Source organism: Ornithodoros turicata, chromosome 1, assembly GCF_037126465.1.
Source record: "Ornithodoros turicata isolate Travis chromosome 1, ASM3712646v1, whole genome shotgun sequence".
NCBI classification, from domain to species: Eukaryota; Metazoa; Arthropoda; class Arachnida; order Ixodida; family Argasidae; genus Ornithodoros; species Ornithodoros turicata.
The window spans coordinates 200,204,066-200,325,961 of NC_088201.1; the positions used below are offsets into that span (position 1 = coordinate 200,204,066).

At 45.6% G+C, this 121,896-nt stretch overlaps 5 protein-coding genes across 7 annotated transcripts in view; 3 read left to right on the plus strand and 2 right to left on the minus strand.

Moving 5' to 3' along the window:
• Positions 1-706, plus strand: part of LOC135378944 (caspase-7-like) — a 290,182-nt gene extending 289,476 nt beyond the window's left edge. For all 3 annotated transcript variants that reach the window (XM_064612127.1, XM_064612128.1, XM_064612129.1), the window contains one exon: positions 1-706. This exon is cut by the window's left edge and continues 2,271 nt beyond it. The gene's annotated coding sequence lies outside the window, so the exon portion shown is untranslated.
• A 109-nt stretch (positions 707-815) lies between these two features.
• On the plus strand, positions 816-10,533 carry LOC135378943 (uncharacterized). The gene is made up of 15 exons (XM_064612126.1): positions 816-1,208; positions 1,600-1,674; positions 1,751-1,819; positions 1,901-1,975; positions 2,291-2,350; positions 2,414-2,479; positions 2,702-2,813; positions 2,899-3,148; positions 3,289-3,652; positions 4,313-4,486; positions 4,809-4,995; positions 6,916-7,158; positions 7,485-7,656; positions 8,837-8,985; positions 9,083-10,533. The coding sequence occupies exons 1-15, from the start codon at positions 915-917 to the stop codon at positions 9,265-9,267; spliced, it is 2,475 nt and encodes an 824-aa protein (XP_064468196.1). The 5' UTR covers positions 816-914; the 3' UTR covers positions 9,268-10,533.
• A 2,097-nt stretch (positions 10,534-12,630) lies between these two features.
• On the minus strand, positions 12,631-13,369 carry LOC135393415 (uncharacterized). The gene is made up of 3 exons (XM_064623859.1): positions 13,188-13,369; positions 12,891-13,097; positions 12,631-12,787 (listed from the first exon to the last, which is right to left on the minus strand). Exons 1-3 carry the CDS (start codon positions 13,367-13,369, stop codon positions 12,631-12,633), a joined length of 546 nt encoding a protein of 181 aa, XP_064479929.1.
• Positions 13,370-18,451: 5,082 nt separating this feature from the next.
• LOC135375274 (uncharacterized) lies at positions 18,452-24,294 on the minus strand. Its single transcript, XM_064608020.1, has 4 exons — positions 24,179-24,294; positions 21,998-22,052; positions 19,750-19,888; positions 18,452-18,688 (listed from the first exon to the last, which is right to left on the minus strand). The coding sequence occupies exons 2-4, from the start codon at positions 22,038-22,040 to the stop codon at positions 18,508-18,510; spliced, it is 363 nt and encodes a 120-aa protein (XP_064464090.1). The 5' UTR covers positions 22,041-22,052; positions 24,179-24,294; the 3' UTR covers positions 18,452-18,507.
• Positions 24,295-67,287: 42,993 nt separating this feature from the next.
• LOC135375285 (uncharacterized) lies at positions 67,288-102,678 on the plus strand. Its single transcript, XM_064608030.1, has 5 exons — positions 67,288-67,467; positions 92,334-92,479; positions 92,548-92,630; positions 99,132-99,212; positions 102,436-102,678. The coding sequence occupies exons 1-5, from the start codon at positions 67,372-67,374 to the stop codon at positions 102,636-102,638; spliced, it is 609 nt and encodes a 202-aa protein (XP_064464100.1). The 5' UTR covers positions 67,288-67,371; the 3' UTR covers positions 102,639-102,678.
• The last annotated feature ends 19,218 nt before the right edge of the window (positions 102,679-121,896 follow it).

Here is a 121,896-nt window from a genome sequence, read left to right on the forward strand (position 1 = left end):
AGGGCGTGGCAATTTGGATATATGAAAATTGCCACAAATAGGCATACGCATCCATCTCTCTTCGGATCACAAGCGATAATCCAATAATTCGTGGCCATGGTTGGCGCACAGCGTGCTATGCGGTGAAGTTCTGTTTTTAGAGTGCATAGACTGCACAGAAGTCGCTTATGTAGTTGACGCAGAGCAGTAGAGATGGAAAGAGACACGCTTAGAGTTCCACAGCGAATATCAGTCACCGTTGCTAAGCCGGAACAAATGCCTTCTTGTTGCAATTTGGATGTATGATAATTGCTTTTATCACCGTTTTAGACCCTTATGAGACACTATGTTAAAGGGTCCCTGACCAGTGGTTTTGGAGCCGTTTTCGCAATTGAGATCGATGGAAGGCATCAAGAGGAGCTTCCCCACCAATTTGCGTGCTTTCAAGCAGAGTAGTTTTTCTAAAATCGAATTTCCAAAATCCTGCGTCAATCCCGTTCAGCACGCCAAGCGTCAAACCGAGGAAGCGCCCGCGCATAAATTAAAACATATGCAAGTGACGTGTGCCGTGACGTCGAGCCGTACCCAACCACAGTCTGGAATTACGTAGGTGTGGTTGTGACATCAGCATGAACTTGTAACCCATTATTTGTACAAAATGATCCTTGTACGTGCATTTCTAAATGTTAAAATGTGCAGGAATAAAAAGTATACCCAGTATCTCACATCTTTGTCGTGCGTTGTAATTACTTCGACCCGCGCTAATCCGATTAGCGCGCGACGGAGAAGATTATTGCAGACGCTACTTTCGGAAACCGCGGTGCTTTGTTTTGGAGTTTGTGTCTGCAGTTTCTTGCGTTTCTCACAGTTGATCGTTACTGATCATACGTGATACGATAAGTGATCGTGCTGTGAACGCTCACTGTTCGCCGAATATGCCTGGTTACGGATGTCTGGTTGAAGGGTGTCCGAATGCGGCGTACTCATCGGATATTCGGTTTCATGGTTTACCGAGTGACGACCAGCGGCGGCAGCAATGGCTTGCGACAGTCCCGTCACGACTCTGGCAAGGTAGAAAGCTGGAGAACATTCGGTTCTGTGAACGGCATTTTACACCTTCCGACTACGTGATGCACCCCTCTGTGTCACGACGACTCGGACTGCAGCGACAGATGTACCGCCTGGAGAAGACGGCAGTTCCTTCTTTGAATCTAGCTGCAGTTGCAGAGGTTAGTGTTTCGCCTGATGCTGTTGTGTCTCATCAGCACAGTATGGACATTTCGCGAACTATTATTAGTCAGTCTCGTTCACTTCAAACAGCTAATCATCGGACGTAGAGCAGATCATATGAAAGTAATCATAAAGTATAGTTCTCCGTGTTATAAACACGCAATTTATAGACGACGGAGGTTTCGGTTTTTAGGCTAATACAAATGAACACTTCCAAGGAGGTCATGCTGTTCTTCTAACTGTACTTTAGGTGAAACATCAAACTTGTTATGTTTTCCCTAGGGTGAACAATGAACAACATGGAAAATGTAGCACATAAGCTCTTATTTGTCAGATGAAGAATAGGTAAAGACCCTTGTCGTCTTTTTGTTCATGGTTCTCAATACTCAGGCTGATCGTCACATGGAAGTCGAAGACTCTCAAGCTGACTGGCTGGAAGTGGTCACATCTCGTGAGTCTCATCAGGTACGCATGAAATGCACTGAATGGATGTGACAAAACAAGCAATGCTTGTAATAAAGTGTGTTCTCTGTATGTCTAGACTACTACCACTAGCCAAGCTGCCTCATTAGTGGAACTTTCCCACCTGGACCTTCCTGTTCGACATGAGGTATGCAGCACATATCCTTTCACATTGTGCACTTGAATACGTAACATTTGTGATGATGGAGCGTTTGCCTTCTGCCCACAGGAAACTGCAGGCGATGCAAGTCCTTCTGACCTCGAGATGGACTACTACGATCTGGCAATCCCACTTGAGCATGAGGTCTGTGACAATTTGTGAAACTTTGTGTTTCTGATACATGTGGCTGGCATATGTCTGCACATGGCCCAATATTGCTGGAGTATCTCCCCCTCTCGAGGGAGAAAATAAACTATGGAAGGATAAGTGCATGACAGTAAGCAAGAGGGTGGGAGCTGAAGTCGAGGGGAAGATGACAGGCAGAGCAAGGAAGATGGCTGAAACAAGGACAGGGGTACTCCGCACATAAAAAAAATTCTTCCATTTGAGAGTCAGACCAGTTTCACGTGGGTACCCCTTTGGTTATTATATCATGTGTTCTTGTTCATTCCATTACAGGAAGTGGTATCTGCCAGCCATGACCTCCCATGCTACTCAGGAGCTGCATCTCCAACTAAGGTAAACGAGCTACAGCAACAAACTCTTTTTCTTCATTGAGCACTAATTTCAACCTCCAAACAGCACTGGGCAACGGCAGCACTAGAGGTCCCGGCTGATCCCTCTGCACGTATACTTGAGGGAACTGAGGTAATAATACTGAGAGTGACCACAGGCAAAATATGTGACAAACAATTTCAATCACAGCTGACATAAATGGAATAAGCATAAGTATACCACAACTTTATTGTCGTTTCATTTTTACTTCACTGTGTTGACCGCAATTGTAGCAGTCGTTTATCACATGCACAGGTAGTCTGGAGTGCTTTTCAATGTATACACACTAGACACAAAATTCTGCAACATTTCTAGTACCAAAAGTGCCTCGGATCATGTGGTGCTTGTTGTACAAGACGGAAGGGAACAACAGTAGCTACACAGACAACAGCATCGGACTTCAGATCTGCTGGCTTGGTCAGCACCTGTGAGTGTAAACATATTTTCTATTTCACCAACAAATAACAATGACAATCACCACTGTAAGCTTCACTGTACGATCTTTTGTGCAGCCACCCAATGCAACATGGAGCTGGAGCGGTTGGTAGCTCTAAGGTCGACCGCTGTGCAAACGGATGACGCCACTCCTGCCATGGCAGCCCCTCTGACATCATCACCAGTGCGTCCCCGTTCACAAGAGCTTCCACCATGCCCAGAGTCTCCGATCCTGCATTCTTCACCAGCTGAGGCAGGTGGCAGTGAAGATGAGGTCGATGAAGGAGACCGGACATATTACCCTTCAATGGATGGGAGCACCTTAGAGTACGTTGTGAGCAGCAGATTATGCTGTCCCTCTCTGACGTTTAATTTTTGCATAACAGTGAATGTCACTATCCATTTCCTGCAATGTTATGACCATGCTATTTCCTGTGTGACGGATGTGCAATGTTACCTCATTCCAGGGAGACACAAAGCGAGACAAAGCTCTACGAGGAGCCAAAATACATTGTTTTTGAGAGCTGCCTCACCGAGCTGTTCAAGACATGCCGGGAGTGCTTCCAGCCCTGCAGATGCTCCTTTACGACCAGTGGAACACTGGTGACAGTGCTGGCGGAGTGTCACCAGGGTCACACCTTTCAGTGGACGAGCCAGCCACACATAGGCAAAAAGGCAGCAGGGAATGCCTTGCTTTCTGCTGCACTTCTGTATAGCGGCTCGAGCCCCACCTGCACTTTACGCATGCTGAGGCAAATGCGTGTCCAGGTGCTCACAGACCGCCAGTATTACCGGTATCAGGGTGCATACCTATTCCCTACGGTCAATAAGGTATGAATAGTTGGCATAAAAAGCATGCAAGCATTTTTGTTGTTCATCATACGAGGGTGACACAGATGAAAATGATGAAAGTGAACTTCCAAAAATGACAGTCGTCACGAGTCTTGGTAACGATGTAGCCTTATCTTCAAAAAGCGATCACTATATAGGTGGTTGGAACACTATGCCACGGATCTGCAATCATTTCGAGATGGCTTTTTCTTTTGACTCACCCTCAAAGAAACCAAACATCCAACGCAAATACACGTCACTAAATAACACAGAAGTAAAAACTAATTTTGGTGGAAATAGGACTTTGCGGCTCCCACAATAAGCCACCACAGCCGACCATGCTCAAGGTGATGGGAGAAAAAGCTTAGGCACCTGTCACCTGAGTATGTCTAATTTATATACTCCCATATATTTTCACCAGTTATCTTAGGTGTAAGCTGCAGGAGTGGCATTTCTAGTACACGGAGTGCAAAGCGCTGTTAATCCTATTTTGCAGTGACAGTAGTGCATACATTTCTTGTCTTCCAGGAGTGTTTTCAAATTTTAGTTGCCCTGAAATCTGCAGCTGTAATTGAACTAAAATTTTTCCAAAGTAGGGTGTTGCGTGTGGTGGTGCAGGACAGTACCCATTAACGAAAGTGCAATGCATTTCTGCCGCAGGTGTACAAACAACAACAGGAGGGGCTCCTCGAGGACCTGGGCACCGACCCCACTTCTCTTGCCTCAGATGGCAGGTGTGACTCGCCTGGCCACAGCGCAAAGTTCCTGACTTACAGCTTCTACTCTGATAGGCTAAACAAAATTATACACTTTGAGCAAGTTCAGGTGAAGGAGGTATGTGCCGTATCATCTTTTCGACAAAGCACATTGCTTGAATTTTCGAGATAGCATAGCTTTTGAAGATTGAAAGGGCAAGCAGGCTTCATAACACATTATTCATTCTCCAGAAGTATAAAGCCACCAACATATTACCAAGTGACTGGTCAGGATATTTACTGTGCCAAAGTACAATTCAATGCAATGAATTTGATGCCTTCACTAAGTTCCCACGATTATTGTTGGTGTTGGACCCGCACTATTGCTAACAGTTAGAGTAAAAAATTATGGTAGGAATAGACTACTTCTTGTGAAAAGCTGCTGATATCCTTGATTGCAGTCCACGGAAGTGCAGGCTAGCAGCCATATGGAGAAGGAGGGTCTTGTGCGAGGACTGAAGTTTATGGAGGACAACCATGTCCATGTGGCCTCTCTCACGACTGACCGGCACCCGGCCACAAAAAAGTACATGCGCACCGCCAAGCCAGGCATCAAACACTATTTCGACGTGTGGCATGTGTCGAAAGGTGGGGACAATATGAAGAACTCTGTATTACTTGGTCATTATGGTCATATTATTACTTGGTGTTTATGAATGGGCAAGGCCCTTCTTTTTCTGCTGCGACAAACCTTGACCTTGAGTTCCTTAGCAGGACTCCATAAATACTGCAATTTTCTGCGGCAAAAGCAGAAATAAGTGCTTATCCAAAATGCCTTATGGTTTTGCAATAATAGCACTGTGCTTGCAAATATCGGTTCATCTGGACAGAGGAAACATACAGCTGGTTCCGTTCCCCTCCTAATACCCAGATGGTGCTCCTGCTGTTTCGGTTGTATGAGCAGGATGAGCACTGGTACACGTCACGCACAGACCCAGCAGTTTAAATTCATGCTTCATGACTCCTAAACAAGTATAAATTACCAAAATTATTTTAAAAAATGAATCCATTGGATGCAAAGGTATGACTAGAACAGCTGGAAACTATTCCATAAAGATTACTTCCTACAGTGCCTATGTGCACGAGGTGAAGCATGCTTTAGCAAATACTATCGGGAACGGATTCCAGTAATGTTCAAGAAAACCCAATCAATTCAGGAAGACCGCATCCAGTTCTCTGCTGTGTGAACTAAAATATAAATTTATAATGACTAGAAATGTCATAATGTGCTAAAATTTGGCTCATTTCTCATTACCATACCAAGAATTGTGCAATCACAAAAAATTCCACCACGCTGTACCTCACATTCTGTGGCAGACCCACAATTCCACAACTTTTTATGAAAAAATAAGGCCTTATAATGGGTAAGGCCCAAAGTTTACTGCTGTTCCGAATTGCTGAGTGCGACTTGCCTCTGCCCCCCCCCACACACACACAGACAGAAAAAAATCACGGTGGCGCCCCTGTGTAATAGCAAACATTATTTAACTGCCTGCATCAGACCCATTTTCACCGCCTTAGTCATTTACAGCCATGCATGAACATTAAAATTTTCCTTGTTTGTTGGAAGAAGGAGAGACTGTATGCAATCTCTCCAACCCTACTACATTTTTTACCATCATTTTAAACATCTTTCAATGTTTTTTTTTTTTTTTAGTTTAACTAAACATATTTGTAACGTCTGTAAAGTGGGCTTCGACCCCTGCACACAAGCGTTGGGGGAAGCCCACTTTACGAAGCTGCTTGGAGCTCATCAGGTCATTATACTTTGTGTGCAACAGCCAAGCTGTAATCGTTTTGCCTTTTCCTTTTCATTTTTCTTTTTTCTCTGAATTTTAGTGCATGGTGCTTGGTAGACAGTCATGATGCACAAATTGAAACTGCTCAGTCCTCATGAAATGCATAACCAGTTCCTTAATAAGAACTGGTCCTCTCTCATCCTGCCCTATCAGAAGTAGCACAATCTAGGCAACAGCTGTAAGTTTTCTCTGTACATGGGTACCAAACCATAAGAAATGCCTGAGCAGGCACACATTCTTGCTGTTGCTACCGAAAACGGCACAATTTGCGAACCCGTGCCGCACAATGTAAGACTAGCTGCAGCAGAAAACCACGAGCCTCATTAACGGGTCATGTCTGGCCACTGCTGAATTGCTTGCTAAGCTCAAGATGACAAGCACTTGCTATCATACTAATTGTGACATGGTGGTATGAAATGGTCTTAAGCAGACCTTTGTGTGTCCCCCTTCACAAATGCAGCATCAAATGCAGGTCCCTTCTTTATGGGGGATTGCATATTCACATTTCAGTACTTGAGCTACACCAGTGGCTCCTAAACAGGGCAGGTGTCCCACACATATTACGCCCAATCCAAACTGAAAAGCAATTAATCCGCAAGCCTGACCTGAGCATTTCAATGAGACACCCTTTCTCAGTGAGGTGCTGTCTTTGCTGGTGCAGTTTAAATTTCTAGATATTTCTGCATTTTGCACCCATGTCTGACTACAGGCATAAAGAAGAAGCTCTCAGCCTCCAGCAACACTGTAGCCACAAGGGACCTCAAACAGTGGATACCAGCCACCGTCAACCATATATATTGGTGCGCTGCTGTGAGTGGTGGTGACGGTGACTTGCTGGCTGCCATGTGGAAGAGCTCCGTAAATCACGTGGCTAACATCCATGAGGGTCATGACCCCAGCTACCCACGTTGTCTGCACAAGCCCAACCAGGAGTCAGCCTGGCTTCAGCCTGGTACTGTACACATTATAAGACTTGTCATTCGTGGTTCCCTGTCAATAGAATTATTTCCATTCTTTTTTTTTTTTCTCGGAGGGGGAGGAATTGGCATATGACACAAGCTGCTACAATAAAGGATGAAACTTACACCCTCATTAACTCAAACCTCCCCAGTATCCACTGTTTGCTTGGGTACAGCTGTAATTTGAGTTATTGAATGAATTTTACAACAGAGTAAATATACACCATGAAAATCATGGAGTATACAGAAAAGGAGTGAAACATTGAGTCCAAGTAGTAAATTTGTGTCTCTAACCCTCGTGGACATGTGCTTCTTGCAGGATCTGTAGCACATGCAAAGTTCAAGGCCATTGTTACTGCTCCCCTCCTGCTGAAAGATATACCCCAACTGTCCCCTGCCACGCAGACATATGGCCTAGAAAGTTTCCATAGCGTGCTCAACAACTTCGCACCAAAGTCAACGGCATTTTCCCCTGAAGGAATGTTGGAGCGGTACGTATTAACGCATTATTTGTTCACTGGGTCTTAAATAGGCAATGCTCATTGCAAAAACAAGCTTATGACTACCAACATAGATGTAATTTTTCCCTGCTGCCATAGTGGCTGCAGGGAAAAATTACATCTTATGTTGCTAGTCATTTTGGGGATACACAAAAGTTTCTCAGTGTTAATCAAAGTACAGTAGACTTGAGTTAATTCAAACAAAATCCAAATTCTTGTTTGGCCTAGTATGTCTTTAATACATTTCGTATCCGCTTCATTCGAACCGTGCCTTCGGTTAATTTGCAGTTTGTGGCCTCTAAGGCAGGTGACACCGAAGACCACTGCTCTGCCGAATCGAAGTCGAATAGCGATATTCGGAAATTCGAATAATTTTCGAATATTTCTGCAGTTGTTCTGCCTGTAAAGTAGGCTTCACGCAATGCAAGTGACTTGCGGGAAGCCAACCTTACAGGCACACTTTTGATGCATTGATTAAGCAAAAGTGGTGATAATTTTACGCTTGCATAATTGTTTTGTTCAGCAACAACAACAACAAAAAAAAATCTGTTTACCAGTGCAAAAGTCAAATATAAAAAAGTGTCAAGAGATGCAGTAAATTCATAAACAGAGGCCACTGTTCACAATTACATGCAAAGTTGCTACGGCGGACAGAGGCTTCACGATACGCAAAACAAATGAGAGAAGCAGGGAAGCAGTTCATTGGTTATTATCATATTTTGCACCTAAGTGCTTATAGATGCACTTTGTGTGATTTGTATCAGTGACTGGCAGCACAAAGGATGGTACGAATATACCGCGTGACCGACGAAAATCTCTGCAGCCCATTGTACAGATAAATCGATAAACGGAAAACTGAGGTGCTGTTAGTTGTACTTGACTCAGAAACAGGTTCTACACCACGAGTAGAACCGGTTTCTAACTCAAGTACCACAGTGGTCGCCTCTGTTTTTCGTTTATCAATCTATGCGTACAATGAGCTGCAGAGATTTTCGTCGGACATGCGGTATATATCTTGGTGGATTTCTGATAATTCAAACTTCTGATAATTCAGGCTAAAAAGTGCTGGTCCCCTCAAGTTTGAATTAACGACAGTCTACTGTAGTTCTCTTCATGTGCCTATCCAATATAAAAATATATTGTTAACTGTGAATAACACTTTTTGCGTCAGAACATCCCTCGCCATTCTCCACTTCAATGAAAATTCCTGCCGCAAACAAGCACAGACTTTGACTGCTGAAGAGCGTTGGAAACTGAAGGTGCCAAAAGGCAGGGGAGGGCACATCATTGCATGCCCAGTGAAGGAGGATGCAACATTCAGTGAGTATGACTTGCCCAAGGCACTAGCACCTCGCTGGTGTGTTCTGTATAACAGCAACTCACTTGTGAACATGTGGAATTTTGTGCTTATTCACAGGTTATGTTGACATCCTCCTCGACGAGACACTTCTAAGATGCTCCTCCCTACCTTCATTTAAAGCAGCACTTGAGGAAGCAACCCCACTTGCCACCCCACCAATGACCTCTGACACCTACCCACGACAACGCCGGGAGGACATCATTGAGGCCCGCAAGAGCAGATTCGTGCAGCATCCCCAGTGATGGCTTGGCCAACAGATATGAGCTGGCACTGGCAGCACCTCATGACATGACTACGTCTGTTTTTTGTTTTTTTCTTTACTTCACTGTAAGATGCTGCGAAGCAACTATGGTCATTAGCGGCAGATAGATGGGGACAGGTGGACAGCCAGCAGCAGAAGGGAAGGGAGTAGGGAAATAGAGGGAAGGATAAAATGTATCATAATTTGATGAAGTTATTGCTAGATGCCGGGTTCATCAGCATTACAGGAGTACAGAGGGCCATCAAAAAAAATTTCAGATTAAGACATCTGATAAATGTGTGTGTGCCACTATACCGAAAAGTGCAAAAGGTTTTGATGTATGCCATTTGTTTCCCAGAAAAAAAACTCACATAAACATAGCTCCGCGCGTTCATCCTTAACTCGCCACTCCAGCTATAACGAGGATGAGGAGGTAATGATGAGTAAACCTGTTTTGCCAATTCTCCCGGAGAATTGGGGATAGAAGGAGCGGCCGAAGCATTACAGAGCAAGGAGAAAGGCTTTATCAGAACCCCGAACAGCCGAGTAGCAGACAACATTTCTCTAGGCCAATCAGCAAGCCTTCTCCTTATAGCGTCAGTGCGAGTTTCCAGGCAGATCACAGGCTGGTACTGCTCTTCACCACCGTTGCGCATGGTCGCTTTTTGCGGCGTATTTTAAATTCAGTTTCTGCGATAATTATGAATCTGTGGTGGAAATTACTTCGCATGGTGCATCTTACTGGCCTACTTAACAGTTTTATAGGAAGAAAACTGGGTGTAAAAATGACTTCTGTGCTACTTTAATGGATGGTTCAATAGGCATGCAAACATACATAGGAATTCCTCAATATATGTGCTCAAAATGCACTTTAGAATCACAAGTGACTGTGCTGAGTCTGCGGAAAATGCTTTCTGCAGACTCAATCCTTTATCAAAGTTTAATCGTTCACTCAAAATTTTACCAAGGTCTCTTAGGAGCACAAAAACTGGAAAAACTAATCTCCTGAAGCTCTAATAACATACTGATCAAAGTAATTGGTGAAAAGTAATGTAGTTACTCAGTATGTACAAGCCTGGCACGTAATAATTTTGCACACTCATTACGTTTCATTGTAGCATTTTTGTGAAATCTGCCACATATGATGTCGCAGTAGTGGTGACAAAGATGATGGGCTTCACTTTTGTTGTTACATGCGAGAAGGCAGCTGTACTTTGTAATCACTAATACTTTGTCATTTTGTATAAAATTCTTGTGGATATTTGGACATGGTCTGATGCACCTGTGTTCATTTTGTGCATTTCCTGTAATGTGCTATTACAATACACCATGGCCATGGAGTTAGGTGTTATGTGACACGAAGTTTGTGGCACAAACCATACCTGGCCCTTTTCTTCTCACCATCATAAAATGAAAAATTACGTTTGCCTTGCTTTGTTGTACTTGTTACCTGCCTGAACAAATAGGTGATAAGCCAGTTGAGAGGTTTTGCATGTTTGAATGTATGAAGTCTGCTTTATGTATCATTTTCATATTAGTCGGGCATACACGTGGGCAAAGGTAGATAATGAAGAAACAAGCTGGCGTAATAGGCAAGCACGTAATAGGCGTAAAAGGCACAATTTACCTTGTATGTCAATCCACATCTTGCGTGAATGAGCATGACATGGAGCTGTGGGCATAGAAGTGCTTCTTCAGGCTGGAGAAGGCCTACTTATTAACGAGCAAGTCCTTGATGGTCTGCATAAGCGTTCTAACGTGAAATAGTACTGTATCACTGCACCCAGTCACACCTACACACAGTTGCACTCTGCATTTCATTCAAAGGAACCTTTTATTTTTGTCACTGTTGTCCCATAACTGCAGTCTGGCAAAGCACTGCAATCAGCCACATCTGTAATCAGTTGCGTGCCCATGGAAGATGCACCAACAACGTGGATTGAAGCATCTGGTTGTTGTAGAGTCTTCATGTTGTACTTTTATGATGCTCACTGCCTCGCCAGAGATTGAGTAGATTGGGGACACATGCTTTGGCCACACATCCAAGAGCAGTGTTGAGGATATGAATCTGCACATATGACTGAAGTCCTAATTTTAAAATTGCGGCTTCAGAGTTCATTTAGCAAATGAAAGCTCTCAACGTGGTCTCGCTGACTACTGCTTTCCTGCTATTGGGTTCCATCAATTTTTAACTATTTTGTGGCTTTGCATCGCATGACAACCATGATCATGAGCTTCACGACAGTGGTCAACCAGTGGATAATTTCGCCCTCGTGCCAGTTTTTAACATGCGAACAGACCTTCGCAGACTGCGTTCTGTAAAATTATAATAATTTGGGTTTCACACCACGGGACAACTATGACTATCAGCGACGCCATAGCACATCTGTGAATTAATTTTGCCCACCTGAGGTTTCCTTTATTACAGCGTGTGTGTGTATGCACACTGGAAACAGCATTTAGCATACCTCCTGGACACGTCATGTGTAAAGTACCAGCCACCAAATTGCTAGCCTGCTCGACAAGGTTCAAACCTCGGGCGAGATGGCATTCTGTTATCAACATTCCGCGCCTAAGCCATCCGTACCCTCCTGGTAGCTAAAATAATAATAATTCGGGGTTTACACCGCGAGACAACTATGATCATGAGCGACACCACAGTGGTCAGTCTGTGGATTAATTTTGCCCACCTCAGGGTTCTTTAACGCACGTGAAATCTCACACACGGCTTAATGTCCCTTCCAGCGTAAGCAATCCGTACTCTCCACCGAATCGCTAGTACCTAAAATAATTGTCATTGCAATTTTAAATCCAGCTCCAATTTCATTTTGCTCTACCATCATTCCTGTTCAGGTTTGAGTCCAATTTGTAACAGTCCAATCCCCAACACTGCTTTACGAGCACACTGCAAACAGTTCTTGCCATGACTGCAGCACACTTGTAGCAGTCCATCATCTAGTGTCATCACGTGGTGGTCTTGTTCCAGTTTTAGTGCCTGGTTGGGAGCATACTGTCAGGAATTAGTAGCTTGACACCGGCTAATCTTTTGTGCAATGTAGCACTTCCTGTAAAACCCTTTTTTTCCGCGCGCCATTAATTTTTGCTAATTTCGCAAATTGAAGAACTTCGCGAAAATTTTAATGTACACAGGATACACAGTGAAAAATACGAAATTCGCGAAATTCAGCGGTCGTGAAACTACCCCAATGGCCCATTCGCGAAAAATAAGGAGCGCGAAATTTAAGGGTTTTACAGTACGACACGTTACAAACATCAACAATGCCTTTGATAGCTGCTATTACTGCCCTGTACCCAGCAGGGTACACTGGCTAGACAAGAAACTGTACCGACATACACACCTTGCTTAGTACCTTGCATATCTGAAGCCTGTCCTTGACTCTGATGGAAAGGCTTCGCGAATGGTGTTCACAGCACAAGCTGGAATCACCATGCGCTTGTTTTTTCCAAGCTTGTGCCACACCCACCTCGCGAACTGGCGGTATGCTGTGTATCGGTATCTCCTGCAATAATACACAGAATGAAAAAAGAAATGTAATGCCACTTTGGTATTGGACACATCATAACCAGAAACAAACGTAGTCGTAAAGTTGGAATCATGCTTACTTGTGAATATGTGCGCTCATCGGTTCCCGCTGGCCCCGAAGTTCAAAGTACGCCACCTTAAGGACGGTTTGGTTGAGGCATAACAATTTCAAATCTTCGTGCTCCGTGATACGCGAGAAGCTCAGTGGTTCAGCGGTGCCCTGGAGCTCCTTACAGCAGAGGCACTCTTCTTCAGTGGGCATGGCGACGCATGACCCACAACGGCACCTGTAATCGAGAGGTGCTTAGAGAATCCGTCGCGGTACGAACCATCCGTTTCTTGCGCTATATGATAATGAATTGCCAGCCATTATTTACCAATCTGTGGAATTCAGGCGGCTGCTGCTCCCGCACGCTGCCGCGTCAACATGTTCGTCCCGTTGAGCTCGCGGAGCCGGCGACGTTTCGAAGGCGAGGCTTCCAAATTCCGCCGCCCGTAACAAAATTTGCCTTTCCTTCGAAGATAGGTTGTCGAGAAGATCGCTCCCTTCGGCAGCCATTTCGTCAGAGTAACAAACACAACAAACACGAATGGGTGCGAGAGTAATTTTCCCTGCGCTGGGTTCGCTGTGACGAGAGTGCAGTCAAGTACGTCTCGACGTCACACCATGGAAGCCTGCATCGAAGAACACTTGCAGCAGGCTAGAGATCTGCCGAGTTGAGGGGGAAAACCGGAACCAATTTTCATGGCCATGGTTTTAATTGCTTTCTTCACCGTTGACTCGTGACACCTCGCGTGGTTCATGGGGACTGTATGTACTTCAATAATAACAAAAGACCCAAGGTAAGGCGTGGTGACTGGTCAGGGACCCTTTAAGACAGTCACCAGTGCACACCTCTCCTGGGGCAGACCTAGTGACATACAAGACCCTTCGCAACCTACCCCTCCGCGGACGCCAGCTGCTCTTGCGGCTCATTAATGAGTCGTGGCACGCCGGTGTTGTTCCCGCAGAATGGAAGTCGGCAATGGTGGTCCCCATTTTAAAACCTGGAAAATCGCCCCATGACACCGATTCCTTTCGGCCGATTGCACTCACCAGCTGCGTGGCGAAGACAATGGAGCGCATGGTACACTCGCGGCTAACCTGGTACTTTGAAACTGTGAGGTACTTCCCCGAGGCCATGGCAGGGTTCAGACAAGGGAGGTCGTCCATCGACAACGTGATCGACCTGGTATCCAGTGTCCAAGAAGAGCAGTCGGAAGCACGTTTTACTGTTGCCGTCTTTTTGGATGTCATGAAGGCGTATGATAGCGTTCTCCACAGTGCCGTTGTTGCTACCCTGCAAGAGTCGGGAGTGGGAGCTCGAATGGTTTCTTGGGTCTGTGACTTTCTGTCCGGCCGGACGCTGTTCGTCCGTACTGCATCAGGAGATACGCCAGCTTTTCCCGTCTCCCGTGGAGTGCCACAAGGTAGTGTACTGAGTCCGCTGCTGTTCAATCTGATTATGGCATCACTCCCGGCGTGCCTCTCTGAGCATATCCGCATCAAAATCTATGCCGACGACATCTGCATATGGACATCCGGAGTCCGACGGGACGCCATTCAACAACGCTTACAAGGCGCTCTCAACACCACCGCGTCTTACCTTGCCGACCGAGGACTCCGTGTATCCCCTAGCAAGACAGCCGCCATGGCGTTTACTCGGCGGCCCTTCACCAGCTACCCTCTCCATGTTGCCGGAACCCCGCTTCAATTTGTGACGCACTGCAAGTACCTTGGCGTGATTATTGACAGACAGCTCTCGTGGTCTAAGCACATAAAGAACCTCTCCGTCAAGACGAGCAGATCAGTGAACGTCCTACGCCGCATCTCCGGAGCGTCTTGGGGCCCCACCTGTCGCGATCTTCGCCAAATTCACAGCTCCCTCGTGCTCGGCTTCCTGCGGTACAGCATCCCAGTGCTGCACGGCCTGCGGACGACTCACGAGCGGGAACTCCTGAACATTCAGTCTCGCAGCCTTCGCGCATGCCTGGGCTTACCCAAGACAACGGAAACTTATTCGGTACTTGCAGAGGCCAGGGAACCACTTGTTACCACCCTGCGAGATAGAGAGACCCTCCGCATTTACACGCGGCTAATGACTCGGCACCCTTTCCACTACCTCAGGACCATTGACCACGACAGCCCCGCGTCTGCCTTTGGTAGCGCAGTGCGCCGTCTGAAGGGTGTTGTCCCACCTCCCACATCTCACGTATCGTATGCTACCCCAACATGGGCTCTCGACCAACCTCCCATATGCACATTTATCCATGGCCTCGGGAAAAAAAGCGACACGCCAGCGCCTGTAGCACATCAACTTGCCCTGGAACACCTAGCCTCGCTGCACCACGGAAGGCAGACCGTCTATACTGATGGGTCTGTGATACCTGGTGGAGCAGCTGCAGCCTTTTATGTGCCCCACGAAGATTTTGAGAACGCGTCCAAGCTCCCCAACGAGACGTCCTCCACGGAAGCAGAGCTATTCGCAATCAATATGGCCCTTCAGCACATCTCGTCCTCCCCACCTGCAGAGTGGATGATCCTCACCGACAGCAAGCCAGCCCTGGAGATCCTGAGTTCTCACGCCACCAAAATCATCAGCGACCTCCAAACGGCTATCATCGCCGCATGCGACTCCCTTTGCGCCTCTGGCCACGGTGTGCGGCTACAGTGGGTTCCCAGCCACATAGGCCTCAGTGGGAACTCCCGAGCGGACGCCGCCGCGAGGTGTGCCCACCAAGACGTCGGCCCGCCAGCTAGTATGCCGCTCACATCGTCCGCCTGTCTTATAAAGATCCGCGAGTGGTGTGCCTCCGAAATGCGTCGCTCTGTCGAAGACGCTGTACGCTCCAATGCGTATATCCAGTCCATTGACCCGACAATGCAATTCGCTCCATACCAGCAGCTCGTCCGCGCAGAAGAAACGCTGCTGCATCGGCTCCGACTCAACGTCGCATATACACCGCAATACCTGTGCAGGGTCGGAAAGCGTCGCTCAGCTAGCTGCGCTACCTGTGGCGCAGTAGCAGACGTTGAGCACCTCCTACTAACCTGCTCGGAGTACTCTGCAGCCCGCGCTGTCCTCGCCAATCGCCTCCAACGCCTGGGACACGGCTCGCTCTCACTGGCCGTGCTTCTCGGCCCCGTCGCACGCCAACAGCAGGGAGCCGTTACAAGGGCTCTCCTGCAATACCTACAGGACACCCAACTGAGTGTTACGTTGTGAACTGAGAACCGCGGCCCTGGGCACTCGCCCCCACTGCAAAGAAACCGGCCGGGTTTTTTTTTTTTTTTTGCTCCACCAGGGCGTAGCAAGCCGACATAGGTCTGGCTGACCTCTCCTTGCGTGGACGCCACCTCCTGTTTATTAAACTTATATATACCCCCCCCCCCCCACACACACACACTCCAACGTTCGGACTCCAACGTTGCACAAAAACACGGGTTCGCTTTGCCATTCAATATTAGGTAAATTAAAATCTCCCGTAAGTTCCATATGGCTCGTTCATACCAACAACAGTTGATTGAATAATTAGGTTAATGAAGAGCAGTCGGAATTAGGAGGTCGGTAGTATGCACATACAGCAACTTGTGAAGCATTGATACCTTCCACTACACACCAAGCTGATTCACAACCAGCAGAATCTATATCAAGGCGGAAGCTTTCAACTCAACTTCTAACCAAAATAAAGACTCCTCCATCATGAGCATAATGATCCTTTCGATACACCGTAAAACCATCTGGAAACACCTCCTCATCATCAATACTATATCAATCAACCAACATAGCAAATTCATCAACTCTGGCGGTTTACTGTTAGCATCTGCATGTGCCTTTTAACTGAATCGCGAACAATATCGCTCCCTGAACACAAATCCTACACTGAACTATCTTGTGTCATGGACAACATTGTATTAGCCCTTGTGGCTGACCTCGTTACAGCGCAGTATGCAGACTGACTAACTAGAGGTTCCAGTTCCTGTCTAGATACTGTGTCAAAGTTCCAAAAGTAATGCTTGCCCTTAATTTCCAGTTTATCATAAAACAAGCGAGCTTTATCCCGTCTCTGTCGCTCTCCGAGGCAAGACGCCCACAACTTTTTCCGAACAGAGCGTACATGCTGAGAGAAGTCTTCCAAATTGTTTATGTTGTGTTGTTGTGCAAATTGTTATGTCTTGTGTTGTTTATCTCAGGCTTGTCTACACAGTAAATCATTTCACATCTTTATTCGCTCAACAGAGATGTATTCTTATAAAAACACCCCTTTCTATCCCGCATACTGAAGCAAAGGGTGCAAGAAGTGCGTTACCAAGAGCAAGAAGAGCAAGAAGAGCATAAGGTGCAATATCGACATGCTGCTGGCCGGCATCAGCCCCATCTCATCATGTGTGTGCGTATGTGTGTGTGTGTCGACATTCACCACATGTTATTCAATGTCTATCATTAACGGTGTAAAGTGAGCTGTCGAAAGAGTTGTTTACGTCCAATACACGCTTTTTAACACCCCACTTGAACTCGGATTATGGTTTTAAAAATGTTTTGATTCGTGAAAGAAAAATTATGCTGGTTTCACAGCTCCGCTCAGCAAGTAATCACATTACAGACGATAACCTGAGTTAAAGCAATGGTATTTGACAAGGAACGATGTTACGAATTCAGCTGCCATCTCTGACTCATTACAGCTGCACGCGTTAAATGCAAAACTTCGGCACTCACGCTATCACGGAGCTAATGAGATGTGCCTGTGACGCATTATGCTCCGGTTTAGATTGCTCGATTGGACCACGACAGGAAGGCTGCCGTGTTCAGGGTGGTGCTTGCCATAGAAGCAAGAACGTCGAACTGTGTGTCTCGGTATGGTGCTGTAGGAGCATCTATTACACTACCTATTTGAGAGGGTGTATTTGCCAGAAAACAACTCCATCCTAAAAGGTGTTTTCAATAGAATCTTCCACTTTTAAGGGTGTTTTTGTTTTTAGTTATAAACATTAATTAATTATTAACATTATTAATCAATAATTAATTATTAGCATTATTAAGCGCCCATTATAACAGTGTTTTATGAGGAATACACGTAATTATAGGGTGTTTTAGAAAGCGCTCTTCATTCGGGTGTAACGGCAACACCAAAAAGGTGGGTGCCATGAGATAAGTCATTTACACCAAGAAAATGTAAAAAGTTTACTGTGTATCATGGAGTTACTGTTTCGCCTATTGTGATAACCTTAGTATATACACTTACATTGCCAAAGATGAATCTTTCGCAATATGAATGCTTATTTTGAATAGCAATCAGTGTTATGCTTATACTGTCTCCCGGTCTAAGCCAACTAGCCTTCAGGCTTCGGTTAGACACTTTCGTTCTCTTTGGTTGGTTATCAATAAAACTGAACTGAACTGATTAAAATGCGGCGAGCATAGGTTTTTTTTGTTTTGTTGTTGTTGTTATTGTTGTGTGAAGGCAACGGAAAGAATTCGGGTAAACTGGAAGGCGGTGTTAAGGAAACACCCAAAAGCAGCACAAGTCTTGTTACATGCATGATTCGTGGCAACAGCTTCCAATACTTCAGATACTGAATGAACGAAACAACAAAGGATAATGCAGGTAAGTCCACTTTATGCGTATACTGTAACCATACACATCGAGCCCAATTGCTTAGAAGCTGAAGAGGGACGGCAACTGTTCGCAGTTTGCAGCCGAAGTAGCTGTGCATGTGACGTCAGAGCCCAAACTCTTCCTGAAAATGTTCAGAGTAGTCGCCTTTGCTCTTGCAAGATACTGAGGGCATTCTGTGCCAAGGTGGACGTCGACGCAGTTGTCCATATATTTCAGAGCACTAAACGAGAGCCAAGGACATATAAGTTTATCACAGGCACGAGTAACATTTATGACTAGTGCCCGGAAAGTAAAAACGGTGGAACTAGGCAAACATCGAGGCCCTCGAGAACAGCAAAATAGGGAATGAAATACAAAATTATGCACGTTAATCTGGTGCTGCTTGGGACAAAAGTTTACGGAACACCAGGTCGTCGGATTTCTCCATTGGAGCAACACCCGAGCAGCAAACAGGATCGGACACATATAGCACAGCCGGTCAGCCGTTTGTTATTCGACCTTTTCCCGATATCTAGCTGGTGACAGCTCCGATGTCGAAATATGCCAGAGCACTGATCCGTAAACTTTAGTTCCAACCTGTACACTTTTTTTTCTCTCTTCCTGTTCAGAGTACTCCGTATAAGGGAAAAGGATACCGTACCGTGCAAGCTTTCACTTATTGTACACGGTTGCCGAAGCTGGCCTAGAAACACGCGATAGCGAATACTACGTACTTTTAATTCTCTGCCTTCGAAGACCTCGAAAGGCAAAGAATTAAAAGTACGTAGTATTCGCTATCGCGTGTTTCTAGGCCAGCAAAGAAAGGCCAAATCTTTTGATCAAATTTACACGAACCATTCCTTGCAAGCCAAGGTACTGAAGAAGAACCAAAAAAAAAAAAACAGAAGAAAATAAGCAAGAAAGAAAGAGAGAAACCCACAGGACGCTCAAACACGCAGAAACGAATTAAAATGCCGCGCTCACTGTGAGACTGAAAGGCGCATTTGCACTTGCACCCCTAAAAAGGCTGTTATGGCATCTACAAATTGTGGAATTAGACATAGTCGATGAAAAGGCAGGCAACCTCCAAAATGTCGCATTCAGCCCCCCCCCCCCCCCCTCGGTTTTAGAAGTATTTATAGCAAAATGCCTAAAATTTACTGCCGTAATTAATACATTTCGTCCACTCTTATTCACATCCTTGCGCGTGTTCCCTATTGAGCAGCGTCTGAGCTGCGTCCATACAGGGTCCACAAGGCGAGTTCCCCGATACATATTTACTGCGAATAGACATCTACTCACCAACATGCAACTTTTTCCTTGTCGGCATGTGTTCTTACTGCCTCAAAATTCATGTCCTTCAAAGGTGCCCAATCCTGTATGTTGTCCGCACATGATCCAAGCTCAGAAAGCGCTTCTTGGCAGTCACAAGCGGCATGATCTGCATAGTAAAATGTCCAGTGGCTTACGAACACTTTTGCATGGCGCAGGTATGGGGAGCATTCAAGTTGAGATCGCACTGGGGCGGACACTATTCTGGTGTCACAAGCATGTCTGGCGTGAATTGCAAATGTTCGCGTAAACTTTGATGTCTGTTCAGCACTTTTGGAGCTGCTCCGGCGCTCGATGTAACAAACAACAAAGTACGGGGCTTCTCAACAAAATCATTAGCTTTAATTATTTTCAACGAAATTTGAGCTAACGAACTGGCACGTCCCCGGCGGCACAGCGTTTTGCCCCAACCAATATCGGCTGGCTAGCCGCCATACTGATCCGGGACTAAACCAATATTGGGCCAGTATTGCCAATATCCAGCCTATATTGGGCCAGGATGCTGTGCTGCGGGGGAAGGTACACACCGTTTTCGTCTACGCGTGCTCACTTTATTTATTTAATGTTTTACTCAGAGACTGCCTTCTCACTACTTTTTACTTGACTCACTTGCGATGTACCCGATATCTCGTTACACTTTTGTTTTCGGGAGCAGCAGATGTGACAGAAAACGTGGTGGCCCAGTCCCATTGATATCCCAAAGGCAATGGCCCATCCACTCACAGCCCGGCTTTCATCGGGCGCAGCCGCGGAAACAACTCACAAACTCTCGTACGGGATGTCACCCTAAGAGAAGATTCACATAGCGGACGGATCCCCTGAAGCATTCCTTTTGTAGTTTCATATTATAAAGCTTGCAGCGAATCCTTGAATTTCTTCTATTTCATACCCTAATTTTGTGGTATAAGTATGCCAAAGGATGATGTCATATTGTAGCACTGATCGTACCAGAGTAGGATATGCTTGTAATTTAATATCTTTTGTGGTGCTTTGGACCTTAGAAGTCGGCCCAGGGTGCACATTCCCACCTCTGTGAGGTCGACAACGGCAAATGTTTAATTCATAAGCAATGTTAGTTAGAGACCCGCCATAGTGAACAACATCCTCGACAGGTTTGGCAGACCCGTGAAGGTGAACTTCCGCGGGTTCGTTCTCATGAAGCTGTGGAGTGTGCGAGGATAATAGCGTAGTTTTGCTTCACGTGATTTGTGTCTCAGGGCTTCTTTGCTGTTGATGAAAATGCTTTTATTCCTACCGCGATGATACCTCTTCAACGACAACAACAACAGCTAATAAGTAATGAAGATGTAGTGGGGTGTTTCGCAGCTCATACCTGATGATACCTTTTCAGTCGACGTCGAAACTGCACTATTTTCCGCGTTTCTAAGGGATTTCCCTTGTTAACAATTTTACTTCTCTATCAGAAAAATAATAATGACTTGAATCGTTGCCACACATCATTTACACTAAGGTCAACGGCAGAAGTGGCTACGTTACTTAAAAAAACTGTACCAAAAATTGTCATTAGCATAGTTTTTCACAACAAAGGTTTCTCCCTTTTGTCGGTCGCGTCGCAATGTTATCAACATATTTCAAAACCACAGCGTGCTAGTCTGTCATGCCATCTATTACTGCTATAGCTCACTATCTTCGTTACAACAACTAGATACAAATCGAGCACGGAATCAGTACTTCCGCTTCTAGTCGGTTGCAGCACTTTTTGTACTAGTTCCAACTGGAATGTCAATCTGCCGTAACAGATGTGAAGTATGCTCGTAGGGTACACGTGATGGAAACGTTACCCGGTTCATACATGGCCGATTCAACTCTAAAAGGAGGACAATCTTTTGCCCAGACGTTATATGTCTTGTCATCTACTCTTAAACATTAACAAGGAATACATTTTCTGCACAAGGAGGTCGCTACACAACTGCAGTGAATCATGAGGGCGAACCAACTTTCGGTTAGTGACCTCAGGTTAATGACTGACTACGTCACGTCGTTTAAACTGAGATGCTTCGTTCGTCTAAGTAACGTTGATAGCGCACGTCCTCTTTAATAGGAGAGACGTTGACGAACTTGAGAAACGTGAAGAAGTTAGGGAATTGGCACATTGCACAGGTGCGCTCAAAAACTTTCCTTCTTGATAAACTCGATCAGATAAACTCTGAATTTTTCCTCGTGTGGAATACCCAGAGTGCCCCTCGAATATACTTACTCAGAAGAGCCAGAAGCATCAACGACGCGATGACTACCTTCATGGTTGGTGTTTCCTGGAGGAGAAATGATCATATAAGAGGACTAACATTCACATACTGTCAAACACACTCATAAAACGTGTGAGATCTAAAAGATGCAGGGATTTTCGCGTAAAACGTGCCGAATCCTTCTACTGTTCTCTTGCTAAAATTTTAGTGCTTTATCGTCGGTCACACTTTTAGCTTCCCCGCGCTGGGGTTTTATAGATTTCATCTAAATTTGAGATCATTCTCTCCTTCCAGAGGTGGGCAGAATTTAACTACATATGGTCGCACTATTAGAGAGACTACTGCATGATATTTAAAAGTAGTTGGAAACTGTTTGCTGGTTAAGTTTTGCTTTTAGTTACGGCGATATTTGTAGTCTACAACAGTAGTTGGGTTACTGGGTACCATAACTACTACTTTTTATGGTTGTCCTTGACATCGGCTTGGTTCACGGCATTCTTGCAATTACTTAAATTAGGCAATGTACGAACGCAGAAAGCTGGTATAGTTGGTAATATTGCACGATGACGAAAAAAAGAAACACTACGAAAACGAAAGACGCAGAAGCGTAGAACACAGAGATCGAGCAACTACTTCAAGTACCTGAAGGTGAGCACCACATACTTTCAAGAGGTCTTCATTCATTTACTCCTTACTTTTTGCTTCTAGGACCGATCACAGGTTACCGTCATATACGTTATTCTTTCAAGCATAAGTGACCATTTTCGCTGCATCATGAATAATGAAGAGTACTTAATCGCTATGGTGTGCGATACACAATTCGCGTTCTTTCCATGCACGGGCGCAGGTATCAAATGAAACTCAGTCACCAAGGGCAGCTGCTGCCTTCTACCAAAGTGTTCATCGAACGCGACTCCATGTGGCTTTTACTGATCCGTGGCGTTAGCAATTGAGACAAGTTGACACTGTCAGATGCTGTCACTATGGCGCCCCTAGAAGATCAGAGGCACATTCTTCTTCATTGCCCACATTGCCCGGCGTTGCTCCGTGGAGCGAACTTTCTCCCAGATGCTGCGCCAAAACTGCCATTGAGAGACTCAGACTCCCCTCCCAATCTGCAAACAGAACAGAAGTGCTCAAGACAGAGCAGCCACATTTGCTCCGTGTGTGCAGCAAATCTCCCATGGGGAATCAACTGATCAACTGAACGCGTATAAGTTGCAAGCGTTCAGCTGCGCCATGGTTCAAAACTTTAGAAAGTAAAATTGTTGCGGTTCCCACTATGAAGTGTCATGGCATCACTTGCATGACTTCTTTTATTCTTTTATGTGATAAGGACGACGCAGAAGCAAGTTATTTTCAAATGCAGTTATTACAAATGTATCCGGACACGCTCTTTCCCAGCAGGGTCTTGTTAGCCGAGACAAGAGCATCGGAATCTCTCGTGATGTCGCGTCGCATGAATTAAATGCATTTGTTATCACGTTTCAGAGGAACACAAAAAATAGAAGCTAGAGGACGTCTGACGCGTAGCAATAATTATACCGATGCGGCTACAGATGAAGGAGTTCCAGTGCGATGACTGCAGAAATACGATAAACCATGGACATGCACTGGATTTTTTAAAGTAGGTCTCGCACACGTTTTTGTTGGGAACATCGAGCCGTATTTTCCTTCTTTTTGCATCTGCAAAGATAGAATTGTCTTACCCAAATACAACTCTAGGTACATGGTGCTTACCTACATGTACTAGATACTTGATAGAGCAGGATGAACAAGTTCTCTCAGCGTCCGTGTTCAGTGTGCGCGAAAGGTACTTCTCACGCACTTCTAAGTACTTCCCAGTCCTTCTCAATCATCGTAAAAGATCGAGTTTAATTGCTTTTAAGCTGGTTTGTTCCTGCTAGTTTGTATAGCTTTCTCCTTCGGCCCCCAACTCATTTGCAAATGTGAAAATAAGCAAGTGAATCCAATTTGACTCCTTTTAAACAATGAAAAATATGGCTTTTAATTTTTAGTTTTGTCGAAATCATAATTGAAGTGGGACATCATATCGCATGACCTAAACGGTCTATCGCGAATTACAAGGACTACGTGTCCGTAGCTGGCCATCAGCGACCGCGCAAGTGATGCCGAGAAGCCGGTCGATCAGTACCATTTCTGTTAACGGAGTCACTAAAAAGTATACTCACAAAAGTGTGGTCTCAGCTGAGAAGGGACGTGGAGCTTTACGGTGTCGAACGCTCGGAATGCGGCAATATCGCTGAGCCAGGAAGCTTAGCTCTCTTAAGAGAGACCGGAATAACGCTGATTGGCTGCTACTTGCAGATTGCAAACTCCACATTTCATTGGGTCGTTGCTGCAGACGCTGGCGTGCACAAGTGGAACTGGCGTTATTTTTAATGGGCCATAATTTCTGACGGTTAAGGACAGGACAAAACGGGAACCTTGTGTGAAGCTTACATTTAGATTGCGCATTTCCTTGCCAATCGTATCTGGACGAAGAAGAAGACTTTTGGTCTTGGATTGGGACCGATAAGAAGCGTTCCATATGGTGCACATCAAGTCATGTTTTGCCCGGTTGGCATATTTCGCATGAAAGTGCATGAAAGGTTCATATTTTGTCATGTTTTCAGGTGCCAGAGTATAGTGCTTTCTTTATGTATTGTTTTCCCGGCTCCGGGGCGGCGTTGGGTCGTCCTTCGTGAAAATTCTGGTCAGTATGAAATATTTATTTTTTCTGTGTGTATTTGTATTTCGGTGGGCTGAGGTTCAGTGTTCAGCCCGTTCCCTGGTTGCTTCATCCTCTACTGCGTCCATGGGAGATGGGCCGTAATTCACCTTCGCCAAATTACGGTAAAGAAGACAAGGGGGTTCGCATTTTACTCGGCATGGTACTGTGCAGAATGCAGAACCTTGACGTTGAGCAGTAACGTTTTTCACGTTGCCCATGCTCAGGGTTCCATCGTGATGAGTTTCGTCCAGCAGCTAGCCTGCGTTTACGCTCTTTTCTCACGAACTCAAGGCCTTCCTCCATAACTGATACATGTGATGCAAGCATTCTTCGTTGTGTGATTCAGAACCGAGGCAGTGTTATTTTACTCTGTTGTATCTAATAAACTGCTCACTATTAAAAAAAGAGAGAGTATTTAGTATATTGCTTTCGGATTAAGAACCATAAAAAACATGGCATATATTGAGGATTAGTGTATATTTCGAAGATTTCCAGTACATGGTGGTATGCATATTTCGAAAGCTTTAATTTAATATACATTTATCCACGCTCTACTTGTATGATTGCTACTTCAGGTGTCGCAATAGTATAATAATGATAACGGAACTGCATCAAGTAAATAATCACGGTGCTCTATACCCGCTCTTAATATACTTCCTGCAGTCCTAAAACAGTCACTGTCGCGTTCTTCTGTAACTGTTTATTATTATATTTCTCATTTATAAGAGATGCCCCAAATTATAAGAAAGTGATAATACTACAACACATTGCTCGGCATCCTGCTATAGACTCGAAAATAGAAACTCAAACATTAAGGGAAGCTCTGCGCCTACGTAGTGTCGGTCTTTGCAGACACGCATCGACTACGCGGACCAACAACTACACAATTAGAATAACGAACAAGATCAAGAAAACTCGAACGACTTCTCTACTGAACGCAGTCGCATGATGTAGCTAGGTCTCAACCAGTGATGGGCAGTACTTGAAGTACCAAGTACTCAAGTAGTACTTTAAGTACATTTCTGTGTACTTGTACTTTACTTTAAGTACATTTTAAATCGTGTACTTCGTACCGTACTTAAAGTACTTTTTTCCGAGTACTTTCCCATCAAGTACTCAAGTACCCAAACTTGAACTCCAGACAAAAAAATCACAAAAGATTATCAAAAATGCACCCAACTGAAAGCGCTAAAATGACAACAAGAAAACTAAACCACACACATGGCGCTATCTGTGTGTTTTCGTCTTCTTGCCATCACTTTAGCGCTTTTAGTGGGATGCAGTACATACCTACAGTCACAGTCTGACATTTTACCAAAAACGATTTTTGTGCTTTTAAAGAGCATATTTGTTGAAGCAAATCTATTGTTGAGAGGCTTGAAATGTTGAAAAAGTATAATCGCTTCTATGATTATGTAAAACGAATGGAATGCAGAGACACGCACACATTATGACACTGCAACCGGCAGCACAATTACTTGTTCAGTTGTCATTTCAGTTCTGCCAATGCAGGGCTCTGCGCTTTTTTAATATTGTTTCCTTCATTGGAAATTAATAATCATTTCATATCACACTGTGTGATTGCATTACATGATGAATATGCGACAGTCGTATAAAAATGAAGGCTTAGATTGTGCTTCATCCTTTTTTACTTTCTTCATATTCTTTTTTAAACATGTTGTACTTCAAAAAGCAGCTAGGAATGCCCAGAAATATATAATCTCCGTTGGCTTGCACTTTTTTCCCTTGAATTTTCCTAGCCTGTTATTGCAGAAGATTATAGTAACGGAACACCACACTGGGGGCGGGTGATTTTGGATCAGTCAGGGAATAATACTGTTTTGCATAATCACAGCACAGATGACTGATTACCTCTGTAACTGCAAATTATGCCATCATATTAAGTTCATACTCACATAACGTAGAACTTATGGTTTCAGATCATTTGCCAAGAATGCTCGATAAAGTTTTGCCAAAACCGCAAGACACAGAAACAGTGAAATGCAAGGTGATGCAAATTAAATTGGCAATGTACATGAGTACTTGAAGTACTTTGCCTAGTACTTTGTACTTTACTTGAAGTACATTTGGAATTGGGTACTTTGTAATGTACTAATGATGCCAGGTACTTGGTACTTTACTTTATGTATAATTTTGAGGTACTTTGCCCATCACTGGTCTCAACGCATACGAAGCACGAGCAGTAAAACATTTCAGGCAGCTCAAGGAAATTAATGTCAACCGATGTTCCTATATGCGAAACAAATTGTGAAAATATTACGGTATTCTGAAAAGATTACGAAATTACGAAAAGCAGTGGGGGGTTTCGAATCCGCGCCTCCTTCTGCCCAACACACATCTGAGGGTGTGAGTTCCACCCCCACCCCACGGCCCGCGGGTGGTGCCTCTTCACACACTGCTGGTCCTCAGTTGGATTTAGCGACACGTGACTTGTTGTATCCGTCCTTCAGCGTTTGATCGGTTTCCAGTAGTACTACTAGGTGACTCAAGAAAGTAGCATTGCGTTGAGCGCGTCGACTTCTTGTGTTTCAATGTTGCAGCACAGGATAAGATCCATTGTTGCAACCAAAACTGTTTCACACCAAAATGTGCACCAGCGGCATGGCCCAGCGGGGTAAGACGTCTCACTCGTTGGTTGTGGTCAAGGTCGTGCTCAAGACTTTGAGGTTGTAGGTTCGAGTCCTACCATCCGGTCGTATCGTCTGAGGTTTTTCCTGGGTTTTTCGGAGACTTTCCGGACGAATGTCTGCAGAGTTCCCCTAAGTCGGCCCAGGACGCATACTAACCCCACTATCCCCCCACCCCTTCCTGCTGTCCCCTCTCGGTCCGTCCACATCTGTACGCCACTCACAGTTGCTTCGCGGCCATAATTTTAAATTTTTAGACTTTAAAAAATTAAAAATTGAGAATCTAAAAAATACGCGTCCTCTTTAATAGAGATATTGGAAATGCTTTTGATACAACGGATCACCTACGCTGTTTACCCATTTCTCTAAAACAATCTTCCCATAATTATGTTGTCGACGTACTTTACACCTAAATCATCGCTATCGTCATCATCTCGCTATTATGTGGTCGTTTATGCAAGGCGTTGTGGTCCTTGAGCGGTGTCGTATTCGCTCCTACCTTGAGCTATATTAGTATACTGACGCATGTGATTTGGCAACCACTGACGCGCGAAATCAGTTGAAACAATTGATTCGCGGAACAGTGAACATTGATAGGTAACAATGACACTGCATGAAAGGACTAGAATATAGTTTGAGAGGCGTTGCTGTACAAACACTTCAAATACATTTCAGCAACGAAAGCAAGCACGTGAAGTATACGTTGTTTCCTGAGTCTCAACGCGAGACGCAGTCTCACTACAGATAAAGTGCAAGCCCAATTATTTTCTAACGGCAGCATATCCTGTAGCAAGTATGAAGCTGAAATAGAGACTTAATATCAGGAAACTACACCAGGCAACGTATCCTGTGATTCGACGGTAGCGGAAGCTCATTAAGAGCCACTGCGTCCAGACTCACGTCATTAGAGTCACTTATATAGAAACAGTTTCAAGGTAGCGTTCCCGAAAGCAGTGAGCAGCGCATTTATGCCAAGATATTTCTTTTCTTTTCTGTCTCTTTAGGGATGATATGTCTTAAGAAATCATGCGTGCCGCCCAAAAAGATATTTCACGTATCGTCCGTGAAACCGACGCAGATCAGAGAAGACCCAGAGGAACATAAACAACACACATACCTGATTTTTTTTCTTTTTTCTTTTGTGAACGCTACCATCATCCTCCACACCCTCTGATAAGAGAAAAAAAAGTACATGAACAACACGTGGTAGCAAAGAACATTGTTCTTGGTCTGTTTATATGGAAGTCAGTAGTTACTTATTCTGGGTGTGAAATTTGATGACCCTTGCTCACTTACGTTCATTCTTCAGATCCCGTTTTTACATTGATGCCAAAGCACACTGAGATACCACGATTATTTAGATATCGCTTAATTCAAAAGGCAACAGTCGTGATTCAGCAGACCAATGCAAATTCATGGATCGTACTCATGCTTAAGACTGGGCGAGTTCTTCCGGTTGTTTCATGCACCATGGGTTAAAATTTGTAACTTGCTAACCGAACCGTAGCGAAGCTTACTGGTTGTTGAGATAAGCCATACTACGTATTAGACTATTAGACGCACAAATGTAACTTCAATTATCACGCATCAAGAAGCTACTGTCCTCAAAAAACCTCGCTTTGCAATACTACGACTCTTATTCATATAAGCACGAAGCGAGGCATTTGCACACTACTCCAAATCGTGCATTGGCAATATTGTATTTTTGACAATCTACCTGAGCGAGCCACGAAAGAGACGTGCCCATCTTCCTTAAAGTTTTAGCCCCATATTTCTTACGCTCTGAACTTCCGTGCTCTCTGATGCCGCACACAAGACGGTCGCGCAACATATTGTCAAAATGTCCGTGAAGTTGCAGAATTCACTTAGCTTCCGAATTTCAGCCATGTACTTCGTGATACTCTCCCCTTCTTGCTGGTCCCTTTTATGGAAGTGGAATCGCCGAAGGATCTCCGATGGCTGTGGAGCAAAATGTTCAGTCAGGGCGTTGTGGTAGGAGCATTCGGCCAGTTTTCGAGGAAGCAACAACGACCGAACCAAGCCGTAGGTCTCGGATCCGCACAAAGTCAAGAAAACTGACTTGCGTCGACCGGCATCCGATATCCCGTTCGCCTCGAAGTACAAGATTATCCTTTCCCAGTAGCACTCCCAACCGTCCGGCATGATGGAATCGAAGGGCTCGATGTGTCCTAGGTATCCCATAGCCGTTGGAACTGACTGTCCCGTCGTGTCGCCTGAAGCTCCGGTAGGCATTGCCTGTTGCAGCCTCTCTACATCCGTCGTCGCCAGTTGTAACGACCTTGGGTCAAGTCGGAGTAGCAACCAACACTACCTTATTCCCAAGCGAAACACGCGTCCGATCAGTTCCAGAACCAACACACAAGAACCAGAGCTCGCGCTGCCGTGCTCGCATTATACAGTCAAGCGCGGTATCTTTGAACATACACAACACCGATTCCCTTTATTTTCCCTTTAAAATCAACAAATGAGACAAGTTCAGAAACTCTGCCTCGTCGGCTTGAGAAGATCACTTACGCTATTGTGCTTCGCATGATTCCATCCCGAATTTATAATATATACCCTCTGTTTTGAGTTTAGCATACCAAAATTTCAATTAACGAATAATGCAATGAAAATTTGTCTGTGGCTAGGTTGAAAACGCTGTGGGTTCGAATTCCAATTGCGCAACGGCCCGTTGTTGAGCAGCCTAGCTAAAATGAAAGTCACTGCGCTTTGAAACATTATAAACTGCTATCACTTTTGGGACCACCAGGGAATCGCGGAATCAAGCCGCTGCGCAGTATAACTTCGAAAGCTGAAACAAGAAATGTAATCATCGCAAAAGAAGAGAAGAAGCTAGTTTGGTTACTTTGCATTTTTCTGCGTAACCTTTTGATAGCTCAAGACAGTCCAAGGGCCGGGAGTGCGTATAGCGGTTGTCACACGAATGATGGATTTATGTGTCTACCGTATCTATCCGATAACCCTTGCGATAACGGAAGCTTCCACTTTAATCCGTGTGCTCGGAACCTTTCGGAACCTGGTTGCTGAGTCGATCGTAACATTTTGGCGACGAGCCGGGCAGAACTGTCACGCTGCAGCCTGCCCACAGGAGCATGGCAACTGCACTGTAAAAACTGCCGTAAAATTTACGGTCAAAATCCATTTTTTGCCGTAAAAAGAACTTGTATACTACCGTAATTGGAAATACGGATCAAGTAGTGTAATTAATACGGCACCAATGAAATATGCCGTAATTATGACGGCTATCACCGTAAACAAGACGGTATAGTGTGCCCGTAATCGTGATTACAGGCAAATGGCTGTAGATTTTACGGTAGTATACTTTCACATTGCCTTCCAGTATCTGATATTGTGCTACGCTTGCTGCGAACAGTGGATTTTAATAAATGGTTGATTGCTGTACATGTATGCATGCATATGGTGGCACAGTGTTGCTATGTATTGTACAAGGTATATATAAACAGGTAGCGAAACTCCCATAGGGCCCTGCGTCTTCAGATGGCGCCATGAAAGAGACTGTCAGCGCCATCCATCCGTTGCGCGGACTACTACTCTTGTAAATAAATGACGTCACATTTGATGTCAGCAGCTTGAATAATAAGTAGTGCATAATTAGCCATGGCACGTTTGCATTCGCGCACCTTGTTTGCGTTGTATACCCTTCGCCTTTTCATTACCAAATCATACTAGTCACCCAGGACAGCAATACCAGACGAGAACAGAGAAGAATAAACCACATCAGGTTTAATCACACATATCGGTTCGAAATACATAGAGTTATCGCAGGTTTTGACGAAAGGTACGTGATAACCACAAATAAACAGGAAGTTTCACTTAATGTTTATTCCTAACCTATACCTACACGTACACGTAGTGATTAGCTGTTTGTATTTCTTCAACGAATGGTCATAATGGGTCTCTTGCAAAAAACATGGCATCATTGGTGCACGGCTGATTCGCTTAACACTCAAGCTATCATGGCCGGTCTTGCCATGACGAAACCTTTTTTTTCTCGGGGCCAGCAACACGGGATGCATAGCACTCATCTGTTCACACGTGTTAATCTTGGCCTACAGCTTCGAAATGTGAACGTCGCTTCCTGTTTAATCCAAAAAGTGTACAAACTCCTCATTAGAATGCACGGATACACGGCTCGGAAAAGGAATGCACGGACAAACAAGCGTACTCCTACACATGCGCAGTGGAGCAGGGGGAAAGGTGTATCCGCAGCGCACGGTTAATTATTGCACGATTACATCTTCCTTACTAAGCACAACGGAGGCGCCTCACAGAGCAGGTTAGACGTTCAAATCCCGTTGGCGGAGCAAAAGTAAACGTACTATACTCCCAGAAGACGCGTACTTTCGCCTTATTGCACGCGAAAAGGGAAATGATCCTGTGTACTATTTCCAGTCACCGTTACTTGAAGCAGCTGCCGACTAGAAGAAACTGAGCAAGCTACCGTGCGCGTATGCCCAATGATGTAGCCTGAAGGTAAATTATCTTGCTGATGTGTTAGATATACTTCTTGGTCCCACTTCAGTGCTTCAAGATACTGAATACTAACCTGTTTTGCTGTAAATTTTGTATCCTACGTGAAAAGATCTAAGAACACATCTAAGAACATAAGAGTACAGGACATACCATGTGCTTCATGTGCGTATGTGCATGTCGATGTGGTGTTACTTGTACGATGTCGTGATTGCTGAACATGTTTTACGTATTCTTGACCCCTGCCCTAATTTATTTGGTTCCAATCTGCTCCAGCAGAGATGGTCACTCCTGGGCACAACATCCTTTCTGGCCAAGTCGCGTGGAAAGGCATCCAAGACACGCGTGGCCTTGGATCACTTGCTGAATGAAGATCCAGGAGGGGGCATCTCTTTTGCATGGTTTCTCGCGACACTGAGTGCGTATTCAAATTTTTATAATCAATCAGTCTTGTATCACTTTATCATTTCACTCCTTCACTCTGCTGCAGCACATTTCAACTTAAAAATGATATTATTCGGGCTTATTTTCTTTAGCCGTATGTACACTCTAAAATCGGTACCTTGTAACGTACCTTATATCGAGCTGTACCTGGAACCAGCTTGAAAGTGTGTCTGTTTCTGACTACATCACACCACTTCGTAAGTTAGCGGAAGCCTGTGGTTTTGGCACGACAGAGCTTCCACTGGATATGGTGCTTCGCGACCGACTAGGTTTCTGGTATTTCCAATGTTTCAGTTCAACAGCGTCAACTGGTAGAACGTAAGCCCAAGTTCGACACAGCTTACAACATTGCTGCTACTGCAGAAACCTCGTGGAAGCAAGAGCCCTGAAAGCATGGACGATGCTAAAGTGAAGAGACTGTCTCCACTCCATGGTCAAAACAAAGGAGTGCTACAGATGAAACGATAGGCATGCTCCGTCTCATTGCAACTTTCAATTGTAACAGGAGAGGGCATATTGCGAAAACCTAGAAGCATGAGGTCATTTTGCAGTAATGAAATTGAGAAAGAGGCTGAGCTTACACCAGCAGATGAAGTACCCTAATTACATAAATTTAACGGATGCACAGGGGGCCAGACAACCTTTCGGTATCACTACGCATTGAAAGTGTGCCAATTGTCATGGAGGACGACTTTGGGGCGTCATGTTCCTTTATGGGTTACAAAAATGTTTCGGAGCTCGCAGCCTTAAGTCGTCTCGTAAGAAATAGTGAAGCCGACATTCGTGTCAAAGTGAACGAGGAACACTCACGGAAAAGATCCAGACAGCACAGCCGGCGACCAGATTCGAACTTGGGTCACCTCCGAGTCTCGGCGTCGAATGCTACCATTTAGGCGTCCTATTACAAGCAGCACAATGCACTGAAAGTCGAGTGCAATAGAGGTGGACGGGTAGATGGAAGGCCTTGAAAAGACTCCTGAAACTCGATAACATTGATAAAACATATATCGTCCTCCCCTATTGCACTCGACTTACAAGTACATTGTGCTGCTTGAGATACAACCTGTGAAATACCTACGTGACCTATTGAACACGTACCGATCGACATAGATAGCATCAGTCACGAAAGAAAAGTACATCGAATACACATCTTCACTCCGCGATGACGGTGACGCCGTGCACATGAATCCACTAGATACATATCTACGTGGACCTACCCAATGCTCTGTTGCTCAAGTGCGATAGGTTGTTGAATCCCAGGGAGGATTTCGGAGATTGGGTGGTGTGATAACGGAAAACCGACCTTGCATGATAACTGTGTCTGAGGGCACCCAACAGAGGGCACCGCCCCTGTGTGTTGAGTTGAGAAAAGGCAGCGCACTTTGCAATAAACGCTTCTTGTTGTCACCTGCTTCACTGTGTACGTGTCGCCTCCCTGATGCTCCGCCACTCACGCAAGACTGCAATAACTGGCGAAGAAGATATCGGATTCAAGTACCTGCGGGTAGGCGAGCACCGCACATCCATTGCTCAATTCAGGCAATTAAAAGCAAGAAAATAGCAGCGGAGAAAGATGTCGGCACGGGTAAGAAGATTGCTTGAGTTGACCAGTCACACGACAGCTTTAACTCGTACATGTAACGATTTGAGCATTATGTGACAGCAAATGATATTGCCTAAGACAAAAAGAAAGCAACGTTCTTCAAAGTGACAGGTGCAAAGACGCATGAAGTCTTAAAGAATTTAATCGTTCCGGGCTTGCCAGGGAATAAATCCTACCGGGAGCTAAAAGGCCTCTTGGAAGAGCACTATAGTCAAAAACTGGCTATAATTACAGAACGCTGAAGTTTAATTGACGTTGCCAGGAAGCGCATTAAAGCGTTGAAGACTTTACATTAGCCTTAAAAGAACTCGCCAGAGTGTGTGAGTTCGATACGTTTCTGATCGATGCATTGCGTGCCAGATTAGTTGCCGACTTGAAGTGCGAAGAAGCGCAACGAGAACTTTTTGCCATGGACGACTTAACGTTTGAAAAGGCTTGGAAGACGGCAACAGATAAGGAACAGGCTGCAAAACAGACCAGCCAAATATACCAGCGATTCCCGCCAGACGTGAACGTGGTTAGATTAGATAGAACAAAGACAGCGAACGCACCGCGCCAGAGAAAAACTGGTAAAGCACAAAAGTGTTATCGATATATGTAATTCCACGTAAATTCGTGAAATTATTCGTAAATTCCACGACCCAAATCAGTGTTGGTACAAGGAATATCGCTGTTCGTCATGCTCATAAGTTGGACATTTGAAGAAAATGTGTCGTGGTAGCAAAAATAGGCAGATAAATGTGAAAGATGTCGATTGTGTAGAAGAAAGGGTTGAAACCAAGTCAAGTGACGACGCCTTCATGATCTATTCTGTGACCGCTAAAGCTAAGGGGTAGAGTGTCATCGTCTCAATCGAAGGACACCCTGTTTAAATTATAGTAGATACAAGAGCATCTGTATCGATTAAGCCAAAGCAACTCTACGAAGAGAGATTGAAAAAGCTGCTGTGCCAGCCAACTAAAGTCGTACTGCGAACCTACTCAGGGGGCAAACTGACAGTCGTCGGAAAGTTTCACGTCAACGTGAAGTACGAAGGACAGAGCAAAAGACTCCCTATCGTTGTCGTCGTCGACTTCGCCGAAGATCTCCCATTGCTTCTTTGAAGGGATTGGCTGCAAACACTAAAACTTAACTGGAATAAGTTTCTTCAATACGTATCAAAACACCCTGCAGTCATCGAGTTCCAAGCACTCAAAGACAAATACAGCAGTGTATTCCGTATGTCGCCCGGTGTAGCTCGTAACTTCGAGGCACAGGTCGTGATCAAAGACGCTTCGTGACCAGTGTTCTGTAAAGCCAGGACAGTTGCATTTGCGCTGCGCGAGCAGCTAGGTCATTAAAGACCTCGATTCTTTAAAAAAAAGAAGGGATCCTCAAGCGTGTATCTCACAGTGAGTGGGCCACACCACTTGTTTGTGTGCCAAAGAACGGACAAGGCCTTCGATTATGGGGCGATTACAAAATCACCATAAACGTACTGCATTGAGGACGGGCCATTACCCGTTGCCACGTCCCAAGGAAGTATTCGCCAAACTTGCAGGAGGCAACGCGTTCTGCGTGCTGTGGTGTCGCCACTATGGCGCATGTGTAAAGGACGAGTGCCATTGTCATCAATAAAGTGTTCTGGAACTGGCTGTGGTTTGAGCAAGACACGACATTTTGGCCACGTTGGACGGAGCTACGTGGCGATCGAAAAGGAGTGTGCATTCAGCTACTCAGGTTATAGTTATGAATTTCGGCGCTTCTGCTGCGGTGCCGCCGTTTCTTGACCGACCTGGCAAGCCACCGATACCATGGACTCAATGGAGACGTATCTTCGAAAATTACATAGTTGCCATCGATGCCGTATCCTATACCCCAGAACGACTGAAAGCTGTACTACTTCATTCTTTGGGAACAGAAGGTCAACGGATTTTCTTTCTGCCAGCTGTTGACGTACCTACCACACAAGCGATCGAAGGAGCATTGTCCACAGGCACGACCAATGTTGATGTGCAAGATTTAGCTACGCTTGAAAAGAGGTATGCCGAAAGTTTCAACGTGATAGTGGAACGTCGTAAGTTCCGACAACGAGCACAGCTGCCCGATGAAACCGTCGAGAACTACGTTACAGCTCTTCGAGGACTCGCAATTACTTGTAATTACGGGCCGATGCTTGACGAAACTCTGCGTGACCAACTTGTCGATAAAGCTGCATTGCCGCAGGTACGGGAACGTCTACTACTACAGGGCTCAGCACTTAATCTGGACAGAGCGGTTCTGCTAGCGGGTCATGCAGAACAGAGTCGGAGAGCAGCTCAACAGCAGCTTCATGAGGGAACCGCAACAGTTGGCCGACTGTTCTACAATAGAAGAAATAACTCAAGCAAGCCCCGGGACAAGCTGAAAACAAAGAAATCAGCTGTCTGCTATCGCTTGGCACAACGCGCCATTTGGCCAGCTCGCCAAACTGTATAGCACGGGATAAGGAATGCTTCAAACGTAAGAAAGTAGGTCACTTCGGAGCCATGTGCAAAGGTTCAAGCAAACAGCACCATGGTACTACTCCTGAAGTAGTAACTGATACCTCAGAGGATGAAGTCAGTTCTTCGAATACTGTAAGTGCTATGCTTCTCGAGGTGCATACGACCAAGGAAAAAGCCATTCACGTTTCAGTGGGAGCTGCAGGCAAGAACGTCAAGTTCTTAATCGATACAGGATCGACTGTTTCCATACTGTCCTGAGACGTCTACCAGTCCACCTTCTCGAGAGATTTTTCACTTTGACCAGCTTCATGATTATTCAAGAAAGCAGATACCAGTGCGAGGGTGCGTTGTCATCTCTGTCGAGTACAAGACGCAGAGCGCTTCACTTCTATTTTACGTAGTGCAGTAAGGTACTACACTGTTAGGACTTGATGCAGTCGCAGCGCTGGATTTGCACATTGACGGAACATGAATGCGATGCCTAGAGACAACGGTCAGGACGTCTCATTGCGAGCGCATTGCGAAGTGCGAATTTCCGCAACTGTTTGCTCCAGGACTGGGCGTTGCTAAAGGTTACGCACACAAAGTGAAACTGAGATGAGAAGTGGAGCCCACTATAGCTAAACTTCGAAGACTACACTTAGAAGTAAGCAGCGATGTCTCCAAGGAACTGAAGAAACTCCTGGACATGGATATAATAGAACCCATTGATGCGTCACCGTGGGTACCGCACATTGTCGTCGCTAAGAAAAAGGACGGCCGTATTCGACTTTGTGTGGACCTACGAGCACCGAACAGAGCTGTCATACCGGATTGCTATCCTCTACCACACACACAGGAACTTACTAACAAACTCGCCGATGCGAAAGTCTTCTCCAGGCTAGATCTAACCGCGGCATACCACCAGCTACCGCTAGCAGAAGAAAGCCTTGGTATCATTGCTTTTATCACGCACGATGGATGTTCCCTTACAAACGGTTATGTTTTGGCCTGGCGTCAGCACCCTCTGCCTTCCAGAAGCTCCTCGCTAATGTGCTCGAAGACTGTAGTGGAGTACTACACTACCTCGATGGCATCATCGTTCATGGGAAAAGTGAAGTGGAGCATGCCAGGAATTTGCGCCAAGTTTTGAGACGTCTTTCGGACGCAGGTCTACGGCTAAACGAGAAATGCACGTTCGGTGTCAGGGAACTCACCTTTGTGGGTCATACGGTCACAGAAGGAAAAGTCATGCCGCTAGAAGAAAATGTAAAGGCCATTCTGGAAGCTCCAGCGCCCACTGACTTTGGCACATTGAGGTCATTCCTGGGCATGACTGGACATTATGCGAAATTTATAAAGAATTATCGGACGAAGTGGAACCGCTATGTCACTTGCTCCGAGGCGAAAAAGACTTTCAGTGGAGCACAAAGGCTCAGACATGTTTTAAGAGGCTCAAAAGACTCATGTCCACATGCTCAGCGTTGAACATGTTCGACCCGACACTACCTGTTACTGTAATGACTGATGCGTCTGGCTGCGGCCTCGGCACAGTACTGCCCCAATGGGACGGTAACTGTTTTCGAACCGTGTCTTTCGCATCCAGAACTCTAGCAGCCCAAGACCGAAAGTACTCCGCTAGAGAACGGGAGGCTCTAGCATGTACATGGGCAATAGAGCACTGGCACGTGTACCTCTGGGGTCGCCCCTTTAATCTGGAAACAGATCATCAGGCGTTGCGAACTCTGTTGCGCACCCAAGGAGCCGGACATCGACCACTTAGAATTTCTCGGTGGTTAACGTGACTACTTAATTACAATTTCGCCGTCGTGTACAAGAAAGGAACAGAGAACCAGGTTGCAGATGCACTGTCACGGCTACCCATTCCCAGTACTGAGGATGGAATTCCTGAAGACGACACTGTCTGCCTAATTACAGAACGTATCTCGAAAGACGAATTACAGAGAGTCACTGCTGCTGACCCTGTATTGCAGGATGTAATGCGTTACGTAAGCACACAGTGGCCAACGAAACGGACCCTCTCAGGCAAAGTAGCACTGTTTTTCAACCTTCGAGCAGAACTTCGCAAGTCCGTGAACTTTTGCTACGTGGAGAAAGGATTGTTGTCCCTTCCGCGCTGATCCCGAAGGTAATTGCCCTGGCACATGAAGCGCATGCCGGCATGGTGCGCACCAAGCAACGTCTTCGTCAGCTGTACTGGTAGCCTGCAATCGACAGCAGCGTCGAGGCGTTCATTTGCGAATGTGGCGTGTGTCAAACGGCTGACAAGTCTGCAAAAACAGTATCAGCCCCACTTACTCCGGTACCGCTCCCAAACGCCCCGTGCGAAAAGCTCAAAATGAACATAATGGGTCCTTACGAGGAAGCACCACGCGACTGTCGGTACATGATTACACTGAGAGATTACTAGAGTCGGTGGCCTGAAGTTTGTTTTTCAAGTGCGGTCACCATCACGGCCGTCATCAAGTTTCTTGGACAGGTTTTCAGCCGGAAAGGCTACCCCTCCCAAATCATTACGAACAACGGCCCTCAGTTCGTGTCACAAGAATTCGAAAGGTTCCTTCAAGGATGTCGAATTCGGCACACTTGTTCCTCTGTGTACCATTCGCAAGGCAACGAGATGGTCGAGCGGTTCAACCAAGTGTTGAAGAATTTCATACAAATATCACGCTTGGAGCAACGTCCAATCAAGAAAGCTGTTTTAGAGCACTTACAGGTGTACCGAGCCACACCTCATGGATCGACTGGGCTAGCACCGGCTTACCTGCTTCATCGAAGGAACGTTCGCACAATACTCGATATAGTTGGTTTTCCAACAACAAGGTTTTTCGAAGATCCTGCTCACGCGATGGAACAGCTACGTCGGAAGGTTGAGGGAAAACAGAAGGACACGAAAACATACGTTGACAGCAAAAGAGGGGTGCACACCCAGGGATTTCAAACAAGAAGACTTCGTATGTGTGAGACTACCTCGTCATCAACGAAAAGGTCAGCTTATATTTTCTGAGCCCAAGAAGATCATCGAGAAGAGAGGACCGAACTCCTTCCTGTTGGGCGATAACAAAATTTGGAACGCAAGCAGGTTTTCCAAATTACAAAAGGACGTGGTACCAAAGTTACTACAATCAAGGAGTCCCGAAACGGAATCGACGCCTGTCGCCTTGTACTGGGAGCCGGAGAGCTCCACAGGTACGCCAGCCAAATCCTTCTGAGCCACCAATACAAAACAACGGAGACTGTGAACCTCAACTTCGTAGAAGTACCAGAAGACGCGCACTTCCAACCCGTTTGAAGAACTATAGTTGTTGATTCGATAATATTTTACTGTTTTTCTTAGTATATATTTTTTTTCGCGTGGGGGAAATGTGGTGTCGCCACTATGGCACATCTGTAAAGGACAAGTGCCGTCGTCATCAATAAAGTGTTCTGGAACTGGCTGCGGTCTGAGCAAGACACGACACGTGCTGGACCTTGCAGCAGCCTAGCAACAAGTGAAGTTGAGTCCGGCGTCGAAGCGGCGGCGGCGTTTGAATATCAACGGCTTCCGTTTGGGATCTCCAGCGCGCCAGCGATTTTTCAGGCCCTCATGGACCAAGTACTGAAGGATATTCCGAAAGTCGGATGCTATATCGATGACGCGATCATCGCAGGAAACGACTTGATCGACTGCAAGAAGGTGCTGGAAGAAGTGCCGTTGAAACTTCATGAACACGGTCTAACGATAAAGGAAAAACAGTGTCAGTTTTTGCGATTGTCTGTGACGTACCTTGGGCACCACATCACTAGCCAACGCATCTCCTGACGGACGGAAACAAAGACGAAGGCAATTGTCGAAGCACTGGAGTCTTGCAACAAGACAGACCTTCAGGCGTACTTGGGCCTACTAAATTTCTACGGAAATTTTTCCTCAGAAATGTATCGACTGACGCGGCACCTCCCTACGGGCTCCTAACCACCAGAGGTGGACACCAGCGTGCAAGAGAGCTTTCGAAGACACAAAACAGCTTCTCGTGAAAAGCAAATGCCTCGTCTACTACGACGTTCGCAAACAGCTTGTACGAATTTGCAACGCGTCAGCCTACGGCGTGGGTACCATTATTTTTCACCTCATGAGCGACGTCAGCGAAAGACCAATCGCCTTTGAAACCCGCACGTTGACAGCCTTCGAGTTAGGTATTTAGTTACTTAATAAATTTGTAAACCTTGGAGTAATAAAAGTAAACATTGGAGCTTTCAGTAACCCACCATGGGTGCTACCTGCTCCATTGGAAGAGCTGTACAGCTATTAAACCCTCTGAATCACCCTCAAATGTCACATATATCAAAACAAATCACAGCGGGATCTGTGGTGTACTATATTGTTTTCCCACCATATTGACAGCCTCCGAGAAGAACTATGCACAGTGCGAAAAAGAAGCACTTGCTGTTATTTTTGGACTCAAACCTTTCCATCGCTACTCATATGGTAGACATTTTGTAATTTATACCGATCACCAACCGTTACTTGGAATTCTCGCGGCAAACAAAGCGATCCCAGCTTTAGCAGCGGCAAGGATACAGCAGTGGGGGCTCAGGCTTTCTGCTTACTCGTACGCTCTGCGATATCGTAAAGGTCAAGACATGGAAGCCGCAGACGCATTATCTCGGCTTCCTCAAGAAAGTCAAAAGCGTGACCCCCACCAGAATGTTTAACATAACGTATCACCGCAAAATATATTACGATAGCTACGAAACGTGATAAGATCCTCAGTCGTATCGTGGACTACCCGCCGAACGGATGGCCCGCATCGTTTGATGGACAGTACCGACTGTTCTTCGCTTGGCGCCACGAATTGTCATTGGAACAAGGGTGCGTCACTTGGGGGACACGTGTCGTCGTTCCCGAACAGCTTCGACTAGCGGTTTTATCCATACTTCACGAGGAGCATTCAGGCATCAACCGAATGAAAATGTTGGCCAATAACTGCGTATGGTGGCCAGGTCTCGACAGCCAAGTCGAAGAGCAAGTTCGTAGTTGTCAAATCTCTCAGGCTGTTCAAGCATGCGTGTCGCAAGTCCTGCACCAGCCATGGACATACCCAGCCAGGACTTGGCAAAGGATTCATCTAGATTTCGCAATACTCACTTCGGTCAACCTTTTAGTTGTCATCGACTCGTATCCAAATGGATCGAACATGAGAGAACTGATGTTTTGAGGCTGAAACAACATAGAATGGACAAATACATACAAAGCCTCAATTTACCTAAGAAATAAACGATGAAGGATGAAAGTCATTGAAAAGGTTAGCCAGCTGTAGGACTCGAACCCGCATCTTTTGGATTACCGGTCCAGGGCGCTACCAATTGAGCTAAGCTAACACGCCTCCCCAGTGACTCCCAAGGGTGCGTCATCTGAAGGGACAAACCAGCCACTCTCTCTCCCACTCATCCTCCTTTCACTCTTACATTTTTGCTCACTCATACACACATTCATACGACGGGATCGACACAAGCGGCAAGTGTTGAACATGAGAGAACTGATGTTCTGAGGCTGGAACAACGTAGAAGGGTTGGTAGATTGGTAGAGCCCTGGACCGGTAATCCAGAAGATGTGGGTTCGAGTCCTACAGCTGTCTATCCTCTTCAGTGACTTTCATCTTTCATCGTTAATATCTTAGGCAAATTGAGGCTTTATATGTATTTGTCCCTTCTATGTTGTTCTAGCCTCAGAACATCAGCTCTCTCATGTTCAACAGTTGCGGCTTGTGTCGATCCCGTCGTATGAATGTGTGTATGAGTGAGCAAAAATGTAAGAGTGAAAGGAGGATGAGTGAGAGAGAGTGGCTGGTTTGTTCCTTCAGATGACGCACCCGTGGAAGTCACTGGGGAGGCGTGTTAGCTTAGCTCAATTGGTAGAGCCCTAGACCGGTAATCTAAAAGACGTGGGTTCGAGTACTACAGCTGGCTAACCTTTTCAGAGACTTTCATCTTTCATCAAATGGATCGAGGTTTTCAGCATGAAGTCGACCACCACCACAGCAACAATTGCATGTCTCTGAAAGCTTTTCTCAGCCTACGGCTATCTTGAAGAGATTGTAAATGATAATGGACTGCAATTTACCTCGCAAGAGTTTCAAGCATACATGGAAACACACGGCGTGAAACACACTCAGACGCCACCATACCACCCTTCATCTAACGGTGCCGCGGAGCGCCTGGTACAGACGACAAAGAATATATTACAAAAGCAAATCCTGCAAGACCACAACTATGGTCAAGTTAGACCACTCGCTGAACGTACCGACAGCTTCCTCATGGGGTACAGGAATACGCCATCTACTGTAACTGGTAGGACACCAGCCGAACTTTTCCTGAAATGTACACCGCGCACTATACTAATGCTACTTAAGTCAAGCTTCATAGATTATATGCGCAACAATCAAGACATTGACCCCCAGAAACGTTTGCATCACCGGTTGTTCTGTGAAGGACAACCAGTCTACGTTAAGACCGTACGAGGAGAAGGTATCGTCTGGGTAAAGGGGCAATTGTGAGTGTGGTTAGCCCTGTGACGTTTGTGGTGAATGTAAACGATCATGACCGATTTGTGCATGATGACCACCTGCGATCCCGATCAGTGTTTCCAGACACTTTTGCAAAGCGTAATGTGCCAGTGACAAGTACCAGGGGTCCGAGACCATCTGCCCAGCAGCGGCCGGGTGTAGCTGACGTCCGCCATCGTGATATTCCGCCGACCCCGTCTCCGGACAAGCAAGCTGTGATCCCGGAAAGGCTGCCACCCCGGACCCTCTCCACTCTGAGTTCTCACAGGTCGCCCAGTGGACAGCCTGCGACTCAAGACGCCTGGAACGATCAAATTGGATTTCCCTTCGCACCAGCTACAACGTCGCAACACGATACACCAGTCACCCGCACGTTCCCGCGTTTCAAGATCTCCCCACCGCTACCATGCACAAGACTACAGCAAATGAAAAATGTATGTCAGTACACACTAATGTATTTCCTAGCTATATTTGATTCCTCAAAAGTAAGGGGAAAGGAATCTGATAACGGTAAACCGACCTTGCATGATAACTGTAACTGAGGGCACCGCCGCCGTGTGTTGAGCAGCGCAATAAACGCTTCTTGTTGTCGCCTGCTTCACTATGTGCGTGTCGCCTCCCTGATGTTCCGCCACCCACGCAAGGCTAAGGCAAAGGAATGACACGAACACACTGAATACGTAAACTTGGTGACGACGGAACTCGAGAGTGGTCAAGGCGAAAGCACTGCAAGGGCTGGCCGGGAAACCGGAGTTCGGGTAAGGGCTTCCCTGTCGTTTTGACTTCGTGCACTCTCTGGGATCACGTCCGCTCCTAGAACTACCTGGCGTCAGTCGGGCTGGAGCTTTAGTGAACCGTTTTCATTTGCATCGTATCTTTCATGCTTGCACGCGAGACGCAGAAACCTAGCTCACTGATGCATAGAGCTCTCATGGATCATATTGGAACTTGTTAGCTTCCAGATTTCAAATTATAGAGAATTATAAAGAATATCAAATTGTGCAAAAATTTGAAAACCACAGTTTCCTCCGTGGCAGCGGTGCTCAACCTACGTTATCGCAGGGAAACCGTGATCGTGCCACCACGGCCTCAACGAACCACACATTGGAGGCAATTTTCTAGAAGGCGCTCAGGCGAACTAGATGTTGTACAAGTGTGAAATGATTCAGTTTTAATGATGAATCTATTTAAGTGTTTGTTGTTTTGTCGGACGATTGCGGCTTGAGCTTTACCGGATTTGTTGGCCTGTTTGACAGTTCTTCTCCGCCTATAGCACATTGTGGATTGTGATTCTTTAATGCTGAAGCCTATGTAGTGAGGGATTTCCGACGTACACTCCCCCTGTTGCTTTTCAACACCCCGCTTGGAGTTTCTGAGATTGTTCAATACAGCCCCTCTAATAATGCTCATTCTCATAAACATGTCTACGCAAACATACACGTGTCCTCGAAAAGGTGTATTTGAATTATAATTTAAAAACTGCGCCATCTAAAATCATACGGTCAACAGCATTTCCCCTATGTTTTTGCCACATCTTGATGCGAATGTGATGTAACGTGTAATATCATGTAATATAAAGTTTTATTATGTAAATTTGGTGAACTGAACCCTGGAATTTGACAAGTAAAATTAACTTTCTACCCCACCAATTTGAAAAGCGTGCCTAATTTACTTTGATTCATGATAATTGAAATGAATATTGAGCAGGACAATTTTTGCATGACGTGTTAGCCCTTATGTTGACCTCTCCAATGAATTGCGTAGCGCCATGAAGCCAGATTTGGTGAGTTTGTTCAATTTCAACTCCGTGCGTGCGCTCCACAGTTCCTCGAGCAGCAGAGACCCACATGGTTCTTGCCCAAGTGAGGGAAGCCCCAGTGAACGTCTTTCGCTACGATGGATCCTGCAGCCTTTTCATTCGCCCTGTAACCACGGTGTACTTGTGACTCATCGTCGACGGCACCCTTTACTCTCAAAGATACTCACTGTACAGTACGTCGATCGAGTATCCAGCTGACAGCACATCCGGCCATCAAGTTCATCCATTCTTATTCCCCTTTAACTGTTAACTTCCTCGATGTCCAAGTAAAGTTAACCAACGGGGTCTTGCCCACAAACCTGTTCCGTAAACCTACAGACTCTCAGCAGTATGTAGCATTTAACAGTTGTCACCCGCGTCATACTAAACTTGCCATCCCTTACAGCCAAAGCACTTCGATACAGGTGCATCTGTTCGGGTGACGATGACTTGGACAGAAATCTAGCTGAACTTAGGGAGACATTCATCGGTCGTCAATTTCCACCAAGCTTTGTTGACGACACACTAAACAAAGCTCGCAAAGCTGATCGCAAAGCCATGTTCGAAAACCACAAACGCATGTTAGATAATGGTTCCGTAAACCTCATCTAAACATTTAGCAGCAATATTCCAAGCGTTAACAGTATACTAAACCGTCACCATCCTTCTTCAATCGGAGCGCACGGGACAAATTTTCCCTCAGCCACCGCGAATAACCTACAGGCGCGCGCGCTACCTGCACGATAATCTAGTTAGCTCTAAGATTAGCCAAGCAGCACATCCAGGAAACGCCTGCCACCCGTGCGATGGTCGCAGGTGCCAAATATGCAAATTAATGCAAAGCACCCAAGTGCTTAAAAGCACTAATTACAATTTTTCCGTCAAAATTAACGACTTTGACTGTAATTCATCTAACGTCATTTATGTCATTCAGTGCGGCATGTGCCAAGCACAATACGTAGGTCAGACTAAAACATCATTTCGGATCAGGTTCAACAACCACCGATCTGACGTTATTAAAAAGCCAAACCTCCCGGTCTCTCGCCATTTCAAACAACCAGGTCATTCACTAAATAATGTGCCACTTTTCATTCTCCAGTCAAATTTTAGCTCAGATCGGTGCAGGGGAAAACACGAATCTTATCTCATTTACAAATTCCAATCAACTATTAACGAAGATCTGGGAGCACTTTCAACGGAATCTGGCCACCTAGATGAGCTACACTTTCTTCTTTTTCGTTTCTGTTCTGTTTTCTTTTCTCTTTTTTTTTTCAGCAAAGTTCGAAGCACCCCTCACCCTGCCCAAGAATTTCCCCGAAAGAGGACAGTGACCTACGGCGAATGACATCACCACCCGGACTTGACCTTCTGGAATATTCCCGAATCTGACTCACTGACGAACGCCTGTGGCGTGCCCGTACCGATTGTGACGTCATGTACCAAACGTATTTAAGTAACCTGTAGCCCTCTACGCATCTTTTGTCCTGACGAAGACAGTGCCACTGTGGAAACGTCGACCCCTTGCCCATTTTAGTTTTTAACGTCTCCCTATATAATAAGCTAGTGTTTGTAACTTCCCTAAAATCTGCTTCAGCGTCTTTTTTTGCAACTTATATAGACTACAAGTAATGAAGAGACTTGGGAGGCCTTATAAGGGTTAGAAACGGTTGCTACTTTTATTACATTAATAATTAAGGGGGTACAAGAAATAGATTTATATTTAGGGGTCGACGTTTCGTCAGTCAGCGCTGCCTTCAACAGGACTGTTGAAGTGCCTTCACACCAGCGTTCCTGCATAAACTCTGACGAACAGAGTCACCATACTGCAGCAGCTGTACAGAATTATCCGATACATGCCATCTTCTCCTTCGCTGCTGGAGGTATCACAGCGAGAGGCAATCCCTACTTCAACGTCTTCAGGGCGCTGGAACGACTCTACGCTCTTCTAATGCCCTCAGACACCCGCAAGGGTCAAGATATACCCTAAGGAAAATTCGGAACGCACTCCCCACCTTCCTAGAAGATACCAAACTCTCGTCAGTTTTGTAATTTTATCCAACCCCTAACCCCTCTTATTCCTCTTTCCTTTCTTTCCTCGCCGAAGTACACTGTCAGCGCCGACCCAAGATCGTGTCACTTCCCTGCACCGTGCTGAAGAGCTCCAAGTAGAGCGGAACAGCTGTCTTCGGCTGGGAATGCACGATCAAATTACAAACATATGCTCAACGTGCAGCTACAGAGCCTCGACTATTTTCCATTTGTACATGTACTTGCTCGCTTGCACTACGGCCTCTACAGGTGGCGCCGTCACCGTGGAACATTGATGCCTCGCCGAGGTACAATTTCAACGCCGACCCAAAATCGTGTCACTTCCCGGCGCCGGGTTGAAGAGCTCCAAGTAGGGCGAAACAGCAGTCCTCGGCTGGGAATGCACGATCAAATTTCAAACATATGTTCAACGTGCAGCTACAGAGCTACGGCTATTTTCCATTTGTATATGTACTTGCTGGTTTGCACTGCCGCCTCCACAGGTGGCACCGTCACCGTGGAACATTGATGCCTCGCCGAGGTACACTGTCAGCGCCGACCCAAGATCGTGTCCATTCCCTGCACCGGGCTGAAGAGCTCCAAGTAGAGCGAAACAGCTGTCCTCGGGTGGGAATGCACGATCAAATTCGGCTATTTTTCACCAGTCCTGTTGAAGGCAGAGCTGACTGCCGAAACGTCGACCCCTAACTATAAATCTATTTCTAGTACCCCGTTAATTATTAATGTAATAAAGCACCGTTTCTAACCCTTATACGGCCTCCCAAAAGTATCTTCATTACTTGTAGTGTATATCTTTTTTCGCGCGCATCCCCGGGCTAAATAATTCGCGAACGGGTGCACCAACCGACGGACTTTCTTTTTTACAAGTATCTGTCCGATACCACCTACAAGCTGCGCACCGTGTGAACGAGTGGGAGGCGCTCATTATTTAAATAAAAATTCAGATGAGTTTCGTAAAAAACAGAACTTCTAAAGCAGGGCGCTGTCGGCATTAAATTGGGTGCCACTGCTTTTGGAACCTTCAGTGCACATCTTTTAGAGAAAAATCTGCCTCCGAAGCGGGTCATTGGTTGCAGTAATTAATTGGTTTCGGCTTACACATTTTGCCGCGGCTGGTCGCGTTGAAGCGGAAAATGACGTAATTCATTGGTGTATGGACATAATTCATTGGTGGATAAGGGAGTGGAAGAGCGTCCTTTTGTGCCTCACTGTGACCAGCCGCGACAAAAATATGTAAACCGAAACCAATTAATTACTGCCACCTGCCACAAATGACCCGCTTCGGTGGCAGATTTTTCTCTAAAAGTTGTCCACTGAAGGTCCCAAAAGTGGTAGTACCCATTTTAATGCCAATAGTGTCCTGCTTTAGAAGTTTTGTTTTTTACGAAACTCATTTGCATGTTTATTTAAATAATGAGCCCCTCCCACTCATTCGCACGGTGCGCAGCTTGTAGGTGGTATCGGACAGATACATGTAAAAAAGAAAGGTCTTCGATTGGTGCACCCATTCACGAATTATTTAGCCCGGGGATTTAACTGAGACACCCTGTATATACATAAGGGAAAAGAAAATTTGCAAGAGCTCTTTGGCTGCACGTGTAGCATATGTTTGTAAATCAAACGTCGCCATGCCAGTACTCGACAGCTGTTTCGGCCTTGTTGGGCCATCATCAGCAGTACACAGGCAGGCACAGTTTGAGCGGATGGCGTCAGGAGGCCACGTGGCACGTGATGCCTCTCGTCAGGGTGTCCTAAGACACCTCTGAAAGCCCAGTGCAAAGCCAGTCAAGTGTATAAGGGAAAAGAAAATTAGCAAGAGCTCTTTGGCTACACGTGTAGGATACTTTTGTAAGTCAAACGTCGCCATGCCAGTACTGGACAGCTCTTTCGGCCTTGTTGGGCCATCATCAGCAGTACGCAGGCAGGCAACGTTTGAGCGGATATATATATATAGGCATATATATATATATATATAGCCCATCCCGTATACCCCATACCCCATATACATATAGTGGATCGTCTAGGCATATATATATATAGTTGAAATAAATGGGAGACAGAAGACGAAAGTACGAAAGTAGGGGAACTAACATAAAAGGGGCTTATTAAAAACTTAAAAATTATAAAAGTTAGGGAAGATGTCTACGTTACGGCGGAAGCTCCGCCTTCTTCGGGACGAAAGAGCTAAATGTGGCCACTAGGCTGATAAGGGGCTTGAGAACGACGTCATGGTCGGTTGGGGGAAATTCCCGCCATCTGGCGGTTGTCAATTGGGGAAGTTCCAGAGTGGTTTTGTATCAGGTCCAGGAGTGGGGTCATCGTCCTTGTGGGTCAGTGGAGATTTTGATCCAGCTGGAACGAGAAAAGGCAACAGGGTCTTATCTAGGTTGTTAAACTTCTTATTGTTGACAGCATGCCAGGGTCCTCATTAATGGCCGATCGGAATTTGTAAATTAGGTAGGATTCCCGTTGTTCCCGGGAGCGGTCGGAGATAAAGTTCGACTGGAGAATAAAAACTGAGGCTTCGTTGATTGAATGTTCCGGTTGTTCGAAATAGCGTGAGACTGGAAGATTAGGTTTCTTGGTAACATCCGATCGGTGATTGTTGAATCTAATTCGGAAAGAAGTTTTTGTCTGACCCACGTATTGGGCCCGGCATGTGTTGCATTGGATTACATAGATAACGTTCCACGAGTTACAGTCTACGTCTGCGTTGATCTTGACGGTAAAGTTGGAATTCGTACTTCTGACCGTTTGTGCGGGCTGCATTAACTTGCAAATCTGGCATCTCCTGCCATTACATGGATGACAGCCTGCCGGAGGGCTAGTGGGTTCGCCTACTTTAGAGCGGACCAAGCTATCTTGTAAGTTACGTGTACGTCTGTAAGCGACACGCGATGGATTAGGAAATATGTTTTTCGTGCGTTCTGACTGGAGAGGGATACTGTGGTGGCGGCTAGGTATCTTGTTAATGTTTGGGATATTTCCAGCGAATGTTACAGTTAAGTTCACAGCATTATTTTCCGATTTGTTTTGTTTTTTTCTCGAGTAAGCTTAGACGGTTGGCCTTGCGAGCTCTGTTGAGGGCATCTAGAACTAGATCGGGTGGATACTAACGACCGACAAAGGTTTGTTGCAGCTTTTCTAAATTCCTGTCCCGATCGTCGTCGTTCGAGCAGATTATCCTATACCTCTAGCTGTTGTAGCTTGACTGTAGGAAATGGCCAGTTTCGTGTGGCGAGGATGACAACTATGGAATGAGAAGTACTGCTGAGAGTCTGTGGGTTTACGGAACAGATCAGACGTTAAAACTCCATTGGTTAGCTTAATTTGAACATCAAGAAAGCTAACAGTGACGGGAGAATAGGTGTGATTGAAGTTAATAGAAGTATGGAACTCATTGAAATCGCGTATAAATTCCAATAGGCTGTCTTCCGAATGCGGCCGGATCATAAATATGTCATCAAAGTAGCGCTTGTATAAAGTGGGTTTGTCCCCACGCGTGCTCAGGAATGCTTCTTCTAGTGAACCCATGAATAGATTTGCGTAGTTTGTTGCCATTTTAGTGCCCATAGCGGTGCCGTTGACTTGTAAATAGTGTCCATCGTTAAATTCAAAGTTCTTGTTCTTTAGGATCAGTTCTAGTAGAGTAGGTACGACAGATGGATCACAAGAAGAGTCAGAGTACTTTGAAAATGCCGCCTCGGCTGCAGCTATGCCATCATCGTGGGGAATATTGGTATACAGGGAAGAAACGTCTAACGTAACTAGGAGACTAGATGGGGGTGGCTGACATTGATTTAGTATTTGCAGGAAGTGATTAGTGTCCTTGATGTACGATGGTAGTCGCGGGGGTCCTTAAGAAGATGATCTACGAAACTAGAGAGTTTTTCAGTGGCTGTCCCATTGCAGGAGACGATTGGACGTCCGGAATGTGACGAATGAATCTTTGGGAGCATGCAGAATCTACCAAGCCGAGCAAAGCAGTCTGTCGCATCTGAAAAAATCGAAAAACCTAATAATCAAAAGGGCAGATAAAGGTGGTGCAATTGTCGTAATGACTATGCAGGATTATATCGATGAGGGACTGCGACAATTGGCTTGTGCCACGTTTTACAAAACTTTAGAGATTGATCCCACGGAACAGATTGTTTCAGATATCACAAAACATCTAAAGGCATTAAAGGCCGCAAAGAAGATCGATTCGGCGTTATATGAATACCTTCTTCCCCGTAACTCAAAGCCAGGTAGATTCTACATGCTCCCAAAGATTCATAAACCGGGGAACCCCGGACGTCCAATTGTCTCCTGCAATGGGACAGCCACTGAAAAACTCTCTAGTTTCGTACAACATCTTCTTAAGGACATACCCCCGCGACTACCATCGTACATCAAGGACACCAATCACTTCCTGCAAATACTAAATCAATGTCAGCCACCCCCATCTAGTCTCCTAGTTACGTTAGATGTTTCTTCCCTGTATACCAATATTCCCCACGATGATGGCATAGCTGCAGCCGAGGCGGCTTTTTCAAAGTACTCTGATTCTTCTTGTGATCCATCTGTCGTATCTACTCTACTAGAACTGATCCTAAAGAACAACAACTTTGAATTTAACGATGGCCACTATTTACAAGTCAACGGCACCGCTATGGGCACTAAAATGGCACCAAACTACGCAAATCTATTCATGGGTTCACTAGAAGAAGCATTCCTGAGCACGCGTGAGGACAAACCCACTTTATACAAGCGCTACCTTGATGACATATTTATTATCTGGCCACATTCGGAAGACAGCCTATTGAAATTTATACGCGATTTCAATGAGTTTCCATACCTCTATTAACTTCACTCACACCTATTCTGCCGTCACTGTTAGCTTTCTTGATGTTCAAATTAAGCTAACCAATGGAGTTTTAACGTCTGATCTGTTCCGTAAACCCACAGACTCTCTGCAGTACTTGTCATTCCATAGTTGTCATCCTCGCCACACGAAACTGGCCATTCCCTATAGTCAAGCCCTTCGGTATAGGAGAATCTGCTCGAATGACGACGATCTGGACAGAAATTTAGAACAGCTACAACAAACCTTTGTCGGTCGTCAGTATCCACCCGATCTAGTTCAAGATGCTCTCAACAAAGCTCGCAAGGCAAACCGCCGAAGCTTACTGGAGAAAAGACAAAACAAATTAGAAAGTAATGCTGTGAACTTAACTGTAACATTCGCCGGAAATATCCCAAACATTAGCAACATACTTAGCCGCCACCACAGTATCCTTCTCCAGTCAGAACGCACGAAAAACATATTTCCTAATCCACCACGTGTCGCTTACAGACGTACACGTAACTTACAAGATAGCTTGGTCCGCTCTAAAGTAGGCGAACCCACTAGCCCTCCGGCGGGCTGCCATCCATGTAATGGCAGGAGATGCCAGATTTGCAAGTTAATGCAGACCGCACAAACGGTCAGAAGTACGAATTCCAACTTTACCGTCAAGATAAACGCAGACGTAGACTGTAACTCATGGAACGTTATCTATGTAATCCAATGCAACACATGCCGGGCCCAATACGTGGGTCAGACAAAAACTTCTTTCCGAATTAGATTCAACAATCACCGATCGGATGTTACCAAGAAACCTAATCTTCCAGTCTCACGCCATTTCAAACAACCAGAACATTCAATCAACGAAGCCTCAGTTTTTATTCTCAAGTCGAACTTTACCTCCGACCGCTCCCGGGAACAACGGGAATCTTACCTAATTTACAAATTCCGATCGGCCATTAACAAGGACCCTGGCATGCTGTCAACAATAAGAAGTTTAACAACCTAAATAAGACCCTGTTGCCTTTTCTCGTTTCAGCCAGATCAAAATCCCCACTGACCCACAAGGACGATGACCCCACTCCTGGACCTGACACAAAAACGCTCTGGAATTTCCCCAATTGACAACCGCGAGGTGGCGGGAATTTCCCCCAACCGACCACGTCATTCTCAAGCCCCTTATCAGCCTCATGGCCACATTTAGCTCTTTTGTCCCGAAGAAGGCGGAGCTTCAGACGTAACGTAGACATCCTCCCTAACTTTTATGATATGTAAGTTTTAATAAACCCCTTTTTTGTTACTTCCCCTACTTTCGTCTTCTGTCTCCCATTTATTTCAACTATAATTACGTAGCCGTCCGATCCAACTCCAACTTTTCAAGAGATATATATATATAACTTGAAAAGTTGGAGTTGGATCGGACGGCTAACTAATTATAGTTGAAATAAATGGGAGACAGAAGACGAAAGTAGGGGAAGTAACAAAAAAGGGGTTCATTAAAACTTACAAATTATAAAAGTTAGGGAGGATGTCTACGTTACGGCGGAAGCTCCGCCTTCTTCGGGACGAAAGACCTAAATGTGCACCAAGGTAGAAATTTGGGGTAGTTGGTACATAGCCATGAGTAAAATCTTGCAGCCAAAGAGAGGACGGAGACACAACGGTAGAAACACACAACAGCGGAACTGCAGACTCTCAACTAAAGGGCGCTTTTTAACTGACGTATTGTCAATAAATCCTTTAGTTGAGAGTCTGCAGTTCCTGTTGTGTATTTCTACCGTTCTGTCTCCGTCCTCTCTTTGGCTGCAAGATTTTACTCATAGCTAAATGTGGCCACGAGGCTGATAAGGGGCTTGAGAATGACGTGTTCGGTTGGGGGAAATTCCCGCCACTGGCTGTTGTCAGTTGGGGAAATTCCAGGGCGCTTTTGTGTCAGGTCCAGGAGTGGGGTCATCGTCCTTGTGGGTCAGTGGGGATTTTGAACCGGCTGGAACCAGAAAAGGCAACAGGGTCTTATCTAGGTTGTTAAACTTCTTATTGTCGACAGCATGCCAGGGTCCTCGTTAATGGCCGATCGGAATTTTTAAATTAGGTAGGATTCCCGTTGTTCCCGGGAGCGGCCGGAGATAAAGTTCGACTGGAGAATAAAACTGAGGCTTCGTTGATTGAATGTTCTGTTGTTTGAAATGGCGTGACACTGGAAGATTGGGTTTCTTGGTAACATCCGAAGGGTGATTGTTGAATCTAATTCGGAAAGAAGTTTTTGTCTGACCCACGTATTAGGCCCGGCATGTGTTGCATTGGATTACATAGATAACGTTGCATGAGTTACAGTCTACATCTGCGTTGATCTTGACGGTAAAGTTGGAATTCGTACTTCTGACCGTTTGTGCGGTCTGCATTCACTTGCAAATGTGGGATCTCCTGCCATGACAGCCCGCCGGAGGGCTCGTCGGTTCGCCTACTTTAGAGCGAACCAAGCTATCTTGTAAGTTACGTGTACGTCTGTAAGCGACACGTGGTGGATTAGGAAATATGTTTTTCGTGCGTTCTGACTGGAGAGGGATACTGTGGTGGCGGCTAGGTATCTTGTTAATGTTTGGGATATTTCCAGCGAATGTTACAGTTAAGTTCACAGCATTATTTTCCGATTTGTTTTGTTTTTTTCTCGAGTAAGCTTAGACGGTTGGCCTTGCGAGCTCTGTTGAGGGCATCTAGAACTAGATCGGGTGGATACTAACGACCGACAAAGGTTTGTTGCAGCTTTTCTAAATTCCTGTCCCGATCGTCGTCGTTCGAGCAGATTATCCTATACCTCTAGCTGTTGTAGCTTGACTGTAGGAAATGGCCAGTTTCGTGTGGCGAGGATGACAACTATGGAATGAGAAGTACTGCTGAGAGTCTGTGGGTTTACGGAACAGATCAGACGTTAAAACTCCATTGGTTAGCTTAATTTGAACATCAAGAAAGCTAACAGTGACGGGAGAATAGGTGTGATTGAAGTTAATAGAAGTATGGAACTCATTGAAATCGCGTATAAATTCCAATAGGCTGTCTTCCGAATGCGGCCGGATCATAAATATGTCATCAAGGTAGTGCTTGTATAAAATGGGTTTGTCCTCACGCGTGCTCAAGAATGCTTCTTCTAGTGAACCCATGAATAGATTTGCATAGTTTGGTGCCATTTTAGGGCCCATAGCGGTGCCGTTGACTTGTAAATAGTGGCCATCGTTAAATTCAAAGTTGTTGTTCTTTAGGATCAGTTCTAGTAAAGTAGATACGACAGATGGATCACAAGAAGAATCAGAGTACTTTGAAAAAGCCGCCTCGGCTGCAGCTATGCCATCATCGTGGGGAATATTGGTATACATGGAAGAAACACCTAACGTAACTGGGAGACTAGATGGGGGTGGCTGACATTGATTTAGTATTTGCAGGAACTGATTAGTGTCCTTGATGTACGATGGTAGTCGCGGGGGTATGTCCTTAAGAAGATGATCAACGAAACTAGAGAGTTTTTCAGTGGCTGTCCCATTGCAGGAGACGATTGGACGCCCGGGGTCCCCCGGGTTATGAATCTTTGGGAGCATGTACAATCTACCTGGCTTTGAGTTACGGGGAAGAAGGTATTCATATAACGCCGAATCGATCTTCTTTGCGGCCTTTAATGCCTTTAGATGTTTTGTGATATCTGAAACAATCTGTTCCGTGGGATCAGCGTCTAAAGTTTTGTAAAACGTGGCACAAGCCAATTGTCGCAGTCCCTCATTGATATAATCCTGCATATTCATTACGACAATTGCACCACCTTTATCTGCCCTTTTGATTATTAGGTTTTTCGATTTTTTAAGATGCGACAGACTACTTTGCTCGGCTTGACTCAAATTTGGTTTTGTTTTGCGGGAAGAGGGATTATACGAAGTAATTATATATATATATATATATATATATATAAAGGCAAATCGAAAAACCTAATAATCAAAACGCGGCAGATAAAGGTGGTACTTAGCCGCCACCACAGTATCCTTCTCGAGTCAGAACGCACGAAAAACATAGTTCTTAATCCACCACGTGTCGCTTACAGACGTACACGTAACTTACAAGATAGCTTGGTTCGCTCTAAAGTAGGCGAACCGACTAGCCCTCCAGCGGGCTGTCATCCATGTAATGGCAGGAGATGCCAGATTTGCAAGTTAATGCAGACCGCACAAACGGTCAGAAGTACGAATTCCAACTTTACCGTCAGATCAACGCAGACGTAGACTGTAAGTCATGCAACGTTATCTATGTAATACAATGCAACACATGCCGGGCCTAATACGTGGGTCAGACAAAAACTTCTTTCCGAATTAGATTCAACAATCACCCTTCGGATGTTACCAAGAAACCCAATCTTCCAGTCTCACGCCATTTCAAACAACAGAACATTCAATCAACGAAGCCTCAGTTTTATTCTCCAGTCGAACTTTATCTCCGACCGCTCCCAGGAACAACAGGAATCCTACCTAATTCAAAAATTCCGATCGGCCATTAACGAGGACCCTGGCATGCTGTCAACAATAAGAAGTTTAACAACCTAGATAAGACCCTGTTGCCTTTTCTGGTTTCAGCCGGATCAAAATCCCTACTGACCCACAAGGACGATGACCCCACTCCTGGACCTGACACAAAAGCGCTCTGGAATTTGCCAAATTGACAACCGCCAGGAGGCGGGAATTTCCCCCAACCGAACACGTCATTCTCAAGCCCCTTATCAGCCTCGTGGCCACATTTAGCTCTTTCGTCCCGAAGAAGGCGGAGCGTCCGCCGTAACGTATACATCCTCCCTAACTTTTATAATTTTTAAGTTTTAATAAACCCCTTTTTTGTTACTTCCCCTACTTTCGTCTTCTGTCTCTCATTTATTTCAACTATATATATATATATATATATATATAAGCAGGAAAAATCAGAAGACGACAAAGAGCTTACAGGAAAACACAAAGGGGAGTTTATTAACACATATAGGGGGATAGGGGACGACGTTTCTGCAGTCAGCGCTGCCTTCGACGGGACTGGGGTTTGGTGACAAGAACAAGCCTTGTATATGGGAGAGGGTTATGTACAAGGGAAAGAGAGCAGCGCATGCGCTTTTGTCATGACTAACACAGGTTGGTGACTAAGTGAAAGGGGAATGGCCGGGTCTGTGCAGCAGGACCTTGAGGAAATACCAGTGAGCCTGAAAAAGAGACAAAAGAGCGTTTGTATTGTGCTGGATTAGGAATGCAGGTTGCGAATAGTAGAAAGGATTCCTGGATCTTCGTTTATCTGACACTGGAATTTATGAATGAGATAAGATTCGCGCTGTTCCCTGAGCCGTTGGGAAGGAAAGCCTGACTGCAGGATGAAAATAGATATATTGGTGATTGAGTGTCCTGGTTTACTGAAATGGCGCGATACTGGCAGATTAGGTTTCTTCGCGACGTCAGATTTGTGGTTATTGAATCGCGTTCTAAATGGCGTAGCTGTCTGTCCGATATATTGGGCGTTGCATTCATTGCATTGAAGAAGATAGACAACATTGGAAGAATTACAGTTAAAGTCGCCCTTAATGTTGACCCGATAATTAGACTTGGTACTTTCTGCAGAGTTAGCGGCCTGCATTGATTTACAAATTTGGCATCTACTTGCATTACAAGGGTGGCAGCCAATGTTATTTTCTGGAAGTTTGTTAATTTTGGCATTTACTAGTCTGTCTTGGATGTTCCGCGCCCGGCGATAACTTACGCGCGGTGGATGTGAGAATATTTCCTTCATCCGATCAGATTGTGAAAGAATTGTGTAGTGGCGGTTGAGTATCCGGCTAATGTTAGGAACGCTGCCATTGAATGTGACAGTGAGATTTACTGCAGAGTTTCCATTGGTTCGAGGAGATCTTTGGAGCAATTGTTGGCGATCTGTGGATCTTGCCCTGGCTATAGCGTCTTTCACAAGTTTGTCCGGATATTCACGATCAATGAAGGTTTGTTCTAGTCGTTGGAGATGGTTGTCTAGTTCGGCATCGTTAGTGCATATTCTGCGGTAGCGCAATGCCTGACTATAAGGTATGGCTAACTTAGTATGTCTTGGATGGCAACTGCGGAACGATAAGTACTGCTGAGCATCTGTAGGCTTCCGGTATAAGTTGGTTGAGATACTGCCGTTTTGTAACTTGACTTCCACATCCAAGAAGGTAACAGTGGAGGCGGAGTACTGGGAGGTAAATTGAATGTTAGGGTGAATTTGGTTGAAACGGTTGATGAACGTGAGAAGGTCGCTTTCAGAATGAGGCCATATGATAAATATATCATCTAAAAATCTCTTGTACACAAGTGGTTTCAATACGGAACATTCGAGAAATGTTTCCTCCAGGGATGCCATGAAGATATTTGCATAGTTGGGGGCCATTCTCGTGCCCATAGCTGTCCCGTTAACTTGCAGATAATGCTTGTTATCAAATTCAAAGTTATTGGAGGTCAAAATAAGTGTTAGCAGTTCGGCGAGGACAGTCGGATCATACGGCTGGTCAGGTTGATTTTTGTATGCTGAAACGGCCGCTGCTATACCATCTGCGTGGGGAATATTAGTGTAAAGGGACGTGACGTCTAACGTTGCCAAGAGACAGCTTGAGGGAACGGTTACTTGCGATACAGTTTGAAGGAAATGGTTGGTGTCTTTGACGTAGGAAGGTAATTTAGGCGGGATAGATTTAAGTACGTGATCGACGAATGACGATATATTTTCTGTAGCGGTACCGTTACTGGACACAATTGGTCTTCCGGGATTGCCTGGTTTATGTATCTTAGGGAGCATGTAAAATCGGCATGGTTTAGGGTCTTTAGGAAGTAAGTATTCGTAGTGCGCATCGCCAATTTTCTTAGTGGCCTTTAACCGTTTTAGTGTTTTACATATATCTGCGGCAATTTCATTTGTGGGGTCGGATTCGAGAGGTTTGTAAAAGTCTCCACAATTAAGTTGACGGAGTCCTTCCGCCACATAAGCTTGCTTATCCATTACGACTATGGCACCTCCTTTATCAGCCTGTTTGATGATGATACCTTCGTTGCTTTCTAGCGTGGACAAGCTTTGCTGTTCTGCTTTCGTAAGATTGTGCCGGAATTTCCGATTGGTTGAGTTTGCATAAGTACTGAGAATATCTTTTTGAACAGCTTTGATATACATATCAAGATTTTTATCTCGGTTCGGGTTGGGAGTAAAATCAGATTTTATACGGAAAGGATTTAGATTTGATTGCGGTTTGTCGTAGAAGTATTCCGTAAGGCGTAGTCGCCGCGCAAAGTTGTCAAGATCCAGATGTAGCTGATATTCATCGATTTTACTGTTATTGGGACTCATCGACCACATTCGCCCTCGGGGAAACATCGAACTTGTGGTATGTACCCTCATCTTACCCAGATCCTACAACCGCCGTCGTCCTTATCTTGACAGGCGACGCGAATTCCAGTGCAATCCCCGGGCGTTTGCGTTCAACCAACGACTGATGACCCTGTGCCGAAGTGCCCGTGACCTGTATTTCCTGGACCATGGTTTCCACCGACAGCCTCCCACCAGAGTCCTTGCAGGTGACGGCCTCCACCCCAGTTTCGTAGGAGTCGCCCAGATCGCCCACCGACTGCAGTCCCTGGTACCCCGGCTGCTCCGTCGCCTACCCACACGTACAGAAAGTACTGGAACGCCGGACCCCGTATGGCCGACACTCCAGGAGGCTGCAGCTTCGACACAAAGAAGAACACGTGCCGAGAAATCGTCACGATCCAGGCAGCAGGATTGACTAGCCGGTGAGTCAGTACCAATTCACTCCCCACAAATTGTCAACAGTAGCACTGAGGCGTTCTTTAAACTCAGAAAAATCGCGGATAAAGTTGCACGCTACACCTCCCATCGTGATACATTGTCTACTTATCATGAAAACGACAGGATTCCGCGTGGACTAGAAATCCACAAAACATCAACTTTCCCCCTGAACCATGAACGCAATGTGCAATGGCTGTCCATTCTTAACAAAGCATCTTTAGACCTAACTAAAATTCTAATTTCTCACTGCCAAGATACCATCAAGTCTCTATCCGAAGACGCCGACGCCATTAACAGCACTACCCCGTTGTCACATTCTCATAGATCAGAGTTAGACAAATTCCTCCAAAAGAAAAACATCCACCTGAAGCTCAGAAAGCAAAAGAAATTATTTAGAGATAAAATCGAGTGCCCTCCAACTCATAATACTTCCACAGATTCGGCACCCCCTAATCCCGAAGCCCGTAGCAATACTTCACAACTACGTCCAGATACCCCGTTAGACAGCAACTTTGCCCCCGACATCCCCACACTAACCAAATGTAGCGTAGTGAACCTTTCTTCTCGTGACCTTACACCCGCGGAAATCTCTCTTCTGGAGAAGGGATTATCGTTTTGTCCCAATAACAGTAAAATCGATGAATATCAGCTACATCTGAATCTTGACAACTTTGCGCGGCGACTACGCCTTACGGAATACTTCTACGACAAACCGCAATCAAATCTAAATCCTTTCCGTATAAAATCTGATTTTACTCCCAACCCGAACCGAGATAAAAATCTTGATATGTATATCAAAGCTGTTCAAAAAGATATTCTCAGTACTTATGCAAACTCAACCAATCGGAAATTCCGGCACAATCTTACGAAAGCAGAACAGCAAAGCTTGTCCACTCTAGAAAGCAACGAAGGTATCATCATCAAACAGGCTGATAAAGGAGGTGCCATAGTCGTAATGGATAAGCAAGCTTATGTGGCGGAAGGACTCCGTCAACTTAATTGTGGAGACTTTTACAAACCTCTCGAATCCGACCCCACAAATGAAATTGCCGCAGATATATGTAAAACACTAAAACGGTTAAAGGCCACTAAGAAAATTGGCGATGCGCTCTACGAATACTTACTTCCTAAAGACCCTAAACCAGGCCGATTTTACATGCTCCCTAAGATACATAAACCAGGTAATCCCGGAAGACCAATTGTGTCCAGTAACGGTACCGCTACAGAAAATATATCGTCATTCGTCGATCACGTACTTAAATCTATCCCCCCTAAATTACCTTCCTACGTCAAAGACACCAACCATTTCCTTCAAACTGTATCGCAAGTAACCGTTCCCTCAAGCTGTCTCTTGGCAACGTTAGACGTCACGTCCCTTTACACTAATATTCCCCACGCAGATGGTATAGCACCGGCCGTTTCAGCATACAAAAATCAACCTGACCAGCCGTATGATCCGACTGTCCTCGCCGAACTGCTAACACTTATTTTGACCTCCAATAACTTTGAATTTGATAACAAGCATTATCTGCAAGTTAACGGGACAGCTATGGGCACGAGAATGGCCCCCAACTATGCAAATATCTTCATGGCATCCCTGGAGGAAACATTTCTCGAATGTTCCGTATTGAAACCACTTGTGTACAAGAGATTTTTAGATGATATATTTATCATATGGCCTCATTCTGAAAGCGACCTTCTCACGTTCATCAACCGTTTCAACCAAATTCACCCTAACATTCAATTTACCTCCCACTACTCCGCCTCCACTGTTACCTTCTTGGATGTGGAAGTCAAGTTACAAAACGGCAGTATCTCAACCAACTTATACCGGAAGCCTACAGATGCTCAGCAGTACTTATCGTTCCGCAGTTGCCATCCAAGACATACTAAGTTAGCCATACCTTATAGTCAGGCATTGCGCTACCGCAGAATATGCACTAACGATGCCGAACTAGACAACCATCTCCAACGACTAGAACAAACCTTCATTGATCGTGAATATCCGGACAAACTTGTGAAAGACGCTATAGCCAGGGCAAGATCCACAGATCGCCAACAATTGCTCCAAAGATCTCCTCGAACCAATGGAAACTCTGCAGTAAATCTCACTGTCACATTCAATGGCAGCGTTCCTAACATTAGCCGGATACTCAACCGCCACTACACAATTCTTTCACAATCTGATCGGATGAAGCAAATATTCTCACATCCACCGCGCGTAAGTTATCGCCGGGCGCGGAACATCCAAGACAGACTAGTAAATGCCAAAATTAACAAACTTCCAGAAAATAACATTGGCTGCCACTCTTGTAATGCAAGTAGATGCCAAATTTGTAAATCAATGCAGGCCGCTAACTCTGCAGCAAGTACCAAGTCTAATTATCGGGTCAACATTAAGGGCGACTTTAACTGTAATTCTTCCAATGTTGTCTATCTTCTTCAATGCAATGAATGCAACGCCCAATATATCGGACAGACAGCTACGCCATTTAGAACGCGATTCAATAACCACAAATCTGACGTCGCGAAGAAACCTAATCTGCCAGTATCGCGCCATTTCAGTAAACCAGGACACTCAATCACCAATATATCTATTTTCATCCTGCAGTCAGGCTTTCCTTCCCAACGGCTCAGGGAACAGCGCGAATCTTATCTCATTCATAAATTCCAGTGTCAGATAAACGAAGATCCAGGAATCCTTTCTACTATTCGCAACCTGCATTCCTAATCCAGCACAATACAAACGCTCTTTTGTCTCTTTTTCAGGCTCACTGGTATTTCCTCAAGGTCCTGCTGCACAGACCCGGCCATTCCCCTTTCACTTAGTCACCAACCTGTGTTAGTCATGACAAAAGCGCATGCGCTGCTCTCTTTCCCTTGTACATAACCCTCTCCCATATACAAGGCTTGTTCTTGTCACCAAACCCCAGTCCCGTCGAAGGCAGCGCTGACTGCCGAAACGTCGTCCCCTATCCCCCTATATGTGTTAATAAACTCCCCTTTGTGTTTTCCTGTAAGCTCTTTGTCGTCTTCTGATTTTTCCTGCTTATTTCATTCCCGTGGTCAACCGCCCTCCTAAGCTTCTAATCTATTTCTACGATGACCACCGACAGAGGAGGACCGAAGATGCCCATCAGGAAGTATCCTTTTTATGCTCCTGTTATAGCTGTACTTGGTGACTCACAAACTAAATATCTCCGTTTCCACTTCGAACCCAGATCCCGTACTGCCCCGACAATGTTCGTGTCCAAGAGCGGAGGCCGAATCGCAGACCTCGAAGAAGAAGTGGACCAGCTCCCCGCAAGTGTTCGTGTCGTGGTGTTGCACTGTGGGACGAATGACATGCCGGACACCGATCCCGACATGGCCATCCGTCGCTATGTGCAACTCATCGACCACATTCGCTCTCGGGGAAACATCGAACTTGTGGTATGTACCCTCATCTTACCCAGATCCTACAACCGCCGTCGTCCTTATCTTGACAGGCGACGCGAATTCCAGTGCAATCCCCGGGCGTTTGCGTTCAACCAACGACTGATGACCCTGCGCCGAAGTGCCCGTGACCTGTATTTCCTGGACCATGGTTTCCACCGACAGCCTCCCACCAGAGTCCTTGCAGGTGACGGCCTCCACCCCAGTTTCGTAGGAGTCGCCCAGATCGCCCACCGACTGCAGTCCCTGGTACCCCGGCTGCTCCGTCGCCTACCCACACGTACAGAAAGTACTGGAACGCCGGACCCCGTATGGCCGACACTCCAGGAGGCTGCAGCTTCGACACAAAGAAGAACACGTGCCGAGAAATCGTCACGATCCAGGCAGCAGGATTGACTAGCCGGTGAGTCAGTACCAATTCACTCCCCACAAATTGTCAACAGTAGCACTGAGGAGTTCTTTAAACTCAGAAAAATCGCGGATAAAGTTGCACGCTACACCTCCCATCGTGATACTTTGTCTACTTATCATGAAAACGACAGGATTCCGCGTGGACTAGAAATCCACAAAACATCAACTTTCCCCCGAACCATGAACGCAATGTGCAATGGCTGTCCATTCTTAACAAAGCCATCTTTAGACCTAACTAAAATTCTAATTTCTCACTGCCAAGATACCATCAAGTCTCTATCCGAAGAGCCGACGCCATTAACAGCACTACCCCGTTGTCACATTCTCATAGGTCAGAGTTAGACAAATTCCTCCAAAAGAAAAACATCCACCTGAAGCTCAGAAAGCAAAAGAAATTATTTAGAGATAAAATCGAGTGCCCTCCAACTCATAATACTTCCACAGATTCGGCACCCCCTAATCCCGAAGCCCGTAGCAATACTTCACAACTACGTCCAGATACCCCGTTAGACAGCAACTTTGCCCTCGACATCCCCACACTAACCAAATGTAGTGTAGTGAACCTTTCTTCTCGTGACCTTATACCCGCGGAAATCTCTCTTCTGGAGAAGGGATTATCGTTTTGTCCCAATAACAGTAAAATCGATGAATATCAGCTACATCTGGATCTTGACAACTTTGCGCGGCTACTACGCCTTACGGAATACTTCTACGACAAACCGCAATCAAATCTAAATCCTTTCCGTATAAAATCTGATTTTACTCCCAACCCGAACCGAGATAAAAATCTTGATATGTATATCAAAGCTGTTCAAAAAGATATTCTCAGTACTTATGCAAACTCAACCAATCGGAAATTCCGGCACAATCTTACGAAAGCAGAACAGCAAAGCTTGTCCACGCTAGAAAGCAACGAAGGTATCATCATCAAACAGGCTGATAAAGGAGGTGCCATAGTCGTAATGGATAAGCAAGCTTATGTGGGGGAAGGACTCCGTCAACTTAATTGTGGAGACTTTTACAAACCTCTCGAATCCGACCCCACAAATGAAATTGCCGCAGATATATGTAAAACACTAAAACGGTTAAAGGCCACTAAGAAAATTGGCGATGCGCTCTACGAATACTTACTTCCTAAAGACCCTAAACCATGCCGATTTTACATGCTCCCTAAGATACATAAACCAGGCAATCCCGGAAGACCAATTGTGTCCAGTAACGGTACCGCTACAGAAAATATATCGTCATTCGTCGATCACGTACTTACATCTATCCCCCCTAAATTACCTTCCTACGTCAAAGACACCAACCATTTCCTTCAAACTGTATCGCAAGTAACCGTTCCCTCAAGCTGTCTCTTGGCAACGTTAGACGTCACGTCCCTTTACACTAATATTCCCCACGCAGATGGTATAGCAGCGGCCGTTTCAGCATACAAAAATCAACCTGACCAGCCGTATGATCCGACTGTCCTCGCCGAACTGCTAACACTTATTTTGACCTCCAATAACTTTGAATTTGATAACAAGCATTATCTGCAAGTTAACGGGACAGCTATGGGCACGAGAATGGCCCCCAACTATGCAAATATCTTCATGGCATCCCTGGAGGAAACATTTCTGGAATGTTCCGTATTGAAACCACTTGTGTACAAGAGATTTTTAGATGATATATTTATCATATGGCCTCATTCTGAAAGCGACCTTCTCCCGTTCATCAACCGTTTCAACCAAATTCACCCTAACATTCAATTTACCTCCCACTACTCCGCCTCCACTGTTACCTTCTTGGATGTGGAAGTCAAGTTACAAAACGGCAGTATCTCAACCAACTTACACCGGAAGCCTACAGATGCTCAGCAGTACTTATCGTTCCGCAGTTGCCATCCAAGACATACTAAGTTAGCCATACCTTATAGTCAGGCATTGCGCTACCGCAGAATATGCACTAACGATGCCGAACTAGACAACCATCTCCAACGACTAGAACAAACCTTCATTGATCGTGAATATCCGGACAAACTTGTGAAAGACGCTATAGCCAGGGCAAGATCCACAGATCGCCAACAATTGCTCCAAAGATCTCCTCGAACCAATGGAAACTCTGCAGTAAATCTCACTGTCACATTCAATGGCAGCGTTCCTAACATTAGCCGGATACTCAACCGCCACTACACAATTCTTTCACAATCTGATCGGATGAAGGAAATATTCTCACATCCACCGCGCGTAAGTTATCGCCGGGCGCGGAACATCCAAGACAGACTAGTAAATGCCAAAATTAACAAACTTCCAGAAAATAACATTGGCTGCCACCCTTGTAATGCAAGTAGATTCCAAATTTGTAAATCAATGCAGGCCGCTAACTCTGCAGAAAGTACCAAGTCTAATTATCGGGTCAACATTAAGGGCGACTTTAACTGTAATTCTTCCAATGTTGTCTATCTTCTTCAATGCAATGAATGCAACGCCCAATATATCGGACAGACAGCTACGTCATTTAGAACGCGATTCAATAACCACAAATCTGACGTCGCGAAGAAACTTAATCTGCCAGTATCGCGCCATTTCAGTAAACCAGGACACTCAATCACCAATATATCTATTTTCATCCTGCAGTCAGGCTTTCCTTCCCAACGGCTCAGGGAACAGCGCGAATCTTATCTCATTCATAAATTCCAGTGTCAGATAAACGAAGATCCAGGAATCCTTTCTACTATTCGCAACCTGCATTCCTAATCCAGCACAATACAAACGCTCTTTTGTCTCTTTTTCAGGCTCACTGGTATTTCCTCAAGGTCCTGCTGCACAGACCCGGCCATTCCCCTTTCACTTAGTCACCAACCTGTGTTAGTCATGACAAAAGCGCATGCGCTGCTCTCTTTCCCTTGTACATAACCCTCTCCCATATACAAGGCTTGTTCTTGTCACCAAACCCCAGTCCCGTCGAAGGCAGCGCTGACTGCCGAAACGTCGTCCCCTATCCCCCTATATGTGTTAATAAACTCCCCTTTGTGTGTTCCTGTAAGCTCTTTGTCGTCTTCTGATTTTTCCTGCTTATTTCATTCCCGTGGTCAACCGCCCTCCTAAGCTTCTAATCTATATATATATATATATATATATATATATACACATCTACATATATTGCTATGCAGAAAAATTCGGATGGTTCCGCCCAATCTTAGGGGCTCTTGACCGATTCAAGATCGGCATGTATATGTATGTGCGTGTGTTCATTTCAAACAGCGTACTTTATCTGGGGAAGCCCATCATACGTTTGCGTACGCCAATACAATATCGACAACAGCAGCCCTTTATTTGGGCGAATTTGAGTGTTTGTTATTGAATTAGGTAGTTCTGTGTACGGCATAATCAGAAGTCTCACAGTTATTCCAGTCGTTCCCTCTGGGCATCTCTCTAGTTTAACCCAATCATTACGACACAGACGTATGTCTTTAATGTGAGTCCGCTATAATGAGTCACTCATTTTCAGCGACGCTAAACGGGCCAGTTTTCCAACGAGGTTCCTCTCAGGTCTGTATCGCCATCTGCACACGTTGATAATTAATTTTGGCTGAAATGATCTCCTATACTGTACGCTATTTCTTCGTGTCATCTATTAACTTTCCAATATTGCGGTCCGTATTTCGAAATACAAGGTACAGGAAAATATAGCCAGAACCAAAGTTAAACAATCGCTTCGCAATGCAGGTAGAATGAAACCACTAGTAAGGTTTCTCACCTTTGAAGCTGTATATTGAATCAATTGCTGTAACCTATTACAGCTGTTTCGCACATAAAGCTCGATAACTTCGTAATTGCAACTTAACGCCGTGTCTACATGATTCTGATGGATTTGCCCCATTTACTCAATGTTACAGACCAGTTTTCTTCAACACAATTCGCACAAAGGAAATAATGGATGAAGGATGCCAGAAAAGGAAAAATAAAATGTGGCGAGAACAGCTGCAAAGCCTATGTAATCGTGCGCAGTAATCGGTAAGCTGCACATAAGCCACACGAAGACAGTTACAGGCTTTCTATATACGTGAAGGACGGCATCTGAAGTTTCACAAGAACCGTTATGTCCACCAAGGCTGTGCTCATTGGCTCATTGGTGGTGGTGGCTGTGCTCCTCTGGGGTTGTGGTGCTGCTCAAGAGGACTTGAATGCATGGCTCGTAAGTCACGACAACCATTGCAATCGTCTACACTCATTCATCTATTAACCCACGTGCACTCAGCTATGGTATCGCAACTGCTGCGATGAGACACCTCATCCCGTTGCAGTAGTTGTTGTGTATGCTGTAGTCCTAAGCTTTCTTACGACGAGGGATCGCAACGGCAGCGTCGTTCCCGGTAACCGAAACTAAGTAGTCGAATACCGTTGTGCTCAAGACCACTCCAAAAGTAGTACTAAAGTTATACTAGCCTCGCTACAAATTCGAAAGACTAGCGCAATGCAGTTACCAAATAACGTTATGCAAGTACTTCGCCATTTTTCGGCTACTGTACCCTCGTCGTTCACACATCTCATTGCATTCGAGAAAAAATATAACGCACCTAACGATTTCACTTGTTCAAAATCTCCGTCACTGATATCCGTCATAAAGAGACCCGCTTCTATTTGTGAACGAGAGGGCACATCTGCGCGTTCGCATGGAGCAGACGTCGCTGAAAGTGAGTAGGAATACCATACGGTGTGTACTGCGTATTTGGCCTTTCTGTACCGCGTAGCACATCAAACAGCTACACCACTTTGCGGCATACCGTTAATAACAACCAAAAACACCAATTGACTGGATGATCCCTCAAGTCTCGCACACCACACAGGACAGCAGCACTGCCGCATCGCTGACGTCACGCAGTGAAGTGAGGCTTATAGCGTATCGCTTACTCTTCTTTTAGGAAGTGTAAATATTACGTGCATCCAGGAGAGACAGACATTACACATAACGTTTTAGGAAGTAAAAAAAAAGTATACTCGGTGGGCGTGGGATATAAACTTATTTGTTTATCTCACTTTATCTCACTGACATGAAGTCGTTATCGTTGTTGTTCTTCTGTTCTTTTTTTTTCCTATCAAGAGTACTCGCCTTAGCGTTGAGGCCCAGAGTTCAGTCCATTCCTGCAAAGCTCGCTACACACAGGCTTGCGTGCCTCATGGAAATCAATAATTGAATCACATTCGACTACTTAGATCAGCTAAAGTTATTTAACGTAATGGAGACAATTTGTTGTGTTTCCATTATCACTCTGTGTTCTTGTTCCTCAAACCACAACAGACTCTTCACCTGCTCTTCCTCCGTCAGCATCATCCTTATCACCATCCTCTCATTTTTCCCCAATAGCAATGGGGTAGCATTCTGCTCAATGAGCGGAAGTCATCCCCATATCATCGTCATCATGTATTTCTCTCCCTCTCTCTCACCTGCTCTTAACAATTAATTAAAAATGAATACGCCATCAGTACGCATACAGGGGCTCTGCACTTCCGTAGAGAAAAAGCAAAAAAAAAAGAAAGAAAGAAAAGCCCAGTTATCCGCATTCACCAGTAGCACACACCGCTTTGCATTTCGCAGAATTCTGAAACTTGTTTATATGCACGTAAGAAACTGTAAATAACAACAACTTTATTTCGAGATGATGAATGGGAAGTTTTGTCGCCAAGGTTGAGACTCTACCCCTGTAAGTACATTCTAATCTACTGGAGGGAAATTTTATTACCCATTATGTCTGTAGCAGCCGACGGAAATGGACGACGAGCGCCGCCATGGACGTTTCGTCACGACGCGTATCTCGCGCATGATTTCTATTGAGCGCGCGTACCATCGATTCTCTCAGTTGTGGCCTGGCTGCCACATTAAACAGTTAGCATTCAGCCTTGTCTGCTGGTCCTTCTGTACCCTACAGTTTGGTGACCCGAACGTTGCAGCGTACATGGCACAGCCACCAGCCCCTACCACTTCCTCCGCCTCCGACGATGCCTCAGTGCCGTCGTCAATCCAGCACTACGCCATGCGGCTGCCGCCCTTCTGGAGCCACAATCTGGGCGTATGGTTCCTACAGGTGGAATGTCAGTTCGCTCTCGGGGCCATAACATCACAGCTGACCAAATTTCGCCATGTGGTGAGCGTACTGCCGCAAGACGTTGCCGCCCAAGTGGTCGACATCCTTTCCGCTCCACCCGCAGCCATCCAGTACGACGCGCTCAAGACCGCTGTACTCGAGCAAACCACGGCTTCGGAACGCAAGCGCTTCCAAGAGCTCCTGTCTTCCGAAGATCTTGGCGACCGCCGTCCGTCTGAACTATTGCGACACATGCAGGGGCTGCTTGGCGAGCGAGCCCTTTCCTTCGATGCCAGCCTCCTCAAACAACTCTTCCTGCAGCGCTTACCAACAACCGTGCAGATGATCCTAGCGTCTGCATCGACTCTGCCGTTTCAAGAGCTTGCGGATCTTGCAGACAAGATCTTGGACGTTTCCCTTCCGTCCATCTCAGTTATGCCCGCCGCACCGCCCTTGCCTTCAGCTGTTTCCCCCGCGGCGTCTTCACCATCCGCCCAAGTCCAGCTAACTTCTCCGCCCGGGGACTCCATAGCCCAACTGCGCGAAGATTTTGGACGCCTCTCCGCCATGGTAGCGTCTGTCCTGTCATCGCGTGCGCCTTCCAACACAGACCCCGTTTCGCCCAGGCGTCGCCGACGCGATCGTCCGCGCTCCGCGTCCCGCTCCCCCAGTCGACGCCGTTCACCTCGTCGGTCTCTGCAAGACGAGCCCATCGGCCCTTGCTGGTACCACCAGCGGTACGGCTCCGAGGCCCGTCGGTGCACGCGACCCTGTACTTGGACGGAAAACTTGCCCGGGGACCGTTAGCGGCTGCGACTGTCTCCACCACGCCTAGCAGCCGACTATTCTACGTTGTTGACCGGCCCTCAAAGACGCGCTTCCTCGTTGACACCGGCGCCGAAGTGAGCGTGCTCCCCGCTGCAGGAAGTGACAAGCGTCGTCCAGCCATGTTCCATCTTACGGCTGTCAACAACACCGGCATTCCCGTCTTCCGACAGCTATCTGCCACCCTCGATCTGGGCCTTCGCAGAACGTTCCCGTGGCCTTTCCTTGTGGCCGGTGTCCGCCAAGCCATCCTGGGCGCCGACTTCTTACACCATTTCGGCTTATCTGTGGACGTCGCTCGCAAGCGCCTGATAGATACCTCCACCCATCTGTAAGTTCAGGCTCGCTCCGTTCATTTTGCGAGCCCTCTCAGCGGCATCTCCATTTCTGCCCTCCACTCGCATACGCTGCCGTCCTCAAGGACTTCCCCAGTCTCACGCAATCACCAGATTGGTCGCGCCCAGTCGCACACGATGTCGTGCACCACATACGGACCACTGGAGCACCCGTTTTCGCCCGGGCACGTCAGCTAGCTCCGGAGAAGCTCAAGATTGCAAAAGCGGAATTTGAGCACATGCTGTCCATCGGTGTAGCCAGACCATCCTCCAGCAATTGGTCCTCCGCTTTGCACATGGTGCCCAAAAAGACCGGCGACTGGCGCCCCTGCGGTGATTACCGTGTGCTTAACCTTGTTACTGTGCCTGACCGTTACCCGCTCCCGCGGTTGCAAGACTTCACGGTCCACCTCCACGGCACTACCCTCTATAGTAAAATCGATCGGATGAAACCATATCACCAGATCCCCGTCGCCCCTGAAGACATCAACAAAACCGCAATTACGACTCCGTTTGGGCTGTACGAGTTTCCGCGGATGCCATTTGGTCTCCGCAACGCGGCCCAAACGTTTCAACGTTTTATAGACAGCGTCATCAGGGGCCTCTCCTTCGTATTCGCATACATTGACGACTTGCTTGTGGCCAGCTTATCTCCAGAAGAGCACGAACATCATCTCCGCCTGCACTTCTCACGCCTGGCTGCTCACGGCATTGTTGTCAATGTACAAAAATGCGAGTTCGGCGTGTCATCCACAGAGTTCCTTGGGCACAAAGTCTCCCCGGAGGGCATAACACCGCTTCTCTCCAAGGTCGAGGCTATCTCCAACTTTCCCCAGCCCCAATCCATCCGTCAACTTCGGCGCTTCCTCGGCCTCATCAACTTCTACCGCCGGTTCATTCCGCACTGCGCCGAAACCCTCCGCCCCCTTGAAGCTCTTCTCACTCAGTCGAGCCGAGCTGCGAAGAAGTTGATGTGGAATTCTGACGCCGAATCGAGCTTCCTCAAGATCAAGGCCGACCTCGCCGCTTACTCTCTACTTTGTCATCCCCGGCACGGCGCGCCGCTGCACTCATGGTTGACGCCTCTGGTATAGCCGTTGGCCTTGTGCTTCAGCAGCAGATTGGCACACCATGGCGCCCCATAGCCTTCTTCTCCAAAGCCCTCAAACCTACCGAGCACCGCTACAGCACTTTTGGCCGAGAGTTGCTGGCCGCCTACCTCGCGGTCAGGCATTTCCGTTTCTTCCTGGAAGGTCGCGCTTTCTCCATCCTAACCGACCACAAGCCCTTGACCTACGCTTTCCACTCTGCCAGCAGCCGGTATTCCCCAAGGGAGACTCGTCAGCTCGCCTATCTTGCTGAAATGTGCACAGATATCAGGCATGTACCGGGGGAAGGAAACGCTCCAGCCGACGCCTTAAGTCGAGTTGCTGCCCTTTCTACCACCACGCAGCGCTTTTCGCACGAAGCCCTCGCTTCTGCCCAACTCCACGATGAAGAGCTGAAGCGCTTGCGCACAGCTAACACCACCTCCCTCAAGCTGCAAGACCTCCCCATTCCCATCTGTTGCGACACGTCGACTCCCCAACCTAAGCCTTTCGTCCCTGTCACGTGTCGCCGGGCCGTCTTCTCTTCTATCCACGACTTGGCGCACCCTGGCATCCGGGCAACTCAGAAGCTTGTTGCGGACCGCTTCGTGTGGCCTTCGATCAACCGAAACGTCCGCGCCTGGGTTCGCTCCTGGGTTCGCTCCTGTCACCGCTGCCAGCGTGCGAAGGTCCACCGCCACACTTCCGCCCCCCTCGGGAAGTTCCAGCCTCCCGACGCGCGTTTCGACAACGTCCATCTTGATATAGTCGGCCCTCTCCCACCATCTGATGGCTGCCGCTATGTCGTAACCGCTGTCGACCGCTTCACACGTTGGCCCGAGGCCACGCCGATGGCAGACGCCACCGCCGAGACAGTCGCCAACACCTTCATCGCTTCATGGGTCTCTCGGTTCGGCGTGCCGTCCCAGGTCACTACGGACCGGGGCCCACAGTTCGAGAGCCGTTTATTCAAGGGCCTCACCGACATCCTCGGGACAACTCGCGTCCGAACGACATCCTATCACCCTACATCCAACGGCCTCGTAGAGCGCCTTCATCGCCACTTGAAGGCCGCCCTCGTCGGCCACGAAGATAGGGCACACTGGGTACACCACCTGCCTTTGGTGCTCCTCGGCATCCGCGCAGCCGTCAAGACCGACATCGGGCGCAGTGCGGCTGACCTTGTGTATGGCTGTGCTCTGCGTCTTCTAGCCGATTTCTTCGTGCCGCCCTCTCCCGACCCGTCCCCATCCCTCTACCTGGACCGCCTTCATCAGTTTTTCAACACACTCCGACCCGTTGTCACCCGCGCTTCCTCCACCCGCCGTGCTCACGCCCCCCAAGACCTGTCATCCGCAACGCACGTGTTCCTGCGCACGGACGCCGTGCGGAAGTCGCTCACGCCGCCCTATTCCGGTCCACATCCCGTCCTCGGCCGCCACGGCAAGAACTTACGCATCTCTATCAACGGCCGAGAGGACGTGGTTGCCGTCGACAGATTGAAGCCAGCCTACATGGACCTTGCCCCCGTCGACTCCTCCACCGCTGATTACTCAGCCTGGAACGCTTTCCCTCCAACGCTTGGTGTCCCGGCATCAGCCAACTCTTCCCCTTCATGCCCGAAGCCCATCGAGAAACACGTCACGTGGGCCGACAGCTTCAAGCTGCCACTAGCGGGGGGGCCCTGTAGCAGCCGACGGAAATGGACAACGAGCGCCGCCATTGACGTTTCCTCACGACGCGTATCTCGCGCATGATTTCTATTGAGCGCTCGTACCATCGATTCTCTCAGTTGTGGCGTGGCTGCCACATTAAACAGTTAGCATTCAGCCTTGTCTGCTGGTCCTTCTGTACCCTACATGTCCGCTCGGCTATACCACAGAGTTAGTCAAACGAACGCTTGTTGTATTTCTCCGCTACGGCTACAAAACGCCAAAAAATAAAAAACGAGATACCCCAGGGGAACATTTGTTTTAAACATTTATTTGCTTTCTTGGTCATTTTGTGTGGTGAAGTTCATCGATTTGACTAACTCTATGTTATTGCCTAGCGGACATAATGGGCAATAAAACTTTGACGAAACGCTTTTAATCATGATTCCAGAAAACAGAACAGCACAATTTTTAACCTTATTTGAAATAAGATGGACACAGTTTTACATAGATGAAGGTACTGAGACGGCACAATGCATTCGCAATGTGAAGCGATCTGAAACTGTACTGAAGCATGCTGAAAATAAGTCCACCAGCCGGGCTCTGTCCGAGGTCACATAATTGTACCAGTTAGTCCATAACACAAAGGCAATGTGTCACGACACGATTGCACTACCAGTAAACAGAATTATATTTGGGTGATTCTATCTCAACTCAGGCATTGTGGTCCGGACACCATCACCGATTTTCTTTGAAAAATATATGTTGTACCGCAACACGCATACGCACAGGAGCAATAAGTATTTTGGCTCTGTGTGTTGTGGTCCGCCAGAAAAAAAATCCGAAAGAAATTGACTCGGCGGCGGAGCTTTCTGACGCTGCGGCTTTGACATTTTATTCCTCTCCGCCGGACGGTCCCAAACTATAGATTTTTTTATTTATTTTTTTTTTGCGCAGGATGTCAGGTACAACGGCTTTCAGCCTGCGTAAACAGCACGGGTCAATTCTGTTTTGATCTTCAATTAAAAATCGCCGAATTTGCCATAAAGTTCAGATTTTGGTCAATTTGTCTTCACGCTGTACTCCTCCTAAGCACACCATTGAGATATATGAAGTGCCGGCGTGTAGGTCGAAGCGTGCTCTTTAAATTGATATCAAATTGCCATATCTGTACCTTGCCCCCTTTCGGCGAGACGGTGTAGGGTACAACTATGCTCTCGAAAATTGTTTTTTTTTTTACTCTTGTTTCTCAAAAACCCCACCTCCGATTTGCTTCATATTTTGCCCAGGCTATGGCCTAGATGTGTACGCAAAATGGAGGGTTCCTTCTCAACACAACTCGGTATGGCGCGCAACAAACGTCTCGTTCTCGTTACATAGTGTCCAGGAGGACCACGCCAGAGAGTTAACAGGATTATTGGCGTCGCTATTGCCGGCATCTCCGGCCTTGAATTACACAGCTGAGGATGCAGACCTATCGCAAATCTTTCGGGCTCGTTTTTACCACAGTCTAATCTGAATACCGAACACGTGAATTTCACGACGTTCTGAGTCGGTGTCTTGTGTTTCCGACATGAACGTTCAGTACAGTACGGATCGCGTGTACTCTGCCGACTATGCGGCGAAATGGTAGCCAAACTCAGCTAAAAGATCGAGAGGACTACGATTTTGTTTTTAGAAGTAAGTTCCCTAGAAACATACCCGGCCTAAAAAATGGGAGAATGGAAGACAGTCCGGGCAGCCGTCGGAATCCAATCTTGCCACATGTGGACGAAAAAAGTGCAAGGAGGTGGACGCGTCACTGTCCAGTTGTCCAGAGTTTCTGAGGAACAGCCAGAGTAGAAAAGGAACATTAACGGCGGCGTCCAGCCAGGTTGTACCTTACAAGTTACGTGATCTGTATTGTCTTTTTTCTGGGAGATCTTGTATACAAATAAACCAGTTCTTGACGACTTAGTCCTTAAAATGTGTATAGTTCTATTTTACTGCAGGCTACTGTTACATCTCGATAGTGTCACGGTTCCAGGCATCAAGCTGCGAGGCATTTCCAATTTCTTGCGTGCTACGCTGAATTGTGCTGAAGGGGACCTTCCGTTTCGCGGAACCATGTAGGTCATAGCCTGGGCTATGTCACAACAAAATATGAAGGAGATCGGAGGTGGTGTTTTTAAGAAACGAGAGTCTAAAAAAATCCAATTTTTGGGCGCATGGCTGTACTTTACACCGCCTTGACGAGAAGGGGGGGAGGTACAGACATGAAAAATTTGACATCAATTTAAAGAGCACGCGCCAATCTCCTTCCCCTTTTGTAGTCCACATGCGGCAAGACTGGATTCGAAGCGGCGCTTGCACTGCCATCTGTTCTTCCGTCTTCGAGGCATGGTGTGTTTCTAGACAACTTGCTTCTAATAACAAAAAGGTCTCTCGATTGCTTGGAATAAAACAACAACAACAACTTTATTTTGAGATGGAGAGTGGGGAGGTTCATCGCAAGAGGCGATACTCTACCCCATGGCTGGTGGGGATGTGAGGAATAAAATAAGGAGCCCCTTCACAACAACGATCGAAGTCCGATGGTGTCCAGAAATGTCAAAAGAGCTTTGAGCGCAGATCGTTGCTGGGCTGGCTTGGGCTAGGGACCAAGCAATTGCGATAGGGAGATGGGGCCTGGAATAAGATGGCTCCCATTGCACCGCATAGTTGGCACAGTACACGCGATCCCTACTGTACTTGGTGTTCATGTCGGAAACAGAAGTCACCGACTGAGAACGTCGCTGAACTTCACGTGAACGGCATTGAAATTCGAGTGTGGGAAAAACGAGTCAGAAAGATTCAAAGTATATTGCTAGCGCGCGATGTGCGGTAGGTATGCATCCTGAGCTCTGTCATTCAAGGCCGGAGATGCCGGCAATAGCAGACGCCAATAATCCTGTTAACTCTCTGGCGTAGTTCTCTCGGATGAGATGTAACGAGTACGAGACGTTTGTTGTGCGCTATTCCGAGTTGTGTTGAGAAAGAGTCCTCCATTTCGCGTACTCATCTAGGCCATAGGCTATATAACGACAAAATATAAAGGAAATCGGGGGTGGAGTTTCTGAGAAACGAGAGTCCAAAAAAACAAATTTTTTAGAGCATAGCTGTACTCTACACCGCTTTGTCGGAAGGGGGCAAAGTACAGACATGCAAATTTGACACGAATTTGAAGAGCACGCTTCGACCTACACGCCGGTATTTCATATATCCCGATGGCGTGTGCATGAGGAGTACGGCGCAAAGACAAACATGACAAAAATCTAAATTTTGTGGCAAATCTAGCGATTTCTAATTGAAGGTTAAAGCAGGATTGGCCTTTGAACTGGAATTTGTAAAGGGAAATGTTGGGCGCTTGCTTAATCACTGATTCTTTCAATAGAGCTACACAACTCATCTACTCCATTCCTACTCCATTCGGTAGACGATGGCCGGCCAATCACCTTTCAGAAAATACAATACTTGCCAGCAGAGAACTGCCTTGACGTTTGCTTTGAAACACAGCCTTTGACGAGCATCCGTGTGGTGCCTTAGCCGCGGCGGACGCCGCAGCGCATACGTTGGGTACTAGCGACTAGCTGCGACGCCCACAAGGACAACTGCGCTTCGACGTGTTAAAGAGACACTCAAAACATACTTACTATAAGTCCTCGATTGACTGCTAGGTGAAAATTTGCGAAATCCATGACATGGAAACGAATGCGTCCTTGCTCGGGGATTGGGAACTTCGACAACCAGCAACTATATGATTTGCATTCTGTTCCTACTTCAAATTAGCGCAAGTCCTTCTCATTCTAGCGCAAGTCCAAATTAGCGCAAGAGTATTCTTGGCATGCATTCTACGTCAAATCATCCGATTTGGTTCTTGTTTTTCGTCAGATTTTTAAATAGTCGTTCATAAGAAACGGGTTTGATGTGTTTGAAGCGTAGTCAGGATTTCGCGAAATTCATTTAATGCTCCCTTCATGGTAGAACTATGCGGCAAACGAAGCTAGATTTTCCAGATAAATAATTAATGCTACATTTCCTGAAATTGGCACACTACAAGGGAGTCGCCTTTCAGGAATCGAATACATTGTACTTATTCCACAAGCTATAACGCACCATTAGGAACCAATCACGTTTCATGGAAGAAGTTCAAATTAAGTCTGATGAATTGACCACCACACAATAGTAATTTCAACTTCAATTCAATTTCAATTTCAACGACACACAACTGTCATGTGTCAACCGACCTTTACAGAAGGCGTCGTAATTTAAGTGTTCATTGATTCATTGATTGACCTATTGGTAGAAATATTGAAGGTTGAATTACTTTCTCTTTGTCTACTTGCCTTGTGTCGGGTACTGTACCATCAAATCGCAGGTATATTTTGCCATATTTAGCACAGAATATATTCGCCATTCCTATACCAAATTACTGAATTGTTACACGCCAGAGTGAAGTCAGGCCTGCAGATTTGTAATCACCCTTTGTATTTTTATTTGTTTCTAGAGAAAACGTACATTCACGAGGAAAACACAAATGTCCGAATGCTCCACATAGGCCGTCGACATTGTTGCACAGGGAGATGCATACAGTAGTGCATTCATTTATAACAGAACCATTACGACACGAAAATGATCTTGTTTCGGGTTTGGCAAACTTCTCTGGTTTACTTTTCATCTTGTGGCCTTATATAAAAGTGTTCTACACGTTTCCTCACATAGTTTCTATTGTCCATTCCCCTTGAGGGGGATTCCTATTGTCTATTGTCCATTCCTTTCTATTTCTATTGGGGTTTCTATTGTGCATCTATTGTGCATTCCTATTGAGGGGGGGGGGTGCAGAAGAGTGATAGCGTGCGGAGTGGTGACGATCGCGCGGCACCGGTAGCGCCGCCGAAGAGAGAAAAAAAAAATACTGAGTTTAACGAAACATACTTGCCTGATTTTTTGTGTGTACATTTTCATGCGGTTCCTCTAAAGTTATGTTTCATTAAACCACAGGTTTGTAGCTTCATGCCCCACAACAAATGTACCATATGAAATAGCCACTTTTAATTTTTTTCCCGACACACGACACACGTTTTCTCGTATATTTGAGAATTTTTCGCCCCCAAAATTTAGCTAGAGCAACGATATTTTCCACTGGAATGTACGTCTTTTCAGCTGTTCACCTGCAAGATTTAGTTGGTGTACAACGCGTAGTTATTTAATGAAAAATGTCAAACTTTGGTACTTTTACCGCTCTTTTCCGACATGTCAGAAGCGCTCCCTTTCGCGACAGATCAATGACACTCAATCATAGTAAGTTGACAGTATTTACTTTCTATTCCAATTTATTTCTTTTTGAGGTGCCCGTGAACACAACATGTTAACATACGTTATTACGACGTATTAGCAATAACACCTACAACTTTATTTTACGAGGATGAATGTGGAATTTCATCGCCAGAGGCCCCACTCTACCCCATTGCTGGTGGTGATTTGGAGAATGAAAGAACGAGTCCTTTCAGAATAAGGATCGAAGTCCTATGGTGTCAAGAAAGGTCAGAAAGAGCTTTGAGCGCGGAGCGTTGGTGGGCTTGTGGGCAGGGACCTAGCAATTTTGATAGGGACTAGGGGCGAGAGTTCAGCAGACTTAGATACCCGGAGAGCGCGGTTCGGGAAGGTTCGTAGTGTGGGCATTGAAGAAGAATGTGCTTGCGGTGTGTCTGCCAATTTTCAACTATTTCGCTGCACTGACGGTCACCGAACGCTACCAAAGTGAACGTGGTTTTTCCTCCGGGCGATAACCTTGGAGCCCTCCTCTAGCGGTGCAACGCTTCTACATCTGGGACTGGTATTCCGTATTCGATATCCCAATGGCACCACGGAGCATCCTATTTTCTTTAAACAAGAATCGTAATGGACGAGCAGCATCGCTGGATGAGTTGTCGTAGAATGCTTAACTATCCTTTTTTTTTATTTTTTTTTTAAACGGAGCACACGTTTGCAATTACATTACGACTTACTACTTTTCTTCTATTTTTTTTTTCGACTTGGCCACTACACATTTCCTTTTCACTTTCCAATGTGTGTTCGATGCGCCATGTGTGGATACTTCCGCGCACGTTAAAATCGTCAGGTGGGCAAATTTAATCGACACACGACGCCTGTGACGTCCCCCATACTTTTGTCTCGCGACGTAAAGCAACCAATTGTCATCCTTTGTTTGTGGCTCGTATTTTCCACAGCGGAAAATGAGCGCGGCGGTTTCAAGTACTAAAAAGGAGGGAGGAATACAAAAGTTCAAAGTACCACTACGACCAAACAGCTGGTTCTTAACTAACGACGTTATATATCGCTATCGTTCGCATGCTGGTGGCCGTGCAATTTATTTATCTGTGTGTAACACTCGTCAAGGAACAAAGGAATCCAATCACTTTTACAGCTCCACTCAGCAGGTAATCACATATAGACAATAGCCCGAATTCAAATCACAATACTAGATAGGAAGGAATGTCAGAAACGTTATTGGTTATACGTTGAAACTGCCGATACACGAGATAATTTCAAAGACGCAGCCGCTCACCGTTGCAGCTGTCTTATGCCCCAACACTCTTATAATGAACGTGCCCCCACAACTTCTATTTCATTATACCCTGGCCATTTCAGCAACATATGCTATTGCTCTGGTCTCCCTCCGATGGGGGCAAACAGGGAGACTGATATAATATTTAGGGTGAGAGCACCTTTAACCACCTTTAACATCCCCAGCTTTCGTGGACAGCGACGCCTTGCGCCCTCTCGCGGCCGTTGGGTCAAACTTGCAGTTCAAACAATAGAAAAGTGCTCCGTAATATTCCCGAGGATATACGTTCAGACATCTATCCTGAGCCTATACCAACAAAAATTATCATTATACATGAAATACCTCCGATTCCCCAGGCTTCCTGCTTTTCGGACCGTTAATACATTGGAGGTATGGGAATTCTCGCACATGAGACGACTTCATCGTTAAATATCTCTGGTAATGCATGATGCATTGCAATATTCCCGCGGAAGTATGATGTAGGGTACCCCTAGATTAAAAATTCAGAAGGAGTACTAGAGTCACTCAATCGTCTGCGGCAAAGTTGACCCATATGCCAATTTTCGGAGGCAGTCAATGTGGCTTCACCGAAGCTTACTTACCTAAAGCAAATCCGGCGTTCATTATTGATAATAAATTATCAAGGGCACTGATTATACGAGGGGTGTTCAACTCAAACAGGGACTTTTCATTTTTCGCAACAGTAAAATAAACTTACAGGCGAGAAATTAGTTTTTCAACTTAATCTCCAGCTACACTAATGCACTTGTCCTAGCGTTTCACGAGGGCTTGGATGCCAGCAGCGTAGAAATCCTTTCCGGCGCGTATGGCAGCCATGATCGGAACGCATTCTTGACCTCGTCGTCGCAGCTGAAGTGGCGGCCCCTAAGAAACGCCTTTAGCGGCCCGAAGGGATGAAAATCGCTGAGGGCGAGGTCTGGATTTAAGGGGGATGTGGCAGCCACTCCCAGCCAAGTTCCTGTAAGGTGCGTGTCGTGAGATGCGCGGTATGCGGGCGTACATCGTCCGGTAGGAGGAGGACTCCTTTGGTGATGAGGCTCGGCGGCTTTAGCTTCAGCGCCTTATGCACATCGCTGAGAACCTGGCAGTAATATGCACTATTGATGGTGGTACCACTGGGCAGAAAATCAACATGAACAACGCCAGCCTTGTCCCAGAAAACCGTGGCGATGACCTCACCCGCAGGCGGGGTGCTTCGGAACTTCTTGGTAGCTGACGAGCCCGGATGCTTCCATTGTTTTGATGAGCGTTTAGACTCAGGAGTGAAATGGTGCACCCACGTTTCATCGCACGTGATGATCCGATCAAGGAACGGCTGTTCTTCACTGTCGAAACGGTACCTTAGCTCTTGGGAGATTTCCAGTCTTCTCTGCCTGTCAAACACGGAGAGCTGCCTCGGGACCCAACGGGCACTAACTTTCCGAAACTGGAGGTGTTCATGAATGATAGTATTCAACGTTCCCACAGAAAGGTCCGTCTTTCGAGCCAGTTCGAGCCATGTTTTCCGTCGGTCCTTGAGGATCAGGCGCTCCACAAGTTGGATGTTCTCAGGAACTCTGACAATGGGTTCTGAGCTGCCCCGACCGGGATCGTCCTCCACAGATGTACGGCAGTCTCGGAACGTTTTGCACGACTCAAACGCTTTGCTGCGGCTAAGTGTATCGTGGCCAGACTGAGCTTGAAGTCTTCTATTCAATTTCAGATGACTTTACGCCTTTATTCACGAGAAACATCATGACAATTCGCTGTTCGATGTGCGCGCTCACCTCGTTGTCGCCCATCTTGTCCAGCACCTGTCTTCTGTTTTGTACAAACTTTGGACCACCAATTGGTAAACGGGGAGGCCTGTCGTGCGTCAAAATGACGAAAAAGAAGTATCGCGAGCCATTTGTAAGCTCAGGAGACAGAAAGTCCCGGTTCGGTTTGAAAGCTCCTCGTGGTAATGTATGTGTGTATGGCCTCGTATTGCCTTCTGGACCTCAACCGGATCCGAACCCTTATCGCCGAACCTAAACCCGAACCGGACCGTTAAACGTTTCGGTTCGACTCTCTGGGAGCCACCTGCGTCTCTACTGCACACAATGCCCACATATTTCTTTATTTTTCCGTGATGCAGTGTGATGATTTCAGCATCTTGCGTGGACCGACTTTCCATTGAACGGAAACGTCTCCTTGAGTCTCAGGAGCAGCGGGGGGGGGGGGGGGGATATATGACAAGACGGTAATGGGACAAGAACCGACGACGACTCAAAATCAGCTAATGAACTCGTTAGCGCTTCGTCCATTTTCTCTATGTTGAATAAAGTGTTCATTTGTTCATTTGCTGGTCTTGAGTCGTCGTTGTCTGTCCTTGTCCCCTGTCTTTCTTGTCCAGCCCCCCCCCCCCCCCCTCCGCTGCTCCTTGGACCCAAGGAGATGTTTCCGTTCAATCGTATGCACCAGCTTGTTTTCCTCCTACGGCTTTCAGCTACGGTAGTGAAAAACTCCCCGACAAAAACTGTTCGGTGTGCTGCAGCCATTGTCCTGAGTTCTCAATGAATGACTGAGTAAAATTGCCCGTGGGTTGCATTTTAAGGGTTCCCTATAGACACCAGACTTGACCTCAAGTGACGCAAGAGGGCTACGAATCACATTTTTTTCCAAAATTGTCACTCATCCCTTGTGTTCGGGGATTTCCGTCCTTCTAGAAAACAGCACAATGTGCGAATGAGGGCATCGCCACCCCGTTGCTTCAGTCTTGGAAGCGGGGATAGAAATAAGAATGTTCTTATTTCACCGAACACACTGGATGAATGACCTGTAGCCTCTAACCAAGGTACCCTTCATCGCTGGAAGCTAACAATGTGGAACTCCAGGGAAATCCACAAATACGGGAGGATGAGATATGTGTATTTAAGTGTATTTTAAATATATATACACCTAAAACGGTATTTAAATAAAAATAAATTTTTCTTGCCTGTATTTAAATACTATTTTAAATACAATGTATCTAAATACTGCCCATCCGTGCAAAGGGCTTAGGACGTTTCGGTGCACGGACAGTTCGGTGCACGGATATTTTGATGCAAAGCGTTACAGAGGTTAGGGACCTCTGCAACGTGGGTTCCGGAAAAATTATAGATCCGGAAATGAGTGTCACGATGTTGACATATCGTAATACATAATCTATATATATCGTAATACCGTGATAATAATAATAACTTTTCGGGCGTTTTCTTCTTGTATTTTGCCGCCCACGTTCTAGTCTGTGCGCTACAGATATTCATTTTTTATTTTTTCGCAAGAGTAGGTGAAGAATTCCTTTGTCATATTGTAGTGAGGATTATCTTGAAGAGGCTATCTTATCTTCAAGGTGCGGATGTTATGCAGATTGAATTCTATTTCTTGTGGACGTTCCGGTTACGTCTTTGGTGGAAGCATATGGTTAGACGTAATTCCCCTTCTATTCCAGAAAGTTACCAAGTTACCATGTTCCGGTGTTCAGAAGGGAATATAGTAGTTCCTGTGTTCCAGTTTCGATAAAAACTGTGCACCTTCCCCTGGCTCTTCAAGTTTACATAAATGGAACATAAGTCTTCAAGCATGAAATAAGTCATTTTATCGCATTATTGCCATCCCGTGAGTGATTCATTGTGATGAACTATGTTAAAAGTAAACGAGCGAAATAGTGCTAATTAGTAAAATTAAATTTATGGCTATCGCATCTTACTTCAGCAATACTTTCCCCAACCGCCTCCTCGGCATACCTACGATGCATACCTAAGTGCATAACACATGAAAACACTTTTACTTTTGGAAAGACGACCAGTTGATTGTAGCGAGTGTAACAGCTTTTAGGGGGGGGGGGGCACCACGGTAATATTATATGGTTATTTAGGCCTTGGAAATGCGCGGAGATCACCGAGGAAAAATTTCGTATGAATGCAAGGGGAATAACGTCTAATCAAATGCTTCCACCAGAGATGTAACCGGCACGTTCTCGACAAATGGAATTCAAATTGTATAATATCCGTACCTTGAAGATGCCCCCTTCGAGATAATACTCACTACAAAATCAAAAAGCAATTCTTCATCTACTCTTGAAAAAGAAATAAAAATATATGTACATCACCGACCAGAAAGTGGGGCGCTAAATATTAAAAAGAAAAGGCCCCAAGCAATAGTGCACAAAAAAAAATCCATGAATCACGTTCTTCTCTATGGAACTGAGAAAATGAATATCTGACGCTGGGGGGGGGGGGGGGTTCTCTCTATACCTGGTTAAGCAATTGACCAGGCAATGCTCACTAAAAAAAAAGAAGGGGAAAAGAGCAAGGCTTCCTTCGTATAGATAATCCTGACTCTACTACAGAAAACAGGTTCGTAAAAGTTTATGACTTCACTCGAGCGCAAAGTGAACCACAGCGGTCACCCGGCAACGCCTTCCCTTCCTTTTTAGCCCAAGCTATTTTCCACACAAGATACTTCGTAGAAATATGTGTCATCGAAGGCGATGCTGTGGGGACGACTCCCTCGGGCACATGTGCCACTGGGGAATTCTGTGGGCCAAGGGCTAACCGCCATTCCATTCAACGTTGCCCTCATTGTCCCCTTGCAATCGGCACGTGCCTTCAATGTCAAGACTAACAACGTCCCTATACCCAGTAGATCGCGCCTCTTTGGATTCTATACAGAACGAGCTTTAGGAGTAAAAAAGGAATGACGAAAATGTGCCATGTATGATTTTTTCCACTTAGCTGTAATGAATGGCCATAGATTTTGCCATTTGAGTGCACAGACCTATCGGTCACGATTCACGAACCTTGCGGAGCAGTGGATGTTTCTATTCGCTTTCATCATCAGGACATATCTCATCCTGCCCATTATGCCTTGGGGTAGTTGGCCGCACCTTACGTGGCGAATTTCCCCATTCATCACCATTAATTTAGTTGTTGTTCGTTTTTCGCTGCAAGGACGTTCAAAAGAACGTACAAGTTAATGAAAGTTAACCTGTTGCTTCCCGCTCTTACGTGTGAGTCGGAATTGAGAATAATTCCTGTTTCCAGTCAACGAAAGAAATATGGGTGTAACAAAATCACGTAATTTGATGTCCCAGACAGAACACCATCTCGTACGGACGTCCGAAATAGATCCCAATGTCCATATCCGAGGACGGATCTCCGTGGGACTCACGTCGGATATTTATGGAGGGATATCCGCAGCCGAATGTCCGCAGGAGGTCCTGTTGCGGCTGTTTCACGGATTGTTCGAATCAGCTCCGTGATTGGATGCTGTACGGATCATGCATTTGAAGAGAGAGAGAAACGCGGGACGATGTAGCACTGCAGAAATTCGACTTCCCATGAAACAACTCACTTTCTCAAACTACATGAGTAAGAAACAGAGACATTACCTCTACGCCGACTCAATACGCCAAACAATTTCTCATTTCACCGTTGTTTGTGCACGTAATCGAATTAAACTTAGACGTCTCACCCTTAATTTCGACTCACAGGCGAACAAGGCTCTCGAAAGTGTACAAGCTCGCGAGAACATCAGTATACAGTGTCTGTTCCCTGTTTGGAGGTGAATGCAACCTCATTTCAAAAGCTTTTTGGCTGAGTGGTCCAATCTCATGTTGGTGTTTCGTCTTCCGTTCTGCTGCTTCTTTTTTTTTAATGCCGCGCTGATTTTCTCTCATGTGAAGCAAAGCCGACCAACAGAAAGTAAAACGACCGGCAACGGTGGCAGATGTTAAGAAAATGGCAGAAACACGCTTTATATAAAAAAAGTAACGCTCGCTCGAGATACACGCTACATCCCAGAAAGCTCCTGTTTACGTCCGTATCTCCTGGTTGTGTCCGCGAAGTGGACGTTCGTAGGAAGTTCGAAGCACGGCCAACTGGATCTCCGTAGTATATCCGCTGGAGGAATTTCATTATTCTGCGGATATCCGTATCTCCGTGAAAGTATATCCGACAGACATCCGTAGGACAGTAGTTTCTGACTGGGATGCCGTACTCAAACCAGAACTTTCGAAATTGGGTGTGCCTCAAAATAAACTGAGCACAATTCCCGTTTGTAGAATAAACTGCCGAAAATAAATCGTAAATCGAAAATAAATCGTAAAAAAATAGTATCCGCTCCGAGATCGAACGGTGTCGGTGCGCTGCGGAGAACAGAGAACTACTACAGTGTGGGCGCGTCGTCTGCTTTTACGCGTTTATTCCGCGTTCAGTGCAGTAGGTGGAACATTGGGGAACCATATAGTATCGTACCATCGCGGCACAATTGATCTTCCCGTGAATATGCACAAGAATTACGGGAAAAAAACATCAACTCCGAACATCGGCCCACGTGTTATCCACACTAGAATGGTGACAGTGTCGCCTCCTATATGTCGAAACCTATATGCGCATCAATGCTGCTTTCAAGAAAGGCTGCGGGGATTTAGTGCTTTCAGTGCCAGGTCAACAAATCCAGCCACAGATCTTTATCCAATCTTCGTGAAATCCAGTGGGCGCGCATATTAGTCCTGCTTTTGTGTGTGTGTGTGTGTGTGTGTGTGTGTTTTGTGATCGTGTACTTCGACACCTCATGTACTGTGTGCAGCAGGTGAACATCTGGCATGCCGTCTGAAGACAGCACAATGCACCAAATGCCAAATCATCGTTCTGCGCGACGTTCTGATTCATTCAAGCATGTGGCTTGGGTCCGAAACGTCATCGTGCACACATGCTAATGTTATTAGAACTACCTATTGATAAATATGGGGAAAGCCAGTACTGTATTTCTATAACGACGGGGTTGAGCCTACGAAGTTTGCACACAATTTATGTTTCTGTTCAGAGTATACTTAGGAGAGTAGTACCTATAGCAAAAAAATATTGCTGATTGATGCACAAATAGAATTAGGTTGAACATAGCCCAAGCAAGTAGAAAGCAGGAAACTAGCAAAGTCGCGAAAATTTAGTAGACAAAATCAGCATCAGTTGTAGTGCAACACTGGCATCAGTTGTCACCGGCGTGAAAAGTGAAAAATCTTTAGCGTGTTTTCAACCGTTTCTGTATGAATGCGTTGTCTCCCCAACCGGGCATCTGACCTTCTGCGAACTCAACTGGAAATTGATAGAAGTGAGGTTAATGGATGATGTAATCTTTCTGCCCGCACGATCAGATTTTTAAAAATGTAACCGACTGCTTACACGTTTTCACCTTCTAAGATAAAGTCATAGCACTCAATTCCTCACTAATTTCAACGCACCAGTTTTATAGTGAGTGTCAACAGTACTACACATCTGTCTGCTGTGTGTTACCGTAACGGGCATCTGGTACTAAAAACGGACAGAAGGAAACGGGAACGGGAACCGCTATCTCGCAAGAGGGAACAAGAAGAAAATACTTCTTGGTAGACGGGGGAGGGGGGGGGAGGGAAGACTTGAGTTTTTGGCGTCCGTCACCTTGTATGGCCCTGACCACTAATAGAGGCAAGATGATATTGACTTTCACTATACATAACAGGTGCAAGTTACTGCACTGAATGAAAATACATAACTTGAGGCTTCATGACAAACAGGGTGTGACTTCCGCTGTTTTCTGCAGGACATCTTTTTCCCGTGCACTATGTGCATGCACCGTCATGTCTGTGACCAAAGTGTCCTAGACCACCATCCGCCACCAAAATCGCCGTTCCAATTACAAATTTGAAAATAATTATGAAATTTAACAGCTGTATTTACTCAGTGTTGTGGGGTGTCATGCTTAGTGCAGGACACGTAAACGAATTCTCGTACAATCAACGAGTGTCCGGAAAGATATATGGGCAAATAAATTCCATAACGCCTTCACGTATGTATGCTTTGCAGATACACGTAAAACTGATGGATAATCACTGTGTTTATCTGCTTATAAGTACTTGCAAGTTTAGGTTACCCAGTGCATAGCAGGCATTGTCTTTACCAGAAAGTATCATTACACGCAGCTAATAAGCGATCGAACCGATAACGAACTGATTTATTCTGACACCGTGAATTTCCCTACCGGGAGAATCGACCATCTCTCTCGAAATTACACTGCTGCATTGTAGATAACGAAGCGCGCTATGACCTGCATGTCACCAATAAGTAAATGTACAACACCAGAGGACACAGGGAAAGCGTGTTATACAATATCTGTTCGTTCAAAATACACGGCTTCACGACCCACAGAAACAAATTCCAAAACTGCAAAACTCTTCAGTACTCTTTCTTAACATTTGAGTCCGTCGTTTCTTGCACTTGATATTACATGGAATTTTGGATGTGCGAGTAGGCGGAACATTTTGCTCAGAGTTTAGCGTTTCGAGTATTGATATGATGCACGACCTGCAATGATACTACAGCGATTTTGCGTCATCTCTCGAACCTTCACAAAGCGAATCGACTGTAAATTACTACAGAACACTAGTGTTTCGCGTTAAAATTATAATGCGGCTGATTACACGTTGTTCACACAGAGTTCCCATTTAATCCACACACCTGTTTCTATTAAGTTTCACACAACCGAATGGGAAATGCGTGTTGAGGAAAAACGCGCTCAGTTTAAGGACGTAGCCTTTTGAATTCCCCAGAAAATGCAATACGCGATTGCATGATGCGGCTCAATACAGCTATCATCAGTCTTGCATCATCCCCTCCATAAGCGACAAGGCAGGCGAATCGTCTATCATGATCTGTGTGCATATGTGAGTGTGGATGCCGGGAGTCATCAAAAGACCTAGAAGGCTACCCTAAACAGGAATAGGAAGGAAATGAGGTCGCGTGGAGATTGCCGGAATAACTGGTTCTGTCTAGCACGGGGCCAGCCGAGCAGCTTCACTGCGTAACTTATTCCCTCTCACCCGTACAAATTGGGGAGGGCTCAACTCTAGACGCCACGTGGTGGAAGAGCGAAGTACTAGGCGACGTCTGTCCACGAAAGCTGGCCATGCCTTTACTAATTAACGTTGTATATGCTCATAAACGTCCCACATTTTTACCAATATCCCGAGGTAATATCGCAGGGATATACCTGCGACGTTCAAACATATCCTAGTCTCCTGTATATCGCAAGGATATTTATGGCATATTCAGGCTCCTTCCAGGGACATCCCATTGTCCAAGATGGGATATCGTCCAGACGTCGTCAGGACATTTGTTGTTTGTTGGGGCTGTTTTGTCTAGCGAACTGTAGGATGGGAAAATAAACACTGAAATGAGGAATCGCTTGGTGTATTAACTCACCGTGACGATAACGTCTGCGTATCATACTGCTTTTGGTTTGAGACATTCAGTTAGTCCATGGAAAGTCGAACTTGCTAGTCGAAAAGTCGAAAGTGCTACACGATCCAGCGTTTCTCTCACTTTCGCAATAAACGATCCAGGTAACATCCGCTGAGCGACCTGATTCGGACAATTCTGGAACTACCGCTACGTGATATCCACCCACGAGATTCCAAACGGTGTCCAGCGAACATCCATTTCGGGATATAGACATTGGAACCTAGTTGAAAGTGGTCCGAATGGTCTATTCACAAGAAAATGGCTCACTGACAGCCACAAAAGTGTCAACAGGTTTGGACACAACAGTGCATAGAGAGAAATGTGATTCTTGTCATGTTTTGCATTTTAATTCGGCCCACCCAAAGCAGCTTGAAAGGTCCACAACCCGCGCTATGATATCAATGGCTCTAGCTATCCCTTCCAATGTCCAGGCAACGATGGCGGAATTCCCAAATCATTCATACAGGATGTATGTAGAAGTAAGATGGCCCTCTGAATCACACAGACGGGCCAGAAGGGAATGGCTACGCAACCATTCCATGTATTCCAGCCATCTCCGACACCAAAACAACCTTCAGCCGCAGAGAACCTTGAAAAAACTTCTGAGTCGCCTGAATGACAAGGTGTCTCTAAATAAGAAAAGGGGGTGGTATAGAGGGTTTCACGTCAAGAAAGCACGAAATCTGATATTGGAAAAACGGGGAGAAAGGTTGCCGCGAGGAAGACTTTGCAACATTGTTATAGTGTATCATGTTTATCCTTTGTTTCCTTTCCTGTTTCCTTCTTTTCCGTTGCTATAGTGTCTCTTTTTCCTCCGTTCGTTCCTTTCATTTTTTCCTTCTTTTCCGTAGTTATAGTGCGTATTTTTCATTGTTTCTTTCCTTTCCCTTTTCCTTATTTCAGTTGTTAGTGTCCCTGTTTTCATTGTTCCTTTCCTTTCATTTATTTCCTTGTTTTCCGTTGACAGTGTCTCTCTATCATTCTTTCTGTCCTTCCTTTTGTTCCTTCGTTTGCGTTCTTATAGTGTCTCTATTGTCATTCTCTCCATCTTTTTCTTTTCCTACTTTTCCATTGTTATAGTATTTCTTTTTCATCCTTTGTTTCTTTTCCTTTTTTCCTTCTTGTCCAGTGTTATAGTGTGTCACTTTCTTTTATTTTTCCGACTTTTCAGTTGTTGTAGTGTCTCGCTTGATTCTTTCTTTCCCTTCCTTTTTCCTTATTTTCCATGATTGTAGCGTCTGTTGTCATTTTTTTCTTTTCTTTCCTTTTCTCCATTGTTATAGTGTCTCTTTTTCATCATTTAATTTTTGCTTCTTTTCCATTGTAATAGTGTCTGTTTTACATCCCTGCTTTGCTTTTTATTTTTCTTTCTTTTCTATTGTTATAGTGTCTGACTTTCGTCCTTTCTTTCGTTTCCTTTTTCTTTCTTTTCCGTTGTTATAGAGTCTCATTTTATTCTGTTTTGTTTCCTTTTTTTCTGTTCTGCTGTTCTAGTCTGTTTTCATTCTTTTCTGTCCTTCTTTTGCCTTGTTATTGTGTCTCTTTTTCATTATTTATTTCATTTTCCCTTCTTTTTCGGTGTGATAGTGTCTCTTTTTCGTACTTTCTTTCCTTTCATTTTCCTTATTTTTCATTTTTTATATTGTCTGTTTTTCGTAATTTCTTTCCTTTGCTTTTTCTTCTTCTCCATTGTCATAGTGCCTCTCTTTCATTTTCTTCCTTCAATTCAGCTGTTGTAGTGTCTCTTTTCATTCTTCCTTTCCCTTTTGTCATCTTTTTCATTTATCCTTTCCTTTCCTTTTTTCCATTGTCAGTAGTGTCTATTTTTTCATTTTTTGCTTCCTTTTTCCTTCTTTTTCATTGTTATATTGTCGCTTATTCATTCTTTGTTTCCTTTCCTTTTCCTTCTTTTTCGTTGTTATAGTGTCTATTTTTAATTGTTTGTTTCCTTTCTTTTTCCTTCTTTCCATTGTTTTAGTGTATCTTTTTAATTCATTTTTTCCTTTCCTCTTTCCTTCTTTTCCGTCATTTGAGTGTCTCGTTTTGCATTATTTCTTTCCTTTTCGTTCTTCCTTCCTTTCCGATGTTATAATGTCTCGTTTTAGTGTATGTTAATCTCGTTTTAATGTGTTTTTTAATAGCAAGCAGGCTCTTTCATTGCTAACCTTTCCTTTTTTAATACATATATTCCCTCCCCTTCCTTCCATTATTATACAGGAATACTGCTACCATTCCGTTTATCTGCATTCTTGCACACACTGAATGGAGAGGGTTTCCAGTGAGTTAAGATCGGCGAGGAATTGGTAAACATATGCTTCAGCTTGAGCAGGGAGTGTAGTCAGAGGAGCAAATGAGCGACAGGTGTAATCTTTCTAGTAACGCAAATTACAGAAGCTGGATCAACACTTACGACGAGCACAAAATTTAAGCTTCGCCATCGACCAAACAATGCTATCAAGGACAGCCGTTGATAAGGAGTCAGCGAGTGGGGATGAGCATCGAACACCGACACTTTGGAGCAGTCCTCGAGGCAATCTTGTTAGTCTATCCTACTCATATGGACCTACCCTGTCTTCATTACGTTCCCTTAGATTGTTGAAATGGAGGCACATGAAACTTCGTCATTATTTACCAGCTAACACATCTCCTGCAGCTGTGCTCGTCACAGTGTACAGGTCTTCAACGCAGACATGGCGCAGCTTGACGCGTGCTGCTTGTCCCCTATAAGCTTTCCGTAAAGTACTAATAATTGCTAAGTATAAGTACTGTAATTATAATAAGAATATGGATTACCCTTGCCAGAGGATCGTACCCCATCCGCGATACTTTTCTTTTCGTAGTTTCAAGTCATGAATGTGCACGCCCGCAGCAGGTAAAAGGTCTTCTCGCGGGTGGTAGCCAAGGTCATGCTGAAGACTGGAAGGTAGTGGGTTTGAACCCTGTCACAGGCTATGCTGTCTGACGTTTTCACTGGGATTTCCGCTAGGCTTTCCAGAAATATGTAGGTACAGTGCCCCTTGAAGTCGGCCGACGACGCACACCAACCCCCTGAGCTCCACTCTTTTTCACTGTCCACAGTGGTTTTGTGGCACTAACATTGAATAAGAAATGCGATGGTTCTTACTTGCTAATGACTACTCACTTGCAGGAGAGGATTAAATATGCCGCTTTCACTATATGTATTCTCTCACAGGCTTTGGCTCCAGGCGAGGGATTCTTTATGCTCGAAGGTTCCCATTGGACGTACGACAATCAGAAATGCGTGTACCTGAAAAGGATGGGGACACACCTCAACCACACTATGGTAGCTTACTCTGGATGGCTAAACAAAACAGAATAGTAAGCGGCACTTCGCATTCTTGGCATGTGTATTTTATTTGCTTAAAAATGATATATTTTCCGGACAGCACGAGGCACCCGATACTTCTGTCAACACACCAGGGATCTGGAGGCGCCGACAGTCTGCTGAAAATCGAAACAAAGTCTGCAGGTAAGGGCAATTCCAAGCAAGCAGTCGCTCAAGAATAAGCAATAGCCAGTAGCTGAAACAGCCAAGCAGCCACCCATGAGCACCCCAGTGGCAATCCCCTGTGGATGCTAGGTATGTTCTGCGGACGTGTCCGATGTATCCTAAAGCGTTTCAGTCTACGTCTGTTCAACACTGATGATCAAGAGAAAAATATACGAAATGTTTGCCTCGGACACCCATTGGTGATTCTTAATAGGCAGTTTGCGGACATATTTTTTGTCCACGTGTTGCTTGCCTAATAAATGGAACAATCCTAATCTTCGTCCCCAGCAGCGTTGTCTTTTCAGCTAACTAACCACCCCCTTTCTAGTCTCCTGCGGCCCTGTAAATGGTCCTGCTTCTGTAACGGCCCTCCTTCGATGGAATGAGCGTCCCAGAAGATTTGTGGGACCCGCTTAATAGGTAGCTGAAAAGATGATGACGTCGCTGGGCAGACGATGATGATCACAATTATTCCTCACACTACGTATGTGGCATTTGGACATCTCTACTGTTCATTACAGTGTTAGGTGTATAACATGAACACAAGACATCATATTGCAACGTGCTTCATCGTCATCAATACATATTGACGTCCTTCGGACTGCGCATTACACATTAACCTCACGAACACTTTGACTTCGAATTAGCACAATAGGTAAAGCCATTCCATAAGTTAAAGACACATATCACAGAACAGTATCTCACATGCAGGACATAGTAGAAGCATGCAAGCTGGTTAAAAAAGCCGCGATCCTGAGTTTTGGATAAAGATGCAGACGATACATGACGTAGACGGGACGAGTCTCAAACGACGAAGTGACATTTATTGGACAGTTACAAAAATGGGCGAATGAGGGAGTCCTTTGTACTAGATTAGAACAGACCCAGGAAACCTCTAGACGAATACAATAGAAAGCTGCTAGGGCGGGTTAACGAGGTCGACGACACGGGGAACTGATCTCAATGGAAGGGTTACTGAAGCATCTGTGGGTATGGATTGTGGCGACAAATTAGAAAAGGGTACGAGACAGGTTATCTTTGCAGAATATGATAGCTGATGTTTTTTTTTAATAACGGTTGATAGTTACAACCGGCAATATGCTGCTACAGTACAGAGGAGAGACTTCTTTTTTACATGGCTTGAGTGCTCTCTTTGGCTGCGATTGACGAACCTCTTCGTCTGGTCAGTGTAACAGGCATCACAGTCGAAAGGAACACAATAGACAACATTTCCTTGCAAGCGACATATGGATGCATATGAGAAGTTGTACTGTAGGGGACACGGTTGTCTAAAATCAGCACTCCGTTGTTTGTCACACCTCAACTATCCAGGTGTCGCAAGACTATTTATTGCGAGTAATAAACACATGCAGCACATGGTCCACCTTCAAATGCAATATTGGCACAACACTTTCAAACGCAACAGAGGTAATTTGGGACGGCGAAGTACTGACAGGCGATTTTAGCTAACCGAGTCCCCAACAGCACAGTCAGTTGGGCCATCAGAACGTTGAAAAGGAGTAAGATCGGTGAGGTTTTGGGAGAAGCTAAAGGCTGCTTTTATGCCATGTGAAGGCGTCAGCTTGCAGTTGAAATGTGGAATGTTATGGGAAAAAGGTATTATGAGTGGCAAGCCAGAAGGATTAGGGCAAGAAGGGCAAGGGCGCAGGCGGGCTGGTACATAGTTACAACAGTGAAAAAAAGAATAAAAGGATTTTTGTGTTTGAGATTGTGTCGTCTTCCGTTTTTTTTTTTTTTTTTTCCGTGTCTCGGGTTTCGCTGTTGTAAGTTCGGATTAGGGGAAGTAGTTTTGCACTTGGGAGACGAAACTTCCAGAGTACCGATGAATGGATTCAATAGGATAACCAGCTTGCAAAAATGGTGTTACCCGTGAAAATGCGGCAATATTGAAAGATGAAGACAATATATTTTCGAAGAGCGACAAAGAATGTATTTGACTATGCCGTGTTTAGCAGACTTTGGATGACAGCTATTGCGAAAGAGGTTCTCTAAGGTTTTTCGATCTTACTGTTTATACAGACGGTGTTTTGCTGGCGGTATAGCAGACATGACCAGAAATCCATGATCTTCCGTAATAGAGCTATTACGGAGCACGGATGTCTTGAGCGGGGGAGCCTTAGCGGTTGGTTGCGGCTGTGGAGGAAATGAAGTCCTGCAAGTCGCTTTGGTATTTGAGTTCCCACACCATAGCAGGGTTGATGAAGACGCTTTTCTCCATAATGTTTGTTTAACAGCCGCAGTGGCCACTACCTGTAGCTAGCAGGGTGCAGTCCCCATATTGCACACATTTGGCTTCTTTTCGAGTTTAGCATTCTTCGATAGCGTGAGGCCCTGAGAATGTCTTGCAGCTCACAGGCCCACTGCAATTCTTCACCACGTGCCAGCAACCATGGTCTTTACGGAACCGCGGAGAAGAGAACTCGCTCAACGGGTACTTACTGAAGACTAGCGTGACCTCTTCAGTAACTGGGACGCCAGGCTTGAAAGTTATGATAGCAATGTGAGAGGGCCGTGAGGTGGAGACGCAGTATTCATCCTTACGGTATTCATCTGTGTCACACGACAAATGGATTAATGAAATGAATCAATGACATTCGCGCTGTATGACATTCGTTTCGTGTCACACGGTGGAACCAAATGGCAATACATGCGAATGGCATTCGTCCAGCGAATGAGTGGCAGGAACTCATTCGCCTTTCCCTCTCGCACCAAATGCGTGCCCTGGCAGTGGAGAAGTAGAAAGCAACAACAACAACGCTAAACCGTTTTAGGAACTCAAAGACGAATGAAAAGTTGCATTCCAATATTCTATCACGAATTTAATAACTTTTGACACGAAGGAAGGAAGGCTTAATAATATTTTTCGGAGAACTACGCTCGCTCCCAGTCGCCATGTTGGTAAGTGCGGTGCGGATAGGCTTCTTACTTGTCTTTCCTTGGGATACTTTGCCATCTAAGTGACGTCGAAAATGCAGGGATTTTGTGAAATAATCTAATGTTTCGCTAGTTTCCATAAAAATAAATAAAAGCACAACTCATGTCAATCGCTGGGAATGCCATTTAGTTTGCTGTGTGACAGGGGCATAAGTGTGCTGACGGCAGACATGGATCGCGCCGGAAGGGGCTAGGAATTCGAGTTGTTGGGCATCGGTGTAAAAGCCGACGCACTTGGTGCGCATTTCAGTGAGGAACGCGCTACGCAAAATGCTGCAGGCCACGCAGCGTGCCGAAATATGCGTGTCAAAACGCATAAGACGCATATCCCGCAGCTGCGTGCACAATGGGCTTGGCGTGTGGTCTTCCACCAAATGCCGTGTATTCGCACGGTGCGACATCCTCACGGAATATTCTAACGGAAGAAAAAGCGAAAACACCGCTCACTGAGCAGAAAGTTCCGTCCCATGTTATGCTTAGGATTTACACGATGCAGAATATCTGGAGTGGCGTAGTGTAACTTAGCAGACGACACCGTCAGCGTTTTTTTTTCCTGTCGTCTGCTACGGAATATCTTGTGACCGTGTCATGGGATATTCCCCACTGCTGGCAGCGTACGTGAAGACACGACGTTGAGCTACATCGCTTACATGACAGGGGAAAATTATTACGTTTCTCATATATTCCGCTTCTGTGGAGTGTATGTTGTGTGACTACACCGTAACCACAACAATGCTGCTGCTTCCAACAATGTGCAGTTCCTCGGTAGCCAGTTGGTACGTTGTTGTCTCGCCGGGTTCAAGATCGACCGCAGGTTCGATCCTGGCTGAGAACGGTTGCAAGAACGAGGGCATAATGGAAACGGAGGTGCATGTCGGATACTGTGCCGGTGTAGAAGATTTCTGGCGGCCATCGAAAGAGGAACAGGTGGTCGAAACTATCTGCAGTCCTACTCTGTGGCACGTGCAGCATGTCAGCCACATAAGTAGGCTGATGCGAAGCCTTAGTTCGCAATTACTTTGGTTCAGAGGGCATCGAGTGTCGGTCGCAACGTACGCCTTTAGTCTGAATAGCTGGAAGAGTCAGCTCCTGGAGGAGTGTCGTCGATCCGTTAATTCGTGGTGGTTGGTATCTTCGCCCTCTTGGCAAGCGCGAAGTTCCCACATCACGGAGATCACACGAAGTGACCGAATAAGCACTGGATGTTTGGCTTAGCGCCCTTGTTCCCTGTGCAATCTTGACGTGTCATTAAAATCAGCAGCCACTCGACATGAGGGTAGCGCCACCAAACGTGTAGCATGTGAACGTGCCGGTTGTGCTTTGTAGCCTATGCTCTTTGCGTAGCCGACAGAAGTGAAAGAGTATGTGTTTATACCCCTAGACATCGTATACTCAGTTCCTTTGGAATGCGGTTTTTGCAACGTTGGCAATGAGCGTCTAAGAGAACACATGCTTAGCACCGAGAAGAGACACGTTTCCAATGAGCTTGTGGGCTACCTTCGCGAGCATAATGGCTGTCAGCCTATTTTAAGTGATATTTGTGTTTTGCGTACGGAAAAGAACAACTGGCAAACGATTGTTGTTGGAATGTTCGGAGATAGCCACGAGGTGAAACTCTATGAGTAAACTTTCATTCTAACCCCCCTTTCGGAGGTTTTGGGGGATAGAAGCGTTTGGTTCGTAATAAACATTTGTTTGACCCTCTCACACTGTGGGTGAAGGAAAGTCGCATCTCCGAAGATTCGCAATGAACAAAATAAAGAAAAAATGGTGTTCCTTCACGAATTTTTTGCGGACGATCTATCGAACGGATTCTTGTTCTGAAAACGGCACCGGTATCAGGTGGCCGAACGGTCCAGATGTTCTCATTGGGACAACTTCAGAGCTTCATATACTTAAAAAAATAATTATTGAAAGTTAATAAAGACATTGCCTTAGGAGTTTGCTAATGTCGTGCTTCAGCATATGCTATGTAGCTATTGATTTCATCTCGGAAAAAAGTTATGTATATATTTTTCAAAAAAATATGTTCGCATTTAGCTGGAATACCCTGTATATACTCTCTGCAACTTCGCATATCACGTGCACCCGCTGCTGGAACGAAGTTGTGCAACCCGCGAGATGGCGCAAGAAAATACATAATCATCATTATTTGTTCAATCCCCACGAGAGCGAAAACTGAAAATTCATTTGAAAGTTTGCAAGGAGGGATTCCAGAACACATTCTCGTGATATATTTTTCATCGATCACTGGGGAAGATTTCCTGCTGCTTGCGCGCGTGTCCCCTTCGCAAACCGCGCCCCAGCTGACCCGCAACCGGTTGACACGGCGCAACCTAGCTGCGTGCCAGTAAAGTTGTAACATGTGAATAGACCCTAACAGGTATTACAGGCATCAGCCCAGAAGGGCTGGCTAGTAGACCGAGCGCTTTCATACGGCTTTTCGATCGTTCCTTAGTCCGTGCGAGCGTTCGTTCGTTCGTCCGTTTGTTTGTTATGTGTTTTGGGAGAGGTTAGCCAAGGCAGGGCTGACTTGCTTTGCCCAATGGGTGAGGTGGCGTGGTGCTTCCGCAACGTCCTCCGAGAGAATTATGAATTGCCTTGGAGGAACCGTATGAGGGTGTTCTGAGTCGAAATGGTGGTAGGACAGCAAGATAATTCGTGAGAGGTTCGTGAGAGAGGTGATAAGTTCTGTGTGGTTATGAGAGGTTCGCGTCACCATGTGCCGCGAGGGTAGCGGTAGCGGTCTCATAACAGTGTTCGTCCCGCTTACCAACGTGTCACAAGCTTGAAAGGTCGGAATACGTTCTAACGCATCCGTAGCGTACCCGTCCTGTTTTTCGCTTTAATTTTTTGTCATGTTTCACCAGTATGAATACAGCATGTCGGCGAACTTCCAACATACGGCATTTTGAACATCTTCATTCTCACTCTGGTGGAGGTGCTTGTGATGGTAATGGAACTGCTTGACTTAAAGCCCTGCTCGCGAACGGAACAGTATGGAACTGCCTGCTCACGAGGGCAACAACGCAGCGGGGGTAGTGCTTCCTGAGCTAATTTCGCAGGAAACTGTGCCGGCATTTAGCGTCTTAAAGCATCTCGCGCGAAAGAAGTGGGCACGACACTGCACACACTAATGTGTACGTTTCACAATTTTACATTTGAACTCTCTGCTTTTCACCAGTGGATGCATAACTAATCCATTAATATGTCCAGCATTGGTGTGTGTCTTAATTGAAATTCAGTGTTGTACCGTAGTGCACGTATTTGGCACGAGCTTTTCAGATATATTCCTGTTGTTTCTCCGCCACTTGCCAAATAGCCAAACTCAAGGATTGATTACATGCTAGAACACGAGATGTAGACATTGCGCAGGTCAATGAACTCCAGATATGATAATATTACTTTGATAGGTAATTCGCTATTAAAACCGTATTTTTGTCCCTTCCTGTTCTCTGAAGGATATCTGTGATAATCCAGTCAATTTATTGCAATGTTGATTTAGGCTATTCTTCTCTCCCATAGCTTACTTCTACGATATCAAGCACGCTGACAAGATGACATCATGCATCGTTATGACAGAACACAACAATACCACGACCCAAAGTGAGTTGGCCTTTTTCAGTTGTTCGCTTCGTTCTTCTACGCATCACTTGCGAGCGACCAGCACAGTTATTTATTTTTTGGTGGGAGATCGTGCTCATTGATGTCGGTTCGGCACGGGTTCTGCCCAGGAGCAGATAAATACTCGGTGGTTTCGTTCATTGTAGAGGTCCAAACTCCATGAACCTTCGGGTCGGCAGGCATCCCTTTACGCAGAGCTAGCATCACGGCTTTATGGTTGTTGAAGTGGCACTTTAAGTATTTCACTGATTCAACTAAGGGTCCGCCACAGAACGCTAAGTATATGCACGTATTGCGTTCCATAGAGACAGAGTCCTTTATAGTCCTCTGTGTGTTTCGCTTTCGTCGCTTTGCAGCAGCATCCACAGCCAAGCGAGGCCTTCGGACTTCCTCGGACTCAGCTTACCAGAGCTGTCGCTCAGCCTCAGCCTTCTTTCGCTGCCGCTCCTCCGCACAGCTTTCGTAACCCATGGCACGCCCACGCAGACACGTCTGAATCTGTCGACCACCACAGTTGCACTGCCGGCGTGCCCTCTCCGCTCGCAGCGCCTCTCTCCACTTCCGTGCCTCTCTCCACTTCCTCAAATCTAACTGAGTTACGCTTGCATTACGTCAGTTCCTTTGCCTGTAAAATGATCAAGTGGTTATTAGCTTACAACGACGCAAATCGACGTTACGTAACTGACGCTGGGAAAGTATGCCAGTACCTCGATATAGTACCTCGATAAGTTACATAGCTTTATTCCATCAAATTCACGAAGAGCACGTGAACTGTCGCATTCAGCCGATCATTGGCGAGGTTCAGTGACCATTTGCTGTCTTCCGAGAGTAAAGGAAATGGGGAGGGGCTAGAAGCTGCCGTTACTCCCCATTTTATTCCTTCTTTCCCTTAGAGTGTAGGACGCGTTCTAACTCCCGCAGTCACCCAGTCCTTCCTGCTGTCAGCCCTCCATCATCCACGTCTATACGTTGGTCATAGTTAGAGTTGCTTCGCGGCGTTAACAAGGAATAAAAGAACTGCCCAAGTACTGCTGATAGTCATCGTTAGTTTTCGGCCTCTCGGTTCGGTGACGGCTGGAACAGTCGCATTAGAACTGCCCGCACTCCCAACCGTTCAATCTTCCAAGAGGTAGGGTTGTTGGTGGCGTGCTGTTGCCTAGCGGTGTCACTATGTTACTCGGCGCGTCGGTGTGTTGATGGCACGCCGTGTGCTGATACCATGGAAAACTGTGAGGGGATTCGAGCCTGGAGCTTTCAACCTTGGTAGGAGAGTGGTGTACCTGGTAAACAGATCAGCGCCTACTGCAGTTCCATAGCTCCAAAGCACGTGCCCCCCTCTCACGTTGAAAGCATACCTGCCGCTCTTCCTGCGCTCGTGTAGTGCCTACTTCGTGTTTCAAGTCATGTGCATTTTCGAATTCCTAGGTACATTCGCTTCTCGGGGTTTTTAATATAAACGACGAATTTGAATAATCTCCAATTTGCGGAAAACGTCTAAATAATAAGTGAAGCAATTAATTTTAGCCAGGTAGTAGCCTAGTAGTTGCGTATGCTGTCCTACATGATATTCGTCCGGCCATATAAGATACCTGTGTAAACGAAAATTTTCCAGATCTAATAGTTTTTCGTAAGAAAAACATGTGTCGATGTGCACAAAACATGTGCCGGTATATTACCCGTACAGCTATGCATTGTTCGTGGTTGGACAAACAATTGTTAAACAAAGCAACGGCAGGAAAGTTAATATTAAGTGACGACAATTTTGCACAATACCGCATGTGATGAACCTCATCCAAAACGGAGCCTGAGAAACCTGTTATCTGTCTGGAAACTAGAATTGCGTTAATCCTTTCTATAACCATGTTGGAATTTGAAGAAAAAGTTCAGTGATAGATGATGTGCGAGAAAAGTATATGTTCCAATATTGTGGGTGCGTCAGACGACTGATTGCCAGATGAGAAATATATGCAGTTTAAAAAATATTTTTATTATTATCCTCTCGATGGACATCATTCAAATTACTCATGAGACCTGTTTAGGAACTGACCCGCGACCCGTGCAGATATAGAAAGCAGGGGAGTGTCTCAGAATCTTAACCGGGACATCGAAACAAAAGGACGAGAGCATGAATACGTGATAGAAGAAGCGAAAGTCACGGTATTTACGACGACAAATGAATACAATCGTAAATACAAGTTTGTTGAACAAATAACAATAGCCGTAGCATGTGCTGATGCCGATGTGCATGCAGTGAAAAAATCTAATAAACCTCTGCTGAAGCTCTTCGTGCCATCTATCAAACTCCATGGAAACTCAAAATGGGAAAAGTTAGAAGAACTAGAGAGCGATGTAAGCGGAGCAAAAAAGGGGGGTTGAAGGGGCTCCGCTATAGGAGCAACGAGGTGGAAATTTCTCATGCCTGTAGATGTTACCTAATCAACATGAAATCTGAAATAGAGTAAAGAGCCCAGGTAATCACCAGTCCATGCCACTAACAGCAACTACATATGCAATTGTTGGACATGACAATCATGACAAGTGAATTGTCCGAACGCCATTTAACGATAGAAGTGACATCATATTTGAGGAGGAAGCAGTCAATCATGCAGTAGGTATATCGGTAGAGTTTTAGGTTGTCAGCATGTTGCATAACACCTGAATTTTAGCACAAATATTCAAAAAAATGACAACGATGGTTTGATTCATGTGGTATGCACGAAAGCACTCCATAAAGAGTGGAATAGAAAAGCACGCAATTCAATCTGTGAGTATGATATTTTCCAAGCCATGCACAGAGGGTGTCAGAAATGCCATAATACGAATTCTTACCGTAAAACGTGATGTGTATACCCTGACACAGATTTAAGCGATATGTTCTCAGGAGTAAGTGGGGTCACAATAATTGTCAGAAGATATTCGGAAGATAATCGGAATAGAGGGAATCAACCTGTGGATGTTATTATATCCTCTGCCCATGAAATAGAGGTACGTGACAAGGCTTGATTCGACGGATCTGCCTGCAGTAAATTCATACTGTAGCAGTCGCGCATGCCTTAATGCAGGGAAAGGTACATGTTATATTTTTTTATATTTTCCTGAAATGAATATGTCATCAATATTCTAGTAACTAGAACTTTGGTGGTCGGGAGCGCTCGTCCTCTGCTGTCAGAAGCTCTGTTTCTCAGGGTTCTCGGTTTCTTTGCAGAATGCATGATGTGGATCCGCGACCACTTCGCCCGCACTACGAATGTGGATGCGAAGCAAAGATTGACACGATGCCAAGCAAAGTACACAAGCCTCAACTGCAAGACTGAACAACAACCCGATATTGAGGAGCCCAGGTGTCCAGCTTTAACTTCAATACTTCCAATAACGACTGACGAATCCGACCTCAAATCGTGTCGTTGAAGATACCCTTCTTCACCGTGCATTAAATAATTGAAAGTTTTGTGGTATATTGTGAACATTCTACCGAAAGTGTAACAAGGTGTAATGGGTGTGTTCAGCGGATGCATACATTGACCAGAGTTTTCATTCTCCTTGTGATTGCATCTCACCTACTTATTATATGTTCAAAAGTACGTATGTCTCTTATTATGTATAATGTAAAAACCCCGAGACTAGGGAACACGAAGGGACAGACACAACACGAAGTCTCTTGAGACTTCGTGTTGTGTCTGTCCCTTCGTGTTCCCTAGTCTCGGGGTTTTTACATTATACATCATCTTCACCAGCTCGCTTGCTTCCTAGCCATTTTTTTCATTGTCTTATTATGTGTTTTAATGTCCCGGCGTCGGTTTATTGGCGCCCCCATCGCCGGGTAGTGTCGTCGCAATAGCTCTCCCCCGCATTACGGTAGGGTCGCCGCGGGAGAGCAGACCCCCACGTATAGCTGTGCGTGGCTGTCTAGGGAAAGGGTGGTCCTGGAGGTTGAGTGAACTCTGAGGTTGGTTTGGACCCTTTTTGGCCCCTCTGGAAAAGCAACACGCCGCTTTGGCCCCTGCTTCCCATAGACGGGTGGTCCTGGAACACCCGGCCAGGACTATTCAGCTAATCACCCTCTCCCTTTCCATTACCTCCTCTTTTCTCTCCTTCTCTTTCTCCATTTCTTCCCTCCACTTTCTTTGGCGACTAGGGTCAACTTTGGGCAGTCTCCTCCTTCTTCGCGGAGCTGCACTTGGGTATAGTGCGGATGGATGCGATAGCGTGCCAAACCCGTTCCCTTGGTTGGGGTCGGTGGTGGCCGACATACTGACTGCACTGAAGCACCTCTTTTTTTATGGATTCTATGAACTCCAAAGAACATGATCGGCACTTCAACAAAAGGTACCGCGCCAATGTATTTCAAGAGCACACGCTCAACATTTCACTCCCGGACCATGGTTTGCCAACTTCTCTGTTCTGCATGCAGAGGACGAAACCAAACAACTTGCCCCTAAGATATGCCCCTTTCTGATAGCGAGAGACCTGGAAAAGGTTATCGAGAAAACCTATATTGTTAAAAAGCTACCAACAGGGGACCTGCAAATCGAAGTTAGTGGCAGAAAGCAAAGATCTGCTCTCCTCTCTCTGACTGAAATTGGTGACACGGTAGTCAGTGTAACAATGCATCGATCGATGAACCTAGTAAAAGGTGTGATATCTGAAGAACAGCTCCTTGACCATACTGACTCCGAGATTCAAGAGGGACTCCAAGGCCAGGGTGTCGTGCCAGCCAAGCGAATTGTCACCGTGATGGTAATGAAATTCCAATCAAACATGCTGTTCTTTCATTTCAACTGCACCAGCTCCCTTCCACTCTAAAAGCAGGATACGTGAACTGCTACGTGGGGCCTTTCGTCCCAAACCCCTGCCGGTGCTTTACGTGTCAGCGGTTTGGACACGGGTCACAGGTCTGCCGTGGGAGGACTACGTGCAGAAAATGATCTGACACTGAGAAAGGCCATGTAGTGGAGACCTGCCAAAATCACGTCCGATGCGTGAATTGCAAAGGTGGCCATCCTACCTACTCCCGATCCTGCCTTCAGTGGCAGGAAGAGAAAGAAATATTGAAAATCAAAGTAACGCCGAACATTTCTGATAAAGAAGCAAGCAACCACATCCTCTAGGGAGGTTGCTGGCGCCCTTTCTGTTTGAGACGGGATCAGAGAGGACCCGTCTCAGACGACTCAATATATGGAGGTCGAAGACGACTGCTCACCACAAAAGCCGTCGTCGAGCCTCCCAGGCACATTCTCACAACCCAAAGACGGACGTCAGAGAAGAAGTCGTAGAGGTAGGGGCGATAGACTCTCCGAACAACAGAATCCTCGCGAAGCGTGTTGCCTCCCTAAGCACAGTTGACTTGTGTACCACGTACTCTACATGTACAAGTGCCCTCTACATGGCACTACATGGCTTCTTTTCCTCTCGCTTATAATTAATTTTACACACAGTATCCAGTGGAACTGTGGCGGACTCTTAAAGCTCAGCTACCCCGATTTTCGAGTGGGGAACACTGATTATGTGTGCAAAATACTTATCCCAAACTCCTCGCGTTTTTTTCGAAACAGTGATTTTTTAGTTTCACTGACACTCCGTCTTGTGGCCCGCAAACCCCGTGTCGACGACACATTCGTGGTCTGCCCGTGCTCCGGCTTGTCATGACATTCTACTTGGTTTCTTCCGCCAAGCCGGCCGGTTTCTTCTGCCGAGCCGTCTGCTGCGCAGATTAAGATTGCATTGAGATTTCTGGACTTCACTGAAACCTCGAGGAATGTGAGTTTCGCTTCCTTCGACTGCAAAGCATTTGCTAGGACAATACAGACTTCCTGGTGTGTTTCATGTTCTCTGCTGCGTGCCAAGAATGCGTGAGCGTTTTGCTCCCGTCTGCAAGAACACTTCAGCATGCAGTTCCAATGTTTCGAACCACAATTTTCCGGAAGGCAAAAAAAAAAGCTATTGACTGCAAGAATCCGTTACAACGCCGACTGGGTGCCACCTTCGAAAGCAGCGATTTGATGTGTTCATTTCGCTGATTCGAATGTTACGGAAGCAATGCGCAACTTGTTTCACACGAAGCCGAAGATATCTCGTCCGGGATGCTGTGCCAACCTTATCTGCAGCAGGAGATTGCAGAGCCAGGACTACGCATCAGATAAAGGTAAGTCGAGTAATGTCCCAAGCAGCACAATGTACCGGAAGTCGAGTGCAATAGGGCTGGACAGTATGTGTCTTATCAATGTTCTTTAGATTCAGGAGTCTGTTCAATACCTTCCACCCACCCGCCTACCCCTATTGCACTCGACTTTCAGTACATTGTTCTGCTTGGGGTTAGACAAGTCAGTCATGAGGGGCAAATGCCATCACATAAAAAAGAAAAATACGCTATCTGTCAGTTACTGCTTCATCGTTTAGAGATTGGGCCCCAGCGGGTGTATTCTCAGAACATATTTGGAATTGCCTTATCTGTTAAATGATTTCGCAGGCATTCTGACACCACCGAAAAGCTAGCACTTCACGTCTCAACTATCACCTTCTGGGTTTCAAGGTGAAGGCTGTCATCAGTGCCAACAAGACGCCCCTTCAGGGTTCATCTGTTTTTGTTGACAGAACAGTGACCCCTGGTACTGAGACATTTCATTTTATGATGAATCAAGCGCATTGCATCACGTGTGCTTGACTTCTTTTATTTGTATACCCTTGCTGTTGCTCGTTAGCTTAGAGCAACCATGCCTGAGGTGGTCGTGTTCTTACTCCAGCACTTTCAGGAGTACATTTAAGCAGTATCATATGCACTGCAGTTGATGTGTTTCGGTCATAAATTATTTTTTTCGATACGTTTCAGGATTACATTCAAACAGCACCATGTGCGCAAAGTGCATTTTTTTCTGAGGTTTAAGTAAGGTAAATCTGTCCGCTGTTGTGTACTGGCAATTCAACATGTAACGTTCCAGTCTCCGAAACCGACTTCCTGGTCCGGACACTAGGCGTAACTTTATTGTTTTTCCCCATGTCCCGTGCCCTTCCTCGTCCTCGTCTTTTCCTACGTTACACAACAGAAGCTTGTGTTGCACTCAAGTGGTATCATGTATACAAAAACTTGTTTTATGCCTTTCTGTAGCTGCTGTACTAATACTGTGAGTACAGAGACATTCCTGCAGAACATATCGGAGCGTCTTGTGTGCTATTGTTGGTATGATCTGCAGAAGTATATTGATAATGTTGATTATTCAATGACTTCAGCTAACATTTACATTCTTACTTCCAGGTAAACCCGTCACACAGATGCCCTACCCCTTGGTATGCTTAGTTTAGGATACTACCGAAACAATCCACCTGGAGCATTATTTTTCAATTGGCAGAGGCATTATTATTACAACACACCACGCACTGCGTGTACAATGCATCAAACTTATTCTCAGGTACAGGGGAGCTGGTACGCAATTACAACATGAAACAATTACCACAGAGGTCGTAAAGCCGTGCCTTTTCCTCCGCACCGCGGGTTTCATGTTGTTATCCTCACATGCAGCTCATTTCGCCTGTGCTGTGCAGCATGAGCAAACGCACATATTGTTTTTGTTCACATGACACGGGGACATAAATACTATACAGCATTATACATCATGTAATCTAGCAGCTGTTCACGTTTGGATATTTTAACCATGGAATTTACCCTGCATGCACCATACCATGTCCCAACATGAAGAACTGCTAGTCAGCAGCATGTACTGTCGCCGTATAGCATTTATGGTTTGCGTCTTGTGATCGGAATCAATGGTATCTTTTTCTGCTACAACCGGTAAACCACAGTAATGATTTAGAAATATCTCACATCATAAACCACTATGGGAAATGGCAGTTTGAAAAACTGGATAAGACTGTCGTTAGAACGGGAGACATGTTCTACGGTGAATTTTTTTACAGTGTGTGCTGTACCACGTAGTGCACTGCAGGCCCACCAGAGTATGGTACCGTTGTGAATACTGATTTGCTAAAAAAAGGAACGTGTGCGTTTCTTGTACTAACTTCCCCTTATGCAAAGTCGCAGAAAAATAATGTTTTTAGCCAATGGGGAGGGAGAGGACGTCATTCTGGACTCTCGTTGACCTACAATATGTTGTGTGTGAAGGTCATTTTGAAGAGTGTAGGTGGTACAAGACTGTGTTCACACATTTTTGGCAGTGTTGACTAATTACCATAATAAAGTAGAGAGTACATTTGTAGATTCATATATTTGTGTCATGGCAAAGTATGTAGAGATACATCTGTCTCAACGTACAGGTGCCAAAACTGCTATTTGTGAATGAAAAAAAATGGCTAGGAAGCAAGCGAGCTGGTGAAGATGATGCATAATATAAAACCTGCATGCTTTTTGTGCCTAAAATATGACAAATAGTTGTCTGTTCAACGCCACAAATCATGTGCCGGCCTCCATGACATATCTGTGACATTCCAAAGTGATTAACCTGTCCAATAGATATGTGCAATGCTAAAGATGACTGAGTACATTCTATGAATTCTTGTTTCAAGAAAAGTACTGAGCGATTTGCGAACAGCGCCTGGCTGTACCTTCACAATTCTATATAAAAATATGTAAAGTTTCCGGAAGGAAACATGATGAAGGTCCAGAGCAAAAACCAGGACACAAGGGATAGGAAGGGGCATACACAATGTCTCAACATTCTTCTTCTTTTATCTCCTCATCGGGTCTCGCCATCATGGACACTATCACCAGCTCACTTACTATTGGACCGTTCTTTGAACGATAAAGGTCACTTTCATGAACTGGATAGCAGCCAACGTGCTGTCAATAAAAAAAATAGTGGAAGGAGCTCAATATAATCCATGGGCTGTGCGTGGTCATTGCTTTCTGACAAATGGTGACTTAGAATTTCAGCATGGTGCCTGCAGTGGTAGTGTTCTTTGGAAAGTATAAATAAACAAATTCTCTACTCTGCAAGTCTCCTGTCAGCTCTACAGAGCAGCTTCGAATTTCACTAAATGCCACGTGTGAAACCTGACCAAACTAGTGCTGAAGGTCCATATAGTTGAAGGTCCATATACTGGTTGGTAGCAACGCAATTGATCCTCATTAAAAATTGGTGCAGGAGGTGACCAACATAAATAAATTACACCAACTGACTCTCACAAATTTTGTGGTGTTATACTTTTTGAGTAACATTAATACGCCGCAGTGCTCTTTTTAACCTGTAAATATTAGATCTTCGGCATCACCAGCCTTAGTTGCTGAGCATGCAGTTATTTACGTTGAGCGCTGCAGTTTCATATTTCTTTCTCTCGACAAGCAAGCCCGGGCTTCCCCATTTCGATAAAGGTCTACCAGGTTTGACAGAGCATTTGTGGACAAGGAAAACATTTCGACTCTCTGTATTTTGCTACGAAGTGCACCGTACAAGGCAGAGGCCAGCATCAACCATTTCCACCAAGGTTATTAAATTTGTAATGAAGTACATATACCTTTTGTCACTGACTAATTTGGTGGCAAAGTTACTTGAGTGGCAGTTGTGCAATTTTAAGTACAAGTGCCACAAAAACAATTAGGGTATGGGTAGTGCTGCCTGGTTGAACATGTGGGGTACACAGTATAATAATTGGGGGTTTACGTCGCGGTACAACTGAGTGTGGAATACACAGCACAGTGTAAAGTTCTTTATTCTGGCAATATTAGCATGGTTCAAGAAGTGGGAAATGTTGCACTACCCTTAATGACATCTGTTGGGCCCAGCAAACAGGATACATATACCCTGATTTGAAGACACTATGACTAACTCAAAAGCAGTATGAGATCGACCCGTACGTCTTTATTTGCGAAACTATTAGAATGAAATATGGCCTGTGTGGTATAGAGCAATGCGCACACTCAAGTAAACAAGCAAAAAAATACAGGGGCTCTCGATCTACATGCCGAGATGCGCTCTACGAGATAAACAACACAGTAAACTACATTCAATACTTTTTGTGAGGGGCAACTCTAATGACCACTTTCCTATAACTGACGAATGGTTTAACGAATGCAGTTCGAATGGTCACGATACATTCCTACGTCGTTCGTTGCGGTCACGCTATAGTGCTGCACAATATACATGTGTATCTCGTGTAACAAGCCCTGCAATCGCACAATGTGCACAGGGGCAGGAATACAGTCTTCTTTCTTTGAAGACCAGTCCTCTGCAGGTATATGCTCAAACGACCACCAAGTCTCACGTTGTTGCTGAATCGCTTCCATTCCTGCACTTGCAGTAAAAGCAGCAAACGGATCGACGTGAATGCCAGCTGTTGAACTGCGAAGTTCTCAAGCACATAATCCAATTTCACGTCGAAAATGTTCTTGAGGTGAGTTCGCAGTTGTTGTTTCCATTGTTCAATAATTCTCGATTACCTCGTACGAAACGCTCATCGTAGCCGGCCGCCATAACTGGATTTCCTCGCAAACGGGAGAAGCCGCAAGGGAAGTCGGAGAAAGCCTCAGCTTTCATCCACTCAGAAGCACGATTCTCTATCTACGTAGATGGAGCAGGTTCTTCCCTTCTACGTCACAAAAATGGCTGCGCCCATGGCTTGTTTTGGTTTCTTTGATTAATTATTTTCGTAATAGGAAGACAAAATTGAGAAACGAAGGTGCATTTCGGGGGCAGTTGGACGTGCTCGTTCTGAATATCACAACCGTTTTAACACATCGGGAAATTGGCGTAGCTGACCTTTAAGTGACTGAAAGACATCCTGATCTTAGCGACACATATGGTGCCATCTGCATGTCTTTACAAGAGACAAACCTTCGTCCATGTCTTTCAAACGTTTCTCGGCAGTGGAACATCTTTAGAAAAGATATGCTTGATTCAGGACGTGAGCCTAGCAGTGTGCCACTTTTAACACGTAAAGACTCTCCCACTAACGACGTTCAACTTAACAAAAATATTCCAAAGGCCAGGACAGCACATGACTAGCAACGAGAAAATATCAAAACACTGCCTTGACACAACAAAAGTAACAATTTACTACAGACGTTTCCCATGCGAGAGACATCCTTAATAACAAACTGAATGACAGGCGAACATAAGCAGGAGGTCAGCGAACATTTGGGGCAGAGTGCCGCGGTTTGCGTTGCACGATGAGGGGTTGCCTCGTATGTGCCACGACTCAAGCACTTTTCTAGGACCCCGTCTTTTTTCTCTCGCCAGGGTCACTGCATTCAGGATTCTATTCCACCTTAAAGGGACTGTCTGGAGCGCAAAGTGCGGGCGTTGTTATACGATTTCTTATGTTTCCTGGAGCCACCATGCAAAAGCTTTCCTTTAAATTCGGCCCCGAGAATTTTTATTGAATTTTGAACTTTGGACACTACATCCGATTGAAAGCCGCACTCTGATCACTGGTGACGTCACCGGTGCCGAGTTGCGGGGTCTGCTCCCCCGGAAATTTTTAATGGAATTTTGAACTTTGGACAATACCCCCGATTGAAAGCCGCACTCAGATCACTGGTGACGTCACCGGTGTCGAGTTCCGGTGTCTGCTCCGCCGCGCATCGGAGGCCTGTCTAGCAGTCGCGAGTGCCTTTTCGTACTTTCGATATTTCAACACGCGCCGCCTTTTTGCTACTTCTACGTCGCTGAACACGTTTGTGGAAATGGGAGGACACAGGTTCACTGCAAGAACAACACAGAAAACAAAATAGGAGTATCGTTTTTCGGTTTTCCGAAGCGCGAGCGTCGACAGCTATGGATAGCAAACGTTTGTCGCCCTGGATCGCAGTTCTACGAAGCAAGCACCCTCTGTTCCGAGCACTTTACCGCGGATTGCTTCGAAGAGTCTGACAGACTTCAGCGGGAGCTCGGCATACCTCGTCCAGCAAAGACGAAGCCACACATTGAAACAACAACAACTTTTTACTGGATGATGAATGGTGAGTTTCATCGCCGGGGGCGATACTCTAACCCACTGCTGCAAGTCTGCTGCACCTTGAAATTTGATGCCGTACCTTCGGTTTTCATTGATCCTCCAGTTGGTCTCAACGCGCCACCAACTTCTTCGAGCTACGATAGCGTAAGTCCCTAACTTTCCTGATCGTCTCAGGTTCACATATTGTTTGCTCCACATCTTTGATTGACGTACAGGAGCAAGTCCTCGGTGCAGTGTCAGTTCCTTTCGAAGAGACAAGTGAGTATGGTGAAGAATAAGTTTCTGCTTTGTAAAAAGAGAAAGTACATATGGAGCCGCAATAAATATTTGTCATCGGCACATTTCCTGAAACTAGTATCGCGCTCACTGCCGAAGTGGCATTCATGAGTTTTCCCGATGGTTTGGCGTAGTCAAGATCGCCAGTGAACTGCATGGTAGGTATCGGGGAAATGTGTGCTGTGTTTTCGTATTTCAGATGACAGAAGGCACATGGAGAAAAAATATGCAGAAGAGACACCATACTGACTAACTACAATACATTTTGCATTCTGGTCGTCAGATGCAAACTAGTTGTTTATTTCACCCTTGCATGTTTAACAATTTCTACCCCAAACATCAGTTTGGTTAAAAGCCATTGATGATATAACTATATCTGGGTATTTGTGTATAAGTGTAATATACCAAGTCATTATGGTCCTGAAAAAAGCATTTTGCACAAAGTCAAACTAGTCACTCTCTTTACAAATGTAAGTTGCTCACTGCAGTTCCACCCCCATTCATAGGGCCTCGGCGTGCAATGAAAGATGCAGCAACCAAAGTGCTAACCCAAGCAGCACCCCGATGTCGGGCCGACATCGGCCCGATGTACTCCTGCCGACACCCCCGATATCGGCCTTTGCAACACCGCTTTGCAACACCGCCCAGAGTTGGGCCGATGTCGGGTCAGGATATTGGTCCGATATCATTTGGACATGCCGCCGATGTCATTTCGATATGCTACCGACATGCTACCGATTTGTGACTGATGTTGCGCCAACATAATTTTGTATTTGTATTCGCCATCGTAACTACAAAAACAACTTTAGACTGGTTATTTACGAGGACACAACGTTTTATTTCTGCCATTGTTTCTTACTCGTTTCATTTTCCGATGGTTTCCTTAATTTGTTCCTCATATTTCCCATGGCGGGCAATGCATTAGCGTGGCGTTACAAAAAGCAAGACGAAAAGAAGTTTAAATGCTCCTAGGACCACGAAGTGCAAGAAGCTTTCAAAAGGTACCGGCATTCCTTTCGAAGCGAAAACAGATACTATATATTTAATGTCTTACGAGCTTCCGCGAATTCGAGAGCCCTGCTCGTCTCGGAATGAAAATGGTGGAGGTGACGTGTCTCAGTTTAATTCGCTCAAGCATACAAACAAGGCTCAAGTGAGGAATTGCTTCGAATATTGACTCGACATCAACGTAACGAATGTGTTTCCTACTTGCTTTTCGCGCGAGACACCAAGTAAGTCCATGGAAAGCCAGTGTCAGCGTCATGTCGTTGGCTTCGGTCAACATCGAGCCGACATTGCCAACTTCAGTGATGTTGGTCGAAAGTTGGCAATGTCGGCGTCATGTCTCTGGTTTGTACGATCATCAAGCCGACGTTGTCAATCTCTGTGGAGTGTTAATCGTAAGTTGACATTTCAGCGTCATCTCACTGGTGTCGGTCAACATCAAGCCGACATTGCCAACTTCAAAGTGATATCGGTCGCAAGTTTGCAGTGTCGGCTAGATGTCGCGTTTTTCCATCAATATCGAGCCGACATTGCCAACTTCAAAGTGATATTGATCGCAAGTTGGCATTGTCGGCTACATATGTCGCTTGTTTCGGTCAACACCGAGCCGACCTTGCCAACTTCAGCGCAATATCGGTCCCAAGTTGGCAGTGTCGGCTAGATGTCGCGTTTTTCCATCAACATCGAGCCGACATTGCCAACTTCTGTCGTACATCGGTCACAAGTTGGCAGTGTCGGGGATATGTTGGGCCGACATGCCCAACTTGCTGCCGATATCGGCCCGATGTCGTGTGCTGCCTGGGAAGTTGGGGTAGTTGGTGTGACATTATTAGTTTAGGCTGCCAAGGGGGACGTTGGACAAAGTAAGAGACACGACAACAGAAGCAGCTTTGTTTGAAATGAATGAATTTTGTTTGAATGAAACAGCTTTGGTAAGTAAGCTGTTTCTGTTGTCGTGTCTCCTACGTTGTCCGACGTCCCCCTTGGCAGCCTAACCTAGTAAAGATGCAGCAACCCAGACAGATGAGAGACGTCGCCACACGTCCCACAATCACACAATGGAGATCACCTGCTCAAGATGCATTCACTCACCCAGTGCCTATAGAGGATCCACCTGGTTTGGTCCTAGTGGAAGTTCCTGAGCCGTCAGATAGTGTCCAAACTCTCCCTTGATCATCAACAGCTGCTGTGGAGCATCCACCTTTTTCCTAATCAGTTTCATCACCAGGGCATGATGACACAGCCGATATTTTCCGTTTTGAGGAGGAACCAATTAACTGTGCAATTATGCATATTTTGTCAGTACTGTTCATATCGCGCTGAAAAAGCATGTCGTGGTTGGGATTGCCATACTGAATACATATGTTGATCATGATGACTTCTGTGTCACAAAACTAACAAGGCTATAGAATGCCAATCTAATGGTAAAACATAAATGTAGTTAATTTTATACATCTGTGTATGAGGCCGTACTGATGTGTCACTGCCATCTGATATATGGTCCGAGGCTTTGTGTGATGACCCGTCATAGCACCTCAGCTCGGAGCTTGGCTATGACAGTGATGGAGAGTAAGTGCACAATTTTTTATTCCCTGTACATTACCTAACCTTCTGCCACCAACTCTTGGTTTATTGCTTCCCAAACAGGCCAATAGATGTGGTAGATACGCGCCATCTTTTTGATGAGTTGGGTGGGGATGGCTAGGTATTACGATACATTGTGGGAGGATGCTCTTTACCTTCGCTGTCTGCTTCATTATCTGCTGCAAGAAAGGAGTTAGTACTTCCATTCCTTTACAGCAATGGGATTTTGCTACCTGACTCCCCAATTGCTCTTAATATTACAAATGTAGGGGAGATGCTGTAACAAAGCCCATCCTTTTCTTTCTCCTTGTGGGAGTAGCAGAATTCGTCAGTGACGAATTCAATATATCTTCCGGTTTTTTTTCTATAATCAAACTCAAACTCAAACTAGCAAAGGCAGGGAAGAATGGTGTGATACATTTCCTTGAGCGTTGTTTTGTGCACAGTGTGGGGTTGTATAACTTTTGAAGTTTTCTCATGTCAATATGATTAAATATTACTCTTAGGTCCGTAGCGCAGCCTTCATCACTACCCGACATGTGCATCGTGGCACGCTCTAGCCTTATAGAACTCCTAAAAGTGTGCACCGTGTGCTCATCATCACTCGCAAACGTGCAGCCAGCCACTTGTTAATGAGAAACGTCTGGGCAATATTGCAATGTGTTCGGCAATCCTTTTCTCTGGTAGCAGCATCACCAAGTCGCTGCGCCTGTTCGACATCATTGGCCTTGCTCATATACACCGGAGTCAGTACTTCCTCTAGAAGTGCTATTTATTTCTGGTAATACAAGATGTGAGTTAATGCTGGAAAATTATGTGTGCTTTGTGTTACGATTACTGCATATGCTTTAACAACAGTACACAGCACATGTCTGGGTTAAAAAAGCTATCAATCATGCGATGGTCATGCCTTCCAGTGTTGACGATTCCAAAATTCAGATTCAAATGAGCATGGAAAATATGTCTTTGTGTCGTTTGTCTGTCGTTGTTCAGCTTACTTGTTAGAATTAGAATCCACGCCCATGCTGCGTATGCCAGTTACATCATATAGTGACTGCAGAATAGCGAGACTAAGTTGCAACATGTACAAATGCTTTTCTTTTTCTGGTTTGCTGAACATCATTTTAAATATCAGTTTGTGCGTCTATTGCTTCACATGTGAAAAATGGATATCTTGCATTGTGCGCTGGCATAAAGGTCATAGAAGAAAATACACACACGTACTTCCAATATGATTTCGGATGTCTAGGACAATGTGCTAGACATGCAATGCCGAATATTGAAGCCACAAATGGATTTCATATATGTTATCCCTGCATGTCATATTTATAATATTAGTTTTCAGCGCAGATGTTCCAAATGTATGCCTCAGTTTGATGCAGAGGTGGGCATGCAATGATAACATAATCTTATGGTATTTTTCAATATGGGTCTTGTATGGACATGCAACATCTGCAAGACATCACAGGTCATGGCAACAGGTCATGGCATGTCACAACATGGCAAGTCCTGTAATATCTGTAACACCACAAGTGTGTGTTTTTATCAATGTAAAAAAAATATTTGTTTCACGGTTTCTGTGTAGCTTGTAAAAGAGTACAGCCAGGTTTCAAGGCAGACTGGGCAGCAAAATCGTTCTCCAGTCATACATATAGCAATCTCTGAAAAAAAAAAATCATTAGGTGGTCAATACAAATCATAGCAACTTGAATAAATTGCTCATCTTCGGAACTGCTTGTTATATCTGTCCCACCTTGAAATCCGTGATGGAGTGGTGATGGAAATACGCTGCAAATAGATGATACGCAGCAACCGCGTATTTGCCTGCGATGTCCACGGCCAAGTCGGCCACACAACCAACATACGAACAAGGTATATGCTGCAAACCGTAGGGTACTGCACACACACACGCAAATATCATAGTCGCGGGATGGCGTAAGTATAGAAACACACAGACATCATGGCGAGTTGTATGCCTTCAAGTCACGGCGTAGCAACTGCAACGTCGTGCTCTCTGTGCGTGAACTTTATTTCGTAAAGGAAGAGTGAAACGCGATCAACTCAAAGGTACGCCGCGCAGTCGAGAACTTAAACACTGGGTAGTATATCAAGGGAATGGCGGCGCAGTGATATTGGATAAGCTACCAAAGCCTTGCGGCGGTGCTGACGTAATTGACACTGGATATCACACTCCTCCCCTCTCCGAAAAGAAAGCAGAACACCTGACTTACGTATAAGCATTACAGCACTTGCTATATAGGAAAATAAAGAGAGAAAGACAAAAATGTTATCAGCACCAACTATGGGCAATATCTGTCCACAGGACGCTTGATTCGTGTAGACCGTCTAGGTGACGATGTCACCGCACTATCACTTGAAGTGCTGCTGCCGTCTGGACATGACCCATGATTCTCCACGGTATCAGGTTGAAAATCAGCTGGTGGTACACTCGGTGACAACTGCGACTGTGCTGTTTCAGCGTCGCTGTCTGATGATGATTCTGACCGCTGTGCATCCCTTCGTAGGTGGTCTTGGTGCCTGGTGGAAATAACTCCCCCAGGTAGCTGTACAACAGCAGACGACTGTCCTTGTGCTTTTGTGACAACAGCAGGGACCCAAGTTGGTCCAGGTCGAAAATTTCTTGCGAACACTGTATCCCCAGGACGACAGACGCTGTGGGAACGAGCGCTTTTGTCACGCAAAAGTTTGCTGCGCAGTTGCTTACGAAGCACTGTGGTGCGCATGTCCGGATGGAGATTATCCAGAGCAGTCCTGAGTTTTCTTCCGCACAAGAGTTCTGCTGGAGATGCACCGGTTATCTCGTGCGGCGTTGTTCGATAGCTGAATAGTGCGCGAGATAGCTGCGTCTTGAAATCACCTGTGCTTGCCTTCTTAAGCTTGTTCTTAATTGGTTGAACAACCCTTTCAGCAGCCCCATTCGATGCTGGGTGATATGGAGGAATTAGGACTTTTCTTACTCCATTCCGCTTCAGAAATTCTGTGTACTTTGCTGATACAAATGCTGGTCCATTATCCGACACTAGGAGATCGGGCAGTCCATCTCTCGGAAATATAGAACGTAGACAAGAAATAGCAGCTTCCGCGGATGGTGATGGAACAACTTCGGCTTCTACCCACTTGGAAAATGCGTCCACAAGGATGAAGATGTAATGACCCTTAAAAGGGCCTGCAAAATCCACATGCAAGCGCGACCATGCTCTTTCTGGAAAAGGCCAAGGCGTCATAGGAACACGCCTGGACTCACGTTGTTGTTCTTGGCATGTCATGCATCTCTGTACCCTCGCAGCAATATCTTCGTCCATTGTATCCCACCAGAGATGACTACGGGCCACAGCCTTCATTTTTGTGACACCAGGGTGGCTGTCATGAAGCAAGTCGAGAACCTTTGCACGTAGCTCTTGAGGAATGACAACACGATTTCCGAGAAGTATACAGTCATCCTGCACGCTCAGTTGATCAAAACGCCTTTGGTAAGGCCTGTAGTCAGTGAGGTCAGGTAATTTGCCGCCTGACAACAGTATGTGGCGAACGTTGGATGCAATGACGTCTCTTGACGTGGCTTGAGCGACCACCTTTGCGGATAAAACAGTTGGGTAGACTCCTTCCAACAGGAACACTTCTCAGGGTCGTTCCACGGGAAAAGCTTCGGTAGGTAGTGGCAATCTGCTCAGTCCATCGGCATGTGCGATGCGGCTTCCCTGTCGATAGACCAACTCGTAGCGGTAAGATGATAACGTCAGGGCCCAGCGAAGAAGCCTGGGTGAACAGTTATTAGGTACAGGCTTATCGTGCGCTAAAAGTCCCAACAGTGGCTTGTGGTCGGTCACTATTTCGAATGAATTACCCCTGAGGTATTGATGAAACCTCAGAACGCCGAAAATTACGGCCAGAGCCTCTTTATCGAGTTGGCTGTAATTACATTCTGCTGGCATTAAGCTCCTTGACGCATATGCAATAGGAAACTCTTCACCTGACAGTTCACGGTGCGCAAGTACAGCACCCACGCCATAAGGCGATGCATCACATACCAACACCAAAGGTTTCTTGGGGTCAAAGTGAGCTAGGACCCTAGCAGACGTTAGGAGGTCCTTACTTTTTTGGAAAGCGAGCTGCTGCTCGGTGCCCCAAGTCCATGGCGCATTTGCTCCCAGTAACTTGTTTAGAGGATGCAGTACTGTCGACAAATCAGGCAAGAACTTCCTGTAATAGTTCACTAGCCCCAGATAGCTCTGCAACGTTTTCACATTCGTTGGCGCTGGCGCCTTCGTCACAGCTTCCACCTTCTTTGGATCAGGATGTAACCCCGCTTCCGTGATTATGTGACCTAAATAGTGCACCCTAGGGGCCATAAAAATGCACTTTTCAAGTTTCAATCGTAGTCCAGCTTCTTCAAGCCTTCGCAGTACAATATCCAAGTTCTTCTTGTGATCGTCGTCATCCTTTCCAGTGACAAGGATATCGTCGAAGTAAACAACGACGCCACGCAGATCTTGCAGCAGGTTTTCCATTATTCGTTGAAATAACGCTGGTGCCGTAGAAACACCGAACGGTAGCCTTACGTACCGATACAACCCTTTCTGAGTGTTGATGGTCACCAGGTTCTTGGACTCTTCGTCCAGCAGTATTTGTTGGTAAGCATCCTTGAGGTCAAACTTACTCAATTTCTTTCCTCCTGACAGCTTGGCGAACAGTTCCTCAACCCTTGGAATCGGATACTTCTCAGGTACGGCAACGGGATTTACGGTAATCTTGAAGTCACCGCAAATTCTCACACGTCCATCTCGTTTGACGACAGGAACAATGGGCGCGGCCCATTCAGACGTCTTTACTGGTTCGATAATGCCTTCACGCTGTATACGTTGTAGCTCCTCGGCGACTCGGTCTTGAAGAGCAAACGGTACTGCACGCGCTTTAAAGAATCTTGGGCGTGCGCCGTCCTGAATTTGTAGTTTCGCTGTGACATCCTTCAGGGTACCCAAAGTATCTGAAAAAACGTCTTGATGCTTAGCAATAACGTCCTCAACAGTTGAGACCACGCAGACGTGTGTGTCCTCTGCTGTCAGAGCCATGCCAAAAGCTTTCATCCAAGTGCGGCCGAAAAGATTTGGGCAAGAACCCGGCGCCACGTAGAGTGGTAAGCACTCCTGCTTGTCACGGAACTCCACTTTAACGTTCACGCATCCTCTCCGTTGGAAGTCTCAAGCTTTGCATGGGGAAGAACCTTGCGCAGAACATTTTCGCCAATGATAGATACTCCAGCACCTGTATCGAGTTCCATTTCCAACGGAACACCATCCAGGATGACGTGCGCGCGAAACGGATCGCTTCGATCCGACGCATTCCAGAGATCGAACACTTGAGACACAGAAGTAGCTTCTTCGTCTTCAGATGGAGCTTCAACGGCATGTACTGGTTTCTTTTTGTCAGACTTTCTCTTGTCCTCAACCTGTTCTTTCTTCTTGTTTGCTTTTCCTTGGCAAACTTTCGCCAGGTAACCTTTCTTCCCGCAATTATGACAAACTGTGTTACGATGTCGGCACTGTGTCGCCAAATGCTTATCACCGCAGCGGTAACACGTTATTCCTGTCGACTTATTCTTCACGAAATTCGCAGCTGTGCCCTCGGGTTGTGTGGACAGCGTTCTGGAATCATTTCGTGCAGCTTCAATTGCGACAACAGTCTTCTTTGCAATGGCTAGGGTAAGATCTGGCACTTCGAGTAGTCGTGTCTGCATTTGGGCGTCATTAATGCCACACACAATCCTATCACGTAGCGTACTGTCCCGAAATGTCCCGAATTCGCAATCATCCGACAATCTGTTCAACGCAGCAATGAAATCACTTACAGCTTCGCCTTCCTGACGAACCCTTGTGTTGAACTTGTAGCGAGCGACCACTTGTGACGGCTTTGGAGAGTAATGACTATCCAATGCCTCCAGGATGGCGGGAAGTGCCGTGGCGGACGGTGCAGCAGGCGCAAGCAGGCTCCGAAGTAACGTATATGTCTGCTTTCCACAGCATGTCAAAAAGACAGCGCGTTGCTTGTCCTGAGCAACGTTGTTAGCTTCGAAGTACTGATGAATCCTTTCCCGGTAGTCAGTCCACGCAGAAGCGTCGCCGTCGAACTGCTCAATATTGCCGTAAACTGGCATGACGGTGAGTGCTCTGTAGATGCAGGTCTACTCGAACAGCAAAGATGCAAAGTGGTTCATCCTCGTCGCCAATATCATAGTCGCGGGATGGCGTAAGTATAGAAACACACAGACATCATGGCGAGTTGTATGCCTTCAAGTCACGGCGTAGCAACTGCAACGTCGTGCTCTCTGTGCGTGAACTTTATTTCGTAAAGGAAGAGTGAAACGCGATCAACTCAAAGGTACGCCGCGCAGTCGAGAACTTAAACACTGGGTAGTATATCAAGGGAATGGCGGCGCAGTGATATTGGATAAGCTACCAAAGCCTTGCGGCGGTGCTGACGTAATTGACACTGGATATCACAACAAATAATAATAATAATAATAAATAGTGGAAAGAATAAGTCAGATTTGTGGGTGCCGGTGATATGGTGAATTCATAGTACCGCAACGCATTGATGTCATACACAAGCTTATTGTAGAAAAACATAAAAACAACCTACAACCACAATAACATAGTTATGTAATTCAACGTAATATTTACATCATGTAGCACACACATATGAACAGATAGTACTAACATACTACGCATATGCTCGGACATTTCATGCATTTAACATATACAGTTTTACATAATTTACATATACAATGCACCATTTTTGTCTACATACACATCGACATTCATGTTCTTTTTCTATATTGCCACTAAGCGCTTGCACATATGCACATATCATATACAAAACACTTGCACATACATCTATATTTACATCAGTTGTGATATATTTACAATCAATTTCCCCCAGCTGTACCCGTTTTGACAGTGCCGCTACGAATTAGCTTTCGAAGCTGGGAGATCGATTTTGCAGTTGTCTTTATTCCCGCGCCCTCAGTTGAGTTCTTAGCTCACCGGGACACATGCTGTCCACATGGAAGGTTTTGTTCGTTTCTGATGTGCAAGTGGGCCTCTGCCCTTTTTTTTTTTTCCTAGAAGCCACTGTGCCACCCTCCTGCCAATATTCCCTGTCCGTCTTACTTTATGGACGTGTTTCACGCTCGCAGTTTAGGTTCTCCCCGCGTTTTGCCAGTTTGAGCGCGTCCCTTGCCAAATCCCATTTGTTTGACTTCTGGTAGTGGATCTTCTTGACGATAGCATTTTTTTTACTCGATAGCTTCACTAGAAAACCAGCTGAGACTTCTAAATTTAGCATGTTTTTCGGCTGTGAATATTTGGGGTGACGTAATATGGACCGTACCCCTTCCTTGCTGTACTCCCGAGTTCGATAAATAATCTGAGAAAATCAGTTGCCTGCGACTGCACATCCATTCCTGCGGTGTCGGTTTCGAAGTCATTCAGCAATTTTTTAAATGTGTGCCACAATTCTAGTACTTTGCGTTCTGTGTCGGAGTGCATGCAGTTTATTGGACAGGTCTCGTAACAGGGCGTTCGCGTTGGTCCTTGACAGGATGAAAAATATTTTCCTTTCTGCCCCTCATTTTCCGTAAAGAAGTGAATACGGACCCCAGATTCGTTCACGAGGGCCAGAAGTGACTTCACATGCGTGTCCTCCCTAGATCCTGTCCTTACGCTAAGGCTACAAACCATGTCCTGGAATTCTCTGAGGACGTTGTCGAAAAGTTTGTCGAATACCCTGATTCTCATATGGAGGACGTCTTGCACCACATCTCTAGGCTCAATATTTAGTAACAGCATAAACTGGACCCCGTTTCGAAGTTTCTCGCAGTGCT

Coding starts and splice junctions, on each gene's coding strand:
- LOC135378943 (XM_064612126.1), top strand. CDS start 915: ATGCCTGGTTACGGATGTCTGGTTGAAGGGTGTCCGAATGCGGCGTAC. Junction 1,209..1,599: donor ATCTAGCTGCAGTTGCAGAG/GTTAGTGTTTCG, acceptor CTCAATACTCAG/GCTGATCGTCACATGGAAGT. Junction 4,487..4,808: donor AGCAAGTTCAGGTGAAGGAG/GTATGTGCCGTA, acceptor CCTTGATTGCAG/TCCACGGAAGTGCAGGCTAG.
- LOC135393415 (XM_064623859.1), bottom strand. CDS start 13,369: ATGGCTGCCGAAGGGAGCGATCTTCTCGACAACCTATCTTCGAAGGAA. Junction 13,098..13,187: donor CGCCTGAATTCCACAGATTG/GTAAATAATGGC, acceptor TCTCGATTACAG/GTGCCGTTGTGGGTCATGCG. Junction 12,788..12,890: donor ATGAGCGCACATATTCACAA/GTAAGCATGATT, acceptor GTATTATTGCAG/GAGATACCGATACACAGCAT.
- LOC135375285 (XM_064608030.1), top strand. CDS start 67,372: ATGTCCACCAAGGCTGTGCTCATTGGCTCATTGGTGGTGGTGGCTGTG. Junction 92,480..92,547: donor TGGCTAAACAAAACAGAATA/GTAAGCGGCACT, acceptor TTTTCCGGACAG/CACGAGGCACCCGATACTTC. Junction 99,213..102,435: donor CAACAATACCACGACCCAAA/GTGAGTTGGCCT, acceptor GTTTCTTTGCAG/AATGCATGATGTGGATCCGC.
- LOC135375274 (XM_064608020.1), bottom strand. CDS start 22,040: ATGAAGGTAGTCATCGCGTCGTTGATGCTTCTGGCTCTTCTGA. Junction 19,889..21,997: donor GATGCTTCTGGCTCTTCTGA/GTAAGTATATTC, acceptor TTTACTATGCAG/ATCATGCCGCTTGTGACTGC. Junction 18,689..19,749: donor AAGGAAAAAGTTGCATGTTG/GTGAGTAGATGT, acceptor GCTCTCGTTTAG/TGCTCTGAAATATATGGACA.